The following is a 144,179-nucleotide window of genomic DNA, read 5'->3' as shown; positions in this document are numbered from 1 at the left end:
TTATAAACGTTATGTTGTGTGCTATAATAGTAACTGAAGTGAGAAATTCACAGGTCAGCAAGATGTAGCAACACTTCATTAGAAGACGTGTACATGAGCAGGGTAATTCAAATGTCCAAACGGGAAGTATTCTACGTCCCCAGTCTGACATTCGTCAGGAGAATGAGAAACGAATGTATCTTCGTTTGTACATAACTGATCTGTGACCGAAAAATTGAAAGGGTAATCTGATATCACAAAATTATGTTGCTCACTGCATCACCGTAAGAAATACTGAGACAAATTAGAAAATAAACACTTTATTAAGAAAGTTCTAAGGGTCATGCCAGGAAACTAACAAGTTCTAAGTGCCAATAAGAAAGATTAACAGTCTGATTCTTGTAAACAAGAAAACACGAAGCAACCGCTATTTATTTACACGAATAGCTCTGTTACCAGTTTCGAACCGACAGGTTCATCTTCAGCTGGGTCTTCACATTTACATTACATTTGTTGTTTAGTTGTAGGAAAATAGCAGCCAAGAACTGATGTACATGTATGAAATGTAATGCAAACGTGAAGAGCAGTCTGAAGAAGAACGCCTAGATTCGAAACCGGTAACGGTGCTATTCGTGTAAGAGTATAGCATTATATACAGCAGGTGGTTGCGGTTTTCTTCTTTGCAGGTACACGGTCATGGTGTCAAATATGTCAAATATGTCTCTTTTCGACAAAAAAGTTAAGAAATGTTATTGTTCCCAGTGCCATTAGAACTGACACATTATATTTTATTTGTGATAACACAAGTGAAGAAATACAGCATTAGGTTTGCAACTAGTTAAATTTTAGTCAACAAATACTTCTTTCCATATATTTTAAATTATCTAACTCCAGAGGGAAGCAGAGCTTGACAGAAAGACCGTGCATTATCTACGAGTACTAACGCATTTTTGGAACACTTTCTCCATGGTCCTGCACCTGGATCAACTTTACGGACAGGCAACAGAATATCCACAACACAGTAAAACTGGAAATGCGTGTATTGAAATAATAGTAATTAGGAACTTCTCCATTTCCATATTTCAATTAATCTTTTCAATATGCTTCAAATGCATATGCATCAAAAGCTTGGGATTTCATCTAAATTTCATACATTACATTGTGTGGGTACTTTTTATACTCAGCACCATTGTGGAAGCATTCAAGGTTATGATAGGATTTGTCTGTTTGAATACCAAATTCTATAACACAAACAATGTCACATATGTTAATTTTCTTTTCCTCTATCTTTCTGACTTTTACACAACTTCATCACACTTGCTGACATACTTGGACTACATCTTGATTAGTTAATTAACTTCTGGCGATACACGAAAATGCTGTTTTATAATAAACGCACTGCCCCCAATTTTCCCCGTGTCTTATGGCTCTTAATCCTTCAGTCAACTCTGATGTGCTATTAACTGAGGTGACCAAAGGGGCAATTAGTCGCTCCAATATCCAGCCTTTCCGGCGCTGCCTGACACTGGCGTTGAATATCTGATGGCAGGTTCTTTGTGGAAGTGGCTGGTGGCTCCAGCTTTCAGAAGTCTTTGTGGTGCCCATGTCAGCAGGCTGCTGCAGGCTCTTTACAGGGCGATCCGTGATTAGAGGACCCTGACGGGGTCGCCAGTTTCCACCTGCCCACCTGATCCTCCCTACTCTCTGTCTACCCACCCATCACCTTTGTGCAGTCCGGATCACGCTCTACAAAAGAGCACCCACCTCCCCTTTCCGTGCTCAAACTTTTCCTTTCAGACACACCTACATCATAATCCCCGCATCTGCTTCTGCGTCGCAGTCCTGTGTAAGCTGATCCTCAGGGTCTTCAGTGCTGGCATTCCTTTCTGTCTGGCTACTATGGAGTTCACTGCCTTCTTAGGCTAAAGTATATTTCGTTTAAATAACAAATGGGAATGTGGACATGTGACATCTTCGACAACTATTGATATTTCGCAAGGAGTCATTTGTAAGACAAAGCTGCTTCAGCAAAGTGCTTTGCAAGTAAATTTAAAACCTCAGTTTATGGAGCAATTCAGAAAAGATAAAACACACACACAACCCCCCCCCCCCCCACACACACACACACACACACACACACACACACACACACACACACACACACAGAGAGAGAGAGAGAGAGAGAGAGAGAGAGAGAGAGAGAGAGAGAGAGATGCTAGCTCCACCAAACCAACAAAATATGACCAACGCCAGACGTTATCGATAGTGAAAGTTACATTGTGTTCACTTTGATACTGTAATTATATCGTCAGACAAGGAAAACGCTACCTTTGTTCTGGAAGAGAGGATTACCTTCAAAAGATCTGTCGCATGATTGGTGCTGACCCATAAAAAGTGTTGTGAGAAAGTCTAACAGACTCTTGAAGAAAAGTTCCTTGTCGCAGGAAACTATCAAGAATCTTAATGCTTACTGCGCTTTCCCCCTGTCGTTATATGGCCTTCCAAAGATCCACAAGGAAGGGATTCCTCTTCGTCCGACTGTAACAATGGTGCTCTGAAATATGGTGTAGCAAAACTTGTTGCTATTCTGTTGAGCCCACTAGCTGGTCGGTGTGAACATCACATCAAGACCTCGGCTGGTTTCTTATGTCTGTTGGAGTGAATTCGTTTGAATGACTCTGATAATCTATTAAGTTCACTTGTGGTCTCTCTCTTCACGCGCCCTCCTCTGTCTGATTCGTTAGGCTTAAGTGAGGTTTGGTTTGGTGTTGAATTAACAAGCCTATTTCGACACGTGTACTACGACCGGACAGATGGAGTTGCCATGGGAAGTCCAATGTCAATATTGTCACCTAATAAACTGAACTAAACTCCGTCCCAACAGGCCTTGAAAGACCCTAACGGTGCTGACAGACCGCCGTGTCATCCTCAACCTATAGGCGTCGCTGGATGCGAATATAGTGGGGTGTGTAATCAGCACATCGCTCTCCCAGCCGTTGTCAGTTTTCGTCACCCGAGCCGCTACTTCTTAATCAAGTAGCTCCTCAATTTCCCTCAGAAGGGCTTAGTGCACCCCACTTGCCAAACAGCGCTCGGCAGACCGAACGGTCACCCGTCGAGGTGCTAGCCAAGCCCGACAGTGCTTAACTTCGGTGAGCTGACAGTAAGCGCTGTTACCACTGTTGTGTCCTACTATTGTAAATTTGTTTATGGATGTCTTCAAGGAACGTGCTTAGAGTCGATGGCTTTGAAACCTGTGTGTTTTTCAGATGGTTCAAATTGTCGCGTCCCGTCACAGGTCCCGGATGCCAATATACAGTTGGTGGAGCCTGCGTGGCGCAATCGGGACGTTGACGACAATTATGGGTTTGTGGTTCCCTTTAACTAGTCTTTATTACGGAGGTGAGAGGGAGTAGAATCTCCTGGACTGTCTAAGGGCGTGTAGGAGGTGTAGATCCCTTATACAATACTTCCAATAGGTAGCGGGTACAGTGGGGGAGTTGGCAGCACTGAAAAACAGTAAGGTGAGATTTCTCCTTTAACGTAATTTATTAAATTAATATCACAAAGAACATGTGAGGTGTCAGACCCTTCCCCTTACTCTGTATACTTCTATAATTCAGCCAGAATCTCTACTTTACTCTTCGTTTAAATAAAGGACCCTTATCCCATTCCACAGGAGACATGCACCAGCCAGTGGCTTGTTCCTTCTATTGCTGAAACTAGCTGTAGAGGCTACTTGAGACAGAGACAAACTGTCCCTGTTCAAAAATATTCCACGGTAAAAACTTCTACTTAACTGACAGTTGTAGTTGATTCCACCAGAGCATCACCGTCTTCTCGTAGTTGCAGTTACTACGAGGGCAGTTCAATAAGTAATGCAACACATTTTTTTTCTGAAACAGGGGTTGTTTTATTCAGCATTGAAATACACCAGGTTATTCCCCAATATTTTAGCTACACAACACCATTTTTCAACGTAATCTCCATTCAATGCTACGGCCTTACGCCACCTTGAAATGAGGGCCTGTATGCCTGCACGGTACCATTCCACTGGTCGATGTCGGAGCCAACGTCGTACTGCATCAATAACTTCTTCATCATCCGCGTAGTGCCTCCCACGGATTGCGTCCTTCATTGGGCCAAACATATGGAAATCCGACGGTGCGAGATCGGGGCTGTACGGTGCATGAGGAAGAACAGTCCACTGAAGTTTTGTGAGCTCCTCTCGGGTGCGAAGACTTGTGTCTGGTCTTGCGTTATGAAGAAGGAAAAGTTCGTTCAGATTTTTGTGCCTACGAACACGCTGAAGTCGTTTCTTCAATTTCTGAAGAGTAGCACAATACACTTCAGAGTTGATCGTTTGACCATGGGGAAATACATCGAACAGAATAACCCCTTCAGCGTCCCAGAAGACCGTAACCATGACTTTACTGGCTGAGGGTATGGCTTTAAACTTTTTCTTGGTAGGGGAGTGGGTGTGGCGCCACTCCATTGATTGCCGCTTTGTTTCAGGTTCGAAGTGATGAACCCATGTTTCATCGCCTGTAACAATCTTTGACAAGAAATTGTCATCCTCAGCCACATGACGAGCAAGCAATTCCGCACAGATGGTTCTCCTTTGCTCTTTATGGTGTTCGGTTAGACAACGAGGGACCCAGTGGGAACAAACCTTTGAATATCCCAACTGGTGAACAATTGTGACAGCACTACCAACAGAGATGTCAAGTTGAGCACTGAGTTGTTTGACGGTGATCTGTCGATCATCTCGAACGAGTGTGTTCGCACGCTCCGCCATTGCAGGAGTCACAGCTGTGCACGGCCGGCCCGCACGCGGGAGATCAGACAGTCTTGCTTGACCTTGCGGCGATGATGACACACGCTTTGCCCAACGACTCACCGTGCTTTTGTCCACTGCCAGATCACCGTAGACATTCTGCAAGCGCCTATGAATATCTGAGATGCCCTGGTTTTCCGCCAAAAGAAACTCGATCACTGCCCGTTGTTTGCAACGCACATCCGTTACAGACGCCATTTTAACAGCTCCGTACAGCGCTGCCACCTGTCGGAAGTCAATGAAACTATACGAGACGAAGTGGGAATGTTTGAAAATATTCCACAAGAAATTTCCGGTTTTTTCAACCAAATTGGCCGACAAAAAAAATGTGTTGCATTACTTATTGAACTGCCCTCGTATAAACGCATCAGTAGCGGACGCTACCTTCTCGACGCTGCCGGGCCTTGGGCGCTGCTTGTGCCCTCTTCGACTTCTGCGACGACTCTGCTTCTTGCTGCTCGTGGATGCCCTTAAATACCCATTGTGAAGGTCTGCCCTGCTTGGACGCAGCCCTCGCATCCGCTTTCTCTAACTTATTTTTCGGTCTTCCCGGACATTTCGTCGCTGTGGACCTACATTGGTTTCGATATGTCGGGCCGACTCCCGAACGGAAAGTTCCTTCTCACCCTCCAAGGTCCGAGAGACGCGCTGTTCGTATCCTCGACGTGTTTACTAGCTCAGGCTATTTGTACTGTGTGACACTTTCCCTTCCGTGTCTGCGGTACTGCGCGGCGTCCGCGTAAGAAATACTGGCTGAACCTTTACATTATGAATAGCTATGTCATTTTGTCAATTAAATCCTCTGGGGACCTGTCAAAATGGCTCTGAGCACTATGGGACTTAACATCTGAGGTCATCAGTCCCCTGGAACTTAGAACTACTTAAACCAAACTAACCTAAGGACATCACACACATCCATGCCTGAGGCAGGATTCGAACCTACGACCGTAGCAGTCACGCGGTTCCGGATTTTTCAGACGTGTAGACAATAATTTGTGTGACCTCGCGGCAATTAGAGCTTAACGTTTTTAGAACATCTGAATTCAGTCCACCCGAATATTTTAACGATGGAGGTAAAAGAGGATGGCTGCATTCTCTTACTTAATGTGTTCGTCAAGAGGAATGTTGATGGTACTTTGGGACACGCCGCTGATACGGAACCTATTCGCACCGACTGGTAACTGCTGATAGTTGTCACATCTGGCTCAACATGAAGGGGTACTTCATACTTTGGTTCAAAGGGAACACGTTTTGCGGATCCTGAGACAGTGTCAGCTGAGTTAACCTATCTTAAGGTGACCTTTCATCAGAATGGTCATAGTGAAAGACAGAGGAGACCTGAATTGCGCTATCGACATACTGTGCAGTAGGTTAGTGATGAAAAAACCGAGTTAGCACCAAGATGTACGGCTTTTCTGCGTTATGCACGGAAGCATTCCTCTAAGATTGGTTGTATTTTGCGGAAATATGGTGTGAAATTTGTTTTCCGGCCTCCATCCAAGATTACGGTCCTCTGAGGTTCCGTTAAGGATGGTCTTGGCGTGCTTAAGTGGGTAGTGTACCGTATTGCTTGCAGTTGCAGCGCATCATATTTTGCTCAGACCATTAGGAATGTGGAGAAACGGTGTACTGAGCATAAGCGTCACTCACAAACTTACAACAGCCGGAAAAATCAGCTATTGCAGGATATTTTCTTGGCACCTGTTACCCTACGGAATATCCCAACAAGTAGATTCTGGCATGCACTTCCAGCTACTGGAATGATGTTTTTAAGGAAACAGTGGAAATTTAAGTAGCAAGTAACCTTATGAACAGTGACAGCGGTTTTTACTTAAATTCCGCTTGAAACATGCTATCTCCCTTGTGGGAAAACAGAGGAAAGGAGTTAATGCGGGTTCACTCGTTGTTCACTAATTTTCACTATCAATAATTTCTGGCGTACGTGTCGTGGCGGCAGTATTTTGTGTGTATGTGTGTGTGTGTGTGTGTGTGTGTGTGTGTGTGTGTGTGTATTATATGTCCGGAATCGCTCTGAAACCCCAGCTTTTGAATTTCCTTACACAGTGGTTTCCTCCCGAAGTTTTGCGTTGAAAACGACAAGGGTGTGCTACCGTCGATATGTCGGCGTCTGTCGGAGACGTCACCGGGCTCCGTTCCCGTAAGTTATTTGAACATTGTATACGCTTGGAAAAACTCAAGATGTTCTGCATCCAGAGAAGGACCGGGCATTGTAAATATGGAGAATACTGACTTTCATAATCTAACAAAACTCAAGGCAGAAGTGAAGATACTATGAGGTGCAGTCAAATGAAAACGAGGCACATGGGAAAAAAGTAAGTAAACTTTATTATTTCAAAAGTAAACACCGTAACTGCTAATACATTTATTTCACGGTGACGTACGGCAGTCGCGGCCGCTATGAGTAAATATTTGTGCCTGCCTGTGGAAATATGACTATCCAGGCGTGGCAAATCGAGAGTCACGAATGTCCTCCTTTAGGGCTTCAAAAGTATGGAAATCGTGTGGGAAGTGATCGGAATTTTATGGAATTTGTGAAACTTCTCCAGAGCAGTCGAAACAACCTTGGAAACATATGGGTGTAGGTATTATTCTGCAACAGAATGATGCCGTCCACCAACATTCCCGGGCGTTTGGACCTGATGGTGCGCTTCAGTCTTTTGCAAAGTATTCACGTAGCGCTGTGCGGTAATTGTGACGCCGGCTTCCAGAAAGCCAGTGAGCAGTCGACTCTTGCGGTCGAAGAGAAATGTCATCGTGACCTACCCGGAACTGGCGTTTACGGCTTTGGATTTTTTTTTTCGGTCCGGGTGAATCCATGCCCTTCTGTTATTGTCTGTGACGCTTACCCGCCGGCTCAAATTGATGGCTCCATGTGCTACCTCCCGCAACAGTACCGGCAGGAAAAGATATTCATCGGTTCCTTGTGTTGCAGTGATGTCGCCATTCTGTTAGTTTCTGCTGTTCAGTCTGGCTGTGGGGGATGCACTGTGCACGGATTTTAAGGAGCTTCAGATGTTCTGTCATGACGGCGCGAACGGGACAGTAACTGTTACTCAATATGAGCTGAACGTCTTCCATCATACACGGTGGGTCATTTCCAACCGCAGAATCTTCCACAGCAAAGACAGAAGGGGGAATGACGCGAAGAGCCTGTCCTGGTCAACAGCTGCCTGTCACTGACTCCTGACCCTCTCGAAATCACCGAGCGAAGTGGCGCAGTGGTTAGCACACTGGACACGCATTCGGAAGGACGACGGTTCAACCCATGTCCGGCCATCCAGATTTATGTTTTCCGTCATTTCCCTAAATAATTTCAGGCAAATGCCAGGATGGTTCCATTGAAAAGATGAGACCTATGACCTTGCTGTTTGGTTCTCTCCCCCAAATTAACCAACCAACCAACCCTCTCGAAATCGTTTACGGCACGTAAACACACTCGCACGCGACATGCTGACTTCGCCATACACACATGACATTCGGGCTTGTATGTCAGTTCCTGGCACACTGTCTGCAGTCAAAAAACATAGCGCCATTTCTCTTTCCCAGCGCGTATAGGGCAGTCGGACGCACGCACGACTCGATGACCTCACGTTGAGCGCGTATGACACGTAAATGATGCAGTAGTGAATGTTCGCGCTGTTCCTTCCTGATCCTAAACATCCCCGCCAAGCTCGTTATATGCTCTGTCTCGCTTCCGCTTTCACTGCTCTTTACACAATAACTGTCTTATCGTCGTCGTTGTCGTTTTTGCCTTCAGTCCGAAGACTGGTTTGATGCAGCTTTCCATGCTACTTTGTCCTGTGAAAACCTCTGCCGCGAAATAACTAACGCTACTTACGTCCTTCTGAATCTTATTATTGTATTCATTCCTTGGTGTCCCTCTACAATTCTTAACCCAAGCACTTCCCTCCACTACTTAACAGGTGATCCCATGTTGGATGAGAATATGCGTCCTGAACCGAACCCTTCTTCTAGTAAGCTTCTGCCATAAATTTCTTCTCTCCTCAATTGTCCCCACTGGTTACGTCGCCTACCCATCTAATCCTCAGCATTCTTTTGTAGGACCACATTTCGAAAGGCTCTACTCTCTTACTCTCTAAACTGTTTACCATCAAAAAAATGGTTCAAATGACTGAGCACTATGGGACTTAACATGTAAGGTCATCAGTCTCCTAGAACTTAGAACTACTTAAACCTAACTAACCTAAGGACATCACACACATCCATGCCCGAGCCAGGAGTCGAACCCGCAACCGTGGTGGTCGCGCGGTTCCAGACTGAAGCGCCTAGAACCGTTCGGCCACTCCGGCCGGCTGTTTATCGTCCGTGTTTCACTGCTATATATGGCTCCACACCATAAAAATACTTTCAGGAAACACTTTATACACTTAAATACATTTTTGATCGTGTAGTGATACATCCCATTCCTTGAATGAGAGCGCGTCCTTAGATACATGTGTCCCAGAAAAGAGAGGTTCGCGATAGACAGTAGTTGGTAAGTAGTGAGCAGCCCACTGTTGCAAGGTGTTTTAAATCGTACGTGATGATACCAGAGCTAACGATCCAGTGACTGTACGGAAGTGGGTAGCAGTCAGAGGACCCTACCTGCTAAGGTGAAGATAGGTGTTCCATAGAGCGGGTGGTGACGAGGAAAGAACACCATGAAATCTAACAACGCGAAATGTCAAAGATAAAAAATGTATTTTATGTGTTCATTTTCAAGTTGAATATCAGATTTGTTATGTACGTAATACAGAGAGGCAGCATATGCGTTGGTAGCTGTCCTCATTTATCCTATATCGAGTTGTAATTTTGAAGATAATGTAAGAAGACGAAGTGAATCTCACTTCTTATATATGTGGTGGAGTGAATGAGGAATTAATTTTCAGCAGCTTTCTCTGCACCCTGTAAGGAGCCGAATTCAGACCCAAGTTGGAGAAGGAAGGCACGCGAATTCAGGAAACAGACTAGCTGGACCCTGATTAACAATACCTAACGGAGACCGAATATTCAATAAGCAACATTCATTGTTCAGGGGCAACTTACTTAAGTGTTTGGTGCGTGAGGGGAAGTATAACAAACCACCACGCAGCCCAAGCCAACCTGAAAACTTCAATATTTATAAATTTCTCTTCGCCAGAAACACTTTTGTCGGTATTGCCAGTCTACATTTTAAATTCTCCCTACTTCGTCTGTTATCAGTTATTTTGTTTTCCAAACAAATAACTTAATTTAAGACTTTAAATAGCTTGCTTCCTTAGCTAATTCAGCATCTCCTCATTTAATTCAACAATATTGATTTATCCTCTTTCAGCTTTTGTTGATGTTCGTCTTATATTCTCCTTTCAGACACTGTTCATTCCGTTCGCAAGCTCTTCCAAGTCCTTTGCTGTCCCTGACAGAATCACAACGTCATCTGCAAACCTATTTTTTTTATTTTTTTTTCCTGGACTTTAATTCCTGCTACAGTCCGCCCCCGGTAGCTGAGTGGTCAGCGCGACAGAATGTCAATTCTAAGGGCCCGGGTTCGATTCCCGGCTGGGTCGGAGATTTTCTCCCCTCAGGGACTGGGTGTTTTGTTGTTCTAATCATCATCATTTTATCCCTATCGACGCGCAAGTTGCCAAAGTGGGGTCAAATCGAAAGACTTGCACCCGGCGAACGGTCCACCCGACGGAAGGTCCTAGTCACATGACATTTATTTATTTATTCCTACTGCAAATATTTCTTTTGGTTGCTTTATTCATTGCACAATTTACAGATTGAATAACACTGAGGAATGACACTGATGAGGGTGGGGGGGGAGGGGGGGAAGACAACCGTGTCTCACACCCTCCTAAACTCGTTTCTTAATGTATAAGCCAGATATTCCTATCTACATCTACATCTACATTCATACTCCGCAAGCCACCCAACGGTGTGTGGCGGAGGGCACTTTACGTGCCACTGTCATTACCTCCCTTTCCTGTTCCAGTCGCGTATGGTTCGCGGGAAGAACGACTGTCTGAAAGCCTCCGTGCGCGCTCTAATCTCTCTAATTTTACATTCGTGATCTCCTCGGGAGGTATAAGTAGGGGGAAGCAATATACTCGATACCTCATCCAGAAACGCACCCTCTCGAAACCTGGCGAGCAAGCTACACCGCGATGCAGAGCGCCTCTCTTGCAGAGTCTGCCACTTGAGTTTATTAAACATCTCCGAAACGCTATCACGGTTACCAAATAACCCTGTGACGAAACGCGCCGCTCTTCTTTGGATCTTCTCTATCTCCTCCGTCAACCCGGTCTGGTACGGATCCCACACTGATGAGCAATACTCAAGTATAGGTCGAACGAGTGTTTTGTAAGCCACCTCCTTTGTTGCTGGACTACATTTTCTAAGCACTCTCCCAATGAATCTCAACCTGGTACCCGCCTTACCAACAATTAATTTTATATGATCATTCCACTTCAAATCGTTCCGCACGCATACTCCCAGATATTTTACAGAAGTAACTGCTACCAGTGTTTGTTCCGCTATCATATAATCATACAATAAAGGATCCTTCTTTCTATGTATTCGCAATACATTACATTTGTCTATGTTAAGGGACAGTTGCCACTCCCTGCACCAAGTGCCTATCCGCTGCAGATCTTCCTGCATTTCGCTACAATTTTCTAATGCTGCAACTTCTCTGTATACTACAGCATCATCCGCGAAAAGCCGCATGGAACTTCCGACACTATCTACTAGGTCATTTATATATATTGTGAAAAGCAATGGTCCCATAACACTCCCCTGTGGCACGCCAGAGGTTACCTTAACGTCTGTAGACGTCTCTCCATTGATAACAACATGCTGTGTTCTGTTTGCTAAAAAATCTTCAATCCAGCCACACAGCTGGTCTGATGTTCCGTAGGCTCTTACTTTGTTTATCAGGCGACAGTGCGGAACTGTATCGAACGCCTTCCGGAAGTCAAGAAAAATAGCATCTACCTGGGAGCCTGCATCTAATATTTTCTGGGTCTCATGAACAAATAACGCGAGTTGGGTCTCACACGATCGCTGTTTCCGGAATCCATGTTGATTCCTACATAGTAGATTCTGGGTTTCCAAAAACGACATGATACTCGAGCAAAAGACATGTTCTAAAATTCTACAACAGATCGACGTCAGAGATATAGGTCTATAGTTTTGCGCATCTGCTCGACGACCGTTCTTGAAGACTGGGACTACCTGTGCTCTTTTCCAATCATTTGGAACCCTCCGTTCCTCTAGAGACTTGCGGTACACGGCTGTTAGAAGGGGGGCAAGTTCTTTCGCGTACTCTGTGTAGAATCGAATTGGTATCCCGTCAGGTCCAGTGGACTTTCCTCTGTTGAGTGATTCCAGTTGCTTTTCTATCGAGTGGTTGGTATCAGGATCATCAAGGAAGTTTGTCGAACAGACTAATGAAACTGGCACATTAATTTTCAGAAATCTTTCGCTGTAATCAGTGCGTTGGTATTTTGTACTTCAGACGATAGCTCGGTCCCGTATGGAGTGCCTTCTGGCAGTAAGGTAGCGCGACGTTTTACGAGTGTCGTGAAGCACGGAGGCCGGAGAGTGCGGATGAATTTGTCGGCAGCCGCTGGAGCGTGTTCTCGCAGGCCTCGCGGTAGATAACGAGCGCTGCTAAACCAGGGCTTTTCACTGGTCGCGCCGTGCCGAGCAGGGCTCTGAAATTTCAATAGCCCGCCGCGGCCTGTGTGGGAGGGCGATATTCAGCGGCCGGAGCCGAATTCCAGCCGCCCCCAACCTATCGCACCTTGCGCCGTTTTTGTGAGCGCCGCGCCGAGGGAAGCTCCTATTATCGCCGAACATTCCAGCCAAACCCCCGTTGCGAACAAAAGAGGGCTAAAAAGGGAAGGCCGCGCGTGTGGGCTCCCAATGCAACGGCAGATAATTTTTGGATGTGAATTGCTGAGGCATTAAAGGCTGGGCACGGATTCGCTGCCCACCTACAAGTGGCTCCGATTCCCGCACCTCTCTCTCTCTCTAACTTGTCCTGTTTCTCACTCACTCTTTCTCTCTTTTCCTCTTACTCTGTCTCATTTTTCCTCAGCCTCCTCTCTCTTCCCTTTCCTCACGCACTTCCTCTCTCTCTTTCTCGCTGTTCGTCTCTCTCTCTCTCTCTCTCTCTCTCTCTCTCTCTCTCTCTCTCTCTCTCTCACTCATTCTAGCACTCTCTGACCGCTCTCTCACCCACAGGTTTGTGCACGCACGCTGCACCCGCGATGTTCTCCTTTGCTAAACGTGTTCGCCTGGCACACGGCAATTGCTCCTAAATAATTGTCTTAATTTCCTACTCTATTGTTTTCTCTCATAAACTGAAGCATAAAGCCAACCCCACGACCAAAAAAAAAAAAAAAAAAAAAAAAAAATTTTGGTGCCAAACAATGTTGTTCTCTACAGTTGGTAGTTGCTCCACTTTTAATATACTAGTGTTGTCTTCGTGCAGTGGTAACGCAGACTCCCGTCAGATTACCGAAGTTAAGTGCAGTCAAGCTGGGCTAGCACTTGGATTGGTGACCATTCAGTCCGCCGAGCGCTGTTGCCAAGCGGGGTGCACTCAGCCCTTGTGAGGCAAACTGAGGAGCTACTTGATTGAGAAGTAGCGGCTCTGGTTCGGGAACTGACATACGGCCGGGAGAGCGGTGTGCTGACCACATGCCCCTCCATATCCGCATCCAGTGACGCCTCTGGGCTCAGGATGACACGGCGGCCGGTCGGTTCCGTTGGGCCTCCATGGCCTTTTAGGGAGGAGTTTATTTTACTTTTAACCTCTTGTTAACGCCGCCATTCGTGTAATCACGTAGGGATTATAATTTATTAAATCCAAAGTTACATGCATTTTTGTAGTAAACTGACTCCTTGAGTCTGTATGTACAGTAGTATCATTCACTACGAAACACGTCGGCAATTTTTAGATGTCACAATTATGATACGAGTCGGCATTATTCTTTAACACACAACGGCTTTACAAGCATTACGGCGGTACTGCAAGCTTCTAATTGTTAAAATGCCTCAAGGAAGATATCTGCAGCTCCTGCACCAACAGTTTATCTTCAATCTCTTTCTCCTCCTGTTCCCTCTTCTTAATCACTTGAATCATAACTTCTCTGTACGCTTCTGATTTTCTCTCCATCTGTTAAAGTCTGGTTATAAAATTGTTGTTCGTGCAACACAGTACTCAGCAGCAATGGCTTTCGGCGCACAACCTCAGCTCAACAAAAAAAAAAAAAAAATGGTTCAAATGGCTCTGAGCACTATGCGACTTAACTTCTAAGTTCATCAGTCCCCTAGAACTTAGAACTACTTAAACCTAACTAACCTAAGGACATCACACACATCCATGCCCGAGGCAGGATTCGAACCTGCGACCGTAGCGGTCGCGCGGTTCCAGACTGTAGCGCCTAGAACCGCTCGGTCACCCCGGCCGGCTCACCCCAACATACCTCTAATTTGAGTTCCTTCTTGAGGTCTACCTTAACCTGTTTCCTTTTGGAAGCCATGATACTGAAACGCAAAGAAGATCACAAATTCAAACATGTATAGCATTGTTTAACATTGTAATTGACTAACATCATTGTTGTACACGAGAATTCATTACTGATGTGTCATTTCTGCTTGAGCGACTAGATGCTGGATGTTGGCCGGAGTATTCAAAGGACGCACTGCTCAAGTCCGGGTTAGTGAGAGTTTAGTGTACCACGTTTCCTTTAAAAAGTAATGCATCTGATAAAGGCACATTTACAGAATGAAAAAAATTTCATTGTGTTACCGGAGTCAGGGACAAATTTGAAGTTGCAGTGATTCGTAAAGCAGCCCTTCACGTGCTTAACATTATTGGCACAATAATGTGTGTATTGCGACTGGGTTCCTTACCGTGGAGAACTCAACTATGTAGATCGGTTGAAACGAGTCCAATAAGCCTTCTATGACCAATCCAATGGAGCAGAAACTCTTTCACGGCACCATAGACTCGTAAAATATAACAAGTAATTACAAATTAAACAAATGAACTCTATAATTTATTGTATACACGTATTGCTTTACTGCAACAACTGTCGCAAACGAAATAAAACAGTTACGCTGAATCATAGCCTGCATAATCTTATGTCTGTACTGTGACAACTGTTACAAGAAAAATAATCATTTGTGGCCACTGCACAGCTGACCTGACCTTTTATGCCGATTATGAAAATTGCCAAAACCAAAATAAACATTTCTGTCATGGCACCACGATCCGCAGTTTCCTCTGTTATTGTAGACAACGGGGTATCTAAGGTTCCTGATCAATCAGAAACTTCATTTCTTCCATGTACCACATGGAGCTTTCACATACATCCTTCCTCTCCATTTTCTAATTTTTCGTCATTTACTTTTTCCAGTTCCTTGAGAAAATTCGTTCGCAGTGAATTGACTTTCTCTCGGTCTCGGCAGGAACCGACGTTTATTCGACTGTATCACCCTTTGTAACGGAACAAAGTGCAGTGTTATGATGATGCTAGTCGCAAATACGTCTTCACACGACGTACAGCACCGACCACCAGGAAAAAAGCAATGAATACGTTCTTAGTAATAAAGTCTTAAGAGAGAATATGTTTTGTGTTGTAGGTAGGTAAGATAAAATGGAACTGGACCCACTCCACAAGCTAGAGATATTCAGCAAGGCAAAAAAAACCCGTGTCTGGCCGTAATCAATGAAAGCCAAGAAGCTGGCTACGAAGGACAGCTGCGATACCCAACCACAGAAGCCAAAGCGTTTGTTTCTGAGGAGCTAAAAACTCTTACTTCTTAGGTTCTTTAGCGAGGTTGACTTTTTTTCTCTCATTTTCTCTCGATTGTAAAAGTGGTAATAGATATGAATTATTGATGCTGAACGGGTATGTCTTGCAGTTGTGAATGTGTGTCTATTCATATATTCAGTGAAGATTTTAAAACCTATACAAGGAGTCGCTATTTTGAGATTGATTTGATCAGACAGTATCAGTGGTAGAATTCGGTCTGACGGAGTCTTTCATGTTTGCTGGCAACATAGTGCAGGAGTTAATGTCTGAAGAGGAAGAGTTTTGCCAGAGTAAATGTTACGGATAGTGACAAAGTGGCAGTGACATATATCTGAAGTTTCCTATGAGGAATAACGAATACTCATTTAATCATACTATACCGACGAGGAAGGTAACTTTAGTTGTAATTTTATGGCATTTTTATTAACTACTTAAATGCACATTAATGAGTTACATAACTTTCAGAAATGCTAGAAGTCTAAAGTATATCGTTTCTGCTACAGTGCTCGGATGACTTGAACTTACTAAAGAATATACTGGTGTTTCGAAGATAGGAAATAATTGCAAATTATATGGTAAAGAAAAGTACGCAGCCCTATTATCTGGGAATCAATCCTCTACAACATTAGTGTAGAAAAATATTATTTTTCAGTGTATTTGCTAGTACAGAAGACAATGATTAATCTATTGCATTGAGTGCCCGCTTAAACGATATCGCTTGTTGTCTGGAATACGATGGAAATCGGCAACTGAATTTTACGACGTGGGGTACTTCGTTTGTCACTGTACTGGAAGAGGCAACTGGAATAAAGTTGTCTTTTTTGCTATCGCCCTGTGCTTTCTGTAATAAGGCTAGTGAGATCAAAGATTATCAGAATGTTCTTTTTCCCTGATTTGATTCATTGTTGCTTTTTAGAATCTGTAGATAAACGGAAGATCACAACACACTATCTCCTCCAAAATTTTTCCTTCTGTCTTTCTTTCTCCCCTTCTTATCCCTTTATGCGTACCTTTCTTTCTTCCCCCTTTTCCTTCCCAAGTTACTTACTTCTTATTCTTATTTCCGTGATTTGCTTCCTCAGCTTTCCATCACGCTTTTCCTTCTTCCCCATACTTTTAAAGCTGTTTTTGTTTTCATTCTTCTCCTGCCTTTTCTTTATTTTCCTTCTTCCACTTTCCTTGCTTTTCAGTGCAATTTCCTTCGTTTTTGTTCCACTGTTCCCCATTTCTTCCTTATTTCTTCCATTTTTCCAATTTCTTTCATTTTTTCCTTCCATTCCTCCCACTTCCTGGCTTTTTTCTCCTTGTTTAACCTTTCCATCCTTTTTTCCTTCCTTCTTCCCCTCTCCTAAGGCTCATTTATAGTAGCCGCTGAAAAACATCCATCTATTTCTTCTTATAAACCTCATTCCCTCTGAATTATATATAAAATTCCTGTATGAGGGATTCTCGACTCACTTCCATATGTCGGAATCTATACTGCCACATTATTATTTACATTTATTAATAGACTTGGGGAGAATAACCGTTGACCAGCATGTCAGACAACACACAATACCCGAGACAAACAGGAAAAAAGTGATTTGCTCCTGTAGGGCTCGTGCTCTCAGGGTTTCGTACAAACTTAATTATTTTTATATGTAGTTCATCTACAATTTTTGTTGAGTAGGTTTTTGAGTGTCAAACTATTAGATATAAGCATGTCTGTATCTTTTGACTGCATTGACTTAGAAGCATAATAATATCTCAGGTGTCGTTTACAATGTTCATTTAACATCTGAAGCCGTTGAAGTCCCTTACATGCTTGCAATGCTTGGTAGCAACACTAAACACGAAGAACAATAGTGCGCGCTAGTGACACAGAAGTTACAAACTCGAATCATTTATGTATCCGCCGATGGTGTGTACGTTTGTAAAGTTACTTAGCATACGAGAATGTCTTCTGGAAGCTTCGCATTTCTTTGTCAAGTAGTGTGTAATTTCGATATTGTTAATGTGGAACTACAATATGGATACCAATGATCACTGTTGAACCATCTCCTGTGACTATTGTCGTTTTATACATCTGAAGATGGTCTGTTATCTAGCCGAAACTCGAAGTTTCAATAAAGTGACATACAGCTAGTGCACCAAATCGCAATATTTTTCAAGCAAGTTTCAAAGCGGTGAACCATGTCTTCCTTACGGAATTTAACATTCGGTAATTAAAATATCTCAATGCAGTACTCTTATGTGGTTTGATTATGCTGGCGACATAATCACGTCGGGTGTCACACTGCCTCTACCTACTCTTACATTTCGCATTAGAGCGACTTATGGACTGCGTCAGCCTGTTTTCTGCCACTACAATTCCAGCAAGCGGACTATCTTCCGCCTCCCTCCCCCCTATCTTTCTCGCTCTCTCTCTCTCTGTGTGTGTGTGTGTGTGTGTGTGTGTGTGTGTGTGTGTGTGTGTGTGTGAGGCGCCGGACGCCCGTAAACAGACGCCGACGCCTGCCAGCGACGACGCAAGACGCTCGTAAACTCTACGCCGAGACTGGCGTCGCGATGTCCTCAGCCCCTGACTCTTAGGCTCTCCCGCTTAGCTACAGCCAACACCACTTTCACCGTGGATGGGCGGGGAGATGTGTTAGCAGACGTGAGTGAGAAGATCCAAAACAACTGTAGGCTTGCCTAAAAAAAGCATTTTACATCAGAGAGGGTCCGATCGGCGATCTTCAGATTACAGTCTTTTACTTTAAGTAATAACATTTCGAAATTACTAAAACTAGGAAGCATCGACGTAATACCTACCGTACAGCCATCGACACCACGTATTTGATACGTTTCACAGTATGAAACATTATAAATGTTTGTCTGGTGACATGATTGTTCATAAAAAGAGGCGCCAACTTCAAAGAAAATTTGAAACAATAAGCGGGACATTTATCTACAAAACACGGAAAAATAATTAATTCAGACTTTTTAATTGTTGTACCCTTTGCAGAGTAATCCGTGAGGAGAGCCTAGTCTGCGTTCGAGAAAACTATGATCGTATTCGGTTTGGGAGGTTTAATCCACCTAATCTGTAAGGTTGGTGCATAAGATCCAAGTGTTTCAGCTTTGCATGTTGGTATTCCGTCTGTTATGGGCTTATTTCTCGACTGTAATTCCTTATTTGTAGTTCACTGTGGCTATTTGAGTTTACATGTTGTAATTTGTTCGTTTGGAGATAGTGAGTGGAACTATGCTAGGTACAAAATGGAGTGCCAAATGGAGATTGACTCTTACATAGAACATAACAGCAACCAGCCACTTTTTACAATACTATTTATTTATTTAAACAGCACCGTTACAGGTTTCGAACCGACAGATTCATCTTCAGACGGCTATTTCACGTTTCACATTAGCTTTTGCCTTTAGTTTCCCCAACTGACAGCCGCTCGGCGAGCCGTATGGTCTTAGGCGCCTTGTCAGGGTTTCAAAATGCTTCAAATGGCTCTGAGCACTATGGGACTTGACATCTGAGGTCACCAGTCCCCTAGACTTAGAACTACCTAACCCTAACTAACGTAAGGATATCACACACAGCGTTAATTATGATGAAAAATCGGCGCTATTATGTTCTAGTGCAGACTACTCACGGTCTTTCAGCAGCGAATGCTATATGGTATGCTTTTTCTATAGGCAAATGTATGCACATTGTGTAACGTACCACTCTCACACTAAGAAGTTTCATCTCATGGAGGTATGTACACAAAGATGGCGATATTACAACCACAAAAATGCCAAAGACTTCCACTATCAGAAAATTTCGTTATTTACGTACATGTGACAGTAGAAATTTACAAATAGCTAATGTTACATTACTTACTATTTACACTGAAAGAGAACTGACTAAAACAAAGATAAATATATAAAGCAGTCAATTATAAAGTGTTGCTACAGTGTTATTACTTAAGTATTACGGTATGCATTGAAACCAGATGTACATAAATAAACATTAGTACTATGGACATATTAGGTAAATAACATGGCATACATTGAAAGCACAGTACATGGTTTGGCATGGATGTGCATATATAAATATTACAATTGAAATATTACGACATTTCATTCTCTCTCTCTCTCTCTCTCTCTCTCTCTCTCTCTCTCTCTGTCTCTCTCTCTCTTTACTTATGAGTTTGCCCACATTACGCTTGTCCGTCTCTTTTGGCGTACATTTCCGCACTGTGGGATCCTGACCAGATGAGTTTAGCGAAGTACATCGAGATAATTCAAAGAAGGGCAACATATTTCGTATTATCGAGGAATAGGAAGAGAGTGCAACGAACATGATACAGGATACAGGATTTGGGGTGGAAATCATTAAAAGAAAGGCGGTTTTCGTTGCGGCGGGATCCTCTTATGAAATTTGAATCACCAACTTCCTCCTTCGAATACGAAAGTATTTTGTTGACGCCGACCTACATAGGAACAAACGCCGGCCGGAGTCGCCGAGCGGTTCTAGGCGCTTTAGTCTGGAACCACGCGACCGCTACGGTCGCAGGTTCGAATCCTGCCTCGGGCATGGATGTGTGTGGTGTCCTTACGTTAGTTAGGTTTAATTAGTTCGAAGGTCCTGGGAACTGATGACCTAACATGTTAAGTCCCATAGTGCTCAAGCGATTTCAACTATTTTTTTGAAGGGACAAACGATCATCAGAATAAAATAAGGGAAATCAGAGCCGACAAGGAAAGATACAGGCGTTTGTTTTCTCCGTACACTGTTCGAGAATAGAATAGTACGAGTAGAAAATTAATGTGAAGGTGGTTCGATGAACCCTCCGCCACGCACTTAAGAGTGATATGGAAAGTAGCTATGTAGATGACGAACACACACACACACACACACACACACACACACACACACACACACACACACACAGAGAGAGAGAGAGAGAGAGAGAGAGAGAGAGAGAGAGAGAGAGAGAGAGAGAGTGAGAGAGAGGGAGAAATTACTGTAAAATTAGCTAATGAAACATTATTATTATAGCGTTTATAATGTTACATATTACTGAACCATGATATAATCGCACCTGAACGTAAGGACTCTTCGGTCGGCTCGATTATTCACCTGCGCACTTCAAGCGCATCAGGATGCGCTGTGCTGTTCACAAGCAGGCAACACGTTATTGAAGCTGTTCCATCTACCACAGTGTGTACGACGATCGAAGAAATTGATGTGCGTTTCGTTTACTGTAGCGTCACTACGTGCCTTCAGTAACGGCCACTGGAAGCCAAGTGCGATGATATAGGGGTTGGGTAGTAGGCTCATTGCCATTACACGGCCCACTCAATGCGATAACTGATACTGTGCAGTTCCTGTAACCGTGTGCATGGAGGCTGGTTGTGTGTAATCAAGAGCCCGAGAATCAATAGAGAACTACTAAAAAAAAAAAAGAAGTGAGACGTAATACCTGTGAAGTTCACTGTGATTGTACAGAAACAGCGTGTAAAGAAGACGAACACCTGTTCCTGTACCTAGCGGGACTATATCGCTACCTGCGGTGGTCAGTGCCACTGCGCCGCGGCCTATGAGGGGATGGGTGTGGTGGTAGGTCTCCACCCCCGCCCCGCGGCCGGCTATAACCGCCAGCGGCAGCTGCGACGTCATCAGCGGCAGCTGTCCCCGCGCCAGCTGCAGCTGACGGCCTGCGGACTGGTCACGCCCTCCGCACAGTGCAGCAGAACAGAGCGCCCCCGCCCTCGACAGTGGGGTGGGGAGCTGCACGGCGGCGTAAACACGCTGGCCCGTCCCTGTCCCGGACACTGCAGGGCGCGTCGGCGGGGGGCCCTCAGCTGCAGCTGGCTGGCCGTGTCAGCGATGCAGCTAATCACCCCGCCACACATGACGTCCGTCCGCCAAATCAGCGCTCCTTTCTCGGCGGCACCCGCCCACACGTTCACTCGACATTATTCTCACTCTCCCCTCAAATCCCAATATACCTGTATCTGCACGTAACAGCCTCAGGAATGTGGTTCTCAGTGTTCTCCCGGCGTTCTGAATATCCGATGGTGTTTTTGGAGTCCAGTTTGTCGTTGTACGCTCGATAATTCGTCTGGGATACTATTACACGTTGAAGTGTTACAAGGTGTCTGGCTTGCCTCCTACCATTAATGAGCTAACGCCATTCAAGTTCCAAAGAACACAGATGGCGACAGCTGTGAAAATTACCGAATAATCAGTTTAATAGGTCATGGTTGCAAAATACTAACACGAATTCTTTATAGACAAATGGAAAATCTGGTAGAAGCCGACCTCGGGGAGGGTCAGTTTGGATTCCGTAGAAATGCAGGAACACGAGAGGCAATTTTTGCTACCTGTATGTGGCGATCCCTATTCGGTCAGGGTGCTGGGCACTCGGTCCTGGGATTTTGAATAAAGAAGTTGCTCGTGGCAGCTCGTTTGCAGTAGTGTGCATGGTAAGTGAGTCTGTATAAGTTTCAGCATTGTCGAAGTTTTAATCCATTTCGCTTTTTAGTTTCAGATCTTTATTATCATGCAGAATATTTCATTCGGAATAAGTTCGGAGGGTCCTACGACTTATGTTAGAAGACAGGTTAAGGAAAGCCAAATCCATATTTATACCATTTTTAGACTTAGATGAAGTGTTTGACAGTGTTGACTGGAATACTCTCTTTCAAAATTTCAAAGGTGACAGGATAAAAAACAGGCTACTTACAATTTATACATAAACCAGATAGCAGCTAGAAGAGTCGAGCGGCACGAAATGGAAGTGGTGATTGAGAATGGTGTGAGACAGGATTGTAGCCGATCCTCGATGTTATTCACTGCGTATGAGACGTCTGCTCTGGCCGAGCGGTTCTAGGCGCTTCAGCCCGAAGCCGCGCTGCTGCTATGTTCGCAGGTTCGAATCCTGCCTCGGGTATGGATGTGTGTGATGTCCTTAGGTTAGTTAGGTTTAAGTAGTTCTAAGGGACTGATAGATATTAAGTCCCATGCTGCTTAGAGCCATTTGAACCACCTGAACCAATCTGTACGTTGAGCAAGCAGTAAAGGAAACAAAAGTAAAATTTCGAGTAGGATTTAAAATATAGGAAGAAGAAATAAAAATTTGAAGTTTACAAATAACAATGTAATTCTGTCGGCAACAGAAAATGACTTGGAAGAACAGTTGAACAGAATGGACAGTATCTTGAAAGGAGGATATAAGATGAACATCAACAAAAACAAAACGAAAGTAATGGAATGTAGTGGAATTACATCACTGCTGAGAGAATTACATTAGGAAAGGAGACACAAAGTAGTGAATGAGTTTTGCTATTTGGCCAGCAAAATAACTGATGATGGTCGATGTAGAGACGATACAAAATTTAGAGTGGCGACGGCAAGGAAAGCGTTTCTGAAGATGAGTAATTTGTTAAGATCGAGTCCAGGTTTAGGTGCCCGGCAGTCTTTCCTGAAAGTACACTCCTGGAAATTGAAATAAGAACACCGTGAATTCATTGTCACAGGAAGGGGAAACTTTATTGACACATTCCTGGGGTCAGATACATCACATGATCACACTGACAGAACCACAGGCACATAGACACAGGCAACAGAGCATGCACAATGTCGGCACTAGTACAGTGTATATCCACCTTTCGCAGCAATGCAGGCTGCTATTCTCCCATGGAGACCATCGTAGAGATGCTGGATGTAGTCCTGTGGAACGGCTTGCCATGCCATTTCCACCTGGCGCCTCAGTTGGACCAGCGTTCGTGCTGGACGTGCAGACCGCGTGAGACGACGCTTCATCCAGTCCCAAACATGCTCAATGGAGGACAGATCCGGAGATCTTGCTGGCCAGGGTAGTTGACTTACACCTTCTAGAGCACGTTGGGTGGCACGGGATACATGCGGACGTGCATTGTCCTGTTGGAACAGCAAGTTCCCTTGCCGGTCTAGGAATGGTAGAACGATGGGTTCGATGACGGTTTGGATGTACCGTGCACTATTCAGTGTCCCCTCGACGATCACCAGTGGTGTACGGCCAGTGTAGGAGATCGCTCCCCACACCATGATGCCGGGTGTTGGCCCTGTGTGCCTCGGTCGTATGCAGTCCTGATTGTGGCGCTCACCTGCACGTCGCCAAACACGCATACGACCATCATTGGCACCAAGGCAGAAGCGACTCTCATCGCTGAAGACGACACGTCTCCATTCGTCCCTCCATTCACGCCTGTCGCGACACCACTGGAGGCGGGCTGCACGATGTTGGGGCGTGAGCGGAAGACGGCCTAACGGTGTGCGGGACCGTAGCCCAGCTTCATGGAGACGGTTGCGAATGGTCCTCGCCGATACCCCAGGAGCAACAGTGTCCCTAATTTGCTGGGAAGTGGCGGTGCGGTCCCCTACGGCATTGCGTAGGATCCTACGGTCTTGGCGTGCATCCGTGCGTCGCTGCGGTCCGGTCCCAGGTCGACGGGCACGTGCACCTTCCGCCGACCACTGGCGACAACATCGATGTACTGTGGAGACCTCACGCCCCACGTGTTGAGCAATTCGGCGGTACGTCCACCCGGCCTCCCGCATGCCCACTATACGCCCTCGCTCAAAGTCCGTCAACTGCACATACGGTTCACGTCCACGCTGTCGCGGCATGCTACCAGTGTTGAAGACTGCGATGGAGCTCCGTATGCCACGGCAAACTGGCTGACACTGACGGCGGCGGTGCACAAATGCTGCGCAGCTAGCGCCATTCGACGGTCAACACCGCGGTTCCTGGTGTGTCCGCTGTGCCGTGCGTGTGATCATTGCTTGTACAGCCCTCTCGCAGTGTCCGGAGCAAGTATGGTGGGTCTGACACACCGGTGTCAATGTGTTCTTTTTTCCATTTCCAGGAGTGTATTTGCATGGTGTGAAGCCATTTCTGGAAGTGACACAACCAATAGCTTAGACAATAGGAGAATAAAAGCTTTTGAAATGTGACACCGCAGAGCAATGTTGAGGATTAGATGGGTAGATCACGTAACTAAGGAGGAGGTACTGAATAGAATTGGAGAGAAGAGGAATTTGTGGTACAACTTGTTTAGAAGAAGGGATCCTTTGGTAGGACACCTTCTGAGGCATGAAGGGATCACGAATATAGTATTAGAGGAAAGCGTGGAGGGGGCAAAAATCGTAGAGGGAGACCAAGGGATGTATACACTAAGCGCTTTCAGAGCGATGCAGCCTGCAGTAGTTACGAGGAGATGAAGAGGCCTGCACAGGATAGAGCAGCATGGAAAGCTGCATCGAACGAGTGTTAGGACTGAAGACCACATCAACAGAAAATGGTTCAAATGGTTCTGAGCACTATGGGACTTTACTTCTGAGGTCATAAGTCCCCTAGAACTTAGAACTACTTTAACCTAACTAACCTAAGGACACCACACACATCCATGCCCGAGGCAGGATTCGAACCTGCGACCGTAGCGGCCGCGCGGTTCCAGACTGTAGCGCCTAGAACCGCTCGGTCACACCGGCCGGCCACATCAACAACTACACTATCTCATCCTTGTCATGACTGGAGATATGTGGCACACGTGAGGCTCATTACTTTATTTAACTGTGATTAACAGACTTCAGTCTGTTCTGTATTTGATGCATGACCAGTCGCGTCCTCACAACGCTGGTCTCGTGTGCACGTTCCTTCAGCATGCCATGCACACCAGTATGGAATGGCCTGCTGTTCCCGGACATGAATCCAATCGAACATGTGTGGGGTAGACTGATGAGATCTGTTTTTGGACGTCGACAGCGACCACGTACTCACAAGGGAACCTCCCCATCGCACCCCCCTCAGATTTAGTTATAAGTTGGCATAGTGGATAGACCTTGAAAAACTGAACACAGATCAATCGAGAAAACAGGAAGAAGTTGTGTGGCACTATGAAAAAAATTAGTAAAATATACAAACTTAGTAGTCCATGCGAAGACAGGCAACATCAAAGATACTGGGAGTCAAGGTGCGCCGTGGTCCCGTGGTTAGCGAGAGCAGCTACGGAACGAGAGGTCCTAGGTTCAAGTCTTCCTTCGAGTGAAAAGTTTTTTATTTTCAGTTTATGTGACAAACTCTTACGTTTTCATCACTATTTTTGGAGGGATTATCACATCTACAAGAAAACCTAAATCGGGCAAGGTAGAAGAATCTTTTTACCCATTCGCTAAGTGTACAAGTTAGGTGGATCGACAACATATTCCTGTCATGTGACGCACATGCCGTCACCAGTGTCGTATAGAATATATCAGACGTGTTTTCCCGTGGAGGAATCGGTTGACCTATGACCTTGCGATCAAATGTTTTCGGTTCCCATTGGAGAGGCACGTCCTTTCGTCTACTAATCGCACGGTTTAGCGGTGCGGTCGCAAAACACAGACACTAAACTTGTTGCAGTGAACAGAAACGTCAGTGAACGAACGGACAGATCATAACTTTGCGAAAATAAAGAAAGTAAAATTTTCAGTCGAGGGAGGACTTGAACCAAGGACCTCCCGTTCTGCAGCTACTCACGCTAACCACGGGACCACGGTGCTGCTGAGTTCGCATTCTCCTTGATGTTGCCTATCTTACATATGGACTACTCAGTTTGTATATTTTACTAATTTTTTTCACGGTTCCACAGAACTACTTCCTGTTTTCTCGATTGATCTGTGTTCAGTTTTTCAAGGCCTATCCAATGTGCCAACTTATAACTAAATCTGAGTGGGGTGCGATGGGGAGGTTCCCTTGTCAGAGCGACTTACGCAGAATAACCAATGACGGGTGGGACCATCTGGACCAGAGCCTATTTGATAGTGTCGTCGACGGTATGCCACGATGGATTCAAGCATGTATCCAAGCAAGGGAACTTTCCACTATGCACGGATGCATCTGTTAAAAAAAGGGGAACGGAGAATTTCTCATTACGCAATTTTTTAAAAATCTCTTTATCTGAGCACATTGCAAATTAATATATGCGTATGCCTCAGAGCCAATTACTGTTCTCAGTGCCAAGAATTTCGAAATAAAAAGGTGATGCAAAAACTTTGTTGCTGTATGTAATCAGTGTATGTCCTTTAGAGAAAATAGTGATTCCAAATAGCTTAATCCTTACTACAGACCATACCGTCTGGCATGATTCCACGTACGTCAATCACATACTGTAGCAATAAAACAAGGAAAACACATACAATGACATGTTCTTATTCAAAGCTACAGCTAGCACGCATTATTATGTACCACCCTGAAACAGAGAGAATTAGTACTGGATACACACTAGGACCAAACAAAAGCGACGCACACGTTCTCCTGGTCAACAATGAGCACAAAATCAGGACTGCAAAGTTCTAGAATGTAAATCAGTTATTACAGAAAACTGCCACTGATACATTAACTAAAAATATCCTGCACTCTGGTTTTATGACTGAATATAATACAAGAGATTTTAATTACATTGGAAGCAATAAAATAAAAGGTTCCCTTCATCAGCAGAAGCAAATCACAGTGACGAAGCAATGTGTATCATTGTTACACAATATTTTAAATATGCTTTAAGTTTATGTGACATTACTAATAAATTTAATTTCTGTAGAAACCTGTACATTATGTTAGACACAATGAAATGTAAGTAATGTTTCACTACAGATATAGTAATAGGATATGCTCTACACAGGAGGTGTTGTAAGTGCATACTTCTCCTACCTTACTACTGACATGCAGCAAGAACACACAGCGACGGTTAACACCAGGAAGTGCATACAACTCACCTGCAATGGAAAAAGAAACAGAATTAGCGCCTATTAAATTTACTCATACGGACAAAAATACAATTTCGTTAAAAATCTTCATTAAAAGCCACATTGAGACAGTAAACAATTACGAGCTTCGCATTATGCTGTAGGTCAACATGTGATTGAGAACTAACCATGGGCCAGCCGGGGTGGCCGAGCGGTTCTAGGCGCTACAGTCTGGAACCGCGCGACCATTAAAGTCGCAGGTTCTAATCCTGCCTCGGGCATGGATGTGTGTAATGTTCTTATGTTAGTTAGGTTTAAGTAGTTCTAAGTTTTAGGGGACTGATGACCTCAAAAGTTAACTCCCATAGTGCTCAGAGCCATTTGAACCATTTAAACCAACTAAAAATGTATTGACGCACAGGGTTCCATCTTACGGCCCTTACTTTTTCATGCGAATATTAAAGACTTTTCCTTAAAAACACTGCAAGACGACAAGTTTGTTCCGTTTCGAGATGATACTACAAGCTATTTGTATAGATTGTGAAGGGTATAGGGTAGCCATATGGAAGGTGTCTGTGTAGGTTGTGAAAAGTATCTGTGGAAATCATAAACTATATCTCTTAAAATTCCACAAACAAAAAGTGATTTTAATGTTTTACATAGAGGCTACGGTTCTCTCATTAAACGGGACTATACATTCTGCTCTCTGTCATACAGTCGATTTTTTCATAGCGAATGTAATTTATAAAACTGAAATTTTACTTAACAGTTAAATAAATTGGTATGCATACATTTCGCAAGGCACAAACGCTGCAGAATTTATCCTCTGAGAAAGAAATTGGGATATGTGCCATCAAATATTAACAGTAAAATTTAATTTAAACTAGTTTTTACTTTACATAATCAAATTATAAAAGTACTTACACATTAAAATAAAAAAAACATAACGGTTGCTGGTGCCAGCTTTAAATTATCACGTGACTGCAACAAATAACCACATACCTCGTCTGTTGGGCTTGTAAATCATTAGTCTCATAAAATAGGAACATGACAACGAATCACACATGGTCTTTAAGTTCATGTTAACACCAAACACGTACATAGAAAAGGAGCTAGAAGAACTAAAACATGCACTACAAACACACATAATCGGCATAAGGATTGCTCCACCGGCCTAACGCAAAATATGGAAAATTCAAGCCGTGGAACTGAACGAGAATTACGATCCGAAACGCAGATCAGATCTGAAATGCCTGTGAAACAGAGTGCACACGTGAAGGCAATGCAATTTAAGCCCCAAAAGTATAGAACAAGAACTAAAAACCGACGAGTTGAAGCCTCGTTCATTTTTCAAACACGTGGCCCTGACCACACGAAATCAGATCAAGAATAAATACTAAAATTCCAAAAAGTCGCTTAATCTGTGGGAGGAAACCATCTAAGTAAATTATCGCGGAATAACTGCAAGATGAAACAGATTCCGAGAGCTGAAGGTTCTCTAAAACGACGTCGACTACATGGAATTGAGCTAACAAAGACACACGCACTAACTGGTGGAAATTACGGAATAAAGATGAAAGTAACTAAACAGAAGAAGAAATAATATACGAAACACAAAAACACGCATATTCACATTGCAAAACATGAATTCTAATTGAGACTAATCAGAGTTCCGCACCAAGCTCCCACTTTTCTAAGTTTTGGTTGAACAAAGTAGCTACAAGTGAAAACATACAATTGCAAAAATCCCCACAGCTTCCCATTCCTAATGAAATATTCTGCATGGTGATAAAGATCTGAAACTAGAAAGGAAATGGATTAAAACTTCGATAACGCTGAAACTTATACAGACTGAGTTACCATGCTCACTACTGTAAACAAGCTGCCACGAGCAACTTCTTCAAAATCCCAGGACCGAGTGCCCAACACCCTCACCCAATCGGGATCGCCACATGCAGGTAGCGAAAATTGTCAGAAGCCACCATTACCGCACCTTATCAACTTAAGCATAACAGCGGTTCGACTAGAAGGGAACGACACCATTTTGTCACTCTCTCGTGTTACACCAAAACTGACTAAACTGCAGATAAGAATTTGTATGTTTTTGGATAGGGTCCGCCTTTAGCAAAACAGAATTTTTTTTCTAAAGTGGGACCCTATCCAAAAATATTCGTATTGTTAAAGCAAACACGAAAGAAAAAGCTTCAATCCCAAGATGATTATTAAGGTAAGAAGTTTACCCGCCACCAGTCATTATGAAATCTCAATATACATACGCATTCACTCAATGTCGTCCTAAGGTGGTAGGAATTTGAAAGAATAATAGCGGCACAATACAAATACATTGTAATTAATTATTGGGAACGTATAAGAAGCACCGATGCGTAACAAATCAATACGTCAATATAAAATAGGCATAGAATAAATACGAATTCAACGAATGTATGCAGTTGTGGCTGAATGGAGCATGTTCAGCTGCCGATGATTTCTCCTTGCATGTTTACGGAATGCATCAGAACTATCAGGTGCTAAAGCGTCTCCGTAGGAATAAAATTCAGCATCAGAGACTCAGCATTGAGCTGAATTTTATTCCTACAGAGACGCTTCAATGCAAACTGTACGATAAATGGTAAATCAATATGGTTTAAAAAAAGAAAAAGTGTGAATGGCTGTTTGATGGACATTAATACATCATTTTTAAGCAGTCCATACACGTCCAGAGGCACGCTATATATAATTCGTAACATTAAAGACACTATGTAAAAAAAAAAAAAATATGAGCAGCAAGCCGAAGAGGTTAAATTCTTACTGAAATTTGAAAATAAATTCATTCGAGAGGAGCATACAACAGAACTTCTGAAACGAATGTTTATTTACCATACTTCTCAGACGTAGGAGGTACAAAAACACCAAAAATGGCCGTTCCATTCTGTCGCATGAGATCATGTTTCGTGCTAAGTCATTTAGCACAAGAGGGTAATATGAACGATTTATGGTGTGAATTCACGAACGATCCACAGACACCGGTTCAAGGAAAGAGAGATACCAACACCCGATGGCCAATTTGTTTATTCTTTAATAGGATATGATATAAACAATATATTCCTTGTTCAAATTAAAATCTCAATTGATGAAATCAGTATCTGAAGTAAGACTAATTTACATATAAAGTTACTTCCATAAGTGAGGGGAAGTGTGCATTATTCAGAAGCACGTATTTTCAAAAAATTGCGAGAAATGATAAAAAGTTCATCTACGAGGGTTATTCGGAAATTAAGAAACAATTGGTGGCGAAATGGAAAATACAGTGAAACTCTGATGAAACTTTGGACAGATGCGTTGGGCACTGTGTCTAGTACACCTGTCGATCACATCATGTCGCTCTTTTCAGTTATGAGCTCACAGTGAGAATGTAAAGATGGCTAGAAATTAACGTCTCCCACCAAGTATGAGGGCCTGCTGAAAGATTTCGCCTGAAGCTAAGCAATCCACATAACGTAACTGTCATGCGGTTAGTTCTACACGACAATACTCGGCCGCACTCTGCAGGGGCAATGGAGATGCTCCTGCAGCGTTTTCGAGATGTGTCTGATCACCCACAATACAGCCTGCAGTTGGCTACCCCTGAGATTCATCTCTGCTCAAACGAACCGCTGGCTACGAAGACAATATTTTGACACAGACAACGAGCTGCAGTCCAGAGTAGAAAATTATCGAAAAGCACTGGCGGCTGTCTTCTATTACGAGGGAATTGAAAAGTTGGTACAACGCTGCGACAGATGTCAGTCTGAGCGGTGACTATGGAGATAAGTAGCTGGAAGGTGTAGCTAACCATTACAAAGAAAACAGTTTTAATTTTCATTGTGGTTTCCATTTCGCGACCTATCGTTCTTTACTTTCCGAATAAGCCCTAATATTAATGAAATTCAGTTTAAGAGGACTCTTGAATATTTTCTGGTGTCTAACTTCTGAGACTCAACTGATGCATATACTATTGATAATGTCATATAACCTAGATATTTTACAAATTCCACTTCATTGTAGTAACACAGTACACTTAAGTAACAGTCGTAAAAGCATGTTCTCCTCTTTACTGTACTGGGTCCAATTTCCCCCACCTAATGAGAAGCACTATTCAAGCTCCTGCCGACAAACCGGGATTGAGACCACGCTGGGCATACACATTCACTGGTGAGCCAAAACATTATGACCACTTGCTTAATAGTGTGTTTTCCCGTCTTTAGAACGAAATCCGATAGTCTCTGGTAGGTTTGTGGAGCTCTGTGGCGCTAGCTTTCTACGCACGGGTCACATAATTAGTGTAAATGACGGGCCGCTTACTTGTGTACGCGCTAATGGCGCACGATGGTGGCCCAGATGGATTCCATAGGATTTACAGCAGACGAATTTGGTCGCTATAACGCTGCTCAAACCACTACAGCACGGTTATGGCTCTGAGATACGTCCAACTGCACTGCTGGAAGGTGACATCGCTGTCGGGGAAGCCATCAGGCATGAATGGATGCAGGTCGTTCGCAGCTGCCTGCATGTCTTCGATTACTGCCACAGGTCACACGAAAGCGCAGGAGAATGTCTGCCATAGCATAACACTGTTCCCAACAGCCTGCATCCGTGGCGCGCTGCAGGTTTCAAGCCTCCGTTCAGCTCGATGTCGGCGTTTGTGAAGACGACCATCGACCTAGTGTAACAAAATTGTAATCCACCCGAGGATCTGACACGTTTCCATTGATCGACGGTCGAATCCCAATGGTCCCGCTCCCACTTCAGTCGTAACTGACGATATCGTATGCTCCACATTTGGACACGTATGGGGCGGTCTGCTGCGGAGCTCAATGCTCAACAATGTACGATAAAGGGTGTGCTCCGAAACACTTGTGCGTGCACCAGCACTGTGCTCTTACCTGACAGATGCCACAGATCACCATCTATCCTGCATTACAGAGAAGGCAAACCTCCGAACACCACGTTCTGCGAAGAGTCGCGGATGTCCAACCATTTAGGACCCAGTGGTAGCTTCACTGTCCTCCTACCTCTTTCCGTAGATGCTGACGACAGTAGCACGTGAACATTCCATCAGCTTCGTCGTTTTCGAGATACTCGTTCACAGGCTCTGCGTAATACTAACATGCTCTTTGCCGATGTCGCTTATCTCAATGGATTTCTCCGTTTGCAGCGGATACCTTCACTAGCGTGATCCCTCGTCCTGCCCATTATACTTATCCGGGCTGTTATGCTGTGTTCGGTTGACGAATTCTGTGTCAATTCCCAACGTTTCGTCCCCGTCTGCGGAGAACATCTTCGAGGATGTCTGTAGCTCGATGGAAGGTCCAACACACCCACTGGCTCGCTACTGACTGGATGTGTTGGACCTTCCTTCGAGCTATAGAACCCCTTGAAGATGTCCTCCGCAGACGGGGACGAAACGCTGGGAACTGACACAGAATTCATCAACCGACTACGGCATAACAGCCCGGATAATTATAATGGACATAACATTTCCGGCCGTGAAAGTCTACATTTTAGGATCCCCCGTCCGTGTCTGCTCCGCTTGCATACTTTTGTTACCGCGTCACCAGACTGCATCCTACGTCACGGTGTGAAGTGTCCATAATGTTTTGTATATTGAGTGCATGTCTAGTGCACTCCACAAAATCGGTACAAAATAGTGCCAAAAAACTATATAATATCACGCAGCGTATGTGACAGTCATGTCGCAACAGCTAAATGGTTGGCTCGGAGCACTATGGGACTTAGCATCTGAGGTCATCAGTCGCCTAGAACTTGGTATGAAGATGAGCGAGATATGTTCAGCTGTAGAAACAAGGGGTAGATCGATAAAAGATTACTAATAAAGAGTCTGTGTCAAAAATGGCTCTGAGCACTATGGGACTCAACTGTTGAGGTCATCAGTCCCCTACAACTTAGAACTACTTAAACCTAACTAACCTAAGGACATCACGCACATCCATGCCCGAGGCAGGATTCGAACCTGCGACCGTAGCGGTCACGCGGTTCCAGACTGAAGCGCCTAGAACTGCACGGCCACACCGGCCGGCACAACAGCTAAAGCAATAAGATGGTAAAATTGAATAGGAATGATGTAAAGGAATACCGTACAATTGCGTCAGATGATGCGCTGTTGACTGTGCTGTACGGAAGGAGTAACAAGTATTGACTGATGATTGATTGATTGATTGATTGATTGATTGATTGTCTGGCATCATTTATCTCTTAAATGTGTAATAATCTGAATTTATGGAGCTATAGAAAACAGTACATCACCTAATTTTGAATGCACATGTCCATAGACTTTATATTCAAAATATAGTGTCCATGAAAGAACTATATTTCTCAGTTCGGAGATGCAGCTCCGAGCCACCCTTCAGAACAGGTAGTTAAAATCATTTGATATGTCACTACACAGAGACACAATTATAGCTCCGCAATTTCTCGCTACAGTAACAGACACGTGCATAGAACAAAATCTCGAATATGTTTACGAGACTACTCTGCAGATGCCATTTCTGCCTCGGCTCGGAAAACTTGTGGCCGCTCAAGAGTTGCGGGACCGCGCGCATCAACTTCTTAAAAAAGAAAAAGAGCTGAAAATATATCACGAGGTGGGTGAAGTGCGGCCAGACACGGAATGCTGTCCGTTTCTTAAATTCACTTAGCAGCGCTTATCTGCCGCGGAGAATTCTCGGTCTGCTGCAGCGATAGAAGCTTCCGCAAGGTGGGGATGGACGGAGTAGGAAAAGCGAGACAAAAACCACCGTACAGTGGTGCAGAATTCCACAAGTCCATATGCATTATGTTCAGTTGCACCATCTAACGGCTACTCCGACGGAACCAACACCGAGAAGTATATTTGCTAGGGGGGAAGGTGCCACAATTTCATACTCAACGAGTACCAAGCAAGGCATGAACGTTCTTCACCATGGATGTTTTTGTATCCTGCCCACTCGTGCGATATAGGGAGCCTAGGAAGCTGTTTTCTCGGATCGCCAGACAACAATTCAATCAAATCGTATTAATGGAGTTTATTACAGTAAGTTAAACTGACAACACTTAACTTTGCGTACTCACAAAGGTGTGTCGCAAACAAATTGCGACATGCAAATGATCAATGTCCTTCGGTATATACAATTTCAATGTAAGCAAAACAATACGGTTCATAATCATCTTTGAAAACCTGCACGTACTGTTTGATAGTCACCGGAATATCTCATCGATTATTCCGTGACTACGCATTGGACATCACACAGTCATCCGCTGACGGTGAAGAGACTTCTCGATCGCGAAATGCGGATTCTCAGTCCCCCAAATGCCCCAATTTTGCTTACTGACAAACCCATCCAAATGAAAGTGGGCTTCGTCGCCAAACCAAACCATATTCACATTACACTAATTCCCATCATGCCCCGCGGCCAACCCTAGACTTTGAAAGTTCTAATGGAAACCGTTCAGAAGTTACAACAATTTTATTTCACATAGTTAAATAATTGTTACCATTGTATTTTAGTTATTTTTTGGCGATCAGCCTCGTATATGGGAGTTTTACATAGATGACACTCTTCATTATTAAACAGTCCAGATGGTTTGCCTAGTACGAACATGCTTTGCAATTGTCACTTCGTTAATTATCCAATGAAAGATATCACTTTGAAATAATAACAGTGCAAATCAATACTGCTTTGTTTGTTAGTCCTTTGGCACCCAACAGACTACAATCAGTAAATAAAGTCTAGATGATACTATTACGAATGTCATAAATAATCTCGCGCGCCCTTCAGCGAACAAAGCCAATTAGTAAAATAATTTTACGCTAAGGTTTTCAGTTTATAATCAGAGTTCCTAGGAATGTTTCTACCATTTACACACTACACGGCTGTGTGCTATCCCTCCGTATGTAAACCTAACCACGTATTCTGCTGACACACTCGGTGCGTGGCCAGGGGCGCTATTTACGTTAAACAGTAAGAGAAAGCCCCAGCCACAGCTAAGCTTCGAAAATTCCAAGAGCCAGCGATGCTTTAGGAGTTACGATATCACTACACCATTTCTCCAAATATAGCAGTACTCTTTACAGTTGCGACTTTCCGCTAGGCTAGAAATTCGCGGTAAATCCAAGCTGCCGGTCGGAGTGGCCAAGCGGTTCTAGGCGCTAGAGTCTGGAACCGCGCGACCGCTGCGGTCGCAGATTCGAATCCTCCCTTGGGCATTGGTGTGTGTGATGTCCTTAGGTTGGTTAGGTTTAGGAAGTTCTAAGTTCTAGGGGACTGATGACCTCAGCAGTTAAGTCCCATAGTGCTCAGAGCCATTTTTGAAATCCAAGCCCTGTAAAGGGCCAGTCACGTACTGTACTCAATGAGAGAACGAAGTGCGTTTACATCGGGATGTGGCGACTTGTTTGTTTTGTAAGATGGCAAGAACTATGCCTCTTACATGAATTCATTAAAGATAACCTAACTAACGTTGAGAGAACAGTAGGGCTGAACAAAAATGACTGACAAGGCACAATGCATCTTGTGGCGGGTATAATATGGACATATTGGAATAATTAATGTCGGGTGATGGTTTTAAAGTAATTCACACGACATGAAAACTTTGTGGAAACGCGTCGATTTACTGAAGGCTAGTTTATCCCAGAGAAGTATTTGAGTGACCGTGGCTGGCTGGGAAGCGGGGAAGGGAAGCGACAATAGGCAGCTTGGGGCGGCTGAAGCTCTGAGAAAGCAGTAATGGGGTGCGGCCTCCAGCTGCCTTAAGATGAGTGACAGTGAGTAGGTGGTTGACCCCATGCGGGTGTACCGGGAAGCAGATGGAGAACTTGAACGCCTGTTGATAAATGTCCGTTGTCCCGTTTTCGGTGAAACATGCGAGAAAGCCGCGCAAAGCTACGGTGGAGTGGTCAACAGAGACCAAAACATGTGTGTTCGTGACTATAGCAACTTCACGCTGGATTCACGGTCCGCGGAGTCTGAAGTAAATCAGGTGAAGAGCGACAGAATGAAATACGCCGGCCTCCAATGGAAACACAGGACCGAGGAATTTGAAGTACTCTCTTGGGAGTCAGAATTCCGGAAAAATTGGTGTTTTGTGCAGACACTAACCTTGACGATTGGCCTGGGAGGAGCTAAATAGCAGAAGAGGAAGGGAAATTTTGTGGGAATTCACTTCCCAGAGCAGGCATTGGTCGGCGCTGGGAAGCGACGCATAATTAACGCGACTTGCGCTGCAATTGGCGTAAGTGATTTTGCTGGAGGGGAAACCGAGGCGAAGAGCGGACTGGGAGAAGTCTCTGTAGTGGTCTTCTGTTCCCAGCTGGCCTAGAGTGCGGACGTGGCGTTCTTCACTCAGCTTGCCTGAGAAAGAATGAGCATCTCTGCAGTTTAGGACTTATCAAATGGAACGATTGAGCTTGGAGATAGAAAATTTTCGTTCAGCTACGTACTGAGAAAGATAGCTAGGAGTGAATAGACGAGTGCAGCCTTGCAGCACCACGAGGTCGGCCAACGTCCGCACAACGACGCCGCTCCGCCACGCTGTATTCGGTGATATTGCGCCCGCTCCGGCCACTGACTAATTTGTCGGATCACGTCGGCAAAGTTTCCACGAGGGTTTCATGGGCCGTGTATTGTAGAATTCTTCTCGCACTTCGCATTATGCCTGGGTCAGTAGATAGGAATTACTTTTGAGTTATCGCGCTTTACTCCACGCAAACGCAATTTAATACCACTGCCTGGTAGGAGAGTCTTGTAATGTGATGATTGAAGGTGATCGAGAGTTAAATTTGTGCTAATCGACTGCATGTGTTTTCAATCAAGTTTGCGGCAGTTTTGCACCCTCTGTTGATCTGTTAGTCAATTAGCTGGGGTGAACACACGCCAAAACCAGATAAGTGACGTGTAGGGTGTTACAGTTTTTCAGTTCTTTCGGTTGACTCTCATCGCGAGGAATGCCTATTACTACGTCCCGCAGTGGGTAGTCTGTGCGACGGACAAACGCCGGTAAGTTTTGCAGTTTCCTGCTACGCACCCGCGGTGCTGAATACAATGGCTGCTTTTTGCGGCAGGTATTTTGCCCCGCAGCGGTCGTGAGCAAGCGCGGGTGGTCGTGAGCCGCTGTTGCGCCAGCTCAGTCGCTTCTTTGCCAGACCGCCGCCCACCGCGTGGGTATTCTGAGCGTTCCTGGGACCGGGGAGGCGGCAGCCGACATACCGACCCGCCCCCAATACGGCGCCGCATTCCGACACCGCCCCCACCGCCACTGGACTACAGCTAGCCCGGAATAGGCGACTGGCGCGCTGCCTACTGCTCAAGCTCCGCGGCGGAATTTACAATTCTGAGCGGTACTCGCGGCCGCAGCCGGCGATAGCCCCGCTACACCGGGCGTTACATGAGAAATGGCAAATACACCAGTGTGACAGAAGTCATGGCATACCTCCTAATATCGAACCGGAAACGCTTTTGCCCGGCGCGGTGCGGCAATTCTACATCTACATCTACATGACTACTCTGCAATTCACATTTAAGTGCTTGGCAGAGGGTTCGTCGAACCACAATCATACTATCTCTCTACCATTCTACTCCCAAACAGCGCGCGGGAAAAACGAACACCTAAACCTTTCTGTTCGAGCTCTGATTTCTCTTATTTTATTTTGATGATCATTCCTACCTATGTAGGTTGGGCTCAACAAATTATTTTCGCACTCGGAAGAGGAAGTTGGTGACTGGAATTTCGTAAATAGTTCTCGCCGCGACGAAAAACGTCTTTGCTGTAATGACTTCCATCCCAATTCGCGTATCATATCTGCCACACTCTCTCCCCTCCTACGTGATAATAGCAAACGAGCCGCTGGTGGAACCCGTATTTGAATACCTGTTGTTGTTCCAGAGATATTTGAGGTAGCAGAGTTAGGTGATACACCCTGTATATATCCGGTAGGTATGGTCGGTCAGTGGAACTGGGTTACGTTGGCTGGTAACAAGAGCCTAAGTGCAAAGCCTGTTATACATCCGTTTCTGTCTCGGCGAGACCAACGCAAGTGGCTTTTCTAATAGCACACGTCGCCTGCAACTCTTCTCCTGGGCTTATGACCTTATCGGTTGAACCCTAGACGACAGTAAAACCGTGATGTGGTTAGATGAGTCCCGATTTATGTTGCTAGGACAGGGGTGGGCAAACGTTGCACGCGGCTCGTGAGCGCACAGCGCTGCACGTGTGCTGCTCGCGTGCAGGCGTCGACCGGGGCTGTGGCGACAGCCGGCAGGTTGCGGCAGTGTAGTGCCAGGCTAAGCTGCGGACGTTGATGCGAAGCGAGCACTATGTAGTGAACGTTGTATTTCAAGAAACGGAGAAGTGGAGATTTGCTATCTTTTACAAAGTAATGGGAGAATCATTTTTTCTTTGTGAAAAAACGTGAAAATTCGAAATGTTTAATATGTGGCAGTATTCTCGCTGGTCAACGGAAGTTTAGTATTCAAGGCCATTATAATAAATTTCACAAGACGAGTACAATTTATTGTCGGATTCTGAGCGGATGGGGAATTGACTGAGCTTAAGAAGACCGATCTGACGATACCAGATGAATCTGTCGTAGTTGGCCGGCCGGAGTGGCCGAGCGGTTCTAGGCACTACAGTCTGGAACCGCGCGACCGCTATGGTCGCAGGTTCGAATCCTGCCTCGGGCATGGATGTGTGTGATGTCTTTAGGTTAGTTAGGTTTAAGTAGTTCTAAGTTCTAGGGGACTTATAACCTCAGCGGTTGACTCCCATAGTGCTCAGAGCCATTTGAATTTGTCGTAGTTGCTGTTGTCACGAGAGATCTGCGACTTTCTCTCGTCATGTCTCTCATCTAACTGATCTAACATTTTATGAAGCACTGTTTTCAAGTTTTCAGGACGACAACAATAATAGCCCAGCGGTAGGTGCAAGTTATAATACTGCGCTTAATATAGCGAGAGCTGGAAAACCATTTGCTGAATTAATAAGTCTCGATTAAGAGCAAACATCAGTGATGAAAATTTACGTAACTGTTTGTGTTTGTCTGTATGTAGAAATTTTGTTCCAGATATTAAACGTATTGTAAACTCCAACTGTGATAATTAAATAAAACGTATCGTAGGTAATAGGCACTCTTTCAAACCATGATTTCTTTCAAGCACTCCTACTAACCTTATTCATTCACTCAATAAAGCAAGCTAGGAAACAAAACGCATTACAGAGGAAGGAGCGGACAGAAGGTATGGTGGGGATGGGAGATAAGCGGTGGCCAGCTTGCCCCTGTGTGCACGCGGAACACCTGTTAACTGCACGCGTGCAAGTGCACCGCACATGTGCAGGATTCCTGCCCGCCCCTGTGCTAGGAGCTGGTGGTAGGGTCCCACTGTGCAGTGGTATGGACTCAACAAATCGCTGGGAAACACTACAGAAATACTGGGCCGTGCCGTCTGTGTAGCCGACCATAATCGCCAAAGTGTTGCTGGTGCGGTATTTTGTGCACGAACAGACCCTTCTGTTATGTCCCATAAATGTTCGACGGGATTCATGCAGAGCCATCTGGATGTCCAGATCAAACGTTCGAACTGTCCTGAATGTCCAGCAAACTAATCGTGAACAACTGTGGCCCGGTCGGATGACACAGTTGTTTGGGAACTTCAGATCCGTGAATGGCTGCAATTGCTCTGCAAGTAGACGAACATAAACATTTCCATTAAATGATCGATTAAAATAGGCCAGAGGGCGCAGTCCATTCCACGCAATCACAGCCCACACCATTATGGAGCCACCAGCAGCTTCCACACTGTCTTGTTGTCAACTCTGGTCCATTGCGTCATGGGGTCTGCGTCACAGTCGGATCCTACCACCAGATCCTACCAACATAAATCGGTACTAATTTAACAACACCACGGTTTTCCAGCCGTCTACGGTACAGTCGATATGGCCATGAGTCCAGGAGAGGCGTTTCAGGCAACGAGTGCTGTTTGCAAAGCCACTCGTGTCGGTCATTTGCTGCCATAGCCCACTAACGTCCAATTCCGCCGCAGTGCCTTCACTGATAAGTTCCTCATTGATTTTTGCGCTTATATCACGCACTACTGCTTGTCTGTTAGCCCAAACAACTCTATGCAAACGCCACTGTTCTTGGTCGCTAACAAGGGGAGGCCGCCAATTGTGAAAATCAGATTCGATTCATACTGCGCATAATAAAAGCTCATTGCCAGAGGTGTAATGTGGCAAAGCACCAAGATGCACTCCTCAGCCGTTGTCGAGAAAATCGACAGTTAAAAGAAACCGTTGCCGTTAAATACTCTCTACGATTAATAATTTTCTACAGCGTCGTGGCGCAGCGCTAAGCGCTCGGGTTCGTAATCCGAAAGTCGCCGGATCGAATCTCACGCCATGAAACTTTTTTTATAATGAGTTTTTTGTAATTCAAACATATATATATATATATATATATATATATATATATATATATATATATACTATTAATGAATTGCTTATGCATGTTGGTGAAGGCGGATCGCTCTGCAATTGTACCGCCTCCATTTTTCCGTTTGTTTAACAGGGTGTACCAAAGCTCTCACGTCCGCACTGATTTTCGACGATGTTATAAGTTGCGCTACGGACCGCATCTACCTTCTTTCGAAGTTAGCACGCAACTACGCTGTTATGCGGCGGCTCGTTTCGGCCCATTCAACATCTGTCCTTCAAGTGTAACGAGCGAGTAACGGAGTTTATATTTCATACCTGCCACAGCAAATTTGTGTTCGTGGGGTCTCTATTCTAATTCGAACGTTTGACTTACGCTATACGTATTCGTTTCGGAATATCGTTTCTACGTCTTCCGTTAACTATACGTGGTTAACATTATGAAGACAATTAATAACATTTGTGAACTACAACTTTGTTTGCGGAAAACATAATGATGTTCGAAGACGCCAGTTTTTCCACGACAAACGACTTTCAACAACTTATTATGTGCATAATTGTTGCAACTGATTCCCGATATATATATATATATATATATATATATATATATATATATATATATATGTATATGTATATGTGTGTGTGTGTGTGTGTGTGTGTGTGTGTGTGTGTGTGTGTACACATTTGAATTACAAAAAAACAAATACTAAAAAAAAAAGGATTGCATGGCGCGAGATTCGATCCGGTGACCTTCGGATTACAAACCCGAGCGCTTACCGCTGCGCCACGACGCTGTAGAAAATTATTAGTTGTAGAGAGTATTTAACCGCAACGGTTTATTTTAACTGTCGATTTTCTCGACAACGGCTGAGAAGTGCATCTTGGTGCTTTGCCACATTACACCTCTGGCCATGAGCTTTTATTATGCGCAGTATGAATTGAATGTGAATTTCACAATTGGCGGCCTCCCCTTATAAATGTAGAACGTCGACCACTGCATTGTCTGTGGTGAGAGGTAAAGCCTGAAATTTGGTATTCCCGCCACACTCTAGACTTTGTGGATCACGAATTATTGAATTGCCTACCGATTTCTGAGATGGTATGTCCCATGCGTCTAGCGCCTAGCTCTAACTACTGTTTCGGGCTCTGATAATTCCTTTCGTGCGGCCACAGCCACGTCGGAAACGTATTCACATAATCACCTGAGTACAAATGGCTTCTCTGCCTGTGCACTGCTCCTTTATACCTGGTGTACGCCACTGTATACAAACATATAGCTAGCCTGTGACTTTGTCACGTTGGTTTACACTGGTGTGCAAACCTTAGCGTCGAATGTAACTGTCGCCTGCTAACATACCTTGATGGAACTTGGCGATACACCTGTTACAGTATAGTACATAAGGTAACTGAAAGACATACGCAATGAGACAAACATAAATGATATTTTTATTCAAAAAAACGGTTCAAATGGCTCTGAGCACTATGGGACTTAACTTCTAAGGTCATCAGTCCCCTAGAACTTAGAACTACTTAAACCTAACTAACCTAAGGACATCACACACATCCATGCCCGAGGCAGGATTCGAACCTGCGACCGTAGCGGTCGCGCGGTTCCAGACTGTAGCGCCTAGAACCGCTCGGCCACCCCGGCCGGCTAATATTTTTATTCAAAGACAATAAGTCTGAAGTCACCGGGACAAGGTTCATAAAGGAATGTGCGACCACCATGGAGAGCAACGCAAGCTCTACCTAGAGATCCCATGTCTGCCACAAGATTGGTAAGGGATTCTCGCAAGAAAGCGTTCCATTTATCCATGAGCGCGGCTGAAACCTGCTGAACGCTCGTTGGTGCATGTGAACGTGCTACAACAGTGCGTCCGCCCAACGCACCCCACACCCGCTCGACGGGATTTAAGTCGAGAATATGGGCAGGTCAGTCCAATAGCCGAATATCTTCTCGTTCCAACAGCTGCTCCACCTGCGTAATTCAACGCGGTCAGGAATTACCACCCAAAAAATGAAGTGAGGACAGAATACATCCCTGTAAAGAAGGACGTGGAGAAGAGGTACACTGTCACAATAACACTGATCGGTGACTGTATGTGTTCAAATATTTGGAGGTCAGTATGCCCATGCAACATTATGCCTCCCAACAACGTAATACCTGCACCACTGGAACTACCATGGTTTTCATAAGGCCAGAAGAGGAGAATGTAATGCATCTGGGAACATTGTCAACCATGAACGTTTTCGTGCTCGAGATGCTATGGTACAGCGTGTATGATGTTTCAAGGCCGTACTGACCCTCATATCTTCTAACATGCACCATGTGATTAAAATTACCCGGACATCCCCTAAAACCTACGTTTATCATATTAGGTGCATTATGCTGCCACCTACTCCCAGGTACTTCATACACTACTGGCCATTAAAATTGCTACACCACGAAGATGACGTGCCACAGACATGAAATTAATCAGCTTTTCAGAGCATTCACACAAGGTTGGAGCCGGTGGCGACACCTACAACGTGCTGACATGAGGAAAGTTTCCAACCGATTTCTCAGACATAAATAGCAGTTGACCGGCGTTGCCTGATGAAACGTTGTTGTGATGCCTCGTGTAAGGAGGAGAAATGCGTACCATCACGTTTACAACTTTGATAAAGGTCGGATTGTAGCCTATCGCAAGTGCGGTTTATCGGATCGCGACATTGCTGCTCGCGTTTGTCGAAATCCAATAACTGTTAGCAGAATATGGAATCGGTGGGTTCAATACGGTAATACGGAACGCCGTGCGGGATCCCAACGGCCGCGTATCACTAGCAGTCGAGATGACAGGCATCTTATCCGCATGGCTGTAACGGATCGTGCAGCCACGTCTCGATCCCTGAGTCAACAGATGGGGACGTTTGCAAGACGACAACCACCTGCACGAACAGTTCGACGACGTTTGCAGCAGCATGGACTATCAGCTCGGCTGCCGTTACCCTTGACGCAGCCTCAGACAGGAGCACCTGCGATGGTGTACTCAACGACGAACCTCGGTGAACGAATGGCAAAACGTTATTTTTTCGGATAAATCCAGGTTCTGTTTACAGCATCATGATGGTCGCATCCGTGTTTAGCGACATCGCGGTGAACGCACACTGGAAGCCTGTATTCGTCATCGCCATACTGGCGTATCACCCGGCGTGATGGTATGGGGTGCCATAGGTTACACGTCTCGGTCAGCTGTTGTTCGCATTCACGGCACTTTGAACAGTGGACGTTACACTTCAGGTGCGTTAAGACCCGTGGCTCTACCCTTCATTCGATCCCTGCGAAACCCTACACTTCAGCAGGATAATGCACGACCGCATGTTTCAGGTCCTGTACGGGCCTTTCTGGATACAGAACATGTTCGACTGCTGTCCTGGCCAGCACATTCTCCAGATCTCTAACCAATTGAAAACGTCTGATCAATGCAAACTGAGCAACTGGCTCGTCACAATACGCCAGTCACTACTCTTGATGAACTGTGGTTTCGTTTTGAAGCTGCATGAGCAGCTGTACCTGTACAGGCCATCAAAGCTCTGTTTGACTCAATTCCCAGGCGTATCAAGGCCGTAATTGCGGCCGGAGGTGGTTGTTCTGGGTACTGATTTCTCAGGATTTATGCAACCAAAATGCGTGAAAATGTAATCACATGTCAGTTCTAGTATAATATATTCGTCCAATGAATACCCGTTTATTATCTGCATTTCTTCTTCGTGTAGCAATTTTAATGGCCAGTAGTGTATTAGCAACCGCAGTAGTGATTAGACATCGTGAGAGAGCAGAATGAGCCGTCCGAGGTGGACGAGCGGCTACAGGCGCTACAGTCGGGAATCGCGCGACCGCTACGGTCGCAGGTTCGAATCCTGCCTCGGGCATGGATGTGTGTGATGTCCTTATGTTAGTTAGGTTTAAGTAGTTCTAAGTTCTAGGGGACTGATGACCTCAGAATTAAGTCCCATACTGCTCAGAGCCATTTCAACCATTTTTGCGAGCAGAATTGGGCGTTCCGTAGAACTCACGGACATTGAACGTGGTCTGGTGATTGGGTGTCACTTGTGTCATACGTCTGTATTCGACGTTTCCGCACTCCTAAACATCCGGAAGTCCGCTGTTTCCAATGTGATAGTGAAGTGGAAAGGCGAAGAGAGATGTACAGCATTAAAGAGTACAGGTCGACGTTCTCTGTTGCCTGAGAGACCGCTGTCAGATGAAGAGGGTCGTTATGTGTAATACACAGCCATCTATGCCGACCATCACACTGGAATTCCAAACTGCATCGGGATCCACTTCAAGTACTATGACTGGCGGGAGGTGAGAAAACTTGGATTTCATGGTCGAGTGACTGCTCATAAGCCTCACATCAAGCCGGTAAATGCCAAACGACGCCTCGCTTAGTGTGATTAGTGGTTGATTGAACAATGGAAAAACGTTGTGTGGAGTGACGAATCACGGTACACAATGTGGCGATCAGATGGTAGGTTGTGGGTATGGCGAATGCCCGGTGAACGTCATCGGCCAGCGTGCGTAGTGCTAACAGTAAAAATTCGGAGGCGGTGGTGTTGTTGTTTTGCATGGCGCTATCACAGCACAGGCCTATATTGATGTTTTAAGGACCTTCTTGCTTCCCACTGTTGAAGGGGAATTCGGGCACGGCTGGCCGGACTGACCGAGCGGTTCTAGGAGCTACAGTCTGGAACCGCGCGACCGCTGCGGTCGCAGGTTCGAATCCTGCCTCGGGCATGGATGTGTGTGATGCCCTTAGGTTAGTTAGGTTTAAGTAGTTCTAAGTTCTAGGTGACTGATGACCATAGCATTTAAGTCCCATTGTGCTCAGAGGCATTTGAACCATTTTGAACCAATTCGGGCACGGCGATTGCATCTTTCAACTCGATCGAGTACCTGTTCATAATGCACGGCCTGTGGCGGAGTTTTTACACGACCATAACATCCCTGTAATGGACTGGCCTGCACAGAGACCTGAATCCTATAGAACATCTTTGGGATGTTTTGGAACGCCGACTTCGTGCCAGGCCTCACCGAGCGACATCGATACCTCTCTTCAGTGCAGTACTCCGTGAAGAATGGTCTGCCATTCCCCAAGAAACCTTCCAGCACCCGACTCAACGTATGCCTGCGAGAGTGGAAGCTGTCATCAAAGCTAAGGGTAGTTAAAAATTGTTCAAATAGCTCTGAGCACTATGGGACTTAACAGATGAGGTCATCAGTCCACTAAGAACTACTTAAACCCAACCAACCCAAGGACATCATACACATCCATGCCCGAGGCAGGATTCGAACCTGCGACCGTAGCGGTCGCGCAGTTCCAGACTGAAGGGCCTAGAATCGCTCGGCCACACCGGCAGGAGCTAAGGGTGGACCAACATCATCATATTGAATTCCAGCATTACAGATGGAGGGCGCCACGAACTTTCAAGCAATTTTAAGCGTGGTGTCCGGATACTTTTGATCACATTGTGTAGTATACTCTCTAGTCATCGTCATTGTGACACAGTACACTTTCCCAATACGCATTTTTTCGGGAGTGGATTCGGCTCTGACTTCATGTTTATGGATGACAAAGAGCTACCGCATCCAACAGGTCTGGTGGATGAGCTCTTGGAACGAGAGGATATTCGGCGAATAGACTGGACTACCCATTCCCCCCGACATAATTGCCATCGAGCAAGGGCGGGATGTGTTGGGTGGACTTACTACAGCACGTCTGCATGAATCTACAATTACCCATCAGTTTTCAACAGAGCTAGTGAAACTATGGAACGGCCTGCCACAAGAACTCCTTACCAAAGTTAAGGTCAGCATGAGAGCATATTGGCCGATCAGTTCTAGACGCTTCAGTCCGGAACGTCCTTGCGACGTGTAATGTCCCCACAGAAAATACCCTCTACGACGCACCAATTAATCATTTCCAATCAAACCATTAACATTCATTCACTTTGGAAAAGTTATCTGATCTGATTTTCTCGTAATATATGCGGCGACAGCTTGACGACGCCAAAGTATTTTCTAGTGCGTTTATTCTTTGAAATAACAGAGATGCATATATGCATTCTCCATGGTTGTTAGAGTGGTAACTAGGACAGCTTCTGGAGTATCTGTTGAGGGATTGACGTGTTTCTGAGAGATACATATTCTGCTTTTCTTCTCGCTAAAGCGGGCCATTTGTGCCGCTAGCGGTTTGTTTTGAAGAGAAAGAGATTGTAAAAGGAAAATAATTATGGCGTGGAATCACCGGAGATCTGGACATGCAATGGAGATGGATTTAATACACGATTTCCTCCATAAATAAGGTTTGTGACTTTTTTGTTCTGGAGTCAATGAACGAATGAGTTTTTTTCTGAATCATTTAATGGTCACGTTGGCCCTGTAATTAGTGGGGAAGTTTCAGCTGTGTCGGAGAGAGCCTGCAATCACTGAGTCTGTGTTAAATCGTCCAAAAAGGCTCCGTACACATCTGGAATTCGCAATCTTTCGTAAACGGAACAAATTATGCAAACGATTGATTCTCCCGACTGAATGCAGTGTTTAACAGTAATAATAAATGTAAAGATCTCTTACAGCAAGCCAGCCGCTGATTACCAAGACGAAGGACTCCACCAAAGATTCTATTTGGCTGATTTCACGTAATGAAATATTATGTTAAAAATTGTACATAGATAAAGGAGAGAAAGAGAGAGAGCAAATGAAAATAGAGATAATACTAATAATCCTCCACTAGCCTAACTTTTCGCCTGTCTTATCACGGATCAGCCAAGAAATGGGAGGCCCTTACTTTACTGTATAGATTTGTGTGTGAAGGTGAGGGGATCTTAAAGGCAACAGATACACGTCTATACAGACAGACATTACACAGAGATAGCGGCTAGCTGCATTCATCGTCTATTCTTAGATGAAGAGACGGCAACTTACTATCCGAACATTTAAAAAAATGTTAAAGACGTTTCGTTCGGCTTCCCCTCCTCAGGACACAGAAACGACCTCCCGCCGCTAGCGCGATCCCAAATCTCCGGCCTTGAAATTCCGCCAGTCCGACTGTGAATAGCCGAGCCGGCTGTAGGATATCGGATCTCCATTCGAGCAGGCATCGTCCGCCGGAGATGGAGGATACTCGGTTTGTCAGAGTTTGTTTGCTAAGGTCAGCAGATCACTGCTACTACTTCCTGATACTTAAGTGTTGCACTAGGGCGGCTGGACGTTCGTTAATACAAAAGCTGTATAGAAGACACGAACTAGGTAATTTTAGGAGCATATTTTCTAACAAGCACCGCAGCAAACGTCCACATGACGGTATTCTATCACTAAGTCACAAGCAGGTAACACCCAGGAAAGCGACTGATACTATCATCATTATAAAGGCCATATTGTATCTTTAAATTGTGGTTTGTCATCGGATAATGGTAAATGTAAGGTTTAAACAGCGCACAGTGGCTTATTAAGTATATATCTAAGAACTTTAGCCGGTCGCTGTGGTCGAGCGGTTCTAGGCGTTTCAGTCCAGAACAGCGCCGCTGCAGGTTCGAATCCTGCCTCGGGCATGGATGTGTGTGATTTCCTTAGGTTTGTTAGGTTTAAGTAGTTCTAAGTTCTAGGGGACTGATGACCTCAGATGTTATGTCTCATAGTGCTTGGAGCCATTGGAACCATTTGAGAGCACATTTCAGAGCATGCAGTGCCGTCCGTAGTGATGAAACCAATGACACCGAATGAGGTGGTGAACAAAGGTTTTATGCGGTTACGCTACGTTTCAAAACAACAAGAAATATTTTATACCAATTTTGGCTTAAGTTCTGTTCTCAAGCTACAGGTCTTTCCTGAGCCGCGGCTCCATATTTGACGTCGCTTGGGTCCAGTCTAGCGCACCTGGCTCCAGTTTGCTATCGATTTACCATTTGTTCAGTTAGCATCTTAGGTCGAAACCGGCCTAGGAGGAAGTGCCGGCGGTGTGGTACGTCTCTGGGTGGGACAGTTCGTCTGAGACAGAGGAGTTGCACATTAGGAAAATGGCTCTCAGCGCTATGGGACTTAACATCTGAGGTCGTCAGTCCCCTAGAACTTAGAAATACTTAAACCTAACTATCCTAAGGGAAACACACACATCCAAGCCCGAGGCAGGATTCGAACCTGCGATCGTAGCGGTCGTGCGGTTCCAGACTGTAGCGCCTAGAACCGCTCGGCCACACCGGCCGGCTGCACATTAGAGGTGAGTTTTTTGTAACATCGGGTTCCTATGTGAGAGCTGAGTTTGGGTGTTTGAGCCAAGCTCGTCTGCGAAAGCACACTGGAAATTGGTTGTTGGGCGAGTGGTGTGTGGGGTCTGCCTTCGTCGCGTCCGCCAGCTAGTGCTTGCCTCCAGCTGTGGAAAAGGGCAACGTTGTGGCCATCCGATCGTTGGTTAGTGACACCGCACATTGTCGTGATGTATGGACTGCCGCTTCACGTTGCTCGCAGCCTGGTTCGTCTGCATCACCCTGAACCGATCTGCCGGATACGCCACCCGACTGTTTGTTTAGAAATTACCATCTCAATGCACCTCTTGCATCCAGGCAGCGCCGATACCTTCCACAAGATAAGTATTAAGTGTGACTCCGTTGTAGTCTGAAAAGAGTAACCTTGTAGCCATATTTCTCCAGACTGTGGCCTTAAGATTTAAGTTGCAAATTTCACCTGAATTCCAATCAAGAACAACTGGCAAGATGAGAAACATAGAAGTCGATACTCTCGGAGTAACGAAGCAGTTTAACTCACTAAAGGCAAGGCCTCCAGTCCAGATTGTATACCAGTCAGGTTTCTCTCGGAGTATGCTGATAAAATAGCTCCATATTTAGCAATTATACACAACCACTCGCTCACAGAGAGATCCGTACCTAAAGACTGGAAAATTGCTCAAGTCACACCCATAGCCAAAAAGGAAAGTAGGAGTCATCCGCTGAATTACAGGCCTATATCACTAACGTCGATTTGCAGTATGGTTTTGGAACATATACTGTATTCGAATATTATGAAGTACCTCAAGAAAACGATTTATTGACACACGCCGGCCGGAGTGGCCGAGCGGTTCTAGGCGCTGCAGTCTGGAGCCGAGCCCCGCTACGGTCGCAGGTTCGAATCCTGCCTCGGTCATGTATGTGTGTGATGTTCTTAGGTTAGTTAGGTTTAATTAGTTCTAAGTTCTAGGCGACTGATGACCTCAGAAGTTGAGTCGCATAGTGCTCAGAGCCAATACCAAAAAAATATTGACACACAGTCAGCACGGTTTCAGATAATATCGTTCTTGTGAAACACAACTCGCTCTTTATACTCATGAAGTAATAAGTGCTATCGACAGGGCATGTCAAATTGCTTCCACATCTTTAGACTACCAGAAGGCTTTCGACACCGTTCCTCAACAGCGTCTTCTAACCAAACTGCGTGCCCACGGAATATCGCCTCAGTTGTGAGACTGGATTCGTGATTTCCTGTCAGAAAGGCCACAGTTCGTAGTAATAGACGGAAAGACATCGAGTAAAACAGAATTTACATCCGGCGTTCCCCACGGAAGTGTTATACGCCCTCTATTGTTCCTGATCTATATTAACGACAAAGGAGACAATCTGAGTAGGTGTCTTAGATTGCTTGCAAATGGTACTGTTATTTACCGTCTTGTAACGTCATCAGATGATCACAACGAGTTGCAAAATGATTTAGATAAGATATCTGTATGGTGCGAAAAGTGGCAATTGACTCTGAATGAGGAAAAGTGTGAAGTTATTCACATGAGTACTAAAAGAAATCAGCTAAATTTCTATTACGCGATAATTCACACGAATTTGAAGGCTGTAAATTCAACTAAATACTTAGGGATTACAATTACAAATAACCTAAATTGGAACGATGACACAGATAAAATTGTGGGTAGAGCAAACCAAAGACTGCGATTCATTGGCAGAATACTTAGAAGGTGCAACAGGTCTACTGAAGAGATTGCTCACAGCACGCTTGTCCGCCCTATTCTGTAGTATTGCTGTGCGGTGTGGGATCCGCATCAGGTGGGACTGACGGATGACATTGAAAAAGTACAAAGAAGGGCAGCTCGTTTTGTATTGTCGCGAAATAGGGGAGATTGTGTCGCAGACATGATACGCAAATTAGAGTGGAAATCATTAAAACAAAGGCGTTTTTCGTTGCGACGGGATCTTCTCATGAAATTTCAATCACCATTTCTCTCCTCCGGTTGCGAAAACATTCTGTTGGCACCCACCTACATAGGGTGATATGATCACTATAAAGTAAGAGAAATCGAGGCTCGCACAGAAAAATTTAAGTGCTCCTTTTTCCCGCGTGCCGTTCGAGAGTGGAATGGTAGAGAGACCGCTTGAAAGTGGTTCATTGTACCCTCTGCCAGGCACTTTATTGTGAATAGCTCAGTAATCACGTAGATGCAGAACTTTTGCGTAGCTGGCCATTTTATTATTACTAAAAACATGTTATATTGGTTTTAAAATGTTGACTTGAGATTTAAATTGCACTATTTATTTCTCTGATTTTAAGTTAAATTTTAACTCATCAATAGTTATTGGCATGAAATAATAACCAGTGGATTTGTGGGTTCGGTCCTTCTCGTTTTCCTTAACTCCCGATTGTCCGGTTCATTTGCCTGTAGCTTATATGTATTTTTCCGAGTATTTCGAACATGTTTCACGATTTTAAATTGTCCAATGAGTCTCGTACGGGCGAAAAATCTACTGTAGTTGTCCTGATGTTTCTAAAATCTTGTCTCAGTTATTATGTAGGAAAGCTGCACTTTTCTTTAAGTTTATTAAAAATTGTTATATGTGTGAATTCTTGATCAGGCTCAGAGATTTTTTACGAGCGCCAAACTATGCGTCGTATGTAGGAGGTAAGTAACTTGCGTTGCGAACTCCAGCTGTATGACTCAACAACGACACGCACTGCGTGAGGGGCAGGCGCACGAGGCGGTATCATCCATCTGGACCGTCGGCTCAGCCGTGAGGGCTTTGTGTCTTGTCAACAGCCGCGTCATTAGAGTTGTGTAAATCAGGGCGTGGCGCGCGATAGACGCTGGACCAGCAATCTGGGTGCCCAGGCCTCGTCTGAGTGATTTAGGGCTGCTCCCGTGCGCACACCTAAATCAAGGGAGGTGTAGGGACGGGGCAGGGGGCGGGGGTAGGGAACATCGGCGGGCGCCGAACCCGGGACCCTGGCCGGCCGGGTCGTATATCTGGGCGATGCGCCGCTGAGCGCCCGACACGGGACGGACTATAAATCGCCCCGCGCGTCCCAGCGCCGCCATTGATAATCAATAAATAGTGGGCCCGCACAATCTGACGTCACGCCGACCGCCATTCCTCTCCGATGATTGCGCAGCCCCTTACACCCCTCCCACATCAGAACACGTCCCCCACTCTCGCCCACAACCTACAATGGTAGCCCGCAGTACCCCAGAGGGGCTAATGGCCCCAGCGATTCTCTCGATTACCGCTTCCAGCGTCCCAGGCGTAGAGCTGGCCTCAAACATTTATCCCTCGGCTTTCAGTTAACAGCACAGTTACACGACCATCCCCGACTCATACACTGAAGGTTGTAATGGATCTTGAATTACGTAACCATTACGGCACCTCACCTCAACCTCTCGGTACCAGCAATATTCTACTGTGTTTCTGTAAAGTAGTTAACATACCGGGTGATCAAAAAGTCAGTATAAATTTGAAAACTGAATAAATCACGGAATAATGTAGATAGAGACGTACAAATTGACACACATGCTTGGAATGACATGGGGTTTTATTAGAACCAAAGAAATACAAACGTTAAAAAATGTCCGACAAATGGCTCTTCATCTGATCAGAATAGCAATAATTAGAATAACAAAGTAAGACAAAGCAAAGATGATGTTCTTTACAGGAAATGCTCAATATGTCCACCATCAATCCTCACCAATAGCTGTAGTCGAGGAATAATGTTGTGAACAGCATTGTAAAACATGTCCGGTGTTGTGGTGAGGTATTGGCGTCGGAGGTTGTCTTTCAGCATCCCTAGAGATGTCGGTCGATCACGATACACTTGCGACTTCAGGTAACCCCGAAGCCAATAATCGCACAGACTGAGGTCTGGGGACCTGGGAGGCCAAGCATGACGAAAGTGGCGGCTGAGCACACGATCATCACCAAACTACGCGCGCAAGAGATCTTTCACGCGTCTAGCAATACTTTTTTTTTGTTCTAATAAAACCCCATGTCATTCCAACATGTGTGTCAATTTTTACCTCTCTATTTACATTATTCCGTGGTTTATTAAGTTTTCAAATTTATACTGACTTTTTGATCACCCGGTATTTCTGAGACAACATTCAGATTTGATTTCATTAATGTAGAGGTACTTTGATACATCGATATGTTTATATTGCAATGATATTATTCGTATATGAATTCTTTCTTTTGTCACTATGATCTTTGATGTACTTGTATCGCTGATTTTTGGGCGCGCAAGCGGTTATTAGATATTCAAGTCTTGGTCGTCATGTTGAAAAGACGCAAATTGTAGTCAGTTTATTAAATGTGAACTTTAACAGTGAGGAAGATGTTTTCAAGTATGTTTCATATTGTGAAGTGATGTTTTGGAACGAGTTACGTGTTATTGCAACAAAAGTAATAAAAAAGAAGTGTAACTGAAATTCGGAGTGCTGATTACTCTTTTACATCACCATTGTCCTAACTTGCAAAAGTTTAATTTTCAAGAATGGTTTATGAAACGCATCTTTAAAACTTTTGAATATCGCAGAATACGAGTAACACCTAGGCCTCTTTGCATCCGAGCTTGGAATCACCACCACCATAATTTTCAACGATTGAGCCATGAGTTTACAACGAGACCAGCGTGGGAAACACGAAAAGATGAATGCCTAGTTTATCCATTATTTCATGAAATGGCTTTATTAACTGTGCTCCAATGACACCTCCCACATAATATAACTTTGTTGTTGCCCGAAAATGCAATATTTAGCAGCGTGAGCAACACTACAATAATAATTAATTTTTGACTGTTGTTGTGGTAGGGTTGTTAGAAGGCTCTAATGCTACGCCGCGGTGTACAGAAGAATTCCATCATCGGAAAGAATGGCAGAAACAACGAAATTTAACTTACTGTGTGTGTAGGGCTACTCAATGACGTTCACAGAGGACGCATTGGCCGAGGCATGGTAAGGATGCAAGTCGCTAACCGATCGTGTCTCATTCTCAGAAACATTTCTAAATCTCGCAGCTTGTCAAGGAATCTCTCTCTTTCCAGACTTAAAAAGCTGCGTCCTACCTCTTCTGTAATTATGGGAACCGTCAAGAGGATTTTTATCAGTTTCTTAATTTCACTGAGAACGTCGTCAGCTTTATTTCGAAGATAAATTTCGGAAGATCAGTTAATTTACACTAATCATAAATATCAGACATAACTTTTACCTCAAGTTAAAGCATTTCTTTGTCAGTCGTGGGTTATGGGTTATGCTTCAGTGGTCATTGTTGTGCGTTGTGTAGGATGTTCATTCGTAAAATTTGCGAAACATTTGCTGTTCATAACTTAGCAGCTACTATCTGTTCAGTGGAAGAATGTCTGTCGATTATATCAACGCATATACAGTCACGCGCTTCCTTAATTTGTACCACGAGTGTCTCTGAAGAATGCTCACAGTATTTTGGATTTTGAATAATGTTGTAGACTCAATTACTTGTAGCACATTAATTTCTATGATTATATAACCTGCCACCATCGGCAGCGGAGTGATGTTTATAAAACATTTGTTTCATGACAAGAGGGATCATACCAAAGCCGACAAATCCAATATCAAAGAAGCATCTTCAAGACACTAACCAAGTATGATAGAAGGCTCCGTTGAAGAAGATTTCACCAAAAAACTGAAAATATTTGTGCTACCAGCTGTGAAGAAGAAGTGAAACATGTGAGAGTTTGTGGAAGTTGTGATACATATGTGGTTGAAGAATGTATTACATTTACCAAGGAAGATACAGATTTGTTCATGTGTCCAAAATGTTTACAGGAATGTTATGTTAACTCATACGAAGCTAATTACTCGTTTCTAATTCTTTTTTCCGTTCTCATTTATTTGGATTAGTTTCTGATATTTTAAATGGTTCAAATGGCTCTGAGCACTATGGGACTTAACATCTGAGTTCATCAGTCCCCTAGAACTTAGAACTACTTAAACCTAACTAACCTAAGGACATCACACACATCGACGCCCGAGGCAGGATTCGAACCTGCGACCGTAGCGGTCGCGCGGTTCCTAACTGACGCGCCTAGGACCGCTCGGCCACAACGACCGGCCTCTGATATTTTAAGCTAATGGTAATTTTTCCCATAATTTGCTCTTGCAGTATTTCATAATTTGTAGCAAAATAGTAGTTACTCCTTAATTTTTTTCATTTGAAAAGATGCTGAGAAACATTGGCCGTATTACCTACATACTGTAATATCCACGACTATATTCTATTCAGAATAATATTCACGACAGCACTGTGTGTGGAATTTGAGCGAACATTCTCATGATATTAATAAAAAGGACTTCATCGATACTAAAATAATAATAAATAATTGTTGTCAGTGACATAATTTAATTTTCTCTGAAAATCGTATCTCAGACAACACTCATAGAGAAAGTTAATGGAAATCTTCATCCTTTGTTATCTGTGATTCTTCTAGAATAATCCTTCTTCTTATTCGAACTGTTGTAACGATCCGACGTGACTGATCTCTCGTAACACAAATGTATGTAAAAAAAACTTCATTATGTTGTTAATTAATATTTGAAAAATAGAGTTTCTGTGATTAAAATGAGTTTTCTTTGTTTAAAGTTTTATTTTATTGTAATTTCCGTCCTATATAAATGTGAAGTTTCCTGTTCAGATACGAGGGAGCGCAGCCTTTAGCGCAATTGATCTACAGCGCGGTTTATTAGTTAATGCTGAATAATAAGCGATTAACATTGAGAAATATTTTCTGATGTTAATGCATGTCATGAAGTTGCAAAAGGATTTAATATATATGTGTGTATATTATTTGTTAGTAGTAAAACAGGGTTTGAAGCAGAACCGATGATTGTCTTATGTTAGCCGCCATTTCAGTGAAATATTGCAGCGGCAGTTTTAAATTGATTTTGTATTCGGACATAAGTTATTGGTCATACTTCCGATAGTAATTGTGTATCGATAGCCCAGAACCCACAATGAGCTAGTAAATTCGACTTAGATTGTGAAGAACCTTTAAATATAGTGCAAATAGCATCTTACGTGGTATAAATTCTTATCTGCTGTTGTATGAAACCTAGTTATTTCGTAACAACGTTCAAGAAATATTTTTCAAGAAAAATACATTAGTGTTTTGGACGTGTGGTATTGTGTGACAAAACTGTTCATTTTATTTAAAGAGAAGTGCTGCCACCTGAAACAGCAGTAGCAACTTAGGGCCACTTACACTGCTTGACAGACAACATTGCTACACGTTCCCAGGTGGAGATTTCTTTAAGGAAACAACGATCATTAGCCGGGAAAAGCAGTGTTAAAATCAAAACCTCATGTTACATTGACAATAAGTAACTAGTTTTATTGTGATCTTGCTGAAATTGTACAACACGCAATCAAACCAAATTACTTCGCACTCCACGCATATAATGTGGCATAAATGTAAACTATTGGGAGAGAAATATTTACGACCATGATGCAGTAAATTAATTATTTTATGCTTTGTCTCATTAGAACAAACTGGATGTATATTTCAAAACAAAATTATTATAAAATTTCATGAAACGTAGGTAACAAGTATCTACGGATATGGAATGAGCGTTTGGCGTCATTGGCCGGGAGGCCCCTTGCGGGGCAGGTCCGGCAGCCTTGGTGCAGGTCTTATTGCAGAATGAGATTTTCACTCTGCAGCGGTGTGTGCGCTGATATGAAACTTCCTGGCAGATTAAAACTGTGTGCCCGACCGAGACTCGAACTCGGGACCTTTGCCTTTCGCGGGCAAGTGCTCTACCATCTGAGCTACCGAAGCACGACTCACGCCCGGTACTCACTGCCTTACTTCTGCCAGTACCTCGTCTCCTACCTTCCAAACTTTGGCTAAGCCATGACTCCGCAATATCCTTTCTCTCAGGAGTGCTAGTTCTTCAAGGTTCGCAGGAGAGCTTCTGTAAAGTTTGGAAGGTAGGAGACGAGGTACTGGCAGAAGTAAGGCTGTGAGTACCGGGCGTGAGTCGTGCTTCGGTAGCTCAGATGGTAGAGCATTTGCCCGCGAAAGGCAAAGGTCCCGAGTTCGAGTCTCGGTCGGGCACACAGTTTTAATCTGCCAGGAAGTTTCATATCAGCGCACACTCCGCTGCAGAGTGAAAATCTCATTCTGGAAACATCCCCCAGGCTGTGGCTAAGCCATGTCTCCGCAATATCCTTTCTTTCAGGAGTGCTAGTTCTGCAAGGTTCGCAGGAGAGCTTCTGTAAAGTTTGGAAGGTAGCCTTTAAATCGACCGCGGTCCGTTAGTATACGTGGACCCGCGTGTCGCCACTATCAGTGATTGCAGACCGAGCGCCGCCTCACTGCAGGTCTAGTCTAGAGAGACTCTCTAGCACTCGCCCCAGTTGTACAGCCGACATTGCAGAGACGACAGTTTAACATCGCCTTCAGCTACGTCATTTTCTACGACCTAGCAAGGCGCCATATTCAGTTACTATAATTACTATCTTCAAGAATGTATTCTGAACAGATAATACTGTGAATCATGTACCGTCAAGAGCGACGTTCATCATTAATGAATTAAAGTTAAGTATCAAACTAATTACGTCCGCTTTCTGAATTCTCATTCCTTGTCATGTTACTCACGTCAGTATAGTTTTTCCCTCCTCACGCCATCCTGCGTGAGCTGAGACGCGTGCATTTCGGCCTCCACTCGTAACACGGTGTTGGCTCTTCTGCTAACGCAAAACTCATAATCAAATCGCCACCAACTTCTGTACGAATGCACTATCACGTTAGACCTCCTACGGCAGTATCAAAGTAGCGAGCATGGAGGACATGCACAGGGAATGCGCACAGGTAGCGCTAGGTGGAAATGTGTGTCGACTGAGGGCCATACCGCGATATTTGGCACAACTGTGATAAACACTTCCTTCCCTTTCCACCCTCTGCACCTTTTATTTACTCCGCCGCTGGTAGTTGAGTGGTCAGCATAATGGAATGTCATACCAAAGGGCCCGGGTTCGATTCCCCGCCAGGCCGGAGATTTCCTCCGTTCTGGGACTGGGTATTGTGTTGTCCTTATCATCCCCATCGACACGCAAGTCGCCAAAGTGGCGTCAACTCGAAAGACTTGCGAACGGTCTACCCGACGAAATGCCCTACCCACACGACATTTCCATTACCTATAATTTACATTATAAGTCGGCTGTTATTTTGTGCCACTCGGCTTGTGATCGGAGGGTGTGTAGAAGCTCGGATATACAGGGTAAGTCACCTAACGTTACCGCTGGATACATTTCGTAAACCACATCAAATACTGACGAACCGATTCCACAGACCGAACGTGAGGAGAGGGGCTAGTGTAATTGTTTAATACAAACCAAACAAAAATGCACGGAAGTATGTTTTTTTAACACAGACCTACGTTTTTTTAATGGAACCAAGTTAGTTTTGTTAGCACATCTGAACATATAAACAAATACGTAATCAGTGCCGTTTGTTGCATTGTAAAATGTTAATTACATCCGGAGATATTGTAACCTAAAAGTTGACGCTTGAAACCCCGACGTTCAGTTGCGTGTTACTACAACCACGGGCCACGGTCGGCGAGCAGCACCTCAACTTTACGATGACGACCGTGTTTACGAGTGTGGCTGTAGTGCACTGTTGTGGTTTGGTCTAGCTGTCACAGTGTCCGCATGTAGCGCTTGCTGCTATTGTTATTCTGCATTCGTCTGCGCACGCAGACCAACTGTAGTACACCGTGTTACCACACGTCTGTGATAGTGTACTGTTGTAGGAACTGTGACCATGGTGTATTCGAACTCTGAAAAGGCGGAGATGATACTCATCTATGGCGAGTGTCGACGAAATGCAGCTGAAGCCTGCAGGGTGTATGCAGAACGGTACCCGGACAGAGAGCATCCAACGTGCCGCACATTGCAAAACATCTACCGCCAACTGTATGCAACAGGTATGGTCATAGCACGCAAACGGGTCCGTAAGAGGCCCGTCACAGGAGAAGCGGGTGCAGTTGGTGTGTTAGCTGCTGTTGCCATGAACCCACACATGAGAACACGGGACATTGCGAGAGCCGGTGGACTGAGTCAAAGTAATGTCATGCGCATACTGCATCGCCACAGCTTTCACCCGTTTCATGTGTCGCTACATCAGCAATTACATTGTGATGACTTTAATCATCGAGTGCAATTCTGTCAATGGGCATTAATAGAGAATGCGTTGCAGTTCTACGTGTTTACCGATGAAGCAGGTTTCACAAACCACGGGGCAGTGAATCTACGGAACATGCATTACTGGTTCGTGAACAATCCTCGCTGGCTCAGACAGGTAGAGTGACAGCGACCGTGGACTGTAAATGTATGGTGTGGAATCATTGGCGACCATCTCATTTTTCCTCACTTGATTGCAGGAGCCCAAACAACTGCAACATACATCGCGCTTCTACAGAATGATCTGCCAACGTTGCTCGAAAATGTCCCACTGGAAATGCGTCGACGTATGTGGTATCAGCGTGATGGTGCACCTGCACGTTCCGCAATTAACACTAGGCTGACCCTTGACAGGATGTTCGACGGGCGTTTCATAGGACGTGGAGGACGCATAAATTGGCCAGCCCGTTCTCCTGATCTTACACCTCTGGACTTCTTTCTGTGGGGTACGTTAAAGGAGAATGTGTACCGTGATGTGCCTACAACCCCAGAGGATATGAAACAACGTATTGTGGCAGCCTGCGGCGACATTACACCAAATGTACTACGGCGTGTACGACATTCATTACGCCAGAGATTGCAATTCCGGGCAGCAAATGATGGCCACCACATTGAACATCTATTGGCCTGACATGTCGGGACACACTCCATTCCACTCCGTAATTGAAAACGGAAACCACGTGTGTACTTGTACCTCACCCCTCATGGTAATGTACATGTGCGTCAGTGAAAAAGACCAATAAAAAGGTGTTAGCATGTGGACGTAATGTGCTGTTCCAGTCTCTTCTGTACCTAAGGCCCATCACCGTTTCCTTTGGATCCCTACGTAATTCGGTGCTCTCCGATACACACGATCGAACAGCGGAGGAGTGGTACTCAAGCGTCAACTTTAGGTTACAATATCTCCGGATGTAACTAACATTTATAATGCAACAAACGGCACTGATTACGTGTTTATTTATATGTTCAGATGTGCTAACAAAACTAACGGGGTTCCATTTAAAAAAACGTAGTTTTGTGTTAAAAAACATACGTCCGTGCATTTTTTTATGGTTTGTATTAACCAATTACACTAGCTTCTCTCCTCACGTTCGGTCTGTGGAATCGATTCGTCAGTATTTGATGTGGTTTACGAAATATATCCAGCGGTAATGTTAGGTGTCTCACCCTGTATTTATACCACCATAAATATTTGTATCCAGAGTCCTGGAAACAATGTTCAAAACTCTCTCAGACAATTGTTCAAGAACTTAGTATACCTGTCCATCGAAACTACAGCGAAACAAAAGGCAGGCGAAAACATGATACCTGTTAGGTCGCTTCCCTGTAAAGCGCCTAAGTCAGAACACTATTTCACGTGCAGCCGATGTAGATTCTGTAGGATACGTATGCACAGTGGTTGGTGTGAACAATGGTGGGCAGCAGCTTGCGGACAGGTGTTGTGGGGATGCGCCACTTTCTCCTCGCAGAGGTGAGCCACAGGCCAGGCGCAGGGCGCACGCCCCGCAGATTTATTGGTCGCTGTCGACGCGGCGAGCGACGGCGCCGTATTAGCGCGATTTACGGCCGCGTCCGGCAAACCCGAATCTGCGATGCGTGCGCACACCTCGGTCGCCACGTAGAGGAAGCTGGTGGTGCTACTGTGTCGACTCAGAAGTGTCACCTTACCAGAGTGTCAGTGTGTCCGGGGCAGCTCATCGTTCCAATTGCCTTTCTTCTTCCACTTGCAAATAAAGTGAGGAAAAAAATAATTCGCTGCATGCCCGTGTACTAGCTTTCGTCTCCCTTGTTTTGTTCTTATGGTCCCTATGCAAATGGTTCAAATGGCTCTGAGTACTATGGGACTTTCAGTTCATCAGTCCCCTAGAACTTAAAACTACTTAAACCTAACTAACCTAAGGACATCACACACATCCATGCCTGAGGCAGGATTCGAACCTGCGACCGTAGCAGCAGCGCTGTTCCGGACTGAAGCGCCTAGAGCCGCTCGGCGACAACGGCCGGTGGCCCTACGCAAAATGAAGGTTGCAGGCAGAAGTGTATCTCTGCCTATGATCATTCAAGACGCAATACGGTGTAACTTACTTGTCTGATATGCGGGATATTCAGTGGGGAAGGTGAACATAACGTGGACACCTCAATCGCCTAACTTCGACTTTCACTGAGGTGACAAAAGTCAACTGATACCTCTATGACGGCTGTTCTTCTAGATGATTTGGTTTGATTTGTACTGGCCTCGGCTAAAACTCGGCGATAGTCGGTTGAGTGTTGAGATGGTTATCAATTTACGAAGACGACGTTACACAAAATAACAGTGCTGAACCGAAATGTCGACGTGCGTGAGATATTTACCTCACCAAGAATCGTAATTAATCGTTCCTAATCGATGTTTAACTGATTAGTGATGACATATTAATGATAAAACCGATACAGTCACGTCCACAACAAATTCCCTACAAGCTGGTCGTAATTTCAAGTATCTAACAAATCGTAACAGTGGGCTTGTTATTTGAGTCAAAGATTCTACACAAGCGCCGAGCGCTACAGTCAAATATTATCGCTGCGCGTCGTCATTACTCTGGAGTTTCGTGTCAATAATTTGATAGAATTTCAAATCACAAATGCAGGACTTGGCACGAGAGGGTGTTTTATTGCACAATATCAGTCACTTCCTAACCGAGCATTGAGAAGAAAACTTTCCCAGGTGTTGTGGGGATTTAAATTATATGCTTCGGACCTATCACCAAAGTTCCATAAACCACTGGCTATTATGAATGAAAATTGTCTATCAGTGTTCGTTGACTAAATCACTGTCTAAGTAATGTTTATTTCAATTATCTAGTTAAGAGTTCACTTTATTCTAGTAGGTACAAGTCCTCCGCTCGAATTCTAACGATCGTATTACGGCGTCATAATAGATCGAAATTATTCAATCTCAAAAACAATCTAAGCGCGCCTACATATACGAGCATTGAAGTATATGACCTGCTTCGGCTAACTCTCGTAATATAGTGACAATGCATTGAATTATACTTAGTCATTACTCACGATTCCCAAAGACTGCTCACACGGAGTATTCTTAGGGATCGTTGGTTCTACTTTGTGAATGTTAATTTATGCTTATTTTGCGATTTATTATGATTTTGTTTTCAATTTTACTGAAATTTAGTCTTTCTTTCGTAGATTCCTAAATTGTGAAGTCTTAGATTCCTGATTTAATTACTTGTTATTGTCCCAATAATAGTGATAAATCGACCTTAGTTCGCTTATTCACTTTTCTGGGAATTTTGGACTTGGGAGGAAATCTTTGGGGTATTGGGAGCTAATTTTTGATTTTTATTTCTCGCCCGAGGAACTGGTATTACACCTCCTAATATCATTTGCCCGGCATACTGCAGCAACTCCACGTTTCATGGACTCAACAAGTCTCTGGCAGTCCCCTACAGAAATATTGAGCCATGCTCCCTCTATAGCCGTCCATAAATGTGAAAGTGTTGCATGATTTTATGCACAAACTGACCTCTCTATTATATATCCAATAAATTTCTGGCGATCTGGCTGGCCAACCCAATCGCGAACATCTGTGGCAAGGTGACATGACGCATTGACATCCATAATATTTCCATCGTTGTTAGGGCACATGAAGCCCATAACTGGGTGTAAATGGTCTCCAGGTGGCGAACGTAATCATTTCCAGTCAATGATAGGTTCAGTTGGACCAAAGGACGCAGTTAATTCCATGTAAACACAGTTCACATCGACATGGATGCTCTACTAGCTTGAGAACTTGGGTCCATAGATTCGCGAGGCTTCCATCGCACTCGAACCATACAATTCGCTATTACCAACTGAAATCGGGAATCATCTAAACAGGTAATGGTTTTCCAGTCGCCTAGTGTCCAACACGGAGAAGAAATAAATATAAGAAATAATAAATAAGAAAAATAAGAAATAAAAACTTTGAGGTTCGAGGATGACATTGTAATTCTATCAGAGACAGCAAAGGACCTGTAAGAGCAGTTGAACGGAATGGACAGTGTCTCGAAAGGAAGATATAAGACGAACATCAACAAAAGCAAAACGAGGATAATGGAATGTAGTCGAATTAAGTCGGGTGATGCTGAGGGAATTAGATTAGGAAATGAGACACTTACAGTAGTAAAGGAGTTTTGCTTTTTGGGGAGCAAAATAACTGATGATGGTCGAAGTAGAGAGGATATAAAATGTAGACTGGCAATGGCAAGGAAAGCGTTTCTGAAGAAGAGAAATTTGTTAATATCCAGTATAGATTTAAGTGTCAGGGAGTCGTTCCTGAAAGAATTTGTATGGAGTGTAGCCATGTATGGAAGTGAAACGTGGACGATAAATAGTTTGGATAAGAAGAGAAGCTTGCGAAATGTGGTGCTACAGACGAATGCTGAAGATTAGATGGGTAGATCACATAACTAATGAGGAGGTATTGAATAGAATTAGGGAGAAGAGAAGCTTGTGGCACGACTAGAAGAAGGGATCGGTTAGTAGGACATGTTCTGAGACATCGAGGGATCACCAATTTAGTATTGGAGGGCAGCGTGGGGGGTAAAAATCGTAGAGGGAGACCAAGAGATGAATACACCAAGCAGATTCAGAAGGATGTAGGCTGCAGTAGGTACTGGGAGATGAAGAAGCTTGCACAGGATAGAGTAGCATGGAGAGCTGCATAAAACCAGTCTCAGGACTGAAGACCACAACAATAACAACAACAATGTCCAACAGGTATGGTTGCGAGCCCAGGACAGGCTGTGAGGTGGCTATAGTTTCGCATGTTACAAGCGCTCATATAGATACTTTGCCGTAATTTAAAACCGGAATTAGGTAACATTTAGTAGGTTGTACATCAAATATATGAATATTGCGTGAAAGGTGACGGAGTGTCTTGATTATCAAAACCGCTTAATGAATGATTGGAACACCAGTGGAAATGAAACGCCAGGCCATGGGCGGAAAAGCCCGCATAGGTATGTTGGTCCTGCTTCACACAAGAAGTGCGAAAAAAGACGGTCTGGGCACCAGAGCGCGGAAGCACAATAAGGGACGGTCGGCCAGTATTGTAGCGGAGGCCAAAACAATAAACGGATAATACTTCGCAAAGTTCGATGAGATTTCGGGATTGCAGCCGGAACATGTTGACTTCTTGTCACGATGTTTCGGCTGGAAATCGTCCAGCCATCTTCAAGTGAGCGTCCGTCACTGGAGGCTGCAAGTTCCCGGAGTGAACTTTATGGCAAAAAATTGGCGCGAAAACGCATGCGCAATGGCCTCAGTCACAGGAGCGTCCTCTATCGAAATCCGCGCCCTCTGGAACTTCTGTTCTATCCGTGGCGCGCAGGCGCATGCGTAAAGGTGAAAACTACATGTCCGCCCTCTGTAGTGGAAAGAAATATCGTGGCAAGAAGTCAACATGATCCGGCTGGAATCCCGAAATCTCATCGATCATTTAATACGCCGGGAAAACTTCAAGAATCACAATACTTTGGAAACTTCGAAAATGTTGGATGCAGCAGAGAGGAACGAGGAAGCGTTACCTCGGAAATCGCAGGCTGGGTTATTTCCGAGGATTTTTACTCTGAGAAGCGTATCATTGTATGATTATAGGTCTTTCCTAGCTGGACTACGAAAGACTAAAATATGGTTGGTCGGCGTTCGGAAGAATCTCTAGAGAGGAAGAATATTCTGTGATTACGAGAATATGATTCGCCTTCTGACTTACGAGGGAGGAGAGCCCAGCGTTGCTGGGAAGCCAGCGGTGGAGAGAAGAAATCTTCCGTTTTGAGCGCCCGGGTTTGACGGTCGCTCAGTATCAGCTTTTGTTGGTACAGACGGACTTGCTGTCATTGCTCGCCGGCCGGTGTGGCCGAGCGGTTGTAGGCGCTTCAGTCTGGAGCCGCGCGACCACTACAGTCGCAGGTTCGAATCCTGCCTCGGGATGGATGTGTGTGATGTCCTTAGGTTAGTTATTTCCGAGGATTTTTACTCTGAGAAGCGTATCATTGTATGATTATAGGTATTTCCTAGCTGGACTACGGAAGACTAAAATATGGTTGGTCGGCGTTCGGAAGAATCTCTAGAGAGGAAGAATATTCTGTGATTTCGAGAATATGATTCGCCTTCTGACTAGTTCTAGGGGACTGATGACCACAGATGGTAAGTCTCACATTGCTCAGAGCCATTTAAACCATTTTCTTTGCTCTCAGGAGATTTTGCAGTTGTACTGTTGCGAACTTATACAATTCTAAACTTCGCCACTGGGTAGGGAGTCGTCGTTGAGTACGTAGTCTTGAGTGATTGAGAGCACTACTTCTGTCTATACCCACGTAGAGACGTTATCTGAATTCCGTCCTTGTGGCTGGGAGTTCCCGTTTCTCGTCTGTAGAACACAGAGAGGAGAACACGGAATTAGATTATAATAGTCAGGGGATCGCCCTCTGCATGAAACTCTACCACCTGAGACTGCGACCATTCCGTCACGGGCCTCTTGACATTCTTCGTCCGAGGCCAAGCGGTGGACGCAAACCGACTTTTTCAAATGGTTCAAATAGCTCTAAGCACTACGGGACTTAACAGCTGAGGTCTATAGTCCTCTAAACTTAGAACTACTTAAACCTAATTAACCTAAAGACATCACACACATCCATGCCCGAGGCAGGATTCGAACCTGCGACCGTAGCAGACGCTTGGTTCCGACTGAAGTGCCTAGAACCGCTTGGCTACCGCCGCCGGCGATGTCCTAGTGTTTGAAAGAGTTTTATTTTGTGGCTGGGGTCCTTCCATCGTCGGAACGTGCACGAGAACCATCACTCCGACGCACCGGACGCAGTACATACAGTGATATCACTAATTGCTTAGGCCTATTAGGGCTATAAAGCTAAACAGCTGTGATCACGTAAATTTTATTTCCACTGAGGTTGCACACCACTCTAGATAATCTTCGAAACTAGTGTCTTCTAGCGTTTTGTACCTAGATGATGTCAGTCTTCTAGCGTTATTTATATTAGACGGCGTAGACATAAAAAGGGGCAGTTTTTGGCAGTTGGATCAATCGTATTAATTAGGAAATTCGTTTCCATCTCTTTATATCCATTGGACATTGATTTATAAACAATTGTAATGTAAAGGGGTTTTAATCTACAATAAATGTATAAGCGGAAACAGCATTTATCATTTGGTAGTTACTAGTTCCCTTAATCATTCGACCCGCCGGGGTAGCCGAGAGCGCTAACGCGCTGCTTTCTGGGCTCGGGTAGACGCGCCGGCCCCGGATCGAATCCGCCCGGCGGATTAACGACGAGCGCCGGTGTGCTGGCCAGCCTGGATGTGGTTTTTAGGCGGTTTTCCACACACCCCTAGGTGAATACCGGGCTGGTCCCCACGTTCAGCCTCAGTTACACGCGTCGCAGGCATTTGAAACACGTTCGCACTATTTCACGCTTTACACTAGACGCAGACAGTTGCGGTACACTGATTTCATCCCGGGGGGTACGGGGTGGCGGCAGGAAGGGCATCCGGCCATCCCTAACACTAACATTGCCAAATACGTTGTAACCACGCCGACTCTGCTATCGCTGTGGGACTATGGCGTAAGCGAAAGAAAGATAGTTCCCTTAATCATTCATTTATGTTTATATTGTAATTTATCTGTTAAAGAGCAAGGAGGAGATAATCACCATCAGATCTGCTTCAGGGGGTAGTCAAACAGGGCCAAATCTTCATTTTCGCGTTCAGTATTTCCGTTGCGCACGTTCATTTTACACCCGCCTGGAAGAGCATCTAGGAAGGGGCTGCAGGCGATGTTGTGCTGTAAGCCAAGGCACTCGTGTCGGTCGTCTGCAGTCATAGCACATTTACGTCAAATTTCGCGGTACATTCCTGGCGGATACGTTCTTTCGCCGTCCAACATTGATTTCTGCGGTTATTTAAAGCAGTGTTGCTTGTCTGTCAGCACCGAAAACTCTACGTTAACACCGCTGCTCTCGATCATTATGTGTAGGCCATCGGCCATTGCGTTGCTCTTAGTGAAAGGTAATGCCCAAAACGTGATATTCTCGGCACACTCTTCACACTGTGGCTGTCGGAATATTGAATTCTCTAACAATTTACGAAATGGAATGTTCCTTGCGTCTTGCCGCCACTGCCATTCCGCGTTCAGAGTCTTAATTCCAATCGTGTGGCCATAAGCGGGTCGGAAACCTTTTCACATCAATCATCTGAGTTCAAATGACAGCTCAGTCAATGCACTGTCCTTTCATGCTTGGTGTACACCATGCTAAAACCGGGTAAAAATTTGCATATCGCTAACCCAGAACTTTTGTGACCTAAGTGTGTATTAATTTCTAAATTTGCTCCTGTACTCCATGTCACTTCGACTTAATTTTTTGGTTGCGAAAGTACCATGCAGAAGAGAACTGTTGCGCTCGTCATTAGTACGAGGTGCATTGAAGTTCTAAGGCCTCCGATTTTTTTTTCTAGTTAACTGCTCACCCAAAATCGATGAAACTGGCGTCACTTCTCGACGTAATCGCCCTGCAGACGTACACATTTATCACAACGCTGACGCCATGATTCCATGGCAGTGGCGAAGGCTTCTTTAGGAGTCTGTTTTGACCACTGGAAAATCGCTGAGACAATAGGAGCACGGCTGGTGAATGTGCGGCCACGGAGAGTGTCTTTCATTGTTGGAAAAAGCCAAAAGTCACTAGGAGCCAGGTCAGGTGAGTAGGGAGCATGAGTAATCACTTCACTTCAAAGTTGTTATCACAAAGAAACTGTTGCGTAACGTTAGCTCGATGTGCGGGTGCGTTGTCTTGGTGAAACAGCACACGCGCAGACCTTCCCGGACGTTTTTGTTGCAGTGCAGGAAGCAATTTGTTTTTCAAAACATTTTCGTAGGATGCACCTGTTACTGTAGTGCCCTTTGGAACGCAATGGGTAAGGATTACGCCCTCGCTGTCCCAGAACATGGACACCATCATTTTTTCAGCACTGGCGGTTACCCGAAATGTTTTTGGTGGCGGTGAATCTGTGTGCTTCCATTGAGCTGACTGGCGCTTTGTTCCTGGATTGAAAAATGGTATCCACGTCTCATCCATTGTCACAACCGACGAAAAGAAAATCCCATTCGTGCTGTCGTTGCGCGTCAACATTGCTCGGCAACATGCCACACAGGCAGCCGTGTGGTCGTCCGTCAGCATTCGTGGCACCCACCTGGATGACACTTTTCGCATTTTCAGGTCGTCATGCAGGATTGTGTGCACAGAATCCACAGAAATGCAAACTCTGGAGGCGATCTGTTCAACAGGCATTCGGCGATCCCCCAAAACAATTCTCTCCACTTTCTCGATCGTGTCGTCAGACCGGCTTGTGCGAGCCCGAGGTTGTTTCGGTTTGTTGTCACACGGTGTTCTGCCTTCATTAAAGTGTTGTACCCACGAACGCACTTTCGACACATCCATAACTCCATCACCACATGTCTCCTTCAACTGTCGATGAATTTCAATTGGTTTCACACCACACAAATTCAGAAAACGAATGATTGCACGCTGTTCAAGTAAGGAAAACGTCGCCATTTTAAGTATTTAAAACAGTTCTCATTCTCGCCGCTGGCGGTAAAATTCCATCTGCCGTATGGTGCTGCCATCTCTGGGACGTATTGACAATGAACGCGGCCTCATTTTAAAACAATGCGCATGTTCCTATCTCTTTCCAGTCCGGAGCAAAAAAAATCGGAGGCCTTAGAACTTGAATGCACCTCATATAGCGCGTGAAATTCATATTTTGCTACTGAGAGTCCTTTCGTGGTGTTCAGGAGATCAGGGCGTGAGAGGCAGGTGGACACACTGTGTTAGATAGACTCCTCTGGGACCGTCGGTCGGTGGCGTAGCGGTCACACGGGGACAGAAGACAGGTGAAAAGGCCAAAGAGGGGTGTGCTCAAAGGTCCAGAATGAATGTGCGCAGAATCGAGAAAAATATTAACGATTTTAATAACCACATCGAGAGTGTAAGAGAGGCAAGAATATCACGAATGAATAAGAGGTAGAGTGCTGTGTATGGAGTGAGAAAGGGTTGTCGCCTATCCCCGATGTTATTAATCTATATATTGAGCAAGCAGTAAAGGAAACAAAAGAAAAATTCGGAGCAGGTATTAAAATGCATGGAGAAGAAATAAAAACTTTGAGGTTCTCCGATGACTTTGTAATTCTGTCAGAGACAGCAAAGTACTTGGAAGAGGAGTTGAACAGAATGGACGTAGTGTTGAAAGGAGGATATAAGATGAACATGAACAAAAGCAATACCAGGACAATGGAATGTAGTCGAATTAAGTCGGGTGATGCTGAGGGAATTAGATTAGAATTACTTGAAGTAGTAAATGAGTTTTGCTATTTGGGGAGCAAAATAACTGATGATGGTCGAAGTACAGAGGATATAAAATGTAGACTGGCAATGGCAAGGAGAGCGTTTTTCAAGGAGAGAAATTTGTTGACATTGAGTATAGCTGTAAGTGTCAGGAAGTCATTTCTGAAAGTATTTGTATGGAATGAAGCCATGTATGGAAGTGAAACATGGACGATAAATAGTTTAGACAAGAAGAGAATACAAGCTTACGAAATGTGGTGCTATAGAAGAATGCTGAAGATTAGATGGGTAGATAACATAACTAATGCGGAGGTATTGAACGGAACTGGGGAGAACAAATCTGTGGCACAACTTGACTAGAAGAAGGGATCGGTTGGTAGGACATGTTCTGAAGCAACAAGGGATCACTAATTTAGGAGGGTAAAAATTGTGGTGGGTAAAAATTGTAGAGGGAGACCAAGAGATGAATACACTAAGCAGATTCAGAAGGATGTGGGCTGCAACAGGTACTGGGAGATGAAGAAGCTTGCACAGGATAGAGTAGCATGGAGAGCTGCATCAAACCAGTCTCAGGACTGAAGACCACAAGAACCACAAGAACAACAACAAAAACAACAACAACAACAACAACAACAACAACTGTGTTCATTTCAGTGTTGGCCGAAGCATTTAATGTGATTGGGAAACATAGTGCAATCGGTGCTGATAATCTGAGTGACTAATGCACTGCTGTGCAAAACTTAAAGGATGGAAGGACCTTTCGCATTATGCGCAACTGCGAAGTAACATAGCTCGATAAAACTTGGACCACAGGGTGTGTGATACCTACAGTTGGCAATGCATGCTCTTCAGCGTGCGCCCATGCTAACCACAAGGTTGGCAAGGAGTTCTCTAGGAAGGGCGTCCTATTTCTCTACCATCGTGGCTGCTGGATGGTCGATGGTGCATGTGGATGTGCTTCAGTACGACTCCCCAACGCGTCCCACACGTTCTCGATTGGATGTAAGTCCGGGTACTGGACAGGCTAGTCGATTCGCCGAATACTCTTTCGTTCCAAGAGCTGATACCCTTGTTGTGCTCGATGCGGTCGCGCATTGCCATCCATTAAAAATGAAGTCAGGGCCGAATGCACCCTTGAAAAGGTGCACATGGGAAACGAGTACAGAGTCACAATAAGCGTGTTCATTGAATGTACCGTGTTCATAGTATTTGGAGTTCATTACACCCATGCAGTATTATGCCTACCCACACAGTAACACCTAGACCACCATAACAACGATATTCGGTGATCTTCCTGTGTACATTATGCGTCCCCATCTCTCGCGCTGTGAGGGTATTGTCGGACATGATGTTATAACAGACCAAACAGACCGAAAATAGAATGAAGTATTCACTCTGCAGCGGAGTGTGCGCTGATATTTGGCGTGAGAGACCACTAATGGATAAACACGCATGTTTATCTGTCGCTGGTCACACACGCCACATCTAATATGTGTATTATCTTATGTCTGACAAAGCAAGATGGCTGTTTTTACCAATGTCAATTTTAATTATGACTAAGCCTACTGGCGGCACACCAGGATCAGCATGTAAAACGTTGTAGGGCTTCCAAAGGACGGTCATTTATATGGGCTGAAACGTAGATCAAGAGATTGTGACTACCACCTTCGGCAGCTGGTGGCTGTTTCCATTCCATATATTGATCTACACAGTTGCTGCTGGAGCTACACTAAAGATTATGAAGTTCGTATAATTTCAAAAAATAATTTTTCGCGAATTTTGTAGTGATTTGCCTTAAGTCGTTTTACCACTCCGTGATTTCACCGTGGTACACCAAAATAATTACATGTGAGTGCTTTGGTGGTTCCAGTTGGAGAGTCTTAGCACCGCACCAAATTTCAGTGCTTTCACGAAATAGTAACGGTGAATGCTTGGATGGTTCCTCTGCAAGTGTCTTATCACAGGGTCACTTTGGCCCATCGTTCAGGAAGAAAGAGTCACAATTTGCGCCAGGTCTTTATTGGCCTCGTCAGCGGAAGAGCACTTGCGTAGTTATGCCCGTAGTAACAGATGTTGACTTGGCTGGGACGAACTCTTGAATTCGCAGTCGGTCCCACACATAATGTTACCTTGTTTTCGAGTTGTTGTACGCATTAATTATAGGTAAATTCGGTGGCTTCGGTGCATTAACAGAACGTGAAACACGTGACATTCCCAGATAAGCTTTCCCGTAATAACGTGACCGCAACGCCATTAAAATTAAAAGCGGGACGGCCCAACGCGGCGTGTGAGCGGAGCGGTTGCGCTCAGTCACGTCCGCGGCGGGTCGCCGGTGACGCAGCGCTCCGCGGCGGCCAATAGGCAGCCGGCAGCTGTTGTGGTCGGTCGGCGCTGCGACTGCGGTCGCGGTGAACGAACCGGCCGCGAGTATACGCTCTGCTGAAACGTTTCCAGTGATTCAGCACACCCTAAGCGCACAGTGGAAGAGTCATTTAGGAAACAGATGCGGCTACTAATCGTTCGCTCTTCACCATCAACCGCAAATGAAGTAAAAAAATGTATTTATAAACCGACAAAAAAGATCAAATGAGTGTCTCAAATCGGCATACTACACACATTCGAAAAAGTTTATGTTGAAATGACTAGATGACCAATCAACACCATGATCACAAAACATAGGCAGCATTGTAGGTGGGGAAACATGGAGAAATATACCGTGACAGAGCACGCGCTGTGTGAGACCGACCACGTAGTAAAATTCGCCGACGCGGTTGTTCTGGCTGTAGAGAAGAGCAAACACATCAGCTTATTCAGAGAAGCTATAGAAACACACAAACGCGAGAATAGCTTCAGTAAGAAGAAAGCCTCAAGGTGAATGGATCCTGGATGCTGAAAGGGCCGGCCGCTGTGGTAGAGCGGTTCTAGGTGCTTCAGTCCGGAACCGCGCTGCTGCTACGGTCGCAAGTTCGAATCCTGCCTCGGTCATGGATGTGTGAGATTTCCTTAGGTTAGTTAGGTTTAAGTAGTTCAAAGTTCTAGGGAACTGATGACCACAGCAGTTACGTCTCATAGTGCTCAGACCCATTTGAACCATTCGATCTTAGAAAATTTAACAGTCCTACTAAGGAGACTGCCTACACCACGCTTGTCCGTCCTCTTTTAGAATACTGCTGCGCGGTGTGGGATCCTTACCAGATAGGACTGATGGAGTACATCGAAAATATTCAAACAAAGGCAGAACGTTTTGTATTATCCTGAAATATGGCAGAGAGTTTCACAGAAATGATATAGGATTTGGGCTGGACATCATTAAAAGAAAGGCGTTTTTCATTGCGACGGAATCTTCTCACGAAATTCCCATCACCAGCTTTCTCCACCGAATGCGAAAATATTTTGTTGACACTGCCCTACATAGGGAGGAATGATCACCACGATAAAATACGTGAAATAAGAGCTCGTCCGGAAAGACACAGGTGCTCATTCATTCCGCGCGCTATACGAGATTGGAATGATAGAGAGTTGTGAAGGTGGTTCGATGAACAATCTGCGAGGCGCTTAAACGTGATTTGCAGAGTATCCATGTAGATGTAGAAGTGAAGCACCAAGAACGAGAGGAGGCTACGAAATTAAACTTGACGGGTTAAGCGGCTATGTAGTGTCAATACAGTGTTACAAAACTGAGTCAAATTTAAAAAGAATTTCGTTGTATGAGCAGGTTTATCGGCGTTATGTTACGTCCTCTCTGGCGCATGCCGTGATTTGGTTGGTGAAGGACGCCAAAATGGCGTTGTATACTGTCCTGAGACTAGCTGGGATGAGACTGTTCTAACTAGTCCTCGACATTCTGGCTATGTCCGTGCTGGTGATACACGTGTTTTAAAGGGCACAGATCTGGGTATCTTGCTGGCCACTTGAGTAGCTCAGGCGGCTTGCAGAGACGCAAGTCAGCCGTAGCTGGACGAGCATTATCCTGTTGAAAAATGGCACCACGATGCTGTCGCGTGACTGAGGACGCAGGATGTCCGTGACGAACTGTTGTGTCGCCAGAGTTCCCTAAATCACTACAGGACGTAACTAAAAGCGATACCGATGGCTGCCCACACCATGAAGCCAGGAGTAACACTGCTGTTGCTCTCCAAAATACAGGAAGATTAGGCCGCAACATACTCTTCGACGATGGTAGGTGTAGTACAGAAACGCGATACAACGGTGTGCACCATGCGACGCCGTACATCGCCATCCATGCTTCCACGTCACGGCACCATTACAAAGTCTGCCTCTACATCTGCATCTAGACCCTACGGCAACTTGTGGGGTGGGACAGAAGTTACTTTCCCTTCTTGTTAAAAGCCATTCATAAACCAAGAGCGCACAAAAACACTACAGGCCATTGAAATTGCTACACCAAGAAGAAATGCAGATGACAAATGGGTATTCATTGGACAAATATATTACATTTTCACGCAATTTGGGTGCATATTTCCTGAGAAATCAATACCCAGAACAACCACTTATGTCCGTAATAGTGGCCTTAATTAGCCTCGGCATTGAGTCAAACAGAGCTTGGATGGCGTGTACAGGTACAGTTGCCCATGCACCTTCAACACGATACCACAGTTCATCAAGAGTAGTGACTGGCGTATTGTGTCGAGCCAGTTGTTCGGCCGCCATTGACCAGACGTTTTCAATTGAAGAGAGATCTGGAGAATGTGCTGACCAGGGCAGCAGTCGAACATTTTCTGCATCCAGAAAGGCTCTTACAGGACCTGCAACATGCGGTCGTGCATTATCCTGCTGAATGTAGGGTTTCGCAGGGATCTAATGAAGGGTAGAGCCACGGGTCGTAACACATCTGAAATGTAACGTCCACTGTTCAAAGTGTCGTCAATGCAAACCAGGGGTGACCGAGACGTGTAACCGATGGCACCCCATACCATCACGCCGAGTGATACCCCAGTATAGCAATAACGAATACACCCTTCCAATATGCGTTCACCACGATGTCGCCAAACACGGATGCGACCATGATGATGCTGTAAACAGATCCTGGATTCATCCGAAAAAATGACGTTTTGCCATTCGTGCACCCAGGATCGTCGTTGAGTACACCATCGCAGGCGCTCCTGTCTGTGATGCAGCGTCAGGGGTAACCGCAGCCGTGATCTCCGAGCTGATAGTCCGTGCTGCTGCAAACGTAGTCGAACTGTTCGTGCAGATGGTTGTTGTCTTGCAAACGTCCCCATCTGTTGACTCAGGGATCGAGACGTGGCTGCACGATCCGTTACAGCCATGCGGATAAGATGCCTGTCGTCTCGACTACTAGTGATACGAGGCCGTTGGGATCCAACACGGCGTTCCGTATTACCCTCCTGAACCCACCGATTCCCTACTGTGCTAACAGTCATTGGATCTCGACCAACGCGAGCAGCAATGTCGCGATACAATAAACCGCAATCGCGATAGGCTACAATCCAACCTTTATCAAAGTCGGAAATGTTATGGTACGCATTTCTCCTCCTTACACGAGGCATCACAACAACGTTTTACCAGGAGACGCCGGTCAACTGCTGTTTGTGTATTAGAAATCGGTTGGAAACTTTCCTCATGGCAGCACATTGTAGGTGTCGCCACCGGCGCCAATCTTGTGTGAATGCTCTGAAAAGCTAATCATTTGCATATCACAGCATCTCCTTCCCGTCGGTTAAATTTCGCGTCTGTAGAATGTCGTCTTCGTGGCGTGTCATTTTTAATGGCGAGTAGTGTGTTACGGCGTTAACTGAAGCCTAGGTATACAACAGTAGCTCTCAGACTTCTGGTAGTGGCTGACCAACACTGCAGAACAACACAGAACGCTGTACAGAGTCCATTACTCGTTCTCGGATGGGAAGCGAAAATGTGAATTTTTTATTATCTGTTTGGTGCGCAGTACGGCGATACTCCCATGTACGGCTCAGATGTGGTGGACTGGAATATGACTGCTCTCACGTTTCAATGCTGTCCAACATCAGGCCACCGTCATATCCGAGTGCTCCAGCAATGTGAGCACTGAATTATTCGACCATCTGGCAAACGAAAACCCAAAATAACAACCGTTTGAATGCCCGTCGGACGGTAATAACGCTGTCTCACACAATTACATGACATCACCATGTCAATGACAACACAGCATCTGACGCTGTCCTCGTGCCTTATATTCCCTGCCAGGTAACAACACTGACTATTAGTAAAACTAACGCACTCTACTGGGCACGCTACCTGTCAACAGCGACTTGTAGCTGTAATCACAAACCCTTCTATGGTATGTACGTGTACGAAGCTACAGTGACAGCCGATCACGCCTTTCGGGTACTTAACCTTTTTCGTCAGGCTGTTTGTATATAGACTCTAACACAAAAAACGACGCACCACGTAGGAATTGTCCGAATGGGGCGAAAGTCCGTACTTGTGACTTACATTTACTGACCAGTCAGTGTTTATACACTCCTGGAAATGGAAAAAAGAACACATTGACACCGGTGTGTCAGACCCACCATACTTGCTCCGGACACTGCGAGAGGGCTGTACAAGCAATGATTACACGCACGGCACAGCGGACACACCAGTAACCGCGGTGTTGGCCGTCGAATGGCGCTAGCTGCGTAGCATTTGTGCACCGCCGCCGTCAGTGTCAGCCAGTTTGCCGTGGCATACGGAGCTCCATCGCAGTCTTTAACATTGGTAGCATGCCGCGACAGCGTGGACGTGAACCATATGTGCAGTTGACGGACTTTGAGCGAGGGCGTATAGTGGGCATGCGGGAGGCCGGGTGGACGTACCGCCGAATTGCTCAACACGTGGGGCGTGAGGTCTCCACAGTACATCGATGTTGTCGCCAGTGGTCGGCGGAAGGTGCACGTGCCCGTCGACCTGGGACCGGACCGCAGCGACGCACGGATGCGCGCCAAGAACGTAGGATCCTACGCAGTGCCGTAGGGGACCGCACCGCCACTTCCCAGCAAATTAGGGACACTGTTGCTCCTGGGGTATCGGCGAGGACCATTCGCAACCGTCTCCATGAAGCTGGGCTACGGTCCCGCACACCGTCAGGCCGTCTTCCGCTCACGCCCCAACATCGTGCAGCCCGCCTCCAGTGGTGTCGCGACAGGCGTGAATGGAGGGACGAATGGAGACGTGTCGTCTTCAGCGATGAGAGTCGCTTCTGCCTTGGTGCCAATGATGGTCGTATGCGTGTTTGGCGCCGTGCAGGTGAGCGCCACAATCAGGACTGCATACGACCGAGGCACACAGGGCCAACACCCGGCATCATGGTGTGGGGAGCGATCTCCTACACTGGCCGTACACCACTGGTGATCGTCGAGGGGACACTGAATAGTGCACGGTACATCCAAACCGTCATCGAACCCATCGTTCTACCATTCCTAGACCGGCAAGGGAACTTGCTGTTCCAACAGGACAATGCACGTCCGCATGTATCCCGTGCCACCCAACGTGCTCTAGGAGGTGTAAGTCAACTACCCTGGCCAGCAAGATCTCCGGATCTGTCCCCCATTGAGCGTGTTTGGGACTGGATGAAGCGTCGTCTCACGCGGTCTGCACGTCCAGCACGAACGCTGGTCCAACTGAGGCGCCAGGTGGAAATGGCATGGCAAGCCGTTCCACAGGACTACATCCAGCATCTCTACGATCGTCTCCATGGGAGAATAGCAGCCTGCATTGCTGCGAAAGGTGGATATACACTGTACTAGTGCCGACATTGTGCATGCTCTGTTGCCTGTGTCTATGTGCCTGTGGTTCTGTCAGTGTGATCATGTGATGTATCTGACCCCAGGAATGTGTCAATAAAGTTTCCCCTTCCTGGGACAATGAATTCACGGTGTTCTTATTTCAATTTCCAGTAGTGTAATTTCAGAACAATTGTATTATTTATTTAAGAGACAAAGCTTCACACATTGGGCAACTCAGTAACGCTTTGGTTCTCCTCTAGCCCTTGCGCATACACTTATCCTGCTTGGCATTGACTGATAGAGTTGTTCGATGTCCTGAGGGATGTCGTGCCAAATTATGCCCAATTGGCTTATTATATCGTCAGCTGGTTGGAGGGCCCTATAATGCTGCAAACGTTCTCAATTGAGGAGAGATCTGCCGACATTATGGGCCAAGGTAGGGTTTGTCAAGCGCAAAGAATAGCGATAGAAGCTCTCGTCGCGTGCGGGCGGGCGTTACCCGCTACCTGGGGCGTCTTTAACGTCTTCGCTGGTCACTGGGGCTTAATTCGAAGTGGGACTCATCACTGAAGACAGTTCTCCTCCAGCCAATGACGTTACGGGCCCTAATGACCAGTGAACATGTGTCTGGCTCGATACGCCCTGGGCAGTGGTGGAATGCCAGCCTGTCACCCACCATACGCCTCGAGAACCATGAGTGATAGTCTCGGGTGCCATATCATTTCATTTCATAGCAGAACACTTTTCGTTGCCGTCCACGGCACCCTTACAGCACAGTATGACGTCGATGGACTTCTATGGCCCTTTTTGCTGCTCTTCATGTCAAGCCAGCCTGAACTTACATTTACGCAAGATACTGACCGTCCGCAAGGCGAGAATTTCCACAGCTTGTCCAAGTGATTGGCAGACTCTTCCTCAGCCAGCAATGTCGCCAGGTCCCTTCGCAGTTGGGAACGTATGGAGCATTATGGGCATGGCCCTCGAACCATCTAGGGATTTTGACGACCTAACGCACCAGTTTGACAGATTTTGGGCGCGATATCCCTCAAGAGGACATCCAACAATTCTATCAATCGATGTCATGCTGAGTGAATGTTTCCGTTAGGGCCTGACGTGGACCAGTACTTATTTGACTTGCCCAATTTTTGAGTCAATCACCGAATTTTTCTGATATTTTGAGAATTTGTTTCTTTGTTCATGCACGTCACATCTACCACATCTACCCATTTCCGTCCTATTCGGATAATTCCTTCTTGGTACATCGGTTTTTTTTCGTCTTACAATGTGTATTAAAAAAAGTAATGGACCCAGAACGCAACCCTGTGGCACTCACCCCTTTACTTGATTCTATTCATATTCAAATCTCTCTTCTGTTTTCCGCACTGGAGGCTACCCTCTGCTTCCCTGTTTCCATGTATGAAATGTCATTGTTAAGCTATTTTCCTTATCGCCTGGCCATGTAATTTGAGTAGGAAAGCTCACCTGCCTCTTCTGTTTAATTTCTTAAACTGTCTCTCCTGGTCTGACACCAGACAAAATTCACAGAAGCATTACAAGTTAACATCGTGAATGTGAAGCATATCTCAGTCGGTATGAAACAGAGTATGGCCGGCTTGTCTCTGCATTCGACTGTGCTGCCCTGTTTAGCGGGCCACTGAGCACATCGACCGAACGCGTACACAAAACAAACAAGTTGGCAGTTTGCGCACCACGCTGCTGAGTGCGCCGCGTCCGTGGCCGCGCGTGTGACGGACGTGTGCGGATAAATATCCAATCACATCGACGACAGCCGCTCCAATGTGCGGTTTCGGCGGTCGGCGTGCCCGTGAGGCCGTCATGGGACTTTCACGTGTGGTCGCAGGGACGGTAGTCGTTGGGGAAGAGGACGATCAGAGGGAGAGAGCAAGGTGAGGCCAGACCGTAACCGCCGGCCGCAAATTCTGCGGTTAAGTGTGGCTCCGCGAGGTTGGCAACATTTGGGCGGACATAACACCTGCAGCGGCAGAAGCTCTGAACGTGACTGTCTGGACTCAGGCTGTGAGAGGATGTTTCTACAGTGCCTGACAGAAAAACAGGAGGATGAACTGGAATGGACTTTAAGTGGTTCAGAGTGCATGTGATGTTATTCCAGTGACAACAAAATGTAATCAGATTTACAAAGAACTTGACAATATGAGCCAACTTAGCAGTACGAGGTTTCATTACTTCTCGCTTAGATTCAAGCACTGATTCATTGGGAAGCTGTTCATAAAGCCGTTGTGTCCGCTCTCCGAGTGTCTGCAACTCGTGGTCTAGTGTCTATCGTTTCTGCCTCTAGACCATGGGATCCCAGACTCGATTCCGGCCGGGTCAGGGATTAACTGCACCCAGGGACAGGGTGTTTGTGTTGTCATCATTACACCATCAGGCGTGCAAGTGGCAGACTGGACTGTATAAAGACTGGGCATTTGTACCAGGGCAGTTGAGCAGACCACACAGCAAATATCATCGTCATCACCACCACCACCACCACCACCACCACCACCACCACCATCATCATCATCATCATCATCATCATCATCATCATCATCATCATCATCTCCTCCTCTTGAGGCAACCTGACCGACAGTTGTAACTGGTCCTTGACATCCTGGATACTGGGACTCGTACGAACGTGGCAACTGAGCCCGTCCCACACACGTTGTGTTGGGCAGATATCAATGTATCTTGTTGGTCACAGAAGTGTATCGACATCACGGGTACAGTTCGTAGATGCACGTGCATTGTCCTGGTGAAAATGGCAGCAATATGCTGTGGCAAGACAGGTAATCCATGAGGCTGCATGCTGTCCGTGACATACAGCTGTGTCATCAGAATCCCTACAATCACTACCTGCTGTAACCTGAAGGCATACCCAATGGCTCCTCCACACAAAGAGGTCACGGGTTACTTTGCCCTCCCTGTCCAGAACGTGAGGAAAATGGGACGTCTCCCAAGATCGCGACCATACTGGCTGATGGTTATCCGGGATAGTGAAGAGACTGTCATTCATTATTGAGCACTCGGTAACGCCATGTATCAGCAATCTATGCTTCCAGGGGGCGGTACTAATCCAGGCACTAGTCGACTACACACTCTTATTTTACTTTTGATGACTTTCTTCTTACGATACTTCTTCAACACACGGTCCACTCCTTCAGCTGAATTTCTTTGACGTCTCTGACAGAATTACAATGCCATCAACTTCAAAGTTATTTACGAGGATGTGCTGGGAAGTAATGCCTCCGAATTTTTTAAGTGAAAACTCTTAAAGCGTTTTAAATACAACAAACGTTATTAACATTTTATACCTTTATTCTTCACGCCTGTATATTTATTCCTTAACACAGTCACCCTGGCGACGATCATATTTCTCCGAACGAAAGACCAGTGTGTTACCGAGCGAGGTGGCGCAGTAGTCAATACACTGGAATCGATTTCGGGAGGACGACGGTTCAAACACGCGTCCGGCCATCCTGATTAAGATTTTCCGTGATTTCCCGAAATGGCTTGAAGCAAATGCCCGGACGGTTCCTTTGAAAGGGCACGGCCTACTTGCTTCCCCATCCTTCCCTAATCCGAAGGGACCGATGACCCCAAATCGACCAATCGACCAACCTGTTTGTTGATACTGTCAGTATAGATGTTTGACTTTATTGACGGAGCCACAACCTCACCTCTGCTTGCACCGCTTCATCACTGTCAATGTGAACTCCCCGAAGCTGTTCTTTAAGTTCTGGAATCATATGAAAACCAGACGGCACCAATTCGGGACTGGGTGGAGGATGATCGATGACAGTGAAACCAAGGCGTCCGATTGCTGCAGATGTCGCAACTCTCGTGTATGGTCAAGAATTGTCAGGTTGAAGGAGAGGGTGTGGGCGAATCTTTCGAATTCGTGCTTTCAGTTTTCTGAATGTCTCGCAGTACCTTGCAGTTTTTGTTGGTTCCTTTTTGCATGAATTCCAAATACACCATATCTTGAACATACCATAACACAGTGGGCATGAATTTTTCCCTCTGATGGCATCGTCTTTAACTTTTTTGGCGTCTGTGATACTTTCTGGCGGGCTCAAAATAGAGAACCCAGTTTTAATCGTCTGTCACCCAAGCAATCCATAGCCCTCACTATCAAAACGTAAAAGAAAGTCTTGACAAATCTCCACTCCCCTCTGTTTCATGTCAATGGTGAGTATTTTAATCACCCGCTGTGCACAGTTTTCTGTATCGCAGCTCTGCAATGATGGCCTGTATACGCACTGGTGATGTTCCTCATCCATCTGAGAGCTGTGTCTGTGTTATGCGACGATTTTCTCTCATGAGTTCATCAACCCGTTAGCTGGTGTACGCGGTCATCCACCCAGAATTCACTCGCACACATTGTGGTTAGCCCCGCCGATTCCTTCAGTACGTGCACGTACGGCCCAGCGTCGCACATTACGATGCAGATACAATCATCTCCGCACCCGACTTTGGTTATTCTGTGGATTTCAATCAGAGGCAGGTTTTGTACGCTTACAAACTCGATTGCAGCACGCTGTTTCTCACGTACCGCCATAGCTACGTTACACACTTTCCATGAGGCACCTTTCACTTCAGAGTCCTCTAGCGGCAAAGGGTCGCAACTTTCGTCAAGGAAGCAAGCAAGTTCGCCGAGTAATATGAACTGAACTGAACTCCGTCCAAACAAGCCTTCAAGACCCATCGGTACCGACCGACCACCGTGTCATCCTCAGCCTACTGGCGTCACCGGATGCGGATATGAAGGGGCATGTAATCATACGAGCTCTACTTCTTCTTCGATACTGTGGAACAAATCTCTTCTATTGCAGGGTCTTTGCTTTCCCTATTTTGACAGGTGATAGTACAGACCAAAGCAAACAAAAAAGGTCTAGTACACATAAAGCACTCCGTCTTCAGGCCACGAGTGGCCTACCGGGACCATCCGACCGCCGAGCCATCCTCAGTGGAGGATGCGGATAGGAGGGGCGTGGGGTCAGCACACCGCTCTCCCGGTCGTTAGGATGGCATTCTTGACCGAAGCCGCTACTATTCGGTCGCCCATCCAAGTGCCGACCACGCCCGACAGCGCTTAACTTCGGTCATCTCACGGGAACCGGTGTATCCACTGCGGCAAGGCCGTTGGGTCTAGTACACATGGGCTCCAAAATGCATACCGTACGAACTATTAGCACTTGTTCAGTAGAAGAGATGTGTTTGAGAATAAGGAAGATAAGGAAGTATTAGTATTCGTGACCGGGCCGCTACTTCCCACTCAAGTAGCGCCTCATTTTGCCTCACAAGTTCTGAGTGCACCGGACTTGCCAACAGCGCTTGGCAGAAGGGACGGTCACCCACCCAAGTGCTAGACAAGGCCGACAGCGCTTAACTTCGGTGATATGATGGGGACCAGGGTTACCACTGTGGCAAGACCGAACAATATGCATGTCATAAAACACTTCAGCCAATGCTGAGAACAGAATAAAATGTTCGCAGGCATTACTTTTCAGCATGTCTTCGCATTTTCTCTCTCAATTTCAATTAACATTCCCCAATTTCCCTCCAGTTGCCATTTCAGTTTGTTCAGTTTACAGACGTTTAACGATGAGGTACGGAATATCAGACCAGCTGTGTCAGACCAGTTGTGTGATTGCGTTAACTTGTTTCCAGCAAACAAAACTCATCATGTGAATCTTGACGGAGAGAGATCTTCAGGCCGACTTCGCTCTACCGCATGGTAATGTGATCGGATCATTACTTTTCACACTACACATGGCGCCCCAGGAGCAATGGTCAGTAGTCAGGGTTATGACAGGAACGATTATTCGAAGCAAAAAAGTCTGACAAACATGGGTCCTAAGGTGTGTACCTTAAGAGCTATCAGCACTTGCTTATCTTCTTTTCTCTGAAACACATCTCTTCTACTAAACAAGTGCTAAGGTATGGATTTTGGAGCCCATGTGTACTGCACGTTTTTTCTTGCTTCGGTCCATACTATCTCCTCTCGGTAATCAAGGGGAGAACTAAAATTAAGGAGACGGAAAACAAGAGAGGAAAATACTGAGAAAGATCTACGGGCCACTTCATAAGGAAGGTATGTTAGTAAAGAAGAATTTTACGAAAGGACGGAGACGATTGCAAATAATATCAGTAAAAGAAGAGGAAAAGTCTATGGACACATACATAGGATGAACGAAAATACATCGACCAAGAAATTTTTTAACGTGGCTGGGTAAAGGAAAAAACCGAAAAACGCAAGTAACTGAACACTTTCACAGAAGACATGACAGACAGGGAAAAACACAGAGAAAAAAGTCAGAAAACACATTGCAGCAAATGCCCAAAGAGAAGAAAACAGGAAACACGTGGACAGAAGGCAGGAAGAAGAAACACAGTGAATATATGAGAGCTTTATAGAAAGAAAAAAAGGAAGACTGAAAAAATGTCTTGAAAACTGATTGTGTTTCAGCGCTCTACTTAACTGGGAATTAACGTTAATAACAATAATTTAATAATAATAAAGACGCCGATTTGAAATAATTAATTTTTGTGCGCATAATTTTTATAATAATGAATTTTCGTAGTTCTAAATACAAGGAATACTATGATTTATGTATAACATAATTAATTTTTAACAACATAATTTTTACAATTATGAATTCTTCTCTTCTGAAACGAAGATTCCTAATATGTCATGGGCTTGAGTTCATTACAATATGCAATATAATGTGAAAAGTTTCTTTTTGGGGGAGATCACCATCAACAACGAAACGCAGTAGTCACTGTGGATGTTGACCAAAATGTCCAAAAAATCGTCAAAACAAGCGAAAGCCATAACTGATGTGAATGGACGGTGACGCGGCGGTACTTGGCGGTTTGTGCTGAGCCGGAAGAACACCCTCGCGGCTTAGGCTTGGTGAACGCTAATGCGCACGCAATTGGCTACTTGTTGGAGCGGGTGCCGAGGCGGAGAAATATTAAGGAATTTGGCGAGGTCTGCGGCCAAGTGCTGGCTGTCACGGAAGGGGCTGCCCGCCAAGCGAGGTTTTTCAGCGTGCCTGGGTTCCGAAGGACGACGACGAGGGAACCTGCTGTTTACACGCGGTTCTGCTAAATTAATAATACCGTGTGGTCAATTTTTGTATGTATACAGATTGTTTCAGCAGTATTACCAGTAGTAAATACTACAGGAGTTGGTAGTACAGACTTGCGAAGGAGGTGGCACACACTGGACTTGCAATCAGGAGGATGACAGTTCAAACCCGCTTTCGGCCATCCAGAATTAGATTTTCTATGATTTCCCTAAATCGCTTCAGGCAAATGCCGGGATGGTTCCTTTGAAAGGACACTGCTGACTTCGTCCCTTAATCCGATGGTACCGATGACCTCCCTGTTTGGTCCCCTCCCCCGTATCAACGAATCAACCAGTAGAGACTAACTACACTGCTGTGTGAAACTTAAAGACGAAAGTACCTTTCGCATGGTGTATCACTGCCAAGTAACACAGTTTAACGAAACTTTGATCACGCAGTACAGTACAGTGGGACGAAAAAATGACACTTATATTCAGGAAAAATTGTTATAGTGAAGTCTTTGTGGTTTATGGTGGTCTACTGGACAATACAGAAGATCATATATGATTCTTAATATATGAATGTGAACGTCCTATAGTATGTCACCCCAACGCTCGATAGTATTTAAGTCGGGGGAATTGGTAGGCCAGTCTATTCACCGAATATCCGTGCATTGCTGGAATTACTGCCATATGGCAACAGCTGTGAAAACTTTGTGCTCTCATAATCTACTCATTATCACATGCACCCTTTCGTTAAAAGTTTAAAACAAAAAGACAAGCACTGCAGAGCTGGAAGCAGGATATTTGGCCTTGAGACATCTTCAATGAAGGCGCGCAAACACCCGGACATTACTTGCCCAGTATTCGGGAATGAGAACACTTAGTGATTCGTAACGAACTTTACACATAATTTCAAACCATTACGAGCCTTTATATTGCAAACATCGTCTACATAATGATGAAAGGAAAAAGGCTCATGGCTTACCACATTTTCGCTCTTCATGCAGATTCGGCCACATCGCAACAGTGAACTGTAAACGAACCATATATAATATTTGACTGCAGTCACTTCATTCACAAATGTAAATATTTTTTATCAAATATTTTCTCCAAACGCTAATATCTACACTCCTGGAAACTGAAATAAGAACACCGTGAATTCATTGTCCCAGGAAGGGGAAACTTTATTGACACATTCCTGGGGTCAGATACATCACATGATCACACTGACAGAACCACAGGCACATAGACACAGGCAACAGAGCATGCACAATGTCGGCACTAGTACAGTGTATATCCACCTTTCGCAGCAATGCAGGCTGCTATTCTCCCATGGAGACGATCGTAGAGATGCTGGATGTAGTCCTGTGGAACGGCTTGCCATGCCATTTCCACCTGGCGCCTCAGTTGGACCAGCGTTCGTGCTGGACGTGCAGACCGCGTGAGACGACGCTTCATCCAGTCCCAAACATGCTCAATGGGGGACAGATCCGGAGATCTTGCTGGCCAGGGTAGTTGACTTACACCTTCTAGAGCACGTTGGGTGGCACGGGATACATGCGGACGTGCATTGTCCTGTTGGAACAGCAAGTTCCCTTGCCGGTCTAGGAATGGTAGAACGATGGGTTCGATGACGGTTTGTATGTACCGTGCGCTATTCAGTGTCCCCTCGACGATCACCAGTGGTGTACGGCCAGTGTAGGAGATCGCTCCCCACACCATGACGCCGGGTGTTGGGCCTGTGTGCCTCGGTCGTATGCAGTCCTGATTGTGGCACTCACCTGCACGGCGCCAAACACGCATACGACCATCATTGGCACCAAGGCAGAAGCGACTCTCATCGCTGAAGACGACACGTCTCCATTCGTCCCTCCATTCACGCCTGTCGCGACACCACTGGAGGCGGGCTGCACGATGTTGGGGCGTGAGCAGAAGACGGCGTAACGGTGTGCGGGAGCGTAGCCCAGCTTCATGGAGACGGTTGCGAATGGTCCTCGCCGATACCCCAGGAGCAACAGTGTCCCTAATTTGCTGGGAAGTGACGGTGCGGTCCCCTACGGCACTGCGTAGGATCCTACGGTCTTGGCGTGCATCCGTGCGTCGCTGCGGTCCGGTCCCAGGTCGACGGGCACGTGCACCTTCCGCCGACCACTGGCGACAACATCGATGTACTGTGGAAACCTCACGCCCCACGTGTTGAGCAATTCGGCGGTACGTCCACCCGGCCTCCCGCATGCCCACTATACGCCCTCGCTCAAAGTCCGTCAACTGCACATACGGTTCACGTCCACGCTGTCGCGGCATGCTACCAGTGTTAAAGACTGCGATGGAGCTCCGTATGCCACGGCAAACTGGCTGACACTGACGGCGGCGGTGCACAAATGCTGCGCAGCTAGCGCCATTCGACGGCCAACACCGCGGTTCCTGGTGTGTCCGCTGTGCCGTGCGTGTGATCATTGCTTGTACAGTCTTCTCGCAGTGTCCGGATCAAGTATGGTGGGTCTGGCACACCGGTGTCAATGTGTTCTTTTTTCCATTTCCAAGAGTGTAATAACAACTTTATAGAAAGGAAATATAATAACTCACTGAAGACAGCACAAAGTGTGGAAACATGTCTGTGTAAAACGAATCTCCAAAGGTGTCTTGCATAAGGTGGAATTCCTCATCCAATTGCCTTAACAAGCACAGTAATAAAAAGAACTGCAACACCACAGGATGATTATCAGGCATGACGTTATACTCTTACTGCCGAATCATTTCGCAACACAGTTTGCAGAGCGTATCCAAAATGCACCTGCAAAATCGCCTCACTGTATGGCATTAAATTCACGAGATATGGCGTATTATACATGGGAGTTCGATTCTTTAATAAACAGGAGGTCTCTGTGGGACATGTACCTCGGCAGGTTCTATGGGGATGTACCAGTTCTTGCTTTGAGTGTGTCCGAGTTAACATTTCTGTTACAAATTCTGTCATCAAGGTAGCCTGTGGTCGTTCGCACCATCCCTATTTGTACACTCCCCATGTCGCCTGTTGCTTCTTAATGATACTAGTCCCAGACAATGCAGCAGCATTCGCGTATAAAAATTTCATACAAAACGCTGTTTGCTAACAATTGCAGTTGCCCAACATTCTAACAGTGAGTCCTTATCTGTCACTTATTGTAACTACAACTAATGCCTTATAGGCTTCCTAATTATGTCTTTACATTGTGGTTCCCAAAAATTTATATTGTAGCGACGACTTCTGCCACTGAATGTAACAACACCACCAAATGTAGCGTAAGACCAAATGTAGTGGGAAGAGGTAGAAGGCACTGCATTGAAACTCGTCAGAGCTTTCCAAGTGATACATTTTTTCCACCTACAGTGCTGCGTTCCCCTCGGTCTGTGTCACCAGGTCCTGCAATGCTGAGGACGCCACTTAGCTGTCTGCAGAATGGCTTGGCACGGAATGGCTGCCTCAGTGACCCATGCACGCACTGCTGTGTGTCGGCGATATGTCAGGATGCGCCGATAATTGACTCAGCGGTCTTCACCCCCGCTCCCCGGGAGCTGCAGGCAGCCCACTGCACACTTCTTCCCATCGTGGTTCAGATCACAGGCGTCCAAATCTGCTGGCCTCGCCCTAGATGTCACCAGTGCCTGTTGGGAGCCAACAAGTCTGCCCACAGTAGCGAGCCTTGGAGTGGCCCATTGCTGGCTGGCTGCAGACCATGTGTCAGCCTCAGAGGGCCAAACCAGCGACCCACTGTGGGCTGGAGCGCTGTGTCCTACCGGGGACTGGAATGCTGGCGCCCCATCTGCTGCTGCATGTAGCCGGTGGTGTGACATGCCCCACAGTCCTGGAAAGCTGCCACACTTCAATGCCCCACGCTGGCCTCAGAGGGTCGAACCAGTGACCTCCCAGGAATGCTGGTGTGACTTGCCTTGCCATCCAGGAGAGCTGCTACATTTGAATCCCTTGTCAGAAAACTGGCATCTATTTATAAACGGCTGTGCACCTCTGTTTTGCTGACGCATCACTCCGAGTCACATACTCACGACACCTGGGTTGCGCTAGTGGGCCCCTTCTGCCTGTAACTTGCGACATGCAAACTGCAGTTCGACAGCCCTGTGGCCTCCATTCTACTTTGCAACCGCTGGTCAGCGTAACTTACAGTGGACAGGCCCGCGCCTGGCTCAAAAATGTTGCAACACAACTGACTTTTCCTGTCCCAAACGGTGGTGGCGCTACAATATGATATTGCAGAAGATGATGCTCCTGCCAATCCTTACGATAATGGTCATGATTATGGTGGTGATGGATTTAGGGTGCTCAACTGAATGGAAACACGAGTCCTGACTGGAAATCAACAAACACACCTTCTTTTTGGTGTTCTCCAGTACACAGTTCTACACAGTCTAGACACATTAATGTGACCAGCGTCTATGTTTTCGACAGCGTGCATAACCACTGACAGACGGCAGGTGGTAGCACTAGGAGTGGAGGGTATATACAGGGCTATTACAAATGATTGAAGCGATTTCATAAATTCACTGTAGCTCCATTCATTGACATATGGTCACGACACACTACAGATACGTAGAAAAACTCATAAAGTTTTGTTCGGCTGAAGCCGCACTTCAGGTTTCTGCTGCCAGAGCGCTCGAGAGCGCAGTGAGACAAAATGGCGACAGGAGCCGAGAAAGCGTATGTCGTGCTTGAAATGGACTCACATCAGTCAGTAATAACAGTGCAACGACACTTCAGGACGAAGTTCAACAAAGATCCACCAACTGACAACTCCATTCGGCGATGGTATGCGCAGTTTAAAGCTTCTGGATGCCTCTGTAAGGGGAAATCAACGGGTCGGCCTGCAGTGAGCGAAGGAACGGTTGAACGCGTGCGGGCAAGTTTCACGCGTAGCCCGCGGAAGTCGACGAATAAAGGAAGCAGGGATCTAAACGTACCACAGCCGACGGTTTGGAAAATCTTACGGAAAAGGCTAAAGCAGAAGCCTCATCGTTTACAATTGGTACAAGCCCTGACACCCGATGACAAAGTCAAACGCTTTGAATTTTTGGCGCGGTTGCAACAGCTCATGGAAGAGGATGCGTTCAGTGCGAAACTTGTTTTCAGTGATGAAGCAACATTTTTTCTTAATGGTGAAGTGAACAGACACAATGTGCGAATCTGGGCGGTAGAGAATCCTGACGCATTCGTGCAGAAAATTCGCAATTCACCAAAAGTTAACATGTTTTGTGCAATCTCACGGTTTAAAGTTTACGGCCCCTTTTTCTTCTGCGAAAAAAACGTTACAGGACACGTGTATCCGGACATGCTGGAAAATTGGCTCATGCCGCAACTGGAGACCGACAGCGCCGACTTCATCTTTCAACAGGATGGTACTCCACCGCACTTCCATCATGATGTTCGGCATTTCTTAAACAGGAGACTGGAAAACCGATGGATCGGTCGTGGTGGAGGTCACGATCAGCAATTCATGTCATGGCTTCCACGCTCTCCCGACTTAACCCCATGCGATTTCTTTCTGTGGGGTTATGTGAAAGATTCAGTGTTTAAACCTCCTCTACCAAGAAACGTGCCAGAACTGCGAGCTCGCATCTACGATGCTTTCGAGCTCATTGATGCGAGCATGCTGCGCCGAGTGTGGGAGGAACTCTATTATCGGCTTGATGTCTGCCGAATCACTAAAGGGGCACATATCGAACATTTGTGAATGCCTAAAAAAACTTTTTGAGTTTTTGTATGTGTGTGCAAAGCATTGTGAAAATATCTCAAATAATAAAGTTATTGTAGAGCTGTGAAATCGCTTCAATCATTTGTAATAACCCTGTATAGTATGTCGCGGGGATAACGGAAACAGTGCAGCAGTAGTTGTAATGCGCCAACGGAGGGATTCGTCTGACAAGCAAAACTTGGGTTTCGGCCCAAGGGTGTAAGCACTTCCAAAACTGCTACCTATGTAAACTGTTCGCATGCCGCTGTTGTTGGGTATGCTGTGGATGATAAAACGGCGCTATTCAAAACTGGTGCAGGACAACTGTGGGCCACCACAGACCATAGATGACAGGTCTGTGTACAGCCGAACAGACATGAAAATAATGAGCAACTGACAGCGCAGATGAACCAGTAGGCTACGAACAATTTCTCCTCAACGAAAGTTCAGCGAACGTTGGTGCATATGGGTCTCTGCAGCATGTGCCTGTTTCACGCATCCACGCTGACTGCTGTCCACCGGTGACTAATGCTGGAATTTTCGCAGCGATACCACAGTTCGACGTCCACTGAGTGGTGACAGATGGCCTTTTCAGATGAATCATTGTGTTATGCTTCATCGGACGGATGGCAAACACCCTGCAACGATCGTCAGAAGGGTCCAGGATGGGAGAGGGTGCGCTATGGTCTGGGGAATGATTTCGTGGCATTGCCTGGGTGATCTCATCACTGTGGAAGGCACAGTGGATCAACCGACCTTGGGTACCAAGTCCACCACAACATGCAGTTTGTTTTTCCTCAGAACGATGGCATCTACCAGCAGGATAATGCAACGTGTCACACAGCTCGCAGTTCATGTGTGTGGTTGGAAGTGCACCAGGATGAGTTTACCATACTCCCCTCGCCACCAAACTTCCCAGACTTGAACGCCATCTAAAATCTGTGGGACCAACCGCGATCTCGCTGCATGCGCCATGGATCCTCAACTGAGAAGCCTAGCGCTGCTGGACACGACACTGGAGTCGGCATGGGTCGTCATCACCGTCGCTGACTTCCACGTCTGGCTGCGGTCGGCTCTGCATTATGTGGTTATTCAGACTTTTGGCAGGTGGCCACAGGAATGCGACTGGGCCATGTACGTTTAACTACAGTAATAACTAGCTGCCACTCCACCCATCAGACTAATACACTATCAAGGTGCAACTGACTTTTACGAGGGTCACTCCAAAAGAAATTCACACTATTTTTGTAAAAATAAAGTTTTAATTCTGCATGTGTGAAAGTTTTACAGTGTGTAGATATATCCTTCCCGCTTGTTTTCAAACTTAGTTCAACCTGTTCCCGTGAGTGGCGCCGTCACAGCATGTCTTCAGGACGGCTGCTACACTTGAAGTTCGTCAGAAGCAACGTGCTGTCATAGAATTCCTGTGCTGTGAAAACGAGACAGTGGGAAACATCCACAAGTGGTTGAAAAAGGTGTATGGATATGGTGCTGTCGATCGTAGTACAGTTAGTCGGTGGGCAAGCAGGTTACGTGATGAAAGCGGGTACGGCAATATTGAGAACTGTCCTCGCAGAGGCAGGCCTCCTACTGCACACACTCCAGACAATGTGCACGAACGAATTGGCGACTGCCGACAGACGCATCACAGTGAACGAATTGTCACGCTACGTTTGGATAGGGGAGGGAAGTGTTTGCAGAATACTGAAAGTGTTGGTGGGTTCCCAAGATGCCGACAGTGGCTCACAAAGAAAAAAGAAAAACGGTATGCAGCGAACTTTTGGAACAGTACGAGAATGGTGGAGACGAATTTCTTGGAACAAAACATGGCTCCATCATTTTTCACGAGAGACGTAGAGGCAATCAATGGAGTGGCACCATGCAAATTCACCCAAGAAAAAAAAATTAAAGCCACGCCTTCTGCTGGAAAAGTTATGGCAACGGTGTTTTTCGATTCCGAAGGACTCTTGCTTGTGGACATCATGCCAAGTGGAACCACCATAACTTCAAGCTCCACTGAGTCGTGTTCGACCACATCGGCAAAAGCAGGATGTTTTGCTGTTGCACGACAATGCACGGTCACATGTCAGTCAAAAAGCCATGGAAGCGATCACAAAACTCGGATGGACAACACTGAAACACCAGCCTTACAGTCCTGACCTGGCTCCATGTGACTACCATCTCTTTGGGAAACTGAAACACTGTCTTCGTGGAACAAGGTTTGAAGATGATGACTCCCTTGTGCAAGCTGCAAAACAGTGGCTCCAACAGGTTGGTCCAGAATTTTACCGTGCGGGTATGCAGGCGGTGGTTCCAAGATAGCGTAACGGAGTTGAGAGGGATAGAAATTATGTGGAGAAATGAAAATATTGTTCCTAAAGGATGTATCTACACACTGTAAAACTTTGAAACGTGTAGAATAAAAGATGGATTAAAAAAATAGTATGCATTTCTTTTGGAGTGACCCTCGGACAAGAATTTCTGCCGGCCAGAATTTTCTCATAGGTAACTCCTAGAACGCGCCGTACAAAGGGCGCCTGATAACAGAAAATTCAGTAGTTTTCCACAGATCTCGCTGGACCTGTAAATTTGAAAACTCGTTTTTGCTTTAATTTTCTCTATTCTCTTGCAAGCTTTATTTTAAATGTTAGAAAATTAAATTTACATCGCTGCATAGCAACTGTTTTCCGTCGGAAAAAAATTAATTGCATTTATAGCTGGAAAATTGTGGGATAATACAGTTAATTTTTTTTGTAATTACTCCGACAATACACTTTTTAATTTAATTCGCTTCCAGAACAGTTAACACAAATTATTTCATTTTGGCGTGGTCTATTGAGACCGTGAAACTGTGTAGTCATCTCTGATTACATCGACGGGTTGTGCAGTTCAGCTGTGATTTGAACAAGGACATGGCGATCGTAGTACGCCGATAGGCATTTGTTAAAAGTATCTCATCTACATTGCTCCGTACTGACTTGTGAGGTCATCTACGCATATTATAAATTAGGTCCTCGAGCCCGGTTTCTGTCTGTATGTGAACGCCTATCTCACCAGTTACTATAGGAATTGGGATACAGTTTCCACTAACAGAAGCATTGATGTACGAGGAAGGTTTGTGTGTATGCTTAATGTATTATCGATACGCCACACAAATTCTCCACCAGCACATAATTAGGGCTGAACATTCTAAGCCGGGGTCGGTTACAATTGGTTCAAATGGCTCTGAGCACTGTGGGACTTAACATATGAGGTCAGTCCCCCAAAACTTAGAACTACTGAAACCTAACTAACCTAAGGACATCACACACATCCACTCCCGAGGCAGGATTCGAACCTGCGACCGTAGCGGTCGCGCTGTTCCGGCGCCTAGAACCGCTCGGTCACAACGTCCGGATGCCGGTTAAAAGTCTGGATATGCACTGAAGTGCCAAAGAAACTGATATAGGCATCCGTATTCAAATACACAGATACACTCCTGGAAATGGAAAAAAAAACACATTGACACCGGTGTGTCAGACCCACCATACTTGCTACGGACACTGCGAGAGGGCTGTACAAGCAATGATTTGTTCCAGAAACGCCTTTTACTTTAAAGCATCTGCAGTGCAATCTAGAATGATATAGTTTTGTTTTGATATGTAAGATTTGTAGATTGTGAAATAGGCCAGTCTCATTTTTATCCAAGTAAGTTATTACTTAGAGTAATTCGAATTTTTTGGCTGGTATCTGCGTTTCCTCTGATCTGGTCACTTCCTGGAGTTCGCACTTACTAAACATAAGCACACTTTTTCAATTTACGAACTTTTCTCTACACCATTCTCATGCTGTTTTCGCTAATTGATGTGGAGGACTATAATTCTTCCGCCACTTTACCGGATACACTGGATTAAACTCGTAACTAATGTATGTTCACTTTATCTTTTCCTGTTTCGTTTGTTTATGTACATGTTGCCAACCTAACGAAGTATATGCTGAAAAGTAATCTCTTTCCTGTGCGTACGAGCACGCGCGCGCGCGTGTGTGTGTGTGTGTGTGTGTGTGTGTGTGTGTGTGTGTGTGTGTGTGTGTGTTTCACTGTGATTAGTCGGAGCGAGTTGAAGAAAGTTGAATGTGAATGCATTAGCTGTAAGAGAGTTGTTGGAAGTTTTAGTGTTCAGCTGATATGAGTTTTGTTTTAAATATTTTGTTGGGTGTTCATGGCAGAATGAGGGAAAATGAGTTGGGTGATATTATTAAGATAATAATCATCTGATGGGGTGTTAGTCTACTATTTTATCCATTAATATAGAAAGTGGGTTGTTTGTTAGGTGTACTTAGTCATACAGCGGTTCTTTCTTTCCTGTTTCGGTTTCTTTTGCATGTGACAGGGTTAAAAGGTGATTTTTATTGTTTATTCTAATTGTTTTCATGTCTTAATGTTCTGAATACCACACTTAAAAACGATTCTGTATCATTTTACATTCCATTGAAGATGCTTTTAAGCAAAAGGTGAAACGCACCTGGATCAAATAAAATACACTGCAGCAACAGAAAGGCGTTTTCTATTTACGAAAAGAATATTTCTCTGCTTGCTGCGGGTTACGGCCACGCTGACAAACTTGTTGTTCTGGAAAATGTCTTCAACACTTAAGTTAGACATGATGCTCGACTGCGGTTCGAGACACAACAACGTTGGGCACTAGGCCGCACGTCCACTGCATAACACGATCTTGATCACAGCTGACTGTTCGAATACATATCTATTACTTACAGTTCCTAGGAATAAAACCCGTCTCGGAACTTTCGGGACAGACGACGTATTTCGCTTATTATGAGTTGAATGTGGAATCATGTGCAGTGTTAACTCTAGTATGTCTTCAAAAGGAAATAATCAGAAAAGGAATAAATTAGTGATGGTCGTTCTACTGAATGAAAGAAAACTACACTAAAGAACCAAAGACACTGGAACACCTGCCTTACATCGTGTAGGTCCCCCGTGAGCAGAAGTGCCGCAACACGACGTGGCATGGACTCGACTAATTTCTGAAGTAGCACTGGATGGAATTAACACCATGAATTCTGCAGGGCTGTCCATAAACCCGTAAGAGTACGAGAGGGTGGAGATGTCTTCTGAACAGCACGTTGCAAAGTATCCCAGATATGCTGAATAATGTTAATGTCTGGGAAGTTTGGTGGCCATCGGACGTATTTCAACTCAGAAGAGTGTTTCTCGAGCCACTCTGTAGCAATTCTGGGCGTGTGACGTGGTGCATTGTCGTGCTGGAATCGACCAAGTCCGTCGGAATTCAAAATGGACATGAATGGATGCAGGTGATCAGACAGAATGCTTACGTACGTGGCACCTGCCAGAGTCGTATCTAGGCGTACCAGGACCTCCTGTATCTCCAGCTGTACACGCCTCACACCATTACAGAGCCTCAAACAGTTGAACAGTCCCGCCCTCACATGCAGGGTCCATGGTTCAAATGACTCTAAGCACTATGGGACTTAACTTCTGAGGTCATCAGTCCTCTAGAACATAGAACTACTTAAACCTAACTAACCTAAGAACATCACACACATCCATGCCCGAGGCAGGATTCGAACTTGCCACCGTGGCGGTCGCGCGGTTCCAGACTGAAGCGCCTAGAACCGCTCGGCCACATTGGCCGGCGTGTTGGAAACAACTGTTCCAGTGGCTGCAGTAAGGTCCCCAGCTAGGCTACCTGCGGTACTCCGTGACCGTCTGCGGACACTGATGGTGAGATATCGGTGTTGCACACTGTGGACGTCCCGTACTGTAGCGCCTGGACACGATTCGTGTCTGCTGGAATCGTTGCCATAATCTTGAGATCACACTTTGTGGCACACGGAGGGCCCGGTCGATGACCTGCGGTCAGGGTCCATGAATTCATGAGATTGTCTCCATATCCATACACTTGTATCCGCTCGATACAAATTGACCAGGAAACATGTTTCCAGTCATCAACAGTCCAATGTCGGTGTTGACGGACCCAGGTGAGGCGTCACGTTTTGTGTCGTGCAGTCATCGTGGGTACATGACAGGGCCTTCGGCTCCGAAATCCCACATCGATGAGGTCTGCAGCAGTTCGCGGAAGGGTTGCTCTTCTGTCACGTTGATCGATTCTCTTCAATCGTCGTTGGTCCCGTTCTTGCTGGATTTTATTCTGGCCGCAGCGATGTCGGAAATTTGATGTTTTACCTGATTGCTGATTTCTCGGTACACTCGTGAAACGGTTGTACAGGAAATCCCCACTTTAACGCTAGCTCGAAGGTCCTGCGTCCCATCGCTCGTGCGCCGACAACAACAGCACTGTCAAACACACTTAAATTTCGATAACCTATTATGGCAGCAGCAGTAACCGATCTAACTACTGCACCAAACACTTTTCGTATGTAGGCGTTGCCGAACGCAGCGCCGTATTCTGCCTGTTTAAATACACTCCTGGAAATTGAAATAAGAACACCGTGAATTCATTGTCCCAGGAAGGGGAGACTTTATTGACACATTCCTGGGGTCAGATACATCACATGATCACACTGACAGAACCACAGGCACATAGACACAGGCAACAGAGCATGCACAATGTCGGCACTAGTACAGTGTATATCCACCTTTCGCAGCAATGCAGGCTGCTATTCTCCCATGGAGACGATCGTAGAGATGCTGGATGTAGTCCTGTGGAACGGCTTGCCATGCCATTTCCATCTGGCGCCTCAGTTGGACCAGCGTTCGTGCTCGGCGTGCAGACCGCGTGAGACGACGCTTCATCCAGTCCCAAACATGCTCAATGAGGGACAGATCTGGAGATCTTGCTGGCCAGGGTAGTTGACTTACACCTTCTAGAGCACGTTGGGTGGCACGGGATACATGCGGACGTGCATTGTCCTGTTGGAAAAGCAAGTTCCCATGCCGGTCTAGGAATGGTAGAACGATGGGTTCGATGACGGTTTGGATGTACCGTGCACTATTCAGTGTCTCCTCGACGATCACCAGTGGTGTACGGCCAGTGTAGGAGATCGCTCCCCACACCATGATGCCGGGTGTTGGCCCTGTGTGCCTCGGTCGTATGCAGTCCTGATTGTGGCGCTCACCTGCACGGCGCCAAACACGCATACGACCATCATTGGCACCAAGGCAGAAGCGACTCTCATCGCTGAAGACGACACGTCTCCATTCGTCCCTCCATTGACGCCTGTCGCGACACCACTGGAGGCGGGCTGCACGATGTTGGGGCGTGAGCGGAAGACGGCCTAACGGTGTGCGGGACCGTAGCCCAGCTTCATGGAGACGGTTGCGAATGGTCCTCGCCGATACCCCAGGAGCAACAGTGTCCCTAATTTGCTGGGAAGTGGCGGTGCAGTCCCCTACGGCACTGCGTAGGATCCTACGGTCTTGGCGTGCATCCGTGCGTCGCTGCGGTCCGGTCCCAGGTCGACGGGCACGTGCACCTTCCGCCGACCACTGGCGACAACATCGATGTACTGTGGAGACCTCACGCCCCACGTGTTGAGCAATTCGGCGGTACGTCCACCCGGCCTCCCGCATGCCCACTATACGCCCTCGCTCAAAGTCCGTCAACTGCACATACGGTTCACGTCCACGCTGTCGCGGCATGCTACCAGTGTTAAAGACTGCGATGGAGCTCCGTATGCCACGGCAAACTGGCTGACACAGACGGTGGCGGTGCACAAATGCTGCGCAGCTAGCGCCATTCGACGGCCAACACCGCGGTTCCTGGTGTGTCCGCTGTGCCGTGCGTGTGATCATTGCTTGTACAGCCCTCTCGCAGTGTCCGGAGCAAGTATGGTGGGTCTGACACACCGGTGTCAATGTGTTCTTTTTTCGATTTCCAGGAGTGTATAATAGACGTATAAAACTTCTCGTGTCCGTCCCCGGTAGCTGAGTGGTAATCGCGACAGGATGTCAATCCTAAGGGCCAGGGTTCGATTTCTGGCTGGGTCGGAGTTTTTGTTCGCTCATGGACTGGGTGTTGTGTTACAACATCATCATTTCAGCCCCATCGATGCCCGAGTCACCGAAGTGGCGTCAAATCGAAACACTTGCACCCGGCGAACGGTCTACCCGACGGGAGGCCCTGGTCACACGACATTTATATTTTTTTACTTCTGTTGTACAAATTTTGAAGCAAATCCGTGTTCCCAACGTCGTTGCCTCCTATTTTTGGTGTCCGTTAAAACCATATCAATTACATCCCTAACAGTGAGTAGCTGCGAACACTGGACAGAAACTTCAGGAGTGCTGACACGAGCTTTTCAAAGTGCAGTAATATGGTATCACAGCGCTACTGTCGTTGCCACAGAAACTCAACACTGGATCGCTATTTTCCACTTGGCGGTTCCCTCTCTTCCTTGTCTGCGGTGCAGGTCGCTCTCACACGTGGGCCGCGGCTTCCAGAGACGAAGTTTTCTTTTCCGTAAGGCGACGGGAGTGGCTCCGGCCGATCCGCGAAGACACTCCAGCGTGATCCCTCTCTCCGCAAGAAAAACTTCGCCTCACCGCCATCTCTCCAGGCGGCAGCGACTTGGGCCGTTGTCGACACGGGAGCACCAGCGCGCTCTGCTCTCAACTTCACCTCTACCACCTGCCCCGGAGCGCGCGCACACACACACACACACACACACACACACACACACACACACACACACACACGTGCTTGGCTGCTGGATACACCGCTACACCGGACGCCGGTCGCGGACTTTGCGAAACTTGGCGGGCAAGTAGTTCCCTTGAGATTAGTGGCCGTTTTCGCGCCCACCGGCTGACGTAATGACGCTGTTCCCGCTGCCTGGGGCACCTGCTCTTTCGCCACTGTGCATTCGTTTGCTCCAACACGATAACAGAGACCACCTGCCATTTTCTTCATTGTGTACAAGGTGAGTGCTCTTTTTTTCAGTAGGAGCACAAATGCGAGGAGCACACATTTTCACAGTCACTGGTGGTTGCAATGTAGTTGTTCGATACTTTTTGTTCCATTCGGCCCTCCGCCACTGCGGACTAATTTCTTCCAACCTGGTAACGCACTACCACTACCACACACTGACGGCACCCATTTCTGCACGGTATCCTTTCTCCCAGCAGTGCTTTTTGCTGTAATTCTTGCTGATGTTCTCGACAAGAAAAATATTCGTACTCCAACTGTAAATGTCATTCACTCCAAAATACAGGTGTACTGGAATGTTACATTGTGGATGGATCCCGAGTTTACTCATGTTTCCTACGATACCGTGAAAGGTAAAAGTCGTGTTTCTGGACTGTGGTATGTTTATACTACTTCGTCTGTTGAAATGGTTACAACAGTAGTCACTGAATGGCCTGCCTTCAAGTACTTTTTGCTTCTTTAGAATTTTTTGTGCTAAGTTCCTATGGGACCAAACTGCTGAGGTCATCGCCGGCCGATGTGACCGAGCGGTTCTAGGCGCTACAATCTGGATCGGTGCGACCGCTATGGTCGCAGGTTCGAATCCTGCCTCGGCCATGGATGTGTGTGATGTCCTTAGGTTAGTTAGGTTTAAGTAGTTCTAAGTTATAGGGGACTGATGACCTCAGAAGTTGAGTCCCATAGTGCTCAGAGCCATTTGAACCATTTGTTTGCTGAGGTCATCGGTCCCTAGGCTTACACACTACTGAATCTACTTAAACTAACTTACGCTAAGGACAACGTAAACACACCTATGCCCGAGGGAGGACTCGAACCTCCGACGGTGGGAGCCGCGCGAACCGTGGCAAGGCGCCCAAGACGACGTGGCTACCCCACGCGGCGATTGAATTTTGATGTATCAGATGTGACTATTTTCGTCTTGGAGTTCCTTCCGCTTTTACCGGTGGCGCTATTCAGGAATCTGAAGAAAAAGAACGAATCTGCGATCGTTTCGGTTTTGGCGAAGATTATTGTGATGTTCCTAGTGACAACGAAAATCCGGATAACAGTTTTAAAGTATGTTTCTATGGTTCCGAGAAATATGCCAGTGACATCGATATTATTAGACGTGTAAAGAAGCGTAAAATGGCTGTCGTTTCCAGTGATTCGGCAAAGCAATGAAAATTATTTTTTCCTTCTGAATGATTAAAAAAAAAGAAAAGTCCAAATGTGTGTGAAGTCTTATGGGACTCAACTGCTAAGGTCATCAGTCCCTAAGCGTACACACTACTTAACCTAAATTATCCTAAGGACAACACACACACACACACACCCATGCCCAAGGGAGGATTCGAAACTCCGCCGGGACCAGCCGCACAGTCCATGACCTGAATGATTCGTTTTGCCCTTTGGAGACAGCACCTGAGTCTTATTTGGGAACTGGCTATGACAGCGCACGATTCAGACGCTGGCGTTATCTCGAATGTGTTAAAAGATCTTTGAGGACAGGAAGTACAGCAAATATTTTTCCTTACATTTCGCATAGAAGATCTCGTTGCAAATTCGTTGTACACACTCCATCAAAGCCCAGGTTTCTTGATTTTATGTGCTTCAAGTGTCATTAGTAATCGTGGTATTCTTTATGAATTCATTTCAGCATTCATTTTCATTAAATTTTCCGAATTTATTTACAACGTGTTGTTCTTGGTCACGTAATATACGCACTTATTACATCTCCACATGATAACTTTCACTTGCAACGTCTCTACATTCTGTCATACAGCAAATGCCAAAACTCTCGACACATTATAGTTCAGAGATATAACTAACATACAAAGATATACGTGACGTGACATAAAGAATGAGTTTCGTTTTTAGTTCCTTCTGTAGTTGTAAGAATAATTGAATTTATAGAAACAAACTGTATGAAATAAAACAATTTGTTACAGTACTGTGTCTCCACAATGTAACAAAAAGAAATATTAAAATTTATTACCTCATTGAAGTGGATGTGAGCGTTATTTATACAACTGGTACTACAAGAGGAAAACTATAACGACTTAATGGAACTCCGTTTACGAAAATTACAAACGGGCAGATCTGAAAAGTAAGACTGAGGTAATGACTGTGAGAATCCGCCTTCAGCCGTGCTTGAATATCTCAGTCAGTATAGCACTTGTCCGTGAAAAGGAAAGGTTCCAGCCTGAAGTCCTGGCCCGATACAAAGATTGAAAGTTTCAAATCAGCGTGCACTCAGCTGCAGAAGGGATATTTATTGAGGAATTGCTAAGCAAATTAAGGGCCCTCAAATTTCGCGCCGCACAAACCAGGAATTACTTTTTGGGAAAACTTTTTGCGCCGCTGTAAGTACTCGAGACAGTTCCGCAGCAGTCGCCGTCTTCCCGCCATAAATAACAGCTGTAATGTTGGCCACGCTGGCCGGGAAAGATCCGGCCTCCCCAGCGGCTAAGAGCGCCGGATGTTTTGCTGGCACAGTGTTGGCGACCGTGACAGGCTTGTTTATCTCTGCCCTCGGCGGACCTGGCGTCGTATCAGCCGGACTGCGACGTCTTGCTTAATTAAGGCTGCGGTTTTTCCCCTCCACCCCCACCACCCCTTCCTGACTCTCCCTCCCTCCCTTCCTCCCACCCTCCGACCCTCCCTCACCGTTTCCCATCCCTAGCGCCGTCCACTTCCGTGCCTTAGTCTTGATAACGCTGCGCCTGCTTCGGTGGCTCGCCCGCCTCGCTTTAGAGGCGCGGCCGCCGTGGGCGCGCATTGTAGCATGTTGCTTTTATGCGCGTAGATAAATTCATCTCGCCGTCCGTCCTGCGGGGCGGCGGTGCAAATTAATTGCCCTCGGGGCGGCGTGCTGTGCTGTGCTGCGCTGTGCGCCGGCAGATATGCGCTCGCGGCGGAATGGTGGCAGCACTGGCCGGGGGCGCCCCGCTACTTGCTGCAGGCGCTTCAGATGCAACCCGCCGTGTTTACTAATGAACAGCGCCTTATCGGACATCAGTTAACGGAAGTTTCCAACTTTGTTGCACTGTGCTGTGACCTGCAGAAAGTAAACAAACAGTTTTACAGGTACAGCATTTACTGGCCATTAAAGGGTATAAGAACTTCAATCGCTGCGACCTATCAATTTAAGTTTACAAGAAAAGAAGCGAAGTAGATGGAACCGACAGTTAAGTTGCAGAATATCAGAGTCTGTCACAGACAGCTCTAGGTGATACTTAGCAACAACGTGACAAAATTGAGTCTTACAGACTCTAACCGCACGGTTATAGGCGTTTTATATAGGCTTATGACTGTGCCATTACAGCCAACGCAAATGACTTTGAGACCATCGGGAAGAAACTATCAGAAGCCCTTGAACAAGTGGCTGTCTGATACAAGGAAAACTCGAAAACGAACGTTGCACAAAAACTTAAAAAAAAAAGAAAAAAAAAGAAAAGAAACGATGCACCACAAAGGAATTATGATGGGAATCGGTTGAGGAGCCATGCCCCAAACCGTGCGATTGAGGTTGTTCCACTGATTTTTGATCGGATTTGAACCCTGGGAGTTAGATTGCCAGACGAGTACGTTACAATACTCCTGCTGATCTACGAACCATGGACGTACACTGCATGCTATGGTACACATTGAATTGTCTTGCTGGTGGATGAGATAAAAACAAACTGCATGTAAGGTGAGTATGGTTGACAAGGATACATGCACACTCGTATTGGTTCAATGTATCTGCCAGCACGAAAACATTTGAGTATGAAGTCTTTCGCGACGGAGTCCTTGCATAAAAAGTTCTCGGTTTACTTGCCGCGTCAAATTTGGATAGAATCCCGAGCTTTCGATGACTACTTCCGTCATCTTCGTCAGGGCTAAAACTGATTATCATAGACCGGTGAGGCTTCCACTTTTACTAGCAGCGGCTGGCTTCTCATTGGCTGGATGACGTCACGGTGAAAACCGCACGTACGTAGATGGCGGCCTCTATGTCCATAGATTTTGTTTGCGCGCTTTATCCAACGTTGCTTGCAGCGCCATCCGTCGCAACAGGTGGAGAACTGCGAGGAATGTTACAAGTCTGCCTCTGCGCTCTTTCTTTATTAACTGCGGACTTCCATGCATTGCTGAGTGCATATCCGGAGTCTGTTGAAATTATGTGGGCCAGTCTATAATAACTGTTGATGATCGCTGGGTGGAACATCAGCGTCACCTGGAATACAGGTACCTTGAAAATTCAGCGGTCGCTGAGCACAGTTTGTTAAATAAACAAAAGATTTTATTCGATGAAACGAGAATACTTGCTCACGCTTCAAATTATTGGGACTCTGCCATCAGGGAAGCAGTTGAAACTAGACTATGTGAAAATAATTTCAACAGAGACTCCGGATATGCACTCAGCAATGCATGGAAGTTCGCAGCTGATAAAGAAAGAGCGCAGAGGGTGACTTCTTACATTCCTCGCAGTTCTCCGCCTGTTGTGGTGGGTGGCGCTGCAAGCAACGCTGGATAAAGCGCGCAAACAGAATGTATGGACATAGAGGCCGCCACCTCCGTACGCACCGTTTTCACCGTGACGTCATCCAGCCATTGACAAGGGAACCTCCCCATCGCACCCCCCTCAGATTTAGTTATAAGTTGGCACAGTGGACAGGCCTTGAAAAACTAAACACAGATCAATCGAGAAAACAGGAAGAAGTTGTGTGGAACTATGGAAAAAATAAGTAAAATATACAAACTGAGTAGTCAATGTTCAAGATAAGCAACATCAAGCATAGTGTCAGGTTAGGAGCGCCGTGGTCCCGTGGTTAGCGTGAACAACTGTGGAACGAGAGGTCCTTGGTTCAAGTCTTCCCTCGGGTGAAAATTTTACTTTATTTGTTTTCGCAAAGTTATGATCTGTCAGTTCGTTCATTGACGTCTCTGTTCACTGTAATAAGTTTAGTGTCTGTGTTTTGCGACCGCACCGCAAAACCGTGCGATTAGTAGACGAAAGTACGTTCCTCTCCAATGGGAACCGAAAACATTTGATCGCAAGGTCATAGGTTTACCGATTCCTCCACAGGAAAACACGTCTGATATATTCTATACGACACTGGTGACGGCATGTGCGTCACATGACAGGAATATGTTGTCGACCCACCTAACTTGTACACTTGGCGAATGGGTAAAAAGATTCTTCTACCTTGCCCGATTTAGGTTTTCTTGTGGATGTGATAATAACTCCCAAAAAGTGATGAAGACACAGGTGTTTGTCACATAAACTGCAACAAATGAATGCAACAGTTTCACAGTCTCACAGTTTTCCCTGTGCTCTGTCAAAACATATGTTTTTAACGTTTTCCAATTTTTTCCGTGTGTCAAATCCTGCATATGTCCAAGCAAATCTGAACATGTCCTGGAATTTTCTAGGGCGAAGTTGGTTGTGTGAGTGCCTGAACTTTGATAATTGACACACGCAGTTGCTAGAAAATAAAAAAGTTAAAGTTTTTACTCGAGGGAAGACTTGAACCGAGGTCCTCTCGTACCGCAGTTGCTTACGCTAACCACGAGACCACGACGCTCCTGAGAGCATATTTGTCCTTGATGTGGGTTATGTTACACATCGACTACTCAATTTGTATATTTTGCTTATTTTTTTTATAGTTCGACAAAACATCTTCCTGTTTTCTCGATTGATCTGTGTTCAGTTTTTCAAGGCCTATCCACTGTGCCAACTTTAACTAAATCTGAGGGGGGTGCGATGGGGAGGTTCCCTTGTGAGAAGCCGTCCACTGCTTATAGAAGCGGAGACCTCACTGGTCCACGACAGTCAGTTGCACCCCTGACAAAGATGACGGAGGAACTCATCGAAAGCTCGGAATTTTATCCAAATTTGACGCGGCTAGTAAACCGAGAACTTTTTATGCAAGGAAACATTTCCAAGACAATACTGCTCATTCCTCCGGCAAGGACCCTTCCGACCGTTGTTGTAGAGTTTTTGCTGTCAGCCTTCGTCGCAGACGAACAGCAGTCAGCATGGGCGCATGAATTTGCTGTCACCTGTCTAGGCTCATAGGCAGCAGTGTTCTCTGGATGGTTGTTGAGGACACATTGTTGGTAGCCCCTTGGTTCGTTTCGGCGCCACAATCAGGACTGCATACGACCGAGGCACACAGGGCCAACACCCGGCATCATGGTGTGGGGAGCGATCTCCTACACTGGCCGTACACCACTGGTGATCGTCGAGGGGACACTGAATAGTGCACGGTACATCCAAACCGTCATCGAACCCATCGTTCTACCATTCCTAGACCGGCAAGGGAACTTGCTGTTCCAACAGGACAATGCACGTCCGCATGTATCCCGTGCCACCCAACGTGCTCTAGAAGGTGTAAGTCAACTACCCTGGCCAGCAAGATCTCCGTATCTGTCCCCCATTGAGCATGTTTGGGACTGGATGAAGCGTCGTCCCACGCGGTCTGCACGTCCAGCACGAACGCCGGTCCAACTGAGGCGCCAGATGGAAATGGCATGGTAAGCCGTTCCACAGGACTACATCCAGCATCTCTACGATCGTCTCCATGGGAGAATAGCAGCCTGCATTGCTGCGAAAGGTGGATATACACTGTACTAGTGCCGACATTGTGCATGCTCTGTTGCCTGTGTCTATGTGCCTGTGGTACTGTCAGTGTGATCATGTGATGTATCTGACCCCAGGAATGTGTCAATAAAGTTTCCCCTTCCTGGGACAATGAATTCACGGTGTTCTTATTTCAATTTCCAGGAGTGTATAACTGATTTATATGTGCGTAGTTACCAGACGTTAGAGTTCATGGTGGTGAAGTGGTTAACGTTCGAGCTCGGTAAGGCGAACGTGCATGAGGCGATGGTTCGACTCCTGCTCACACCTTAATTTTCGTCGTACAAGCGTAACTTCGGTGATATTCAAAAAAATTGCTGCTATATTATCTGTTGTCGCTACATCACCAACTTCTTACCGCTACGCAGGTGAAGTGTCAAATGAAGCCTGCCTGTGTGTCTGCAGCTGGAAGCGTCAAGGTTCAATGCAGTTTCGCAAATCACGACAGCCATACACTTTCAGTAAAACTGTGTGTTTCTTCATTTACATATCGATAGCTGTGGAAATTGAAATGAGCGTTTAGCGTCATTGGCCCGGAGGCCACTTACGGGGCAGGTCCTGCCGCCTTGGTGCAGGTCTTATTACATTCGATTTCACATTGGGCGACCTGCGCGACGGATGGGGATGTGATGATGATGAAAACCACACAACACCCACTCCCTGAGCGGAGAAAATCCCCGACCCAGCCGGGAATCGAAACTGGAACCGTAGGACGGCAATACGACAGGCTGACCACTCAGCTATCGGGGCGGACATCGATAGCTATAAATATGTTTGTTCTAATAAATAGATTTAATTAAAAAAAGTAGGTAGTCAAATAACATGAAATTCACTAAAACTTCATGCAACTACTAGTGGTTTTTTGAATTGTATTGCCTCTCAGATGTGATATAAATAAAATGATAACCAGAGATGGTAAAATATAGATTAAAAATTAAGCCAAACGTTGCCTCGCACACATTCGTCCTTAGACGAAGCTCGACGCGAAACAATTGATCACCATGAACTCTAACGTCCGGCCCCTACACAGAGATACTTTAGTACATAACAGACGCGTACAACTTTTCTTGTGATTTCCTCGAAATTGCCAGAATAGTGAACTCTACTGCTAGTACGTTATGTTGTTTTACTGGCCTCCAAAAGATGTACAATGTTCCAAGTAAATATGTGATCCCATCGTCGCGCACTCCCCTTGTGGATAGTAGACCGCCGGAGTCGGAGGTAACATGCATGTAAATTTTCATTTCTGTGTAAATTCATCAGATTAGTTATCACGTAACAGAATTAGTTATATCGCAAAATTATTCACAGAATAAATAATTAGGAGATACACTATAATTACATGTACTGTAAGTGATGTATCAGTAAACAGTTAAGAACGGGACAAACTCTGAAAGAAGAAGAAAATATATAAAGGGTGATTCCTATTAACATTCAAAAACCTCCGGAGATGTCGCTGAGGCATGTGACTTAATATATGAAGACAGTAACTGTTCTCGAGAGATGACCCTGCAGCTTCTCTAGAATAGATGATAATTAATTGAAACCATCAGCTGCCGACAGGTGTTGTTGATATACCTCGATGGGGACAGCTGAAAATACGTGCCCCGACCGGGACTCGAACCCGGGATCTCCTGCTTACATGGCAGACGCTCTATCCATATGAGCCTCCGAGGACACAGATGAATAGCGCGACTGCAGGGACTTATCCCTTGCACGCTTCCCGTGAGACCCACATTCCCAAATGTCCACAATCTCCATTACGTATGGTTGAGGACGAGACGGCGGTCGGTCGGTACCGCTGGGCCTTCATGACCGGTTCAGCAGGAGCTGGCCGTCCACATCACCTGATCTTAATCCGCGTAATTTCTGGCTGTTCGTTTTCTAAAAGGTGTTGTATTCAGTGCTTCAGTTACTAACGTAGCTCAGATTGGAGGAACGCATTTTGAACGTGAACGCTGAGAAGCCCTGACCTATCAACTTGTTGCAGAAGACGGTGGACAGCACATTCAAGGACCTTGTGTCAGTCTCACGAGAATTAGAAATCGATTTCTTTATGGTCTTTCTGTATTAAGGTTCAAATTGTTCCAATAGCTCTGCGCACTGTGAAACTTAACATCTGAGGCCATCAGTCCCCTAGAACTTAGAACTACTTAAACCTAACTAACCTAAGGACATCGCACACATCCATGCCCGAGGCAGGATTCGAACCTGCGACCGTAGCGGTCGCGCGGTTCCAGGCTGTAGCGCGTAGAACCGCTCGGCCAAACCGGCCGGCAAGAAATTTTCCTAGTCTGGCTTTACAGTCTAATATTAAAAATTGTAAAAATGTAATTTCTTAAGAAATTGGTTAAAAATTGAGGTGCTTGTTATAGTCTGTATTCCGTAGAACGCATCGAGGTGTCTGCCGAGCTTAACGTCCACATCCAAGTGGCGAATAACCAGATAACCATCAACAGTTACGCCATGCTTAAACCTAACTAACCTAAGGACATCGCACACACCCATGCCCGAGGCAGGCTTCGAACCTGCGACCGTAGCAGTCGCGCGGTTCCAAACTGAAGAGCCTAGAGCCGCTCGGCTACAACAGCCGGCTACTGTATTAAGGGTGATACTTATTAACGTTTCTTGTCAGTGTTGCAAGACAAGCAGTGTAAGAATCCCCCTCTCGCTCGGCAACTTACCCCCTGTCTCTGAGGTAAGCGGTCAACTATACATACAAACGGATGTCCCTAGCGGTGCGACCGACTTTTTGAAACGATCTGTACAGTGATGTTGGCTTAAGATCGCACCTATCACACACTGCAGCCATTCACCCTGATGAGTCCTCGTTTGAGAGTAATAGACGAAAAAAGGATTCGGAATGTTGTGTGATACTCAATAGCTTCAAAAAAGTTTCGTTGTATTGTCTCCTTGCGTGGTGTAATGGATAGGAAAACAGCTTGACATGTAGGAGGTTGCAGGTTCAAATCTCGATAAGTGGACGAAAGTTTGCTTTTAATTTTAAATCTCCATAGAAATTACTTCGAACACCATTTTTATTCAATTAATTTCTTAATTCCATTGCTATGTCACGTAATTTTAATCATAATATTAACTTCTTCGTTTCCTCTCATTTTTCTTCGCATCATTATTTTTCCACTTGGTATATTTGTTCATGTTTCATGTGTTTTTCATTAATTTTTTGTATTAATTTCGATTTAATTTCTTTTGTTTTCACCACCATATTTTTTCGTCCGCATTATTGTGTTCATTATATCTATTTCTCTTTTTCTTGAATTTCGTTTTAGTTATAAACCCATCTTTCATTTAAATTTTCATTTGCGTTGTTTTGTCCACGGTGCAATAGGTGTTTAGGTTGTTTTAAAGGTCTGTATTGCGATTGCTGTGCAAAAAAATTGCACATCTCTTAACAAAAATACTTTTCATAGCATTGCACAAATATAAATAGATTACTTCGTCTGTTCCTTGTAACTCACAGATCTGAACATTCAAATAATTGATTATAATAATAGACAAATACAATTAAATTCATATTCACATAAATTCCGAGTGGGAAAAGAATGAGATAAAGAAAAAATGTAAAATGGAGAAGTTCATACAGTGATTGAAATGACGAGACAAAGGAATATTAATAAAAAACAAAATTTTAAGCAATTTAGTGAGAAAAAAATCATTTCGATAAAGATTTAAAAATAAAAAGAAAGTTTGTTCGCTTGACGAGATTTGAACCCACAACCTCCTGCATATCAAGCTAGCTGTTATGCTATCCATTACATAACGCAACTACACAATACACCGTAGCTTTTTTAATGCAACTCACTGTCACACAACATTCCGAATTTTTTACCCATCAGTTACTCCCAAACGAGGGCGCACCAGGCGAACGGCTGCAGTGTGTCATATCTGGTATCCTACCTTACGTCGCCATATAGATAGTTTCAAAACGCCGATCGCATCGCTGAGGACCTCTCCTTGTTAGCTCACGACTGAACTCAGACACGTCAACCAAAATTAAGCACATATTAAAATATCACTATCACTGTACGTATTTTTGTGTCTTACTGAGCAAGAGAACTACATTCTTAAGTAGCTGTTAACTTTAGTCGACGTTTTCGGATAGGGCTGTTGGTTGCTGGATGCTTAGTATTCGAAAATGCGGCTGAGGACTGTATTCCAGACAAACGCTTGATTCTGGCCGCATTATGACAACCACTGCTTTAGTTAGATAGGCACAAAATTAATCTAAAATAACGTGAGAAAGGTCCTCAATAGCGAGACGAGGATCTTTACAGTACTGACCAGAAGGATGAGAACGAAGAGGAGAGTTGGCATCAGGGTTGCCAACAGTACGTATCGTGAGTGAACACATGTTTGTTTACAAAGAGGACACGCAACGCATACCGTCTAAATTTGAACTGTTTTTCATATATTTTCAGTGCAATACAGTTATGAAGATAAAATGATGTAAGGAATCAAAGAAATGCAATTACTCTACGTCCACCAGAGACCACTGGTCCCTGACACCAAACCACTCAGAAAATATCCCCGAAGAGCGCCCGGAACTTTGTCAGTGGAGTTTGCGTTCCCATTGTGAATGATTTCAGATTGTCAGCGGACACACAGCTTGGAGAAACAAAAGCCCACGGACTTTGGTGAATGGTGCGAGGGTAAAGACAAATCTTGTTTGAGCACGGCAGCTACAAACATTCATTATGTGCTTAAAGTTTCGATTTCGAAGCGACTACGCAGATAAAATTGTCCAAATAACCATTCGAAGAGATGTGAAAAGTAGTCATTCTTCACCAGTGAATATAAAGGGAAGAGCCCTTAATATACAGCACAACGAAAGTGTCGTCTTCGACATATTTCACACTAATGCTGTAGCATATACACCATGTGATCGAAAGTATTCGGACATCCCCAAAATCATACGTTTTTCATATTAGGTGCATTGTGCTGCAACCTACTGCCAGGTACTCGATATCAGCGACCTCAGTAGTCATTACACAACGTAAGAGAGTAGAATGGGGCGGACTTCGAACGTGGTCAGGTGACTGGGTGTCACTTGTGTCATACGTGTGTCAGCGAGATTTCCACACTCCTAAACATCCCTAGGTCCATTGTTTCCGATGTGGTAGTGAAGTGGAAACGTGAATGGAAACGTACAGCACAAAAGCGTACAGGCCGATCTCATCTGTTGTCGAACAGAGACCGCCGACGGTTGAAGAGGGTCGTTATGTGTAATATACAGACATCTATCGAGACCATCATACAGGACTTGCAAACTGCATCAGCATCCACCGCAACTCTATGACAGTTAGGCGGGAGGTGAGAAAACTTGGATTTCGTTGTCGAGCGGCTGCTCATAAGCCACACATCACGCCGGTTAATGCCAAACGACGCCTCGCTGGCTGTAAGGACGATTGAACATAGGAAAAACGTTGTGTAGAGTGACGAATCACGATACACAATGTGGTGATCCGCTAGCAGGATGTGGGTACAGCGAGTATCTCGTGAACGTCACCTGCCAGCGTGTGTAGTAAAATTCAGAGGCGGTGGTCTTATGGTGTGGTCGTGTTTTACATAGAGGGGTTTGCACCCCCAGCTGTTTTGCGTGGAACTATCACAGTACAGGCCTACATTGATGTTTTAAGCACCTACAGGGCTATCACAAATGATTGAAGCGATTTCATAAATTCACTGCAGCTCCATTCATTGACATATGGTCACGACACACTACAGATACGTAAAAAAACTCAAAGTTTTGTTCGGCTGAAGCCGCACTTCAGGTTTCTACCGCCAGAGCGCTCGAGAGCGCAGTGAGACAAAATGGCGACAGGAGCCGAGAAAGCGTATGTCGTGCTTGAAATGCACTCACATCAGTCAGTCATAACAGTGCAACGACACTTCAGGACGAAGTTCAAAAAAGATCCACCAACTGCTAACTCCATTCGGCGATGTTATGCGCAGTTTAAAGCTTCTGGATGCCTCTGTAAGGGGAAATCAACGGGTCGGCCTGCAGTGAGCGAAGAAACGGTTGAACGCGTGCGGGCAAGTTTCACGCGTAGCCCGCGGAAGTCGACGAATAAAGCAAGCAGGGAGCTAAACGTACCACAGCCGACGGTTTGGAAAATCTTACGGAAAAGGCTAAAGCAGAAGCCTTACCGTTTACAATTGCTACAAGCCCTGACACCCGATGACAAAGTCAAACGGTTTGAATTTTCGGCGCGGTTGCAACAGCTCATGGAAGAGGATGCGTTCAGTGCGAAAGTTGTTTTCAGTGATGAAGCAACATTTTTTCTTAATGGTGAAGTGAACAGACACAATGTGCGAATCTGGGTGGTAGAGAATCCTCACGCATTTGTGCAGCAAATTCGCAATTCACCAAAAATTAACGTGTTTTGTGCAATCTCACGGTTTAAAGTTTACAGCCCCTTTTTCTTCTGCGAAAAAAACGTATATCTCGACATGCTGGAAAATTGGCTCATGCCACAACTGGAGACCGACAGCGCCGAATTCACCTTTCAACAGGATGGTGCTCCACCGCACTTCCATCATGATGTTCGGCATTTCTTAAACAGGAGATTGGAAAACCGATGGATCGGTCGTGGTGGAGATCACGATCAGCAATTCATGTCATGGCCTCAACGCTCTCCTGACTTAACCCCATGCGATTTATTTCTGTGGGGTTATGTGAAAGATTCAGTGTTTAAACCTCCTCTACCAAGAAACGTGCCAGAACTGCGAGCTCGCATCAACGATGCTTTCGAACTCATTGATGGGGACATGCTGCGCCGAGTGTGGGAGGAACTTGATTATCGGCTTGATGTCTGCCGAATCACTAAAGGGGCACATATCGAACATTTGTGAGTGCCTAAAAAAACCTTTTTGAGTTTTTGAATGTGTGTGCAAAGCATTGTGAAAATATCTCAAATAATAAAGTTATTGTAGAGCTGTGAAATCGCTTCAATCATTTGTAATAACCCTGTACTTGCTTCCCGCTGTTGAGGAGCAGTTCGGTGATGGCGACTGCATCTTTCAACACGATCGAACACCTGTTAATAACGAACGGCCTGTGGCGGAGTGGTTACACAACAATAACATCCCTGTAATGGACTGGCCCGCACAGAGTCCTGACCTGAATCCGATACAAGACCTCTGGGATGTTTTGCATTGCCGACTTCAAGTCAGGCCTCACCGACCGACGTCGATACCTCTCCTCAATGCAGCACTCCCTGAAGAATGGGCTGCCATTCCCCACGAAAACTTCCAGCACCTGATTGAACGTGTGCCTGCGAGGGTGGAAGCTGTCATCAGGGCTAAGGGTGGGCCAACAACATACTGAATTCCAGCATTACCGACGGAGGGCGTCACGAACTTGTAAGTCATTTTCAGCCGAGTCCGGATACTTTTGCTCACACAGTGTATATACGAGGGCAGTTCAATAAGTAATGCAACACATTTTTTTTTCTGAAACAGGGGTTGTTTTATTCAACATTGAAATACACCAGGTTATTCCCAATCTTTTAGCTACACAACACTATTTTTCAACATAACCTCCATTCAATGCTACGGCCTTACGCCACCTTGAAATGTAGGCCTGTATGCCTTCACGGTACCATTCCACTGGTCGATGTCGGAGCCAACGTCGTTCTGCATCAATAACTTCTTCATCATCCGCGTAGTGCGTCCCACGGATTGCGTCCTTCATTGGGCCAAACATATGGAAATCCGACGGTGCGAGATCGGGGCTGTAGGGTGCATGAGGAAGAACAGTCCACTGAAGTTTTGTGAGCTCCTCTCGGGTGCGAAGACTTGTGTGAGGTCTTGCGTTGTCATGAAGAAGGAGAAATTCGTTCTGATTTTTGTGCCTACGAACACGCTGAAGTCGTTTCTTCAATTTCTGAAGAGTAGCACAATACACTTCAGAGTTGATCGTTTGACCATGGGGAAGGACATCGAACAGAATAACCCCTTCAGCGTCCCAGAAGACTGTAACCGTGACTTTACCGGCTGAGGGTATGGCTTTAAACTTTTTCTTGGTAGGGGAGTGGGTTTGGCGCCACTCCATTGATTGCCGTTTTGTTTCAGGTTCGAAGTGATGAACCCATGTTTCATCGCCTGTAACAATCTTTGACAAGAAATTGTCACCCTCAGCCACATGACGAGCAAGCAATTCCGCACAGATGGTTCTCCTTTGCTCTTTATGGTGTTCGGTTAGACAACGAGGGACCCAGCGGGGACAAACCTTTGAATATCCCAACTGGTGAACAATTGTGACAGCACTACCAACAGAGACGTCAAGTTGAGCACTGAGTTGTTTGATGGTGATCCGTCGATCATCTCGAACGAGTGTGTTCGCTCGCTCCGCCATTGCAGGAGTCACAGCTGTGCACGGCCGGCCCGCACGCGGGAGATCAGACAGTCTTGCTTGACCTTGCGGCGATGATGACACACACTTTGCCCAACGACTCACCGTGCTTTTGTCCACTGTCAGATCACCGTAGACATTCTGCAAGCGCCTATGAATATCTGAGATGCCCTGGTTTTCCGCCAAAAGAAACTCGATCACTGCCCGTCGTTTGCAACGCACATCCGTTACAGACGCCATTTTAACAGCTCCGTACAGGGCTGCCACCTGTCTGAAGTCAATGAAACTATACGAGACGAAGCGGGAATGTTTGAAAATATTCCACAAGAAATTTCCGGTTTTTTCAACCAAAATTGGCCGAGAAAAAAAATGTGTTGCATTACTTATTGAACTGCCCTCGTAGAATTGTCCTTCCCACCGCAAGGTGATACGACTTAAACATAACTCTTTCCATGACAGTCCATATGTTTCCACACAGTGGATAGATTACATAAACGGTGAAACAAATTTAAACATGCCCCTTTCCATTTCCATCATATTAAGATCTAATTACTTCACACATTTCAGTCTCTCCAATAATTTTTAGAAACGCTTTTACGCTTCTGTTATATTTCAGCCGTGCCCAGCACTGTGGAACTATCTATTTAATTGAATTCCCCAATTTATCTGAAACAGCCAAATGCCGTTCGTAAATAAAACAATTTTTTTTCCTCAGTTGCTGGGTGTAATTAATCCAGGTGCGTGAAATTACATTACGCACGGGACAGTTGGCAGCATTCTAAAAAATAAAATCCTGCAAATACTAGATATATTGAACTTCACGTTGCGGTGAACTTCGAGATTTTTTTATTTTATTTTACTGTAAATTCCATGATTAAAGGCAGCATGACCTCGAACTCTACCCGTCACTTACTCAAATGTGTGCGTCCACAGACATTCGACAAAGGAAAACCAAAATTATTTCTAAAATCAGCAGTTTGGATGAAAACCCTGAGCATGTACATATCGCTGTAATTTTTTTGATGAAAAAGCGTCCATTTAACGGTTTAATGATCATCATAGATTCTTGAGGGGAAAGGCTACAGATGGTATTCCGACATTAATTCTATTATGAAATTTATTCGCAATTTCGGACTCTTTCTGACATTAGCTGTATTATGTATTATCTTACCTATTTGTGACACATAAAAATCTGTGATGGACCGCGACTAGAACCCAGATTTCCTGCTTGTCGCGAGCGATCGCCTTAACCACTTTGGCTATCCCAGCATGCTTCCAGGTCAGACCCAAATTTTCGTATGTCATGCGGTCTACGACCCCCAACCGCTCGCGAGCTCAATTGGATTCCCACCGCATGATTTCAAGGAAACAAACGTATCAAACATTAGTATTACGATCCTCATTTTGCTTGTCGAGGTTTGTAGTGCTGGGTGGATAATTAAACTTTCCCTATTTAACACGGAAACTAATTACCGTACGAGGGCCAAACCTGGTACCATTAATGTCAACTACATAGGGAAGAGACATAATAATGCAGAATCAATTCAAATGAAACACTTGCAATGTGCTGCTACGGTACATCACACCATTACATAACGGTACCGTTACTGCTACAACAGGGGCTCACTAGGGCATCCATCAGTTTCCACAAGAGTCTGAATGGAGGATTGCATTCAGCACAGCAGAACGCAGCATTTTCGTAGGTATGCTAGCTACTTCTCTTGAAATGATGCGCTTCAGATCAGCACATTTGTGAATGTTCCCCTGGAAACCTTTTTCTTCAGGTAGCTCCACAACCACAGGAAATGAGATCAGATGATCGTGCCGGCCAAGCATTTCGAACCGATCGGCTGATAATTTGATGGTTTCAAAATGTGTCTCGGAGAAGCAGGTGAACTCCACGAGCGTCTCTCTCCTGTAGGGAGGGTATGACATGCTGGCGAAGCGAAGCATATCGCTGTAACGCTGGCCAGTCACACTGCACGTGTTTGGTCCTTGAGTGCCCACCAGTTCAAGAAAGAATGTACCAATGATGAACGTAGCATTGAAGCCACACCATACGGTGACACGTCCACCACACAGAGGAACTTTATGCACAGTGACTGCAGGTGAATGTCCCCACATTCGGAGATTCTGTGAGTTCCCCTCACCCGTCAGAGAAAAGTGGGCTTCGTCTGTCCATAGGATGGTCCAGGGTCAGCCCTCGTCAACATCAGTCCGTGTGGAAATTGGACAGCGAAGCCAACACGTCGTTGTGCGTCCTATGGTGTAAGCTGCTGTACGGCATGGATCTTGTACGGACACCATTGGAGAATGGTTCCAAGTACCTTCGGTACAGTCGTCCACGGGATGTTCAACAGTCGTGACACAGCACGCGCACTGCCTGACGATGGGGAATTGCAAGTAGCGTTGCCTGCCATAGCAACTGCGATTTCATCAACTACCTGTGGTGCGACTGGTCGTCGGCCTCTTGCCGGAGCGACATCCAGTTCTCCAGTTGATTCGAACCATTTCATCATGATACACAAAGCAGGTGGAGAAAGAAGACCCTCCCGTAATCCTTTCAGATGGCGATATTTTCTAAGTGCAGCTGCAGCACTACTGTTGTTTTCATAAAAGAGGTTTACCAATAATGCCCTGTTCGGGGCCTTTGCCTTTCGCGGGCAGGTGCTCTACCATCTGAGCTACCCAAGCACGAGTCAACCGCCGTCCTCACAGCTTTACATCCGCCAGCACCTCGTCTCCTACCTTCCAAACTTTACAGAAGCTCTCCTGCGAACCTTGCAGGACTAGCACTCCTGAAAGAAAGGATATTATGGAGACATGTCTTAGCCACAGGCTGGGGGATGTTTCCAGAATGAGATTTTCACTCTGCAGCGGAGTGTGCGCTGATATGAAACTTCGCGGCAGATTAAAACTGTGAGCCGGACCGAGGCTCGAACTCGGGACATTTGCCTTTCGCTGGCAAGTGCTCCACCAACTGAGCTACCCAATCACGACTCACGCCCCGTCCTCACAGCTTTACATCCGCCAGCACCTCGTCTCCTACCTTCCAAACTTTACAGACGCACTCCTGGAGACGAGGTACTGGCGCAAGCAAAGCTGTGACGACGGGGCGTGAGTCGTGCTTGTGTAGCTCAGATGGTAGAACACTTGCCCGCGAAAGGGAAATGTCCCGAGTCCGAGTCTCTGTTCGGCACACATTTTTAATCCTCCAGGCACTTTCATATCAGCGCACACTCCGCTGCAGACTGAAAATCTCATTCTGGAATGCCCTGCTACTTTGGTCCAAGCTCATGTCGACACGTCAACAAGTGTACTGCGACTGGTCAGGTGTGTGAGACTATGAACCACGATGACTGATAACGGCACATGGTGACCGTATTGGGAAATGGATGGTGCCGCTGTGGCGTATGGAAATCATGCACCCCATACTCTGGACATTAATGCTACCAAGTTGGGCACTCGTACGGTAACTATTTTCCTTGTTAGTACGTGTTAAATAGGCAATATTTAATTGTGAACACCCGGTAGTTATTTTTAACCATGTCTGGAGGAGCAGACATGTATAAATACCTCGCAGCTGTACGTAGCTTACAAAATTTATTCGCAACTGCGGAATATTTCTGTAAGCGAAGTTTCGAGCGGTGGGGTCATAGAGCGTGTAACGTATGGAAGTTTCGGTCGGTCGTGGGTGCATTCTCTGATAGCTGAAGTGGTTACGGGTAGCACTCGAGACAAGGTGAAAACCCGGGTTCAAAATCCGGTCCGGCACAAAGTTTCACGTGTCACAAATTGGTAACATATTCATACATAATGCAGCTAATATCAGAAAGGTCCGAAATTGCAAATAAAATTCATAAATTTATTACACCTGTAAGATCGCCATCAACGCTTGTTCCATCACACATTGTTAAAAATAAATAATGATTTTCTTAGGCTCTAAATACTGAGGTTACTATTGCCTTTGTAGCTGATTTCGAATTTGTGCCGACTTTCTATCAAGACGATTCTAGTAATGAAATCCGAGCCCGTATTATTTAATCTTATTTTCGAGGTGTACCTTTATTTCCTTCCTCACTTACCTCTATCTCCTTCTGCGGTCGACAAGCTACATTATGTTGTATGGTGATAGTACTTTGTGAATCTCTGTCTCTTTCGCATTCTGTTGGTTATAATTTTAGAGAGTATGTTACATAACTAGAAGACGAGTTCTTTTCATCTTGTCTGACCCTTTTTTTGTAATGCAGAACAATTACAGTATTTAGTGTGACCGTTTTATAACGAAATAGCTCTATTGTTTTTCTCTGTCTCGGTAAAACCAAAACTGTTCCATTACTGGTTTCGACCTCTTATTCCTCCTGAACACCAGAGCGAACACAAGCGACTCTGCAACTGCGCACGAGAATTCTGTCCGGTGTAAAAGCTATGAGCGCTCAACCAAATGGCATTCGGTTATGCGCAGTTCGGATTCGTTTGTGTTCAAATGGCTCTGAGCACTATTGGACTTGACTTCTGAGGTCATCAGTTCCCTAGAACTTAGAACTACTTAAACCTAACCAACCTAAGGACATTCCACCCATCGAACCTGCGACTCTAGTGCCTAGAACCGCTCGACCACCCTGGCCGGCGTTTGTGTTCGCTCGTGTTCCTCTGGTTCTGAGTCTTTTAATGAACCACCGAAGGAAGTTCGTGGCATCTCTTCTTCTGTGTTATCAGCACAGAACGATTTTTTTGTGTGCTATCTTGTATACTTATGTTGTTGTTAAGACGTGAGTTGCATGAATTGTGATGTGATCCCAAGAGAATGTAATAATGTTGATAGAAGAGTATAGATGTGATATATACCTCTGGGTTCAAAGAGTTTCACTTCACAAATGCGTGTTGTTGTTGTCGTCGTCGTCGTTGTCTTCAGTCAATCCTGCGCCAGATTCTTCATCTCCATGTAAATACTGCAACCTACATCCTTCTGAATCTGCGTAGAGCATTCACCTCTTGTTCTCCCGCTACGATTTTTACCCTCCACGCTGCGCTCCAATACTAAATTGGTGATGCCTTGATGCCTCATGTCCTACCAACCGATCCCTTCTTCTAGTCAAGTTGTGCCACAAACTCCTCTTCTCCCCAATCCTATTCAATACCTCCTCATTAGTTATGTGATCTACCCATCTAATCTTCAGCATTCTTCTGTAGCACCACATTTCGAAAGTTTCTATTCTCTTCTTGTCCGAACTATTTGTCGTCCATACATGACTAACTCCATACAAAATACTTTGACAAAAGTCTTGCTGACATTTAATCTATTTTCGATGTTAACAAATTCCTCTTCTTCAGAAACGCTTTCCTTGGCATTGTCCTCTCTACTTCGGACCATCGTCAGTTATCTTGCTCCCCAAATAGCAAAATTCATCTACTACTTTGTCATTTCCTAATCTGATTTGACTGTATTCCATTATCCGCGTTTTGCTTTTGTTGGTGTTCATCTTATATCGTCTTTTCTTCCTTTCAAGGCACTGTCCATTCGGTGCAACTGCTCTTCAAAATCCTTTGCTGTCTCTGACATAATTACTATGTCATCGACAACCCTTTGAGTTTTTACTTTAATTCATACTCCACATTTTTCTTTTGTTTCCTTTACTGCTTGCTCAGTAGAGCGACAATAAATTTAATAGTTCGCTTGCATCATGTTGGAGGGGAGTGAGTAGGCACATGCTTCTTAATGGTTTATATTAAAAAGAAAAGGGTAAAGAATCCTCCTTGAAAGTAAACAAGTGGTAATATGCTGCTATTATAATGATTAAAAATAAACGAAACACCTGCTCAACCTCACTGCATACGTCCATGTTATATGTAATTGGCTGATATGCCAATGTTATGTTAACGATTTTTTATGAAAAATCAAAGCCGGCCGATATAGCCGAGCGGTTCTAGGCGCTTCAGTTTGGAACCGCGCTGCTGCTACGGTTGCAGGTCCGTATCCTGCGTCGGGCATGGATGTGTGTGATGTTCTTAGGTTCGTTAGGTTTAAGTAGTTCTAAGTCTAGGGGACTTTTGACCTCAGATATTGTCCCATAGTGCTTAGAGCCATTTGAACCATTTGATTTGAAAAATCAAAAAGGTTTGCCCTCAAACAAACTAAACAGCAGATTTTATTGAACAGCCTATGTGACACGTTGTATGTACAGTGTTTTACAAACCTTTTGGATTAAATTAAAGCAGGTGATAGTGGGTCCACAGTCTATTATATTTAGACAGGAAGAAATGGTGGGAAATGCATATCTATTTTGTTATGTACATACAGAGTGCACATCGCACAACATCAACGTAGCTAATAATAATTTTTCAAAGCGACTATGTACAGTTCCAGTGCATGTACCGCAACGGGACATGCACTTCTGCTGCACTTTCACGGACACCCCTGCTGTCTGTTGTACATTTGAATAGGCAGTACCGTCCGATTAACATGTGTCGCACACACGCCGCTATACCTGGTGTCCATTGCATCAGACAGCTTGGGACATATCCATGTTGAGGTGTGTTACTGCGTACACCGCATGACGCGTAGTCAAAGATGGAACGTTACACGTCGCCAGAGTTGGCAGACAGACAAACAACATCAAACTTTAAAAGAGATGGTGCTGGAGCGTGTAGCCGACCACCTAGCAATAAGTATCCGTCAACTTTTCCGTGAAACGCACTCTTCGAAGGTTACAGTGTGGACCGTACTGGTGGAACAGGTATTACACCACTATCATAAAGGACGTGTTCAAGGCTGGGACCAACCGATATTGAGCCCCGCGCTCACTCGTGTCAATGGATTATCCATCACAGTGCTCTAGTGCTGAACTTTGTACAGTTTGTATCGTTCAACGGATGGGGCCTTATTCATCCGTAATGGTGTCTTCAACAGCGGCAACAGTTATGTCTGGAGTGAGGACAATCCACACCTCACCCACATCAGTAGCCACGAGCAACGATTCTCTGTCAACGTGTGGATGAGCATTGCGCAAGGTCAACTAATAGTATCTTATCTGCTGCCTCCCCGTTTGACAGGTCCACGTTACCTGTTGTACCTGCGAGATACGCGCCCACAGTTCTTGGAGACCGCACCACTTCGATGTCAACAGCTCAACAAAACGTATCCTCATCGCTGGAATGGAAGGGGAGATCCTTTATCATGACCAGCGCGATCGGCTGATCCCTCACCTCACAGCTCTGGACGTTTTCCTCTGGGGTTACGCCAACACTTTGGTACATGAAACCTCCGTAGAAACGGATGAAGAGCTGCTTGCCAGGGTCCAAGCTGGCCGTCTCCTCGTACGGTAGACACCAGGGATCTTTGAGAGAGTGCGGTAGAGACGTTGCCATGCATCCACTGAGACTGGCGGTCGTCACATAACACAATGAATATGTATATTCGTCCACTTGATCCCAGTCTCAAAATACACTCCTGGAAATTGAAATAAGAACACCGTGAATTCATTGTCCCAGGAAGGGGAAACTTTATTGACACATTCCTGGGGTCAGATACATCACATGATCACACTGACAGAACCACAGGCACATAGACACAGGCAACAGAGCATGCACAATGTCGGCACTAGTACAGTGTATATCCACCTTTCGCAGCAATGCAGACTGCTATTCTCCCATGGAGACGATCGTAGAGATGCTGGATGTAGTCCTGTGGAACGGCTTGCCATGCCATTTCCACCTGGCGCCTCAGTTGGACCAGCGTTCGTGCTGGACGTGCAGACCGCGTGAGACGACGCTTCATCCAGTCCCAAACATGCTCAATGGGGGACAGATCCGGAGATCTTGCTGGCCAGGGTAGTTGACTTACACCTTCTAGAGCACGTTGGGTGGCACGGGATACATGCGGACGTGCATTGTCCTGTTGGAACAGCAAGTTCCCTTGCCGGTCTAGGAATGGTAGAACGATGGGTTCGATGACGGTTTGGATGTACCGTGCACTATTCAGTGTCCCCTCGACGATCACCAGTGGTGTACGGCCAGTGTAGGAGATCGCTCCCCACACCATGATGCCGGGTGTTGGCCCTGTGTGCCTCGGTCGTATGCAGTCCTGATTGTGGCGCTCACCTGCACGGCGCCAAACACGCATACGACCATCATTGGCACCAAGGCAGAAGCGACTCTCATCGCTGAAGACGACACGTCTCCATTCGTCCCTCCATTCACGCCTGCCGCGACACCACTGGAGGCGGGCTGCACGATGTTGGGGCGTGAGCGGAAGACGGCCTAACGGTATGCGGGACCGTAGCCCAGCTTCATGGAGACGGTTGCGAATGGTCCTCGCTGATACCCCAGGAGCAACAGTGTCCCTAATTTGCTGAGAAGTGGCGGTGCGGTCCCCTACGGCACTGCGTAGGATCCTACGGTCTTGGCGTGCATCCGTGCGTCGCTGCGGTCCGGTCCCAGGTCGACGGGCACGTGCACCTTCCGCCGACCACTGGCGACAACATCGATGTACTGTGGAGACCTCACGCCCCACGTGTTGAGCAATTCGGCGGTACGTCCACCCGGCCTCCCGCATGCCAACTATACGCCCTCGCTCAAAGTCCGTCAACTGCACATACCGTTCACGTCCACGTTGTCGCAGCATGCTACCAGTGTTAAAGACTGCGATGGAGCTCCGTATGCACGGCAAACTGGCTGACACTGACGCGCGGCGGTGCACAAATGCTGCGTAGCTAGCGCCATTCGACGGCCAACACCGCGGTTCCTGGTGTGTCCGCTGTGCCGTGCGTGTGATCATTGCTTGTATAGCCCTCTCGCAGTGTCCGGAGCAAGTATGGTGGGTCTGACACACCGGTGTCAATGTGTTCTGTTTTCCATTTCCAGGAGTGTAGTAGGTTGTGGACCCACTATCAGCTGTTTCAGTTTGAACCAAACAGGTTGAGACACGCTGTATATTTCACGTTCCATTAATCATACTTTATTGACATAACATTCAAAAAAATGGTTCATATGGCTCTGAGCACTATGGGACTTAACATCTGAGGTCATCAGTCCCCTAGAACTTAGAACTACTTAAACCTAACTAACCTAAGGACATCACACACATCCATGCCCGAGGCAGGATTCGAACCTGCGACCGTAGCGGTCGCGCGGTTCCAGACTGGAGCGCCTAGAACCGCTCGGCCACACCGGCCGGCATAACATTCCTTACACGTGCTTCACCGAAACACTTAAAGTGCTTCGTATAGGTAACTAAAGACGTCGGAAACCAACTGGCGCCGGCCGGAGTGGCCAAGCGGTTCTAGACGCTTCAGTCTGGAACCGCACGACCGCTACGCTCGCAGATTCGAATCCTTCCTCGGGCATGGATGTGTGTGACGTCCTTAGGTTAGTTAGGTTTAAGTAGTTCTAAGTTCTAGGGGAATGATGACCTCAGATGTTAAGTCCTATTGGGCTCAGAGCCATTTGAACTAAACCAACTGGTGTAAAACAGCGACTGAAATGCGAAGTACTAGCTAACGCAAAATTTCCATTTGCTAATAACCAGAAAGTAAATTCTAACCTTTCTCAAGATTATGTTGGTCGTCGGTAATTATTGTTCTGCTTTAACGATTTCCTTCTCAGTTTCAATGAGAAGCCAGTGAAAAGCATCAAACGACGTATGTCCACAGTTCTGAACTAGTGCTACGCAAACTAGGAGCTGCAAAGCAATGTTAAGAGCGATACCTCCACACATTTCACGTTTACTTTCGAAATGAGACAGCTAAATCTGCCTTTCACCTCTGCTTCACTGGATGACTTATTGTTGTGGCGCCACACTGAAGTAGCCGAAAAGGCACGCGTCAACTCACGCCGTCTTGCGTGAGGTCTGAAACAGGATACTTATGAATGCTATAAAGAAAAGAACGTAGCTTAGGTTTACTTAACTTTAATTTTCTTGTGGTACATATCTCTTGATAATACAAGTGCGACTCTCTCCAGATATGGTTAATGGCGCCTTGCTAGGTCGTAGCCATGGACTTAGCTGAAGGCTATTCTAACTGTCCTTCGGCAATTGAAAGAAAGGCTTCGTACGTGTAGTCGCTAGCAATGTCGTCCGTACAACTGGGGCGAGTGCTAGTACGTCTCTCGAGACCTGCCTTGTGGTGGCGCTCGGTCTGCGATCCTGACAGTGGCGACACGCGGGTCCGACATGTACTAATGGACCGCGGCCGATTTAAGCTACCACCAAGCAAGTGTGGTGTCTGGCGGTGACACCACATTTATCATTTACTGCGAGCTGCAAACTTTGCGACAGAAAGTTACAAATGCAATGGCACAACTGAGGTGATAGTCCATAGACGCTGAATTCTGTTAGATGATGATGATGATGAGGTCCCATAATCCGAGGAGCATAGGGAACGATGCGGGAGATGCGGACTGCTGACTTGACTTGGCAAGGTCGTAGCGCAAGTGGTTTGCCATTGCCTTCCTCCGCCGGAGTCGAACCCAACACCATTTGCAGGAAGCGAGACCGCTACCGCAAGACCACCAGCTGCGGATAATTTGGTTAGAAGCTCCTTGAGAGAAACGGTGTCATAATCCTTCTGGAAATCTCGAAGTCTGTCGATAACACAAAATTTTGTACTTTTCATTTGTAAATATTACGTTGATGTGCCATCAGTGGTGCAAGAATAAATTAATAGTTGAACACCTGCGTTGACAGACATCCTTTCTGTAGATACCTTGGATCAATTGCACAGCCATAGCTCACTCCATAAACCAGTTAGATATTTTCGAGATAACTTTACACTAATAGCAATATCGACTGAGGTCACAAGGCATGGGATAGCGATACGCATATATACAAAATGGTTCAAATGGCTCTGAGCACTATGGGACTTAACTTCTGAGGTCATGAGTCCCCTAGAACGTAGAACTACTTAAACCTAACTAACCTAAGGAAATCACACACATCCACCCCCGAGGCAGGATTCGAACCTGCGACCGTAGCGGTCGCGCGGTTCCAGACTGTAGCGCCTAGAACCGTACATGTACAGATGGCGGCAGTATCGCGTACATAAGGTGTAAAAAGACAGTGCATTGCTGGAGCTATCAGTAGCACACAGGTGATATACGTGGAAAGGCATCCGAAGTGATTATAGTCGTACAAAGGGAATTAACAGAGTTTGCCCCAAGGAAGTGTGATAGGACCGCTGTCGTTCTCTTCATACATAAATACACTCCTGGAAATGGAAAAAAGAACACATTGACACCGATGTGCCAGACTCACCATACTTGCTCCGGACACTGCGAGAGGGCTGTACAAGCAATGATCACACGCACGGCACAGCGGACACACCAGGAACCGCGGTGTTGGCCGTCGAATGGCGCTAGCTGCGCAGCATTTGTGCACCGCCGCCGTCAGTGTCAGCCAGTTTGCCGTGGCATACGGAGCTCCATCGCAGTCTTTAACACTGGTAGCATGCCGCGACAGCGTGGACGTGAACCGTATGTGCAGTTGACGGACTTTGAGCGAGGGCGTATAGTGGGCATGCGGGAGGCCGGGTGGACGTACCGCCGAATTGCTCAACACGTGGGGCGTGAGGTCTCCACAGTACATCGATGTTGTCGCCAGTGGTCGGCGGAAGGTGCACGTGCCCGTCGACCTGGGACCGGACCGCAGCGACGCACGGATGCACGCCAAGACCGTAGGATCCTACGCAGTGCCGTAGGGGACCGCACCGCCACTTCCCAGCAAATTAGGGACACTGTTGCTCCTGGGGTATCGGCGAGGACCATTCGCAACCGTCTCCATGAAGCTGGGCTACGGTCCCGCACACCGTTAGGCCGTCTTCCGCTCACGCCCCAACATCGTGCAGCCCGCCTCCAGTGGTGTCGCGACAGGCGTGAATGGAGGGACGAATGGAAACGTGTCGTCTTCAGCGATGAGAGTCGCTTCTGCCTTGGTGCCAATGATGGTCGTATGCGTGTTTGGCGCCGTGCAGGTGAGCGCCACAATCAGGACTGCATACGACCGAGGCACACAGGGCCAACACCCGGCGTCATGGTGTGGGGAGCGATCTCCTACACTGGCCGTACACCACTGGTGATCGTCGAGGGGACACTGAATAGTGCACGGTACATCCAAACCGTCATCGAACCCATCGTTCTACCATTCCTAGACCGGCAAGGGAACTTGCTGTTCCAACAGGACAATGCACGTCCGCATGTATCCCGTGGCACCCAACGTGCTCTAGAAGGTGTAAGTCAACTACCCTGGCCAGCAAGATCTCCGGATCTGTCCCCCATTGAGCATGTTTGGGACTGGATGAAGCGTCGTCTCACGCGGTCTGCACGTCCAGCACGAACGCTGGTCCAACTGAGGCGCCAGGTGGAAATGGCATGGCAAGCCGTTCCACAGGACTACATCCAGCATCTCGACGATCGTCTCCATGGGAGAATAGCAGCCTGCATTGCTGCGAAAGGTGGATATACACTGTACTAGTGCCGACATTGTGCATGCTCTGTTGCCTGTGTCTATGTGCCTGTGGTTCTGTCGGTGTGATCATGTGATGTATCTGACCCCAGGAATGTGTCAATAAAGTTTCCCCTTCCTGGGACAATGAATTCACGGTGTTCTTATTTCAATTTCCAGGAGTGTATATGGATGACAGGCTGGGCAGCAATCTGCAGTTGTTTGGTGATGATGCCATGATGTACGATAAGGTGTCAAAGTTGAGTGACTGTACGAAGATATAAGAAGACTTATATATGAAGACAGTAACTGTTCTCGAAAAAACAGATACCACAGATGACCGTGCAGCTTCTCTAGAATAAATGATAATTAATTGAAACCTTCAGCTGCCGACGGGTGTTGTTGATATACCTCGATGGGGACAGCTGAAAATGTGTGCCTCGACCGGCACCCGAACCCGTCTGCCATGTACGCAGTCGACCTCGGGTTCGAGTCCCGGTCGGGGCATACAGTTTCAGCTTTCCCCATCGAGGTATATCAACAACACCCGTCGGCAGCTGAAGGTTTCAATTAATTATCATTTATTCTAGAGAAGCTGCACGGTCATCAATGGTATCTGCTCTTTCGAGAACAGTTACTGTCTTCATAGATATAGTTAAAGGCTTCCCAGCCATTGACCATCGTCTGTGCGAATACGCACAGGTTGCCCGAACTCTTACGGGAATCGTCACCTTAGTGTGCGCCAGTAATGTGTGGATGGGCAAATATCTATTAGGTACATTACGTATGTAGATTGTGGACACTTGAGAATGTGGTTCTCACGGGAAGCGTGCAATGGATAAGTCCCTGCACTCGCGTTATCCATGTGTGTCCTCGGTGGCTCAGATGGCTCTGCCATGTAAGCAGAAGATCCCAGGCTCGAGTCCCGGTCGGGGCACACATTTTCAGCTGTCCCCATCGAAGTATATCAACAACACCTGTCGGCAGCGGAGGGTTTCAATTAATTATCATTTACACAAGAAGACTTAGACAAAATTTCTAGTTTCTATGATGAATGGCAGCTAGCTCTAGTTGTGGAAAAATGTAAGTTAATACGGATGAGTAGGAAGATCGAACCTATAATGTTCGAACACAGTATTACTAATTGTTCTGCTTGAAAAATCAAGTCGTTTAAGTAACGTTGGGCATAACGTTGTTAAAGTGATATGAGGCGGAACGAGCATGTAAGAACTGTCGTAGGGAAGGCGAATGGTCGACTTCGGTTTATTGGGAGAAATTTAGGGAAGAGTGGTTGATCTGTAAAGGAGACCGCATATAGGACGCTGGCGCCATCTATTCCCGAATTCTCCTCGAGTGTTGGGGTTCGTACAAGGTCGGATTGAAGGAAGACATAAGAAGCAGTTCTGAGGCGGGCTGCCAGGTTTCTCACAGGTAGCTTTCTTTCAAATGTCTCTGACAAGGGAACCTCCCCATCGCACCCCCCTCAGATTTAGTTATAAGTTGGCGCAGTGGATAGGCCTTGAAAAACTGAACACAGATCAATTGAGAAAACAGGAAGAAGTTGTGTGAAACTATGAAAAAAAAAAAAAATAAAAAAAAATACAAACTGCGTAGTCCATGCCTAAGATACGCAACATCAAGGAAAATATGCGCTCAGGATGCCGTGGTCCCGTGGTTAGCGTGAGCAGCTGCGGAACTAGAGGTCCTTGGTTCAAGCCTTCCATCGAGTGTAAAATTTTTCTTTATTTTCGCAAAGTTATGATCTGTCCGTTCGTTCATTGACGTCTCTGTTCACTGTAATAAGTTTAGTGTCTGTGATTTGCGACCGCACCGCAAAACCGTGTGATTAGTAGACGGAAGGACTTGCCTCTCCAATGGGAACCGAAAACATTTGATCACAAGGTCATAGGTCAACCGATTCCTCCACAGGAAAACACGTCTGATATATTCTATACGACTCTGATGACGGCATGTGCGTGACATGACAGGAATATGTTGTCGACCCACCTAACTTGTACACTTGGCGAATGGGTAAAAAGATTCTTCTACCTTGCCCGATTTAGGTTTTCTTGTGGATGTGATAATCACTCCCAAAAAAGTGATGAGAACATAAGAGTTTGTCACATAAACTGCAACAAACGAATGCAACAGTTTCACAGTCGCACAGTTTTCTCTGTGCTCTGTCAAAACATATGTTTTTAACGTTTTCAAGTTTTTCCGTTTAGGTGTAGCGTCCCCATACTACGGCGCAGTTACCTCGCATCGGACGGACGGACGGACAGATAATAATTGTCTGAAAATAAAAAATTAAACTTTTCACTCGAGGGAAGACTTGAACTTAGGACCTCTCCCTCCGCAACTGCTCACGCTAACCACGGGACCACGGCGCTCCTGAACTCGTATTATCCTTGATGTTGCCTATCTTGCACATGGACTACTCAGTTTATATATTTTGTTTACTTTTTTCATAGTTCCACACAACTTCTTCCTGTTTTCTCTATTGGCCTGTGTTCAGTTTTTCAAGGCTTATCCACTGTGCCAACTTATAACTAAATCTGAGGGGGGTGCGATGGGAAGGTTCCGTTGTGACTACTATGGGCCTTAACATCTGAGGTCATCAGTCTCCTAGAATGTAGAACTAGTTAAACCGACCTAACCTAAGGACATCACACACATCCATGCCCAAGGCAGGATTCGAACCTGCGACTGGAGCGGTTCCAGAGTGAAGCGCCTAGAACCGCTCGGCCGGCACAAGTGTTGAGGCTATGCTTCCGAAACTCAAATGGGAATCCCTGGAGGGAAGGCGACGTTCTTTTCGTGAAGCACTGTTGAGAAACTTTAGAGAACTGACATTTGAAGCTGACTGCCGAATGAGTCTACTGCTGCAAACATACACTGCGCGTAAGGACCACGAAGATAAGATACGAGAAATTAGGGCTCATACGTTGTCTTATAGTCAATCGTTCTTCACTAGCTCTATTTGAAAGTGGAACAACAAAGGAAATAACAAGTAGTGGTGCAGGGTACCCTCCGACATCCACTGTACGGTGACTTTCGCAGTACCTACGTAGATGTAAATGAACGTGGAATGGTTCAAATGGTTCAAATGGCTCTGAGCACTATGGGACTCAACTGCTGAGGTCATTAGTCCCCTAGAACTTAGAACTAGTTAAACCTAACTAACCTAATGACATCACAAACATCCACGCCCAAGGCAGGATTCGAACCTGCGACCGTAGCGGTCTTGCGGTTCCAGACTGCAGCGCCTTTAACCGCACGGCCACTTCGGCCGGCGAACGTGGAATGGTAGTTGGAGCTAGACGCTTGGGACATTCCATTTCGGAAATAGTTATGGAATTCGATATTGTGCGATTTTTTCCTTTTTTTTTTTTTATTCGTATGGCTAGGGCCCCCCATCGGGTAGACCGTTCGCCGACTGACAGTCTTTCAATTTTGCCACGTCGACGACCTGCAGTACATGAGGATGATAGAATGGTGGTGAGGACAGCACAACACCCAGTCCCTGGGCGGAGAAAATTCCCCGACCCAGCCGGGAATCGAACCGGGGCCCAGACGACTGATAATCCGTTACGCTGAACATTCGGCTACCGGGGGCCGACATTGTGCGATCCACAATGTCAAGTATTTGTCGAGAATACCAAATTTCAGGCATCACCTCGCACAACGGACAATACAGTGGCCAACGGCATTCACTTAACGACCGACAGCAGCAGCGTCTGCGTGCAGGTGTCAGTGCTAACAGACAAGCAAAACTGCGTGAAATAACTGCAGAAGGCAATGTTGGACGTACGACGAACGTATCCATTAGGACAGTGCAACGAAATATGGCGTTAATGAGATACGGCAGCAGACGAACGACGCGACTGCCTCGCTAACAGGACATCGCCTGGTGCGCCTCCCTGCGCTTGTGATCCTATCGGTTTGACCCTAGACGACTGGGAAACAATGGCCTGGACTGAGGAGTCCCGATTTCAGTTGCTAAGAGCTGATGGTAGGCTTAGAGTGTGTCGCAGATCCCACGAAGCCGTGGGCCCACCTTGCCAACAAGGCAGTGTTAAAGCTGGTTGTGCCTCCATAATGGTGCGGCCTGTGTTTACATAGAAGTGGCTGTATCGTCTGGTCGGACTGAACTTAACTGAACATTGACTAGTTCAAAAATGGTTCAGATGGCTCTAAGCACTATGGGACTTAACATCTGAGGTCAACAGTCCCCTAGACTTGGAACTACTTAAACCTAACTAACCTAAGGACATCACACACATCCATGCCCGAAGCAGGATTCGAATCTGTGACCGTAGCAGCCGCGTGGTTCCGGACTGAAGCGCCTAGATCCACTCGGCTCCGACGGCCGGCTGAACACTGACTGAGAGTGGTTATTTTCGGCTACTTGGAGACCATTTGCAGCCATTCATGGACTTCAAGTCTCCAGACATGTGACTGGGCCACAATTGAACGAGAGTGGTTTGACGAATATTCTGGACAGTTCGAGTGAATCGTTTCGCCATACAGATTTCGCGACATAAACCCCAGCCAACATTAATGGGACATAATCTTGAGGTCAGTTTGTGCGCAGGTCCTGCACCGGCAACACTTTCTCAATTGTGCACTGCTGTAGAGGCAGTATGGGTCAATATTTCTGCCACGCGTGACTAGCCGAGCGGTCTATGCGCTGCAGCCATGGACTGTGCGGCTGGCCCCGGCGGAGGTTCGAGGCCTCCCTCGGGCATGGGTGTGTGTGGTTTGTCATTAGGATAATTTAGGCTAAGTAGTGTGTAAGCTTAGGGACTGATGACCTTAGCAGTTAAGTCCCATAAGATTTCCCACACATTTGAACATTTTCAATATTTCTGCAGAGGACTGCCAACTACTTGTTGAGTCAATGCCACTTTGCGTTGCTGCACTACGCTGGACAAATGGGAGATGCGACACAAGGAGGTATCCCTTGACTTTTGACCTGTGTGTGTATAATGAGGTTTAAAGATTCGTCATCTTTTCAACAATAAATACGAGTCTGTAACGAGAGGAAGATTTAACAAATAATAGCGAGGAAGCACTGCCTGCATCGCCCTTTAAAGTTTATCCGGCGTGTTTACGTGCGACAGTAAATTTGGCATGCAAACGTGCGCCTGTGCCCCCAGAACAGGTCTGCCGTGAAATACGATTACGTGTGTTGTGTCTGGTGCCTTAATTAACTCCGGTGATTGCAACGAGAGGCAATCTGATTAAGGGGAAGATTGGTGGCCGGTGGTACCTGCTAGGTCTGTGGAACGGAGCCCTGCAGCTGCGAGACGCCGTTAATGGAACTACTTGGCCGGTGTGTGTGTGTGGTGTGTGTTTCATACACCGAACAGCTAATTGCTGCAGATTTCACGTATTTCACTAGCGCATATTTTTTTCGAGTTTTCTAATATTTCCCTTGTGCTTGTTATGGAATTGGTATGCAGAACGTATCAGTTCCTTTTCAGTATCTATCGCGATTTAATGTATCACCAAATATCGGAGCAGTTTATAACGACATTAATGGTACCAATAGAGGAAAAAAAAAGGTTCTCCGAAATAAGACTGTCAGTATAATTTTTAATAAAGTGAAAAAATTATTGACACTGGTGAAAAGAAATTTCAAAAGATAAAAACATACAAGCGGACTAATAATAACAGACGGATATACGGACACAGGTAGAGAACTTCATATTGTATTTATTAACGTGGAAACAAGTTTCCATAGTGTCCAGTGCAGAATGCTGATTAGTATTTTCAAGAAGAAAAGAGTTTACTGGAAGCAGAGGAGATTGGTGTAAAATTTATACTTACAACAGATAGAAAGTATGATTACCTAGAGGAAATTATAGAGAAATGCTCAGTGTAGGATGGAGGGCGTTTCAATGTTCTGTTCACTGTTTTCTATAGGACTTATCTTGTTGGCCGTGCGGTTAAAGGCGCTGCAGTCTGGAACCGCAAGACCGCTACGGTCGCAGGTTCAAATCCTGCCTCGGGCATGGATGTTTGTGATGTCCTTAGGTTAGTTAGGTTTAACTAGTTCTAAGTTCTAGGGGACTAATGACCTCAGCAGTTGAGTCCCATAGTGCTCAGAGCCATTTGAACCATTTGAACTTATCTTGTGCGTAGCCAATGGCATAATATGAAAATTGCTCGTGTGATTTATGGAGGCCAGCTATAACATTGCCTTCTTTGTTCTTGGTACTGTGCACTAAAGTTAACTCTTGTCAGAAGATTCGGAGATGAGTAAGATTTACAGTAAACTTTTTACTTATCTTACCTCGCACAGTCCGCTCCAGCGCTTCATGTCTAGGGGTCTGATTCTTGAAGCAGAAATTCAAACATTTTAGATTCCCATCGTTCAATTGATCGAAATAGTTTTGAAGAATGTCGTTGAAGAATTTTTGTTTTTACCATAACTTAACTGTCTCACATTTTACTATATCACACTGTCTTTTGATTTTTCACTTTAACAAAGCCGAAATTACATTCTTTGTCGACAATACAAAAATACGTCCGAACACATCAGAAGCATGCTTACTACTCGTTCACTCTGCAGTATTAACAATATCTCAAAAAAACACTCCTTCTTCAGGCCACAAGTGGCCCATCGGGACCATCCGACCGCCGTGTCATCCTCAGTTGAGGATGCGGATAGGAGGGGCGTGTGGTCAGCACACCGCTCTCCCAGTCGTTATGATGGTTTTCTGTGACCGGAGCCGCTACTATTCGGTCGAGTAGCTCCTCAATTGGCATCACGAGGCTGAGTGCACCCCGAAAAATGGCAACAGCGCATGGCGGCCTGGATGGTCACCCATCCAAGTGCCGACCACGCCCGACAGCGCTTATTTACGTTGATCTCACGGGAACCGGTGTACCCACTGCGGCAAGGCCGTTTCCCATAACAATATCTCAAAGGTTTTACGATATTTCTTGACAAAAGAATTCCTATTAGTTTAGATTATTATTTTATAAATGAATCGAGAAATAAACATAATAAAGAGTACTAGGTTGCATAATTAATAATGCAAATTTTACATGTGCCTAATAATTCGTAATTTCAAATGTTCCTAAAAACATAATTTTAAGTGTACATTCAGAGCTAGGACATACCGATTGTAACAACGAAATTAAAGTAAAAAAAATGTTCAAATGTGTGTGAAATCTTATGGGACTTAACCGCTATGGTCGTCAGTCCCTAAGCTTACACACTACTTAACCTAAATTATCCTAAGGATAAACACACACACCCATGCCCGAGGGAGGACTCGAACCTCCGCCGGGACCAGCCACACAGTCTATGACTGCAGCGCCTCAGACCGTTCGGCTAATCCCGCGCGGCGAAAATAAAGTAATTCCTTTTCGTAAATTTTACCTTGGAATATAAGATGCTTTGTATAAAATTATATGAATTTTTTCCAGAAAAGTAGCTGAGGTAATACTGACCTGTCCAAAATTCGAAAAATATTTCTGGTATCGACTACTACTGTTGAGGAAAAGACATGCTAGAGGAAGACGTCCCTTTACACGGTGCAGCTGAATAACGCTATATATTTTTTATCATATTCAAATGAATTTATCACGTACCTTACATCAAACGTATAGAAAACACAAAGTAATTCATTGAACACAAACGCGCACAGCTATTGCCACGAAACTCGCTGACGATAACTGCGTAGTCTCGTCGAATAATTTTACCTGTTCGCCAATAGGCTGCACCACTCTCCAAGAAAACAAAAGGGAGTGGCCACTTCATCCACTCTGGTCATTACAGCTGTGGTTGTTCTATGTATGCTGAAAATCCACGACGTCCCCTTCTGAGAGCTATTGTAATCTGTCAGGGAAGAGACCGCGTGTGGCACTAACATAGCGGGCACAGAAAAAGGCTGATACGGTACCTTCGCAGACCTGCGTCGCCCCAATTACTGCGGAACCGAGAGAACCTCATACGGCGCCAGAATGAATCCCTTAAACTTTCATGTAAACGGCGCAGTTACCTGCACACTGACGAAAAAACAAAACAAAAAAAAAAAAAAGAGAGAGGAAAGAAACGAGGCGGAAGCCGACACACGGCGAACGAATTAACTCGTTAACTGCCCAGTTCCGCCGTAACGACGCCCACCAGGCCAAGCGAACAACAACAAATTTGATCCTAATTATCGGACAAAAATAAAAGTCAAAAGACGTTCGAGCGCACTGGAAGCGGAGCGGAAAAAAGTCAGTTCTAGTGGTTAGGGGAGAGGTCGGTGATGGGAGGGCGGAGGGCGGAGGGAGGAAGCGTAGGGAACAACGCACGGAGCATCCCCTTGCGAACTCTGAAAAAATTCCGGTCCGCTGCGCTGCACACGGCCTGAGTAAACAAAGGGTGTGCAGTAGTCAGACCCCCCGTCACAAACGTGGCCAGTAGCTGAGTGAGCAGTGAAAACACACACACACACACACACACACACACACACACACACACACACAGAGGCGTAACAGACCAGACAGCTGTAATTAGCGAATCGCTAAGCTAGTTGCAAGCTTGCCCGGAGTTTGGGCGTTGCTGGGTTGGCAGTGAGGGATCTGCTACTGTGCATTTTTTTTTTTTCCGAGTCCTCTACGTCAGCATTCTTCTGCTGCTGTACTCTGTTCGTCGTAAGCTTAACACTGAAGTAAGCGTTTTGCTATCTATTCCATCACGTTTGATCCTACCTTTCTTGAGCAATTTGCTGCATGTAACACGATTTTTGTCTCTGGGGAGTGAATACTATTTTCTTGATTATGTCTGGAAAGTTAGTAAAATGTAATTAATCGTGTTAAGCTTGGTTTTCGTGATCAGGATTCTCCTATTTTTGCTAACACTGTGTAATAAAATAGTTGGCAGTCAATAAAGCTTCCATACGCCTCAGAACTGAGAAATACCGGTCCTGAACGATTTTCAAGATGTGATTCTCGAGTTTCTCCCGGCGTATTTGATAATCGAAATATCCACGGGTGTGCTGCCGGTCTATAGTGTCCAACGGGCACAATATTTCGGCGATCATACACGTCGCCATCATCAGGTGAACTGACGGACTGAGCTCCTGTGAACGTGCCGGCACGGAGATCCGTACGCTAAGGCTGCTCAGAGGGAACTGGGTTCGGTCGCGGCGGCGGCCGATTTAAATACCCTCCGCCCCCGTCGCGCTCGCTCCGCCGTCCGCGCCCCGCGCCACGGTCGCGCGTTGGAACAGATTGCGACGGCGTGTGAGATGACGTCGGTGTGATGGCTCTGTCCGCCGTGGTCGTCACAACTATACGTTTCCTCGATTTACTCTTGACCGTGGCGCGGGTCACGGACGGCGGAGAGAGCGCGCCGCGAGCGGAGGGTATTTAAATCGTCCGCCGCCGCGACCGAACCCAGTTCCCACTGAGCAGCCATAGTGTACGGATCTCCGTGCCGGCACGTTCACAGGAGCACAGTCCGTCAGTTCACCTGATGATGACGACATGTATGATGGCCGAAATATTGTGCCCGTTGGACACTATAGACCGGCAGCACACCCGTGGATATTTTGATGATTTTCAAGATAATCGTATACCATTCTTCCTGCATAATAGGGCGAAGTTCAAGTAACGATGATGGTTGAGTACAGCGATCATGCTCTCTTCTCTCCGCAATTGACCACGAAGGCTCAGTAGCACTGAGACCAGGTGACTGGGTTGCTTACGGAGAATGCGACAGCTCATCCTCTTGTTCTGAAACGATGATGATTTTCGACGGCAATCAAGCACTCTTCTCTCCAAAACTGTCCACAAAGGCTTAATAATATTGACGATTGCGAGTTGAGTGAACAGGGGCCCTGTTGTCTTGGAACACAGAATCTTCATTAGGGAGCAAACATTGTACCATGGGATTTAAATGTTCTGTCAAAACGGTCAGTAACACGACCTTGCATGGTACGTAGGGAGCTCATACAGTACCGCGATATGGCTTCTCAGATCATCACCGAACCTCCGACAGATTTCATTCTTGCGACTGTGACGCAGCGACTTTGTCAAGAACATAACTTACGTGGCGAGGCCACAGTGTCTCTTCAGACCAGTCCCCTCCATAAAAGAGGAGGGAGTGATACAATTATTCGTTTAATTCCAATCACAGATTCGAGCTCCCAATACAATTCCGCGTAAACTGATTTCAAAGTCAGACAGGTCAGCAAATTAATTAACAAGTAGTTAATCTTAATTACTAAATTAATGCTAGTAAGCTAATTTTACCCAGTCCGCAGACGCTACCGAGGTACTGCCTAGATAGATGATCTTCGGTTGGAGGTGGGAGGATAATTTTGACATTCCACGTAATTTAACGTAAAAAACGAACGAGGTAGCGAAATCTAGCTTGGTTCCCCGGCCGTTATAAGGAGTCGCCGTTGAAGCCATGCGGTGGCTCAAATGGCTCCAAGCACTATGAGACTTAACATCTGAGGTCATCAGTCCCATTGACTTAGAACTACTTAAACCTAACTAACATAAGGACATCACACACATCGATGACCGAGGCAGGATTCGAGCCTGCGGCCGTAGCAGCAGTGCGGTTCATGACTGAAGCGCCTAGAACCACTCGGCCACATCGGCCGGCCATGCGGTGGCGGGAACCTTCAAAGTCTCCTGCGTTCTGGGAATCCGAGCCAGTTTGGGCCACAGAACTTGATGGTAGGATCTCGCGCGCTCCAGTCGGCCAGACAGCAGAAACGATTACACCTCCAACGTCTGTTCGATTGACTACAAGGATCTTTTCATACACCGTGGAAGTGCACTGTAGCTCGCCGACCGAGTTTTGAAATATATCGGAGGGCAGCTCTCCACCGTATTGCGTTGCAGTTACCTCATCGCGACGTCCATCGTGCTGCATTGTGGCAAGTGTTGTCTTTCAATACCTTGGCGGCAGCCCTGTGCTAACCATTCGCTAGTTGCTCGAAACGTTTGGAATTACGAAGCACGCTGCAGTTACTATGGTTGCATCTGTGCTGTCATTAGATCTGTAACGCTGGATAGCGGCGCTGCAAATTGACACGTAGCGTGACACGCTATTTTCTCAGATCCCTATTAAATTGACCGCTCCTTGACCCATGGTTAGCTTCTTCGGGACCATCCGACCGCCGTGTCATCCTCAGTTGAGGATGCGGATAGGAGGGGCGTGTGGTCAGCACACCGCTCTCCCAGTCGTTATGATGGTTTTCTGTGACCGGAGCCGCTACTATTCGGTCGAGTAGCTCCTCAATTGGCATCACGAGGCTGAGTGCACCCCGAAAAATGGCAACAGCGCATGGCGGCCTGGATGGTCACCCATCCAAGTGCCGACCACGCCCGACAGCGCTTATTTTCGTTGATCTCACGGGAACCGGTGTACCCACTGCGGCAAGGCCGTTTCCCATAACAATATCTCAAAGCTTTTACGATATTTCTTGACAAAAGAATTCCTATTAGTTTAGATTATTATTTTATAAATGAATCGAGAAATAAACATAATAAAGAGTACTAGATTACATAATTAATAATGCAAATTTTAAATGTGCCTAATAATTCGTAATTTCAAATGTTCCTAATTACAGTGATTCGCAATATTTCATTTTTAGCTCTTTCTAGAGACTGATCATCATGCTGGAGACATTGTTTGTGTGAAATTTTGTTCTTTTTCAAAACAAAACAAAAATGGTTCAAATGTGTCTTAGCACTATGGGACTTTACTTCTGAGGTCATCAGCCCCTACAACTTAGAAGTACTTATACCTAACTAACCTAAGGACATCACACACATCTACGCCCGAGGCAGGATTCGAACCTGCGACCGTAGCAGCAGCGCGGTTTCAGACTGTATGTAGCGCCTAGAACCGCTCGGCCACTCCGGCCGGCTTTTATTCTTTTGATTTGCCTTATAGCAAGTCCATCGCTCATCTAGCAGCGACTTTATTGCAAGTGAGACGTAAGGAAACTTATGACAGGGTGTCCTCTCATTTATGTAAAGATCTCCGGATAGATGCACTGCCAGATGATACTGACTTATATCGGTCTGTGGCTTCCCTGCTGTCCCTTTAATCAGTTTTTTACTAGGCGACGACACTTTGCTGTAAAAAACGATGATCGACGACTGGGACAGAATATCAGCAGGTGAGTGATCTGCAAGGGAACAGTGCTAGTTGACATAATTATTTTGGAGCCCGTAGAAGAAGAAATGATAGAGACCCAAGCCCTAGCTACAACTTTTCTACCAACCAACACAAACGCTACAATAGTTAAAACATTGTACATATAAACACGAGCACATATTTCCAACTTTATTGTAATCACTGTGCCGAATTAGCCTCCAAATATAATCTCCCACTGTTCTGTCTCTGATAGTGGCGTCCAAACTGCAGCACACCGTGATGTAAACGCTCCCCTTTTCCTCAGAGTAAGCTCCCATATTCTCCTTGAATGTACCAAGATGGACCTTGAGCGACGTCTGCAGCCCATAGCAACGATGTTATTCATTAATTTCCGGAGCGGTTGCTCATAGCTTTCGGGATTGATATTGCCCAGAAAGCTCTGAACAACTGCAGTAAAACTGGTCCTAGTAGCTATCCTCTTCTTATCAAGCAACTGTCGAAATTTGTTGCACTGAAGTTTTTCTTGTTCTGTGGTCCCACGAAAACACCTGCTTCGAAGTTTCCCTTGGCAACTTCAGGAAGGAGGTTCGCAGCTACTTGAAATCTGCAGAAATAGCGCTCCTGCAGATCGCTTCACAAGACCCAGCTTTATGCACAGTGGAGACATGAGCACCTTCTTCCTATCTATCAGTGGTTTCCAAATAACATTAAGTTTTCCCACTGAGAAATCAGTCCGCTGAGAACAAAGTCGTTTCTTGTAATGCCCCTTTGTGTCTCTGCTATCCCAAAGAAAAATATGACACGAAAACTTGGTAAAACCGACTTGGAGATCCAATAGAGACACTACATCTTGAACTTTCCGATAACTCCCATATTCTTCATACTTCGGTGCTTGTAGAAAGATATAGATACTGCAAAAATTCTGTTTGAAATGCACTCAGTGAGCCATAGGGAGAGATGGATTGTGTACTAACACACATTTGAAGCTCTTTGATGAGCTGTCTATGAAGAGGCGAGATTCATCTGGGTTTCAAGTTAATTACTAATTCATCAAACAAACTGCTAATATTGAGGCAAAAACGTACATAATTTTGATAGGAAAAACATTGACTGTTTCATGACGCTTCTTCCGAGTTGCGATTTTCACACTTCCATACAACCAATCCTATAGATTCAACTTTGATGTCAAATGCTAAACATCTGACATGGTCTGACCAATATCTGTTACTAAACCATTTATGTCATTTTGATTAGGATAGTATCACTTCCTCTCCACTGCACACGTTTCGCCAGATATTTGACTTTTCGACTTCACACTGTGTAGCTGGAGTCAGACCAAGCAAAAACTACTCATAGCATCTTTAAAGCAACACACAGTCTCCACAGAGAGCGTCGATTTTTTTCCCATTCCAAAACAGAACTTTTCTCAAGCGTAATTTCGATATAGCGATGCCAGATGAGTCTAGTGCGAAATATGTTTTATCGACATGTATTAACAGTCGCCGGCTGGAGTGGCCGAGCGGTTCTGGGCGCTGCAGTCTGGAGCCGCGCGACCGCTACGGTCGCAGGTGCGAATTCTTTCTCGGGCGTGGATGTGTGTGATGTCCTTATGTTAGTGAGGTTTAAGTAGTTCTAAGTTTAGGCGACTGATGACCTCAGATGTTAAGTCCCATAGTGCTCAGAGCCATTTGAACCATTTTATTAACTGTGACAAGAAAATTCGAAGAATACCCAGTAATCCAGCAGCGACGGACTAGCGCTGCTGTGTAGCGGCAGCAGTCATGCTTGGTCATGGCAGTACTTTGGCTGCTGCAGTACTGGTTAATCAATAAAAGAGAAACAAGGGTAATTGAATGTAGTCAGAGTAAATCAAACTATGATGAGGGATTTAGACTAGGAAATGTGAAACTAAAAGCGGTAGCTCACTTACGTTATTTGGGTTGCAAAGTAACTGATGATGGTCGAACTAGAGATTACATAAAATGCAGACTGGCTGTTGGAATGAAAAACATTTCTGAAAAAGACGTATTTGTTGGTATAGAATACAGATTTAGCTGTCAGGAAGTATTTTCTGGAGGCATTTGTCTGCAGTGTAGCCTGGCGCGGAAGTGGAACATCGACGATGAACAGTTTAGACAAGAAAAGAAAAGAAACTTTTGAAATGTGTTGTAGAAGAACGTTGAAGACTACATGGGTGGATCACGCAGCTGAGGAGGTGGTAAGAAATCGAACTGCGTACAAAAGAAATTTATTGCACAATTTAACTAAAAGAAGAAATCGATTCATGGGACATTCTGAGACATGGTTAGTTTTGTAGTGGAGGAAAGTGTGGGGAGTAAAAATTATAGAGTGAGACCTAGATATGAATACTGTAGAAACTCCGTCCGAAGAGGCTTCGGAAGGCCCGATGGTTCCGACCGACCGCCGTGTCATCCTCAGCACATGCGTCACTGGATGCGGATATGGAGGGGCATGTGGTCAGCACACCGCTCTCCCAGTCGTTGTCAGTTTTTATGACCGGAGCTGTTACTTCTAATTCAAGTAGCTCTTCAATTGGCCTCACAAGGTCTGAGTGCACCCCGCTTGCAAACAGAGCTTGGCACATTTGAACGGTCACCCATCCAAGTGCTTGCCAAGCTCGACAGTGCTTAACCATGGTAACCCGACGGGAACCGTTGCTACCGCTGCGACAAGGCTGTTGGCCTTGAATACTGTTAAGCAGGATTAATGGATGTAGCCTGCACTAGTTATTCGGAGACGAAGATGATTGCACAGGACAAAGTAGCGTGGAGAGCTGCATCAAACCGGTTTTCAGACTGAAGAAAAGAAATTAATCAGAAAGACGGCATTCTGTTGCAGGAGATAACAACGACCTTCTTTGATTATTTTTACACGCGGAACAGTGAATATAACTTTTAGATTGAACTATAATGGCACCTTACCGCGGAATTAAGTCAATTCAAGATTCAAAAGTAAAATACCAGAAAAAGTTGCATCTATGTGACGTTGGTGCTGGAAAGCTTCTGCTAAATTTTAGCTTTAGACGTCACGAGTGCTTAACAAGGACCAAAATTCGTAACTATAGTTGAATATAAACGTGATCTAGATTGCATTATTGGTAAAATAATATAAGATTGTCAGTTAGATGTTAGCTAGGATGTTTGGGGCACTGTTTACCTGTTTTCCTAGGCCACTCAGCGTCTACAAATACCACTGTACTTACTAAATTTCAGGAATATATGAAGAGGGTTCCAACTTTAATAGTGGCAACTACACTCCTGGAAATTGAAATAAGAACACCATGAATTCATTGTCCCAGGAAGGGGAAACTTTATTGACACATTCCTGGGGTCAGATACATCACATGATCACACTGACAGAACCACAGGCACATAGACACAGGCAACAGAGCATGCACAATGTCGGCACTAGTACAGTGTATATCCACCTTTCGCAGCAATGCAGGCTGCTATTCTCCCATGGAGACGATCGTAGAGATGCTGGATGTAGTCCTGTGGAACGGCTTGCCATGCCATTTCCACCTGGCGCCTCAGTTGGACCAGCGTTCGTGCTGGACGTGCAGACCGCGTGAGACGACGCTTCATCCAGTCCCAAACATGCTCAATGGGGGACAGGTCCGGAGATCTTGCTGGCCAGGGTAGTTGACTTACACCTTGTAGAGCACGTTGGGTGGCACAGGATACATGCGGACGTGCATTGTCCTGTTGGAACAGCAAGTTCCCTTGCCGGTCTAGGAATGGTAGAACGATGGGTTCGATGACGGTTTGGATGTACCGTGCACTATTCAGTGTCCCCTCGACGATCACCAGTGGTGTACGGCCAGTGTAGGAGATCGCTCCCCACACCATGATGCCGGGTGGTGGCCCTGTGTGCCTCGGTCGTATGCAGTCCTGATTGTGGCGCTCACCTGCACGGCGCCAAACACGCATACGACCATCATTGGCACCAAGGCAGAAGCGACTCTCATCGCTGAAGACGACACGTCTCCATTCGTCCCTCCATTCACGCCTGTCGCGACACCACTGGAGGCGGACTGCACGATGTTGGGGCGTGAGCGGAAGACGGCCTAACGGTGTGCGGGACCGTAGCCCAGCTTCATGGAGACGGTTGCGAATGGTCCTCGCCGATACCCCAGGAGCAACAGTGTCCCTAATTTGCTGGGAAGTGGCGGTGCGGTCCCCTACGGCATTGCGTAGGATCCTACGGTCTTGGTGTGCATCCGTGCGTCGCTGCGGTCCGGTCCCAGGTCGACGGGCACGTGCACCTTCCGCCGACCACTGGCGACAACATCGATGTACTGTGGAGACCTGACGCCCCACGTATTGAGCAATTCGGCGGTACGTCCACCCGGCCTCCCGCATGCCCACTATACGCCCTCGCTCAAAGTCCGTCAACTGCACATACGGTTCACGTCCACGCTGTCGCGGCATGCTACCAGTGTTAAAGACTGCGACGGAGCTCCGTATGCCACGGCAAACTGGCTGACACTGACGGCGGCGGTGCACAAATGCTGCGCAGCTAGCGCCATTCGACGGCCAACACCGCGGTTCCTGGTGTGTCCGCTGTGCCGTGCGTGTGATCATTGCTTGTACAGCCCTCTCGCAGTGTCCGGAGGAAGTATGGTGGGTCTGACACACCGGTGTCAATGTGTTCTTTTTTCCATTTCCAGGAGTGTATTTATTTACAGCTCGTACAAAATAGATAGGAATTTCAAAGTTTTACTGAGTTTCAGAGTAGTCACCAGCATTGTGTATGTCCCGCTACCAGCGATGTGGAAGTCGTAGGATACTCTTAGCAGTGGCAGTTGACAGTTCGAGCGGCCCGGTCTGTTGCCCGACGAATTTGTAGCAAAATGGTTCAATGGCTCTGAGCACTATGGGACTCAACTGCTGAGGTCATAAGTCCCCTAGAACTTAGAACTACTTAAACCTAACTAACCTAAGGACAACACACACATCCATGCCCGAGGCAGGATTTGAACCTGCGACCGTAGCGGTCGCGCGGTTCCAGACTGTAGCGCCAGATCCGCTCGGCGAATTTGTAGCAGTTCTGAAGCGAATGCCGTGAAGTGTTTCCTTCAGTTTAGAAATTCTAGTTGAACTCACGAGGGCTAAGTCAGGGGACTGGAGTAGGTGGTATTGCACTTGGCAGCCCCATCAATCAGACAAATAACTAACAACTTGGACAGTATGTGTTTGAGCATTGTTGTGCAAAATGGTGGTCAGGTCCTGCATAAACTGTCATCACTTCTGTCTCTGTGCTGTTCATTTTTGGAACACAATCTACGACCAGCTTAGAGACAGAAGTGATGACACTTTCTGCAGGACCTGACCATCATTATGCAGCACAATGCTCAAGCACCTACAGTGCAAGCTGTTAGTGATTTCTTTGACTGATGCGGTTGCTAAGTGGTATACTACCTACTGCACTCCC

The sequence above is a fragment of the Schistocerca nitens genome, chromosome 12 (genome assembly GCF_023898315.1).
Source record: "Schistocerca nitens isolate TAMUIC-IGC-003100 chromosome 12, iqSchNite1.1, whole genome shotgun sequence".
NCBI classification, from domain to species: Eukaryota; Metazoa; Arthropoda; class Insecta; order Orthoptera; family Acrididae; genus Schistocerca; species Schistocerca nitens.
Note: the sequence above shows the minus strand (reverse complement) of the source record.